This window comes from Anopheles arabiensis, chromosome 3 (assembly GCF_016920715.1).
Source record: "Anopheles arabiensis isolate DONGOLA chromosome 3, AaraD3, whole genome shotgun sequence".
NCBI classification, from domain to species: domain Eukaryota; kingdom Metazoa; phylum Arthropoda; class Insecta; order Diptera; family Culicidae; genus Anopheles; species Anopheles arabiensis.
In genome coordinates, this window is record NC_053518.1 from 20,970,393 (window position 1) to 21,084,586 (window position 114,194).

The 114,194-nt window shown below is 42.8% G+C and overlaps 2 protein-coding genes across 4 annotated transcripts; one reads left to right on the top strand and one right to left on the bottom strand.

Moving 5' to 3' along the window:
* Positions 1–9,763: 9,763 nt before the first annotated feature.
* Positions 9,764–81,212, bottom strand: LOC120900606 (out at first protein). 3 transcript variants are annotated; one of them, XM_040307856.1, is made up of 6 exons: positions 81,178–81,201; positions 80,393–80,929; positions 41,402–41,515; positions 25,966–26,100; positions 23,403–23,586; positions 9,764–14,841 (listed from the first exon to the last, which is right to left on the bottom strand). In XM_040307856.1, exons 2-6 carry the CDS (start codon positions 80,525–80,527, stop codon positions 14,552–14,554), a joined length of 858 nt encoding a protein of 285 aa, XP_040163790.1. In that variant the 5' UTR covers positions 80,528–80,929; positions 81,178–81,201; the 3' UTR covers positions 9,764–14,551. The 3 variants fall into 3 exon arrangements, with proteins under 3 accessions (XP_040163790.1, XP_040163789.1, XP_040163788.1); XM_040307855.1 differs by having other exon boundaries at positions 81,135–81,190; XM_040307854.1 differs by having other exon boundaries at positions 80,393–81,212.
* A 5,666-nt stretch (positions 81,213–86,878) lies between these two features.
* On the top strand, positions 86,879–90,760 carry LOC120902416 (ATP-binding cassette sub-family G member 1-like). Its single transcript, XM_040311137.1, has 7 exons — positions 86,879–87,054; positions 87,130–87,253; positions 87,328–87,902; positions 87,979–88,184; positions 89,550–89,718; positions 89,845–89,945; positions 90,059–90,760. The coding sequence occupies exons 1-7, from the start codon at positions 86,937–86,939 to the stop codon at positions 90,554–90,556; spliced, it is 1,791 nt and encodes a 596-aa protein (XP_040167071.1). The 5' UTR covers positions 86,879–86,936; the 3' UTR covers positions 90,557–90,760.
* Positions 90,761–114,194: the final 23,434 nt, after the last annotated feature.

Consider the following 114,194-nt stretch of genomic DNA (forward strand, 5'->3'; position numbering starts at 1 on the left):
CGATTGCATAGGAAATGGGTTGCTGCGGGAGATGCACATCGCACGGCTTCGGTGGCGTTTCTTGCTGCGGGTACACACACACACGTGAATCGAACCACCAGCAAAGCTACCGCTTGCCACCAATCGAAAGCCAATAGAAGGGGAAGGGTTGGTGTTGGGAAGTCAGAGCTGCGTTCAGGAAGAGAACGGAATGGTTGAAAGGAAAGGCTGGAGTGCTAAAAATAATATTTCGAACGGGACGAATGCGGAGCACGTCGTTGCGGAAGATGCAGATAACGAACGAAAGGCAAAAATTATGATTATTTGATTTGCTCATTTAGCAAGTGAGCACACTTTGAACGACAATGAGGGAAAATGATTGCTCGGCGAAAAAATCACTCAAATATGATTTAAATGTTGTACTTTTTAATCGTTTTTTATTTTATAGTTGTAGTTTTTGTAGTATTGTAAAGTGTTTGAATGCGATTAAAAACAGTCAACTGTGTTCTTTCTTGGACAAACAACGAACAAGATGTTTTTCTCTGAATTTTGTTATGCCTAATCCTTGTCACATTAGACTTTAAAGAAATAAATGTATGTAGCGTGCTTCTGTTATTTATTCGTGTTATTCTTGCTTTCCTATCACAACCACGTCCGTCAAGCTTGACGTATTATCCGCGTTGAGTTAGGCAACGCTCAAGCTACGCGATTTTTTTTCTGTAATTTCGACAATTTATATGCCAAAACAATACAAATTTTGAAAATTTTCAATTTGCAAATTAAATTGCATTTTTGCTTAATGTTTACAGTCACTAAAAAGTCAGCAATAACGGAATTTTCAACACGACTTGTTTGACATAAATAATGCCGTTCATAAGATTGTTAAATTTAATCAAAAATATTTATTTACAAATCATATTTCGGTTAAAAAAGTGTTATTCCATGTACGCGAAATCCCGGGACAGGGAACGCTTTATTCGCGTAACTTGGAGAAATAATGTACTGTATTTTACTTCTATTATAACTACAGTTGTTGTAGGATTTGTTTTATCATTTAAAGGATTTATTTAAATTCGACCTAAAATGGATTTTGTCAATTTGTGCGACATTTCAGTACAATTTGCTCTCAAAACTGTCAAATTTCGCAAATCGCGTATTTGTGTTATAGATTTACCTGAATGGTCCTTTGCTAATGGTCGTCAATTTGTCAAATTTATCTAACCTCTCTAAGAGCCGCTAAAGTGAGTAAGTTGCTAATCGGCGCAAAAAGTTAATTAACTTCTCGAACGAGTTACTTAAAAAAGGTTAAATTCACAGTGTGTAACCAATAAAAAGCTCAAAACATCATACTAAGGAATTCATCACACTGTTAAATAGTTGCAAGCCACTGCAAACAGTTAAATAAATGCTTTACACTTACTTAAAACCTCAAACAATTAAAACAAATAACACTTCTGCATATGCAATGATGTTCTAGGTGAGAATTGAACAATCTACGGGTCTTGCAGGATACATCCCGACTTGTACAAGACTTTTAGATCACTCGCTCTATTTGTAATAAAAATGATACTAATAAATATAGATAATAAATAATAAATTTTGATTTAACTCATTAGTCCTTGTGTTCAAGCAGCATGATCAAAATCATATTTTTGAATTAACTTAATGAAGGAATTAATACGATGTTTCATTATCTGTGAATATAATATTAAATAATTGCAACATTCCTGCCCAAGCTCGATCATGTTCCTTACCCACCGTGGCACTTTATTTCTATCAAGAAATTCTTCCCGACACGTCCAACTTAAACGTTCTCACAAAAACCTCACACCCAGCCAGCCACACAAATCGTATTGCATTAGAATAGTCTCCCTCGGGGATAGGAAGGACCCGCAAGTCGACAAAACCGCATCCGAAGTCAGTGCCGTTTTACTGCGAAAGCAGCACGGCATCGAAACTAGTGTTTTTCTCTCCCAAACCCAACCCCGGCTGACTTCTTCCGTACAAGAAAGGGTGTGCTGCTGCTAGGAAATTCCAGCTGGTGGTAAGAATTTGCGCAAGAAGAAAACAAAAAAAAAGAAGCGCCCTCCAATGTGTCGCATACCGGGAGTTGAGCTCTGAGGAAGCCGTTTTGTGATTGCCGTACATTGGGTACGGTCGCTGGCTTACTACCCCGGTGGCTTTTGGCTTTTGCCGGGCGTAGGTTGGGAGATTTTGCGAGGCGGGACCATGGGGTGAAAGACATCCCCGTTGGTCCCCAGCATTGCACACAGCAAAAGTGCACGTAATTGGTATGCGTCCTTGTGGTTTTCGGTCGTACCGGTACACCGGTCGTTGGATTAGACGAGAGGGTTAGACACAGAGAGAGAGAGAAGCTTGGCCCGTCCGGACGGAACGGATAAAGTCCGGTTTCATCGGAAACGAGATCGATGAAAATTTAATTTAACTATTCCCATACAAAGCACACTAAATGGGGAGGAAAAATGAATGTTAGAAACGTTCCTGGGGGTTGCTCCTTCGTTTGACCGTTCTCGGCACGTCAGCATCAGGGGTTAACGAGTGCTGGCAGCATTCGGGGCGAAAGAATGTTTGTGTCGTGCACGCTCTCGAGCTGCACGTGTGTCCCCAACAGCATTCCACCCATCTTGTATGTTTGTGTGTGTGTGTGTCTGGGTGAGTGCTGATTAAAAACGTATGTTTTATTTTATGACTACAACTTTCTTCCGGACCTTCAGGTGACCGGAAAGGAGCGACCGGGACCGGGCTCGGCTCGGCAGTGTTTTAAAGGCTAATCTGCTGTGTCTGTGTCCTCTGTCCCTTGTGCTGTTGGTGGTTGGCCGTTGAATCACAAGTAGCTGCCAGCCCACCCCAACCCACCACTCCCCTTTTCAACCCCCCGGATATGTAAAGATACCCTTGCGGGTGTCGATTTCCGAAGCAAAAGTTAGCGATGTGGTGTGTCGGTGTCGTCCTCGTGCCGTTCCGCCCACCATTTCCGGCACTAGCCAGTACGGCATGGAGCAACTTTTAGCAACAACATTTTGTGGTTTTACTGGGTGAGTGTGTGTGTGAGTGAGCGTGAGTAGTTTGTCGCTCCACCCAGCTCTTCCGGTGTGGTTTTCATGCCATCGCCATCGTCCATTCCGCCAATTTCCGCCCGGCTGGTTCTGCCTACACGGCAAACCCGAAACCCTGCTGGTCATTGCAGAAGTTTTCCCATAATTTTCAAGAAATAAGACTCGAGTCCGGATGGAAGATTAAGAACTTGCCGGTGTGCGAACAACGCTCACAGCCATGGAGAAGCCATGCGCCGTGCGGGGAGGCAGGAGCGTGCCAATGGGGGCAAAACTCCATCCATATCGGTTTCGGCCAGTCATGCGTGTCGCGGTGACATTCATCGTTCGCATCAGGCAGGCTATTTATGAGGATAATAAATTTTATCTGCATCATTGCGCGTGCTGTGCTGTGGTGGGCGCACGCAAAAAGATACACCGAACCGGACATGCCGGATGGTGGTTGGCCTTTCGGTTCTGTTGCGTTTCTGTACATTGGCTCGAGGTTGAGGAGGTTTGATTCGAAAATTAAATTACAGCAAATTAAATGCATGTCATTGTTTTGGAACGATTGAACAGCGTGAATTGCTTTTCGATGAAAGCTTTTATTCAACAACCATTCCATTAGCATAACAAGTGCATTCTTTCAAGCTCTACTCCACTGTACATACGTAATATGTAATTGCCTATTTAAAATAATGAACCTATTTAATCACGCATCAGCGATGGAGCATTATAAAAAAGAAGAATTTTAAAGAATTGTAACGATTGGTCATGTCATTTAGTTTAAATTTGGAAATCAATAATTGGATGCTTTCTAGTACAGCGGAGCGCCGTTTATCCGTGCTCATCGGGACTTTACCTCGCCAGGATATGCGAATAACACGGACAATGAGTCAAACGATGCATTTTATCGCAAAATACTGATTTTTTTTAAAATTATCTTAAGTTTTGATAAAAATTACCCAGTTTTTATTAACTACATGTTTTTCCAATGAGAATATTTGAAATTTGCCATGAGTTATAGTGTTTTATGTGATGGCAATGTGCTCTGATAACCTTTTTTTTTAATATTCTCCTCAGAACGCAGCGTCACCTATTTATTAAACTGTCATTTCTCAACAGCACGGATAAACGGACAGCCGGATAATCGTATCGGATCGTATAAACGGCGCTCCACTGCAAGGTGTATGGATATTAGGAGCAGTAGCGGGTTTACAGTGTCGGAGGCCCCAAGCAGTAAGAATTGTTGAGGCCCTCTGTACATAATTACCGGGGGGTACTTGGCATCCGTCTTGAAAAATGTAACATTTCAACTTAAATTTTGTTGCTTACTTTGCTTACCGTTAAATACGCCACTGATTAGGAGGTGAAGTGCTTCAGAGCGAATAGACATTTCACGACTTGACATAACAATACTGGGTGCTCCGGTTTTAAAACCGGGAAGGGCTGGAGGGGGGTATAGAAAATTGTTAAAAATTGCGATTTAACATAACAATACTCAATAATGGCGCCCGGCAAACGCGCTAATAATTCACCTTCTAAATAAACACACCTTGCTCCACTGTACATTTTCTAATTGCATGTTTCAATGTAGGTTGTTACATCAATTAAAAAGAACGCGTTTGCATAAAAATCGTTTCAATATATTAGCCTGTAAAGAAAAAATAATTGTTATCGTTGAAAACTCCCGAGTAATTTCACAAAATTCCAGCTGACATACAACTGAAGGTCATCTAAATAGTTGGATTTAGAAATCTGGATAATAGATCTAAGGGGGAAATCATTATATTTTAATCACAATCAATTAAATTATACTTCATACGTATGGAATAAATAAATTGTACAGTTTACCATATGATGCAGAAGAATGAGGAAGTAAGTACAACTCAAACAAAATTATTTTAAGCTTTTCATTTCAGAAGCTTCATCGCTATTGCATCAATATATGACTATAAAACAAAATTCAATTTTCATTTGAAAAAATAACCAAAAACCACGCTGCAGAAATCCTATTGCTCCTCATCCCATTATTATGCAAAGTAAATCGCATGCCGGCGATAAGGGAAACAACTTTCCCCAATCGTACTTTGTAACGAAATCATCACCAAACATAATGCAAGCAAAATCAATCGATACACCCATCATGTTTCATGTACTGTTAATGCTTTCAAGCGTGCTTAACGAGCAATGGAATGTGAAAAACAAAAATCCAATACAAAACAAAAGCACCCAAACGTTGCAGGTCACCAGATAACATCCAACCGGTGTGTCTGAAAACCGATATCTGGCTTAACCAAGCACCATCGCCCTGTTTTGCTCCAAGAGCTGAAGAAGCAAAAAGAACGCAACAACGCAGCGCTCCACACAAAGCGAAAACAATCAAAAGTTTGAAATTAGTTTTTCCACCCCTTTTCGTACCACGGCTAGCACGGAACACTCCCACCACCTTCCATTGGAGGATCGATAAATTAAACGACCGAGCAAAAGGCCAATAAAGCAAAAGTTGTTTGTCAAACAATCATCATACGGCGGGGATGTGTGTGCGCGAAGCTTGCCCGGAAGTCGTACTGTTGTGTGGTGTGGTTGGCGCAAAATGGAAGGCACGAAATGAAGCAGCCGTATGTAACACAGCATTACACATCGGAGTTTTACTCCGCTCATGTTGTGGCTCGTTGTGATCGTTCCAAATCAAAACTGTCATCCTAGCGAGAGGAAGATACGGACACACAGGTCGTGTGGTATGGTATGATCGCATCGAACGTGTTTTGCGTAGCATAGCAGTACATCCGCAGCGCACAGGGTCAGGGCACAAAAACCATTCCATTCGTAGCGGCACGTAATGGTTTGGTGATTTATTCAACGTTCGCTAATTGAAGTTTGTTTATTATAAATGGGATGGCTTATTAAATTTGTAACGGTTGCATTACCGCAAAGCACAGCAGATGAGGTTGGCATTTGGAGCGGAAAAGCTCCAAGGCTTGTCATTTTTAATGATTTTAGCTGCCGGACTTTCCAATTCCCAAATGCCGCACAACCCACCCGAAACAATCCTGCGTGTCCCTGCGTGGAAATGGGGAAATGGACAACGCCGGAACACGCACTAAGCTCCTGGGAGGAGATTATCACAAGCCCTACCTACCGGTACACGTATAATGATGCGCTAATCAGGCTAGGCGAGATTGTATTGCGAATCCGAATTTAATTGTGCTTTGGTGGTGCTGTGCGTGATTTAATTAGCATTTTTGGGTTGTAGCGGCTGTAGACATGGTTTCGATTTCAGCCCCGAAGCGAGTCGAGAGATGTTACGTGATTTTAAATGATCGCTCATTTCAAATCTTGCAAAAGGAACGTTTTAAAACATAAAATATAAGACGCTTTTTGAATTCCATATCCATTTACAACAAACTTAACTAATTTGATGATAATGATTTTTTAAATTTCTCAATATTTTTGTGACGTATTATGTCCTTTCTCATTTTTTAGAACTAATCGCTTGTTACATTTCAAGTTGTAAGTATATTTAGATTTTTAGGTCAATTATTTTACACACTTTGTTTGTCCGGTTTTCTTTCCCGACCCATTCATTTTCGTCCCAATGTCTATCGGCGAGAAATATACTAACTTCCTGTCTCGCGTGTGTTTATAGCTTTCGTATAAAATATATACTATACTATATGTATATATGTTTTTTTGTTCTGTCCTATATATATAACTATGTATATACGTTTCGCACAAGCCGTATGTTTAGTACGCGCGCACTGGTTACATTACAAGCTATCCTTATTCGTTTGGTTTGTTTTGTTTGTTTCTTTTTTTTAATGTTGTTTTGTTTTACATTTACAAACTTTACGTTTGCTCAAGTGTCATTTGTTATTTATAGTAATCGGTTGTTTTATCTTTTTATAGTGTATGTGTGTGTTTTTATTGGGATGTGCGTTTTGCTTCTATAGCGTTTGAATGTCTTTACTGGTCTTGAAAAAACGGATAAAAAAGGATATAGTAAATTAATTAAAAGAATCGGGAATGTCTGGTCGGCAAAGCACATAATCTGCTGATACAAATGGTACGAGCGATAATGGAATACAGTGTATCACCCCAAATGCATACCCCCTATTTCATGACGAAAAGTCTCAAGAAGCAATAAAACGATGCATTTGCGGAACCACAAAGGGCATGAAGGGAAAATAAAACTTTCGCTGGCCGTATAAGATCATGATTAATTCTTAGCGAAACTCGTGCGCGCACCACTCGCGGATAAACGGTCACGAAAGGCCGTTTACAAGGCGAGCGAGCGCGCGCGCGCGCCTGTTTGTTCCACTAGAACTGGCATTGGTTAAAAGACGTACCCAAAACTCCCGCCCGACCCATCAACTTTAACCCGATGACTCGCGCACCATTGCGAAACTATCTTCACCGCACGGCAGTACCCAAGACCGGGGCAGAAAGCTCTCCACCCTTGTTGCCGAGGCAGTAATTACACTTTCGGAAACTTACACCCTCAACCCCCCGTGTCACAGGCGTGCCACGGGTTTTATTTGCCGTCACACTAATGGTCTGCCACCTTTCCAGCCTGGCAAAAGCGGTCGTCCCTTTTCCCATCCCAGCCCGGGGATGGGATGGGGGGCTTTGATTGACTTACGAGAGTAAGGTCTAAGTTACAGCCCCCAACTTAACGGCTTCCCGGCCCAGCCCAGCAAACACACGCGGTGGGCGCTAAAGTTTTCCTCTCGCCATTCATTCATTACTGTTCCAGCACAGCGCTGTTGCAGTACTGCGAATGGAACCAATAGAACCAACCGGGAAGCGGGTGAGTGGGTTTGGAGAAACATGAAAAATTACTTACAGGCAACTTTAACGCACAAAATAAACAGTTGGCAGTTGGGTTCACCTTCCCTTTGGCGCTGGGTTGTTCGCAAGCCCAGCGGGTCAAGTTTCATTTTCCAATTTTCAACAACACTACTCATGCTCGGCTCGCGCAAGGATTCACAGTTTGTGGCGGCCTAGTGGGTTGCTTACATCGAGGACTGTCCGTTTCTGTCGGCTTCATTGGAGGTTATGTTAACCTCTTTTTTTCTTTTTTCTTCTAACGGAGCTCCTGTACAATTTAATTACTCGTTCTTTCACATTTGCTTCTTATTAGCTTTGCATGGGGGTTTCTTACTATTCGTTGTGCATTTTGTTGTGATTTTCTGTTGAGTTTACGTTCTTTTTCACTGATTTTTTTTCATGTTCACTTTTATCATTATCACACTACTGGGTTTTTTTCTCTTTCTCTCTCTTTCTTATGTCTGTTTGCTTCTCTTGTGTCTCTTTTCCGATTATAATAGCGTTTTAGTTATTCTTTTTTCTGGTTTTTTTCTTTTTCTGTTTTAACTTCTACTGTGTGATCCCGCTTTATAAATGCTTTAATTACTTGTTATACTCCATACGACTAAGTTGTTGCACACATTCACGCTTTGCTTACTTTGTAGTATTAGAAGGAAGTATCAGAGGAAAGCTAAGGCCACGTATTATGTTGATGTATGTTTTTTTTTTCGTTCGATTTCTAGCAGAAGTTTTTGTTGTTTTGTTTCGTTTTCTTTTTGCGTGTTTGTGTAGCAGTGTTTGTTTATTTTATTTTAATGTTCTTCAATTTAGCAGTTGTTTGTTCTTCTTTTAACTATACAGCACCATTCACGGTGGTTTTGCGTTTTGAGTAACAGGGTTTTTACGTTTTTACATTACTTTTTTGTGTTATTGTTGTTTAGTTTAATCGCAGTTATGCTTAGATTAGTACGTGTTAATGCTTCGTAATGCGTTTCGGTTTTGCGCACTCTAGTCTGAGTCTTTCACTTTTATACACCCACATCTACACGCACGTGTACTGATGGCACTGAGACACATTTTTTGTTGTTGCACATTGCAGATTTCATTAGAAAACGAAGAGAAAATGGCAAAAATAAAGGAAACATTTCAACAATAAATTTACTGTATTGTCACGTTCAATACTTGCGGGTTGCGTGTAGTGGATTTTGTTAAACTAAATACTTAAAATTACTTTAACCAATGTGTTTTTGAGCGTATTAAACAGCGTAAGGTTGTGTGTTTGAACCTTCCTTTCCTTGTTGTCTTATCACAACTATGATGTGACCTGGCAAGAAGGAAGGGAAAATGCAAAAACATCCAAAAACATATCAAAAACAGCATCCAAAGCTCGCTAACGTAACGGAGAGTGCAGCAACCAACTGCTTACGCTTTACAATGTAATACTATTATGTTCTTAACGGTAATGTACTTTGTCAGCTACGGGTTTTTTTTCTTCTTCTCTTTATGCGGTTTGCTCTACATGCGCCAGTAATGGTTTCGTCACCCGCAATCACTTTTACACTTGGGCCCTTTTCCCCCCCATCGTGGCGTGTGGGGGTGGTTTGTGTACCATTACTGTTTTATTATTTATTGTTATGTATAGCATTGCTCAAACTGTGCACCGAGCTCGGGCTCGAGTTCGAGTTCGGTCACAGCGGTTATCTGTACAGTGGTGACGACCGGCGAATGGGAAGTTTAAAATGAAGCACAACAACATCTTGTTCCCGGTGTCACTGCTCCGGGTCCGTCATCGTTACCGGATGTCGATCGAACGGAATAAGTAATGAAGTGGCGGAAAAAAGTACGGAAAAAACGGAGGAGCAAAAATACAACTGAAAAGGGATGAGTAGAAACAAAATGTTCTTCTACTTTGTTTGCGTTTGTTTGCTTGAACGCTGGCAAGAGCGAATGAACGAACGTGTATTTACAAATGCGAAAATTACTTGCCCTATCGTTGTAGTGTCCTCTTTCCCCGGGAACCTCCAACACACGTTTTCCTCTCGCTTTTCTACCAACCGGTCAAAGAAGACACATAGCAATAAATAAACATAAACGATTCTAACGACAACCAGCCAACGGGAACACCACAAATAAGCAGGTATACACACACACAAATTTAGCCAGGAATGGGGAGCATAGTCGAACGAGTAGTTGCTTCGCCCGGAATGTGTACACATCAAGAAGGTAGAAGGCTGGTTTGCAGAGAGAAAAAAACAGAACTCGGACGCTGCAGTGGAACGGTTGGACCTAGTTGGACCCGTCACAGTATGACGACGACGCAGCCAGCAGACGACATCGAAATAAGGGGAACGAGACACAGGAAATGAACTTACTACGGCGAACCCAAACCCCCAACAGCAACGAGTACTCGTGTCGTTTCTTGGCTGGCGCTGGTTGGCTTCTATCTTCACCACGATGATGCTGCTGCTGCTGCTGCTACTTCTGCATAAACAAATTATGTATTCAAACAAAGATCCTGCCAGAACTTTGAGTGGCAATGGCACAGGAACACAGCAATGGCAAGAATGCTCTACGGCGGTTTCCCGTGTTTTTGCCGGGGCGTTTCTGTTTCACCTTTTGTTTTGGTACGGCACTCTGCGCTTCCTTCTGCAGCACTAGTAGCAGCAGCAGCAGCAAAAGACAGCTTTTGATTTGGGCTTTTCCATCTCCCTTTCTCATTATGGCTCGCTTGGGCCATAGGTTGGCTGTTTGTATCTTCCCAGCTTCTCCCCCATCGGACGCGTAAGTACATTTTCTTTTGAAAGCGAAAGAAGAGTCCACTCGCCCACGAGTGGTGGGGCTCGAAAAGCTTTACCACCAAAGAGCTGCGACACGATGTCAAGTGTCACCGAAACGGAACGGCATCACGGAAGGAGAAAGCATTTTCTTCGTGGGGGGTGGGTGAGGAGAACGGGCTTTCCGCTATCGAGAGGAGAAGGAGAATCACTTCCGGAAGCAGTCACATGGTCCACAATTCGCCTAGGTGAGTCTTTCTATTTAGGGTTTCTCGCTTGTGTTTCATCTCTTTTCCTTCGCTCTGGGATGTCACGCGGCGGTGAAACGTGCGCACCTGGTGGAATATTATTGTTTTGCAGGAATATGGGAAGGGAAACTTGCTTGCTTGCGAACAACGCTCTTGTTGCCTGTTGAGTGCTTGCCACGCCAAACAAATACACACACACCTGGTCGCAGGTCTCATCTATTTTTGGACAAGGAATGCGCACGGTTTTTGTTTATCTGCTTTCTGCGCCATTTACATTTACCGAAAGCGGTGTTACAGATAGAGAGGATGTGCGGTTATTATTGTATGCAAAATATTGATATCGGAAACGAAATGAAGATTCCAGCGAAAAACTCGTTACATTTCCCATGTTCGAGGGAAATTCCCAAAAGAGGGAAATGAATTTCAAGTGCAATTTTGACCGCACGTTTCACGTTGTGATGAGGTTCCGGCTACTCAATTTGTGTTCTTCATTTCTTCCTAGACATAAAGCACACACACCAGTAACTGCAATTCACCCGTTGAAGCTTCAGGAATCGTGCCAAAAAAAGCCACAAAACAGAGCGCATGAATACTGAAAGCAATTTCACCATTTTTTTCCACCCTTGGCCAGCGAGGAGCGCCGAACAGCGAACACGAAAGGTAAACGAAACAAATCAACATTTGCTATGAAAATTCAAGCGAAATAGTAATTTCATGGCATGGTTCTCGAGCTTCACCGAATGACCACTCAAACGGAGTAGATGAGGGAAAAGTGAGGTCTGGCCTGGCGAGAGGCAAAACACAGACCAACCCAGCAACCGCGCCGGAGCGTTCTTGACGGAGCGTGTTTGACTTCCCATTCTTCAAGGAAGGACAGCAATGGCGAGCGCAACGCGCAAGTGCTTCAAAAGTAAGTGCACTTTTGTTTTCATAACGGTTGGAATATAAATTAGGTTGAAGCGAAGAAAAAAGAAACAAAGCGCTGTGTGCGTCGTGAGGCGCTTTGTGCGTATAAACTCGCGAGGCAAGTATGGTTTTGCTATTCATATCTCCACCACTCTACAAATCGTTTAGCAATAGACAAACCGCAATGTCAGTGAACGAAAGAAAGAGAGGGAGAGGGGGAAAAGGGCAGTATGCTTCAGACCGTAAGGTAAACAAAATTGTGCAATTTTCTCATTCTTTTCCAACTTGAGGCAGAGCAACACGGAATGTTGTTGGTTTGTTACACGCAAGCACTGTGAAAGCAAAAACGCACCATCCAGAGCGAGACGGGCGAGCAAGCTATAGGAAGGCGTCAACCGTGAAAGCGTTTCCTTTCCGGTCTCACAAAGCACGGTGGTGCGTTCTCATTCACCCCACCCCCCGCCGAAGGATAAGCGCTGCCCCGGACACGACACACCGAAAGAAACAATTAAGGAAAGTAAATTGGCAAGAGAGTGCGAGCTAGATTAGGAAAAGTAGATAAAAGCGAAACCATTTCCGCCTTGCCCCGAGCAGGGGGGCACCATCGACCTCGGCCGTAAGGTGTTGCCATTTACCTTCTACGTACCGGGCAGGATTTGAAATAATTTCATCGGTGGTATGGCTAATGCTTCAACTCATCGCCCTAGAAGGTAGGGACACACGCGAGTCGCGTTGTTGAAAACCAAAAAGAGATGAAATAGACAAATAGAGAGAAAAGGAGAGGAAAAAAACACAAACAATTTAAAGAATCTCTCTTACAGGAAGGCAAACGAACGTGGCCGCACACCTTTGGTGGAAATAAAAACACAAAATCCGCACGCCCAACCCATAGGAATGTAATCAACCTCCACGCACACGCCTTGCACAAGGATGTGTCGAATCCGTCGGCGTTGGCCGGTCTTTAAAAGGCGAGTGAAGTGAAAAAGCGGAGCAGAAGATGTAAGAGAATAGAACTTGCAACGTGAAGCACAGAAGGAACCACCGTTCCTGGCGTGGGTCTGTTCTTTACGGGTTTCTTTATGGCTTCGTACATTTCCCATTTCGTTTGAGTGTTTTAATACTGTGTCCGGTACGTTCCTCCTTCTCCTCATCATTCCTTTTCTCGCTACCACATGAACTCTAGCTTTACACACATACACCGCAAGGTTCCGTGTCGATCCGTGGCGAACATCGTTCCGCTGCTTGTCTGTGGCGGCATTTGCGGCCTTTTGTTGTAATGCGGTTCCGATCCATTTCCACTGTGTCGTCAGTGTATGTGCGTTATTTTAAATCCTTCTCATCCAGTTACAAACTAGCACATCTTTTGTGAACTATAGAGCGACCGGGGCCCTGTTTTAGCTTGAAAAAAAAGAGCGAATATCTTACGGATAAGCGCTGAAGAAAGAAAATGATGACAAAGTGTGATCACAGTGAAAGATCGATCATTGCAAGCGGGATACGGGTGGCATGGAACTCACTGATGGTTTAGGACTCTTCGATTTTACTGGATTCATCCAGTGTGCTGACCTGAAGCCCCTAAAATGCTTGAAGATTGTTTTTCCGAAAGATGTAATTCATAGCCTTGTAGCTGCCGAATGGTCACCGAAACTACGTTTTTTTTTCTTTTTCCTCGCCACACAAACGAGCATCCGTGTCGTATTACCACTTGCTCAGCATTTGACACTTGAAATCCTATCCGACCGCTTTACGGCTGGTCATAAAATCCGCACCTAAGGGGAAAACAACCGCCGTCGTGCGGAACAGATTACAGAATTAGGAAATTGCTGCTCTGTTCCCGTCAGTGTGCGACAGGGACAGGTACCAGAGACAAAAAAGAAGGCTTCTCTGCCTAACAAACCACACGAAACGTAGGCCCTTAAAAAGGGGATGTGTCCTTCTGATTAAACCTATTTTTGTGCTATAAAATAATTTCGTTCAACAGCAAACCGTTGGCGGGTGGTGGTTCTGCGGTGGTGGCTACAAACGGTTGGTGGTATCTGGTGCTGCCTGTCACCTTCTCCGTCCCTCTCGATGGCACTGTTGCTGGCAATGGAGTTGTTGGTGGTGGTGATATTGGTTGAGTAAAATTAAATTCACCGATTGTTTCGGTTGGCGGCGGTGCATTGCCCACCACAACGGCACACCTGAACGCTGTTGCTGCTGCTGGTGATGGTGATAGTGATTTGTGCTGCACGCTCCACCGATCATCTGATTCGTGTTGGGCCCGGCATGCAGGTACCACTACCGAGAGCGCCCGCCGTTCGCTACTGTCGCTAATGGTCGCCGCCGGTACAGTGGCACTATTGTGCTGCTTTTTGCTGCCGGTCCACTGCACCGCCCTCGGTAGCAGCGTCCCGATTAGCAGCAGGTCCGATAGCGACGACACCCACCAGGACGACGATGGGCTGTTCTGCTGCTGCTGGTGCTGTTGCTGCCCTGGAGGGTTGGTGTAATCGGCCGCAAACCGTTGCTGTTGCTGTTCCGTCCGAGCTGCCCGATATCGGTGGCGATTACCGTAATCGATTGCACTGTAGTGCTCTGGTTTGCGTGTTTTGCTCCATCCCGGACGTGTCTGTAAGTGTTTGCTGCTGCTGCTGCTTCCGGCAATGCTGACCCGTTCTACACGGTCCTGCTCGTCAGACGGATGTTCTGATGTATCGAATGTTGTTGTCGTTGCCACTGCTCCCACTACCACTCCCACTGCTAAAGATTGCTGCTGAGGGCACCGATGGCCCATTTTCGGTCATTCGTCCCACAAACACTGCTGCTTCTCGCGCACGTAGTACGTGTACTGGTGGCACTTGCGACACGTTTTGATCCCGCACCGGTAGCTGCCCCCGTTGTTCTGCAGTGCGCTTTCCGGCTTGCCCTTGCAGTACTTCAGCCCGCACGGGTACCAGCCGATGCACATCTCGAGCGTGCAGAGGCACGGTGCCCAGATGGCGCTGACGTCGCTGCACCGCGACGGTGCCGTAACGGTGTTGGCCGACGGGAACAGCTTCACCGCCGACTCCAGTATCGAAATCGATGATCCTGCAAAATGGAGCAGAGAGAAAGAGAGAAGGTGAGCGAATGAATCGTAGAGCAGCATGTAGTAATTGAAAAACTGGAATGGTAATAGAACAGACAGAACAGCGCGCGGCTGTATTTTGCGCCGTTTTTTTTTATTTGCTCGAACGATGGTCCATTCTCGGGCAGCGCGTGCAATGTGAAAAGGTTGTTGCCACTTCAAATTAATCCCCGAGGCGGTGGTGCACCGAGCTGCAAGCCGTGTAGCCATGTAGGTTGGGCTTACAATGTAGCCGCTCGGCATAAAGGAAATGAAACTAGTTCCACGGAAAACTGTTAGCAGCCGTGTGTGTGTGTGTGTGTTTGTGTGTGCGGTACAGCAGGGCTAATGGATGAAGCGTAAATAAAGCGTACGGCTGGATAGATACGGACATCGGCCCGTTCGTCGTTCATTAGAGCGCACGTATAATCATCTTCCTGGGAGGCACTCTTCATTAGGATCAATAGCATCGATGGATAGAGTTCAATCAGAATGGAGCTTCTTTCAACGGACATTTCATTGGTTGAGAGTAGAGCTTTAACTTTGATGACGTCCTCAGGCCATTTGACATTTGTGGACACTGCATTCTTAAGCAGACTTGAAAATGTAAACACGTTGAATAAGTTCACCGCATGAGAAGTTGATCTGTATTCATAGCAACAGCACCAAAGTCTTTTATAAACAGGTACATCAATCATGAATAAATCTGGTTCTGTTTCACTGTAAACCTTCAACCGAACCACACATGTAAGCCCCTCATAGAACCCGCAAATTATTCAACAAAACTTTAGGTGCTTTAGAAGTATCAATAAGACAAAACTATTGATGTGCTCTCTGTAGGGGACCCTCGACTCCGATCCGCCTCCAGGCATGGTTAGTCCGATTGCTACTCCGACAAAATCGGAACCAATAGATCCAACCCAGAGTCGGAGCCGCTTAGAAGAGTCATCTGGAGTCGTCCAGAGTTATCTGGAGTCGTCCGAGAACGTCCGAAGTTATGCGGAGGTGTTCGAAGTCGTCCAGAGTATCCGGAGTCGTTGGGAGTCGTCCGAGAAGTCATCCAGAGTCGTTCGGAGTCGTCCGGAGAATCCGAAGTCTTTCGGAGTTGAAGACGTCCGGAGTCGTCCGGAGTTGGAGAAATCCAGAGTCGTCCGGAGTTGTAGACGTCTCCAGACGACTACCTTCCGGAGACAGTTCCGAAATGTTCCGTGTCGGAACAGAATCGAATTCAGATCTTTGCCTACTAACCCATCACTAGACAAAACGAGCAAGGTATGGGATTTGCGTACTTCTGGAACCTCAACCAATCATAATTTTAGAACGAAATGAGACGGTTCTCATTCAGTTTGCGTAAAATGTCTTTATACGTGGCTTAATACGTCATACCAGCCAAAAACCTTCTCTTAGCTTTTAGAATATATGTGATACAATGAAATTTTAAGGACCAACCTACAGTTCTTTAAGCCTAAGACATCGTGACGCCATTATAGCATGTAATGGCTGCATAATATACATTGACACGGGCAAAACCAAGTGCGTAGCCTGTTTTCTGCCCAGCCGCGATAGAATGACCACACCTGAGAGAACTGTCGTGCCGTTTCGTAATTAATGCATTTGATCGATATTTTACCCATGCAACAAGAGAAACATTCATTTGCCTTGGCGTAAGCCTCCACAGCGCGCCATGATTTACACGCCAACGCCAGGTCGACTGTGGTGACAGCCGTAGAGCTGTGAATTTCTACCATAAGCACACACGGGAAGCTACGAACCGGGCGTATGCATACGTGAGTACAACTTTCGCACTCCACGCGTGGAGCACATGCCACGTGGCATGGGACACCGGAACAAAGCCCTGAACTGAAGCCCGCGGGTGGAAATTGCGAAGCAAAGCATGACGCATTTGTCGAGCCCGGCCCGAAAATAGCTTCATTAAATTGGGTTTCAACACAGCCGGACTGCCGATCCTCACTCCACATCCACTTCTGTATGTGTGTGTGTGTGTGGGGGGGGGAGGAAAACTTGATACCTTGAAAATGGCTGGCTTACATCTCATTATGTTCGACGGTTCCAGGGCGGGCTCAGGGAAAATCACTCAATCGATCCGTCGCTGTCGTCGTCGGTGGTCGTTCGAGCGCGGGATTAGGCCCGTACATGCGATCCTACCCGACGAATGCCCGACGACGTACAGCTGTCATTTTCTCAGCGCTGCATAATTTATAGCAGAACCGAGCCAGCCAATGAGCACACACTCACACGCAGCCGTGCACCCACCACACGGCAAGGTACGGCCATCTTGAATAGCTTTACGGATTCCATCCTGCCCCTTCTTCCTTCCAATCTCTCGCATGGCAGTCACCTTTACTATAAATCTCCATTACGTGTTGCCTTTTCTTCCCGACCGGGGCAGCACTTTAAGATCGCTTGCCCGTTGCGCGCCACGCTTTCGGGGAAGCGTGTGAAAACTCAACCACGGTGCCTGTTTTTTTCTCTTCCCGAGTGGCTGAGAACACGATGCTGCCAATCCAGCCAACAAGCGAGGTGAGAACGAGCAGCAGCAACAGCAACGGAGGAAGCAGTTTGACCCTCCATTTTCGGGCTAATCAATTATGGAGCCGGGATTAGAAATCGATAGCGGGGCGGCAGCAAACCCATTTACCGAGCGTCGGGCATTACTGGTCACGCTTTTAGGGGTGTTGAAGGAAGAAGGGTGCGAATGGAATGGCAGGTCCCGGTCAAGGGTTCGCCCAAGGGTTGCCTCATTGCTCGTGGTGCTGGTTTTGCCTTCACAGTGTGCCTTTTGTGCATTCTAACCAACAGGTCACACACACCTTTTGTGAGTGTGTGTGTGTGTGTGTGGGTCTGTGAGAAGAAATGAATTTTTTAACAATGGCCGTCAGCCGGTATCACAAATGCACGGCAATCGTTCCAAGAATCAACCGGTTTTGCTGGCCTGGGGATGAATTTTAATACGCTTCAAAGCTATTGGCAAACCCTACTGACATGACTGATGACTTTCCGGCGTCTCGATGGACAAACGGGGTTAAGGCTGCCAAAGGAAGGGAGAAAATCATATCAACAGTTCCCATATTCAGCTGCTTTGTTCGATTCCTTCCTTCGTTTACCTTCGATTTATGTTATGATATTTTTAGCAAAAATTCAGAACTTTTTTTAAATTAAATCTACTAAAACCGTACATGCAAAAGCTTTTCTGTCCACAAAATAACATCATCTCGTTCTATTTCCGTAAATAAAGTCCGTAAAAAAACCCCTGCCACCCATCCAGTTGTAAAAATGTAATCAATCATGCCTGATGAGCTGCCATTATGATTTATTGTGGACAAATTTGCACGAAACGTACACAGAATGCCACATTCATACCGCCGCCACCAGTTATAAAACCATTCTACGGTGTATATTATTATTGCCACGGCTACAGGGCAGAAGCGGGACAGAAGCATCCATTTCTTGCACTACTACAGCACACACGAAAATCGAATTCCACATCCCCATTCTTTCCTTTTCCTAGGCGGGGCAGGACAATTGTCAATCAAGTTCGGGCGCTGAATAACTTCCGCGCCCGGCGGGATTTCGATGGAGATAGTACTGCCCGCCCTCCTGGCCCGGACACCGGAAACGACTTTCTATTTCGAAACGAAAATTGCTTCACCTTCCGAGCGAGCACCTTGCGGCTTGCGGTGTGGAGGGAGCAAAAAGGGAACTACTTTTTGTTGGCTCATTTTTATCACTTTGTCCATTCGGTAGAACAACTTGAAAGCAAATAAAAATAGTTCGTACGTAAGTTCATGCTCAAACAGACTCCCCGCAGCGTAATACAACAATCGGGTCTAGTGTCTTCGTCCTGTGCCAGACGAGCAAAGCTCGCGCAGAACGAACCCGACGACGACGTTTGACATTTGCTGGAGCTCGGTACTAATTTGATATCAGTTTTATTATTTGCTTCATTCGATCATCTCCACCCCGGCGCCCTGAAGGTGTTAGAGGATTGCATGTGTATGTGTGTGTGTGCAGCGCAAAATGTACACTTGCCCGAGCGAAGCATGACCGGATTCCCAAGCACATAACATTTTCTTTTTTACTCCCCCTTAGGGGGAAAGGTATGCTCCAATAAGTACAAGGAATTCTAACATACCACACAACAGCGAAGCAAGGAAACGGCTCCAAGAAGAGACTTTTTAGAGCAGCACCACAAACGAGCGCAAGCAATGAAATAAAACTTATTTTATTCTTCTCTAAGATGGAAAAGCGCAAAGAGCATAGAAAGCTCACTTCGCCCCCCTTTTGGCTTTAAACGATTACCCACCACCACCATCACCACAGGGAAGAAATAAAAGCAAACGCTCAACATACATTCGGTTCTGCAGCCGGCATAACGATCGAAACGGCACACCAGGAAATTGGAGCGCAAATGTCCCACTGCCAGCACAACAAAAACCCCGCTCCCCTCCAACACGACAAGCAGATCAAGGAGGACCGGATGGCAGACGTCCTCCTGCGCTCTCGCCACGCATCGGCACGAGACATGCTCCGGAACGGATAGCAATAAAACGGACGATACAACGAATCAATAAATTTCATAAACTGTGGGCATAAAATAAATAAATTATTACCTTTTAAAAGTGGTTTCGAGTGAAAATTATGTGCATGATATGTGTGTGTATGTGAATGGAGTGGCTTTGTGCGTACGGGCAAGCGAGCAGGAACGCAACGCAATCGGCAGGCAGTTTATTAGCTCGATCGATCCGTTCGATGGATGGAGCCGCATTTAATGATGGCCTGGTGCGTGTGTGTGTATGTCCGGGAAAATTGTGTTCGGTTTTCAGAATAGATCTAACACTGCTAACCGTAGAGCCTTCGTTGTGCTTTGATGTTCAAACCAAACGGGAACGGGCGCACGACTCCCGGGGAAAGGCCGGCCAGATGAACCCAGCCGAACGGATATGTTGGCACACATAGACTTGACTGTGGTTACATTTTCAAATAATGTTTTGCTAGAAATTATTAATTTCAACATATTTTGTACACTTCATCAAAACATGCACATTAAACGAAAGCAGCTAAGCACATTCGCAACGAAATGCCATGTTTTGGTGGGGCAAGGAGTGATTTATTTCCAAATGCACTTTTCGAGCCACACAACTGTGCGAGATTTGCCCACCATGCGCAAGCGATGAAAAAAGCGAAACACCACCACCGGAAGACCCGGAACACTGAAAATGCTCATAAAATATGATAAACGGAAATTCGAAGTGTATCGTAGAATTGAGTACATTGCTAGAAGGATAGTAGCAAACGAAACGAACGGCACGAACGGAGCAATCTAGCCAGCAGGCATTTATCACCGACGATGAGAGTATGACTGTTATTATTTTTTATCCTCGTTTTTTTTTGTGAGACTCCTCCAGGACGGGTGCAAATGAAAACCTCACTCTCCCACCCATGCTTTTAAACAGCCAGAACAAACGTTCAATGATAGTTTTTTTTCTTCCTTCTACTCCTTCGTGTGAAACGTGATGTCGTTATAAATTTAGCAGCAAACAGTGTGAAGCATTTCTTGTTCCTCTTCCGTGAAGCAACGCATGAGCAACCTTTAGAAACGTGTTAACTGAAGCGTTTAACATTATCAAACACAAATAAAGTATCGAGGTCAGCTATATTTCTCACTTTTAATGACAAAAAATATATGAAAATATTCACAAAAATAAATTAAACAAATATACTTAAATAAATTAAGCATTTAGATAATCTTTACAAAACTACGTTTGTAGATAAATTTATCTCCTATTACTATTTATCTCGTATTGATAAGTATGATTTTCTAAAGAACTACCAGATGACTTACAGGGTTTTGCAAATCATTTTCGAATGTAAACCTTGTTTAACACCACGTGCAAGAAGTTATTCCACATGACTCTGATATTTCATTTTCATCATAATAATTTTGCATTTCTTCAGCATAATTTTCAACATATTAACAGTTTGTTGCCATGGTCTTTTCACCAGGGTTTGAAGCGAGACCTCATTGCCCGTTGACCGTAGAAGTGTTGAAAATCATACTGAAGAAATTTAAAATTATGATGATATAAATGCAATATCTGATCGATGTGGATTAACATATTGCTCGCGTTGAATAACAACATTTACATTCGAAACTGACGTGGAAACCCCTGTATTTAAACAAAATACGAAAAACGGATACTTCAACGAAAATCACTATCTTTCACACACACAACAACAAATGAGATGCAAACAGAATATTTAAAAAAAATGGATAATGTTTAGTAGATACAGATGTAAACATAATTATTCACCGCCTCCAAGCTGTTTTTCAACGGCTGTCAAATGGTGTAATTCCTTTATAATTAAATTTAAGTTTTTACACATGATTTTCAACACATCAAAAATTACCGTCAAACTCAATCCAGCTTGAGACATGTTGAAAATCATGCTGAAGAAATTAAAAATTATGATGATGGAAATGATATATTAAGATTGATGTGGAAAAACATTTTGCATGCGGTGAATAACAACGTTTACATTCGAAAGTGACTTGAAAACCCCTGTAATTGAACATAAGAGCAAAAATAATATCTTACAACGTTTCTAAAAAAAATAAAAAAATACTAAATCAAAAGCTCAAATTCGTCCAACTGAAGAAAAAAAGCACTTGAAATTCCCACAAAAAATCAAATTAAATCAGATTAATTCAGAGTGATAATGACAAAAGTATGAGAATAAAAACAAAGAATTAAAATAAATCAACAACAAATGAAAGCCCTAACCTGAGTCATGCGTGAATAAATTCTTCAGATGTCTGCGAGGACTTACACTTCTGCCATCCAAAAACAAAAAGAGTCTTTCCTTTCAAGTTCTAAAGCACACTTAACTTCCTGTGGAATCTAAACCTTCCTTTTGGTAGGACCATCTTCACCCATCTTAACGATTACACCACCCAGAGTAAGCACACTGGATGAGCACAAGCCGGTAAAGCACCCCACCCATTCAGAGCGAGGCAGGATTCACAAAAATAAGCACACTCATCACCGGCTACGTCATAATTCACCGAGCACGCGCTGCAAATATGCCACACTTCAGTAATTACCCTCTTTGCTGTGAAAAGGTTCTGGCCCGTAACTTAAAATTGGCGTACACTTCTCCTTTTCCTGCTCTTTTCGCTCCATCCTCCCCACACAGCACCCAGAACGGAGAGACGGCGGCGGTGGTCCCAAAGCGTCCATCGCCGCCGCCGCCGGATTGTCTGGTAATGACAAAATAAACGCTAGACAAACCCCAAATCCGACCCGACGTAAATGCGCTGTAGAGAATCATCCATCCACCAACAGCAGCAAGATCAAACAAGGCAAACAAAAAAAAGCACCAAGCAGCGACAACTCCTTAAATCAACCAACCAACCAACCCGGCAAGGATAACGAGAACGAGGGATGAATGAACCGAAAAGCAAAAACAAAACAAAAAAAGAGAAGGAGGACAGGAAGCGCTCACTGTTTGAACTGACCTCTCGAGTGGAAAAGCTCTTTTCAGAAATGGAAACCTCGCGTCGTACCACCCCCGGGTTTTACGTTTTCAACGGTCCTCTCCTACTCCCCACCCCGTTTTTTGGTGTATGTGGGTTGCAGCAAACAAAGCGAGTAAGAGGGCAAAAAATGGCGGGGAGAGAAAGTGCAAGCAACGAGAGAAGTTCGTTGTAAATCGTTGTTAAAAAAGGGTTATCCACGTAGAAGGATAATAGTGTTTTCAGTTGGACGGGCCAAAGGGGGCGTACGGCACGTTCTGCTCCGGTGCAGATCATTTCCTTTTTCGACCTAAAGTCCAAAGCAAACTCCCGTTTTGTAGGGAAGAAGGTGGGGGAGGGTGGGTCCCGAGAGTGAGCGCGTAAGTGTGTCCTTGCGGCGTTGAGTTTCCGTTCGCCCCGGTGAAACTAAATAAAATTCCAATTTAAATATTTCCAGTTTGTGATTTTTGTCATCATCGTTAGCGTCATCATCGTCATCGCATGCACCAGCAGCATGATGCTGGTCTCACAATGGTTGGCCCGCGGGGCTGACGATGGGGATGCTTACTACTGTCAACGAGATGGAAATCTGAATCTGTGCGTTTTCGCCCTGGTGCGCTTGCTGCTTGCTCGCGCGATGATCCGAAATTCCCCTCCCTCCCCCCGTAAGCTGGTGGGTGGTGGTATCGATTACCAACAGTTACGCAAAGAGAGAGAGCAGCTCGAACGAGAGATACTGAACTGTTACATTCAACATAGGACGATTGTGCGGCAGACAAACCATGAAAGTACATTCGCTTCAACAGCTGCCAAGTGGAATTTCATTTGTTTCGCTGATCCATCTTTTGTTTTAAATACAGTTTACAACACAAAACGGCACAGAGAATCCATTTGAAGCATGTTCTTCCACATTCTGTATTACTTCTTCCCCGAAAAACGTGGCCCGGAACTCGGGGAGGGGAAACAAGCGCTTCACATTCCCATACATTCCACGTGATGGATCCCGCTTACCTGGTAGTTCGGCCCACGCCCGCAGGTCAGCTTCGCGCACGTACGTGGCCTCCTGCGCCTCCACGCAGAACGGTGCCACGTGACGCGAAATTGGCGTGGCACGGTCCAGCAGCACCCAGCCGGTCATCGTGTAGTTCTCCTTCCCTCGGTCTTCTTCCGGCGTTCGGATCGTGCTGGGATTTTTCTGCAACGATGGCAAAGCAATGAGGAATAAAATGGTGAATAAAGCGCGCTCTCTCTCTCTCTCTTTCGTTCGCTCTATGCAAATAAAAGCAAATGCAATCGAAATGTCCGACGTCAGTCGCGTGGCCCGAAACGATGGCACTGTCCATCGCACAGTGCAAACACGGCGCGACACGTGACCGGATGAATGAAAGGGATTGGGACGGGCGATGAAAAAGCATAAATTATATTCAATTGTACCCTTGGCGGGTGCGCACGGGCGCTCCAAAGTTCTGTTTGACTGTTGTGCTGATTATGCTGATTTTGTATTTAAATGTAGTCGATCTGGCATAAGAGGCTTCGAAACACTCACACACAGAGAGAAAACAAACAAACATGGGAAGTCGTTCAAGTCAGCTGCAGTGAATTAAATCCATGTGGAAGGGAGAAAAGAATTCATTACGGCACGATTGAGTGGCCACTTTTATGCACATTGTTTATAATGTTAAGATAGAACAAGATGGCCACTCTGGCGGGGCTGGCAGCTGTTTGTGATTCAAGAGAGGTCAATGAGTTTAACGACTTGCTGTAGTGAGCTTTAAAGCAATTGAGATGTTCTTATGAATATTTTTTATATTAGAAAACTATCAACTACTAAGTAAATAATGAAAAATCCTATCAAGAATTGCCCATTTTTCTCTGTACATCCTTTGGAATACAAGCAGAGGCGTTAAAGACGCAACGCATTCCATCGCGAAAGATGATCTTTATTGCAAATAAATATAATTCCTCTACCATTACCCTGTCAAGCGCCATCTTGGCTAAGAATTTTAATAACGTTAAGCAACAGTCTATCATCACTACGAGCAATTTCCCCTCCATCATCATCATCATCTTCAGCATGCTCTTTGCGTACCATGCTGGGAAACAGAATTAATATTGAATGATTACTTCCGATAGGAGGCGCGCCGGCTAGAGACGCTCACAAGTCAAAGATGAGCAAAAGCGAAAGGTATTTCAAAAATGCATAACGAGAAAGTGGAGGAACAGTAGAAGAAGGAAAAAAAACGCGAGAGGCAAAAATAATACATCCGGAAGTTCATTTTGTGTCAGAAACTTTTCTAATAAGTCACACGGTTTGCCTCACAACGGGGCCAGGCGGCTCTAGAGCTTTGTGGGAAGCAGCTTTGCGCAAAGAAGCGCCCACACCCGAACGAAGACGAAAGATTCAGCGCTGATGTAGCAAAGTTTGCGTTTCCCACACTTTGCTTTCTTTCTAGTGCACTTTAGCCGACTCCGATGTATCAGTTTTAACGGGGCGTGGGGTGAAGCGAGAAGGAATTCAAAAGCGTTTCGCTTTGCTTGAAGAAAATTCATTAAATGCTTGCCTTGCTTCATGCACTGAAATTCAATTTACTTGTCGAGCCGTTAAATGCCAACGCTGCCATAAACGAGAAATGAAACAGTTTGCAAGAAATTCGTATGATTAGGATGTTCTATAAAAGTGGTACTAAATATTATCTTTGGACGATACATGTTTACCTGCAGCTTATGGAACGATGCGAACTGAGTTAAATTCTTTTAAAAAGACCATCTTGTTTCCATATTTTCCTTCAACTGCCACGAGAGCACGTAAGTGGATCCAACACGTCAGCAACCACATCAACGTCAACTTATTTTTCCGACGCCAACTCAATCACACTGCCAATATGTCAATATTCTCACGGGGACGGTTTTCTTTCTGCCCTCGTGAAAGTAATTGGCCCGAATGTACTTCTATATCGCGACAACTCACATACACGGTGTTGTTCGTCTGTCTTGCTCGATCCCAAGGTCTCAATTCAGCTTGACACATGCCAAACCCCGTACCGGCGCGTCACCGACGTCACCTACATCTACCTACTACAGCATTTGCACTTCTATCAACAAACCGGAAGACGAAACGACGGCTGCAGCGGAAGTGATTGTCACAGGAAATTACTCCGCCAAGTAACGACACGGATTACTCTCGCCCAAGAATCCCCCGAACAGTCGTGCTCGGAGTGCTTGGCACTGAACCTAACGCCCTGGAACCGTGCATACCGTCGTTGTGTCGTTTGCTTACACTGTCACCTCTCTTCCTTTTAGTGTGCAAGAGGGGAGAAAAAGAGAGAGAAAAAACAGAGAACGAGAGAGAAAAAATCGCCGTTCCACTTGAAATCTGTTTCCAACGCCGATCAAGCGCGTTTTCGCGATGACGTGACACACGGCAAGCGAAGACATTCGGAAACACGCGCCCACCCAAAAATAAGGCTCATTTTGTGGGATGGCACTCCAAAGAAGGACGGTGACGTATTTTTTTTTTTCTCGATTGCATGATTTTGTTATAAAAGAATAGCGAAAGAAAATTTATATTCCTTACCTGTCGTAGTTTTACCATCGCATCGGCAGTGATGAAATCTCCTTTCTGGAATTTGGTCACGAAGCACATCACCTGATACTGGCTTTGGCCCCGTTCCTCCTCGCCGAGCACGAGCGCTTTCAGCACCTGTACTTCCTGTAACGGGGCAAGAATGTGGAAAAGCAGAGAAAAAAAACATTAGTAACAGAGTTCGATACAGTTTCAATCAAGTGGCGAGACGATTTGTAAAAAAGTTTAGAATAAGGATAAAACAAATTACAAGCACTTTAGACACGGAACACGTTTAGCATCTTAAATCGGTCAGAGTATTGGAGTCCGAGTTAATGTTTAGAGTAACTCTTGCTTGATAATATACACGAGAATGCTTGTAGAAGGAGCATAAATAATACCCGAACTGTTCAATTTCAATAGTCCTTTAAAGTGGGGTTTCTATGTCCTAAACGACAGTACACGGCTCCATGCTAGCTGAGCTCCTAAACTGAACCTAACGTTCATAACTTGATTCGAGCCACCCTTATGGCATCGACTTCATCTGTTTGTGGCGCTTCTATGATCCTGCCGAACGAAAAACGCCCACGGTTTGCATATTAACCAGGCAAAAACCAAACGGATGACGGCACCAGCATCAGACCTGTTAAATAATGTGGACCTACGTAGATGTGTCGTACGGATTGACCATTCAAAACATCGCCTATCTCAGATTCAAAAGTCAGCACCAACCCATAATTCGTTGCACACATATGCTAGCAATCAGTCCAAAAATCTTATGCCTGACCAGCAAGACATCACGTCACATTGATGGTCTAAGTTGGACCTATTTTGAACAGTTCCATTTCCAGATGCTCGCAAACTCCATGGATGCCAGGTCGTTTGCGGAGAAATGGGAACGATAATGCACGAGCAGCTGCTATAATGACGAGCTTTATGTCATTCGAATGACGTAAGGCGATCAAGCCCATCAAGGCTGTAAAGTAAGTCTTCACCGTCAGATAAGGCTGGGATGAAGAGATCTCTATGTCAGATAAGGAGGCGGTCGGTTCTAAGCCCTGAGCTTTTCTGACCATTCCTGAAGTAGACCCAGCAGATCGGAAATCGTTTTGTGCCGATTTGTACCATTTTAGATAAGAATTGTGAATATAAAAGTAAGTTATAATTCATTATTTTATATTTTGATACAAATTTGTGAAGGTATATTGTTGTCATTTGGTATTTCATAGCAACAGTATCACTTTTTACATTCAAAACTAATAATTCCTTTGTGCACAAAATGGTCATCCATCTCCATCCTCTAGGCAGGTGGTGCGCATCAGTTCTTCTCCCACCGCAACAAACGCCAATGAATTGATCAAAGCCTGTACCAACGGAACCATTGACGTTCGTTCATCGGTGAAATGAATTCCAGCGCTTCAATGGTCCCCCAGCCGGGCGGTATGCGTATGGGAATTTCACACAACTTTCACCAGCTGTGGAGCGCACAAAACTCCATCCAGCCAGGCGGAATTCGCTTTCTCGAGCAACTGGCGTTGTGCGGGCAAACGATGCTTCCCTGACCACTGTCAGATGAGTATCGGATGATTGTCGCTTTTGCGTCAAACTGTTACCGAACCGGGGGGAGATGGGAGTTCGAAAAAGTGCGTCCAGGACGCTCACTCGCACGCACTTCTTCTGCCGATATTTTCGTGCACACAAAAAAAACCGAACGACCGGACACCGTGCACACCGTCGTGGGAGGGAGCCGTAATTTAATCGGATTTCGATGCTGTCACCATACATCACATGTACACACGCGCACCGGCAAAAAGTGGTACGTCTCGATTTCGATACATGAAATACCTTGCGCTACCTGACAAAGAGTGTGAACGCGATAGCGGGAGGATAGGACGATAAAGGGGAGAGGGGAAGGAAATCTGACCAAACTTCGTCCAGGATGGGCGTCTTTCACCTGCACCTGCACTTGCTATCACGTTCTCTGGAATGTACGCGTCCCACATGACCACACACACACATACACGTAGCCCGTGACGTCCATTTGTTAGCGTTGACGAGATGAACCTTCCCGAATCTTGTTCGACCGGGTTCGGCGTGGGGGGTTTTTCATCTGTTCCGTGAGTCCGGAAACTGCACGAAGTCGATTCCTGTGCCTGCCAGGATGGTCGTGGAGAAGTAAAGCTAAAAAAACGCAACACCACGTGAAGCAAAAAGACATCCGGAAACGTGATCCGCAGCGCAGAACGATGCCTGGACCTGGGAAATCCGACGAATGCAGACACACTCTCTCTGACACACACACACCGAGGACAGACAAATCATAGCCGCAAGTCATAAAGCTTTCACTGAAAGAGAATACTCTTGCAACCTCGCCGGCCAACGAGCCAAAAGGACCGTGTGGACCTCGGGCGCTTCAGCTTTGCTGGAAATCGTTCATTTACCCATGGATGGATTGGTAGCAGCAATGCGGGACATTCCCAGGCAAACCCCTCTTCCTAACGATGGAGCGATGAAAATTCAGCAGCAGTGCAGCGGTGCGTGCACAGCGCGAGCGACGGACCGGACGCATCCTCGATTGTGCACAAGCCGTAACACCGGTAACACTGAAGACCGACAGCTGTCCCCATTAGATGGTGAGTCTTCATTTAATCCAGCAACGCTAATGCGAGCAGCACACGGACAGATTTTGACTAATTTAATTTACCCTTTTTTGGAAGCATTTTTTAACAGCCTTTTGGGGGTTCCAAATGTTCAAAACAATGTTGCACAAAAAGCTACACATTAAACGAATTTCAATTCTAAGAAATACATTTAAACACAGCGTTTGAATAGAAGTTCTGCGAAATCCATTCTATTCAACCAAGGGAAAGTAGATAGATAATATTTAAATGTAATATTCATAACATCACGGAAGCCGCTCCAACGATCACCCAAACAGCGCCCCGTACTCATGATAAGATGGTGGTCGTAAAATGTAAAAGGTTTCTTTTGTAGATACAAATCCTTTTCCGAAGAGCCGAACCGGGTACCGGGTGGCAGATTAAGATGATAACCCTATTAGCAGGTGCTTATTCAAATTTGGCTCTCCGCCCCAAAGGACGACCATTACCCCCCACAGAGCACAGAGCAGCACACGCACAGAGGGAAAAACCACCAACAGCAGCTATCGATGGTCTCATCCAAAAGTAATCAAAACCTTTCGGTAAATATATTCCCCCTGCCCCCGGCAGACCCGGCAATCGATGCAAATTGGAAGAGGAAATCCTAACACAATATTTACATTCTTTCTCTGGCATCTCACTGGTTTCCCTCGCCAGCATTTGCCACAAACCTCCTCCGATCAGAACACATTCGGTAGCTTTTACCTTGGGACCACAGTCCCTGCTGCAGCATCCCCTTTCCCTGTTGCTGTTGGCATTAAAAACGATTCACGGCAACGATGCGATGTTTGGTTGAGCTTAATTGAATTTCTTGAACCCAACGCACAGCAGTAGGGTTAAATCGTGGCCAAAATCCCGTTGCCCGCTTTGATCCAATGAAGCGTACCTTTGAAAACCTATACATCTAAATTAGATTTGGAGTGCGCTAGCATGGAATGTGATTGCAGTCGTTTCAAATGATTACAAAATAATCAAGCACTATTTGCAAGAGAAAAATCACTCGCTTACAGCACCGACTTGGAAAGCAAATGTACTGAACGAACGTATTAAACTGGAGTAATTGGCCAAAAATAACACTTCCCCGCGCTGCAACAGGTTCACCGCAGCCGAAGTAAAAAAGTTCTTCCTTGCAAGAGCCTTCCCGCGAAGCGGTGACGCCTGCAGTCAAGTAATAAGCGTAAAGATTTCCCCATACCCATACAACCGCCACGTAGACCACACGCCTGAAAAAGAAGCGTTGTGAAACAAAAACCATCCAACAGCAGGAAGCAAAACAAAAAAAATCAGGCACACCCCGGCCGAACCACACAAAAAAAATAAGTCAAGAACTCCCGACAAGCCACAGCCACCACTGGTGGTGGGTAAATTGTCCTGAAGCGAAAATAATTTTCACTCCGCTTGATAATAGTTTAATAGTGCTGTGAATAATTAATTTTCTACGCCACCGCACCGCCGCCGAACCCCAGCCACAGAACAGAACCCAGGCTCGTCGGCAGGGAAGTTTGGAAAAACTAACCAACTGCTCGCTTCTTCCTACTACTTACTCGCACTTTTACGGCGCAAAACAGCAGCCATAGCGTAAGCCCAACCGGCACCTGAACGGAAAACGAAACATTTTGTGCTCGGTGTATGTGTGTGTGTGAGTTAAAGTATTTCTCTCCTTTTTTGTGCCTCATTTTACTAGCTCATCGGAGTACATCATTTGAAAATTTTCCTGCAAAATGCCAAATTAGTTTTCCACAGCAGTTGCAAAGTTGACGATTAGTTTTCCGAAGCATGCAGATGGGTGGCGGGGAGGATTATCTGCCAGTGGGTGGGTGGGTAGTGGGGCGCACCGAGGCAGTAGACAGTTGGGAGCATGCAAAAGAAGAGAGAGCGAGCTTTCGAACAGATTGTACCGATTTAGTGCTAGTTAACGATACTTTGATGTTTCGTGGCAGTAGTTGCTCCTCGTGTGCGTTCTGTCCACTGCTGTGGTGCGCAAAAAGTACCAGAAATTCGAAGTTTTTACTAAACATCGCTGGGTACAGCGATAAAATGCACATATAATAACTTATACTTTGTTTGAAGACCTGTTGTTGTTTATATACAATGAAAAAATAGCACTTTTTATAACTCTTTCAAGCGATTTCTGTTAGTGGGGCCCTTCACGATTCTAGTCAGTTTTTCATGAACCAAATTTGATTATCACTTTTTGACAGGATGGGTGAAAATTTTTGTTCAAAAAAGCTTTCTGGAGGCTTGACGAATACAAAAAACACTCTTACAATCTTCATTCAGAAGCAGAAGCGATAAAAATCAGCCTGCTAAGTTCATACACCTTGGGATAAGCCCACCTGTATATTATACCCACTTAGATAGCTGCGCGAAAACTGCTATACAATGCCAACAGCTGACAGGCTGTAGTTTCTGCCTACGAACTTAAAACGGAAAGGACCCCAGTTTTGGTAAATTTTGCTAACATCTATCTATCTAATCTAATATCTAATCTTTAGCGGCTTCCACTTGTACGGAATCAATTGCTAATCAAACGGCCCAACCATACAAAGGGGTTGTTATCTGGTTGCTCGAAAAGTTCACCATGAACGCGTAGTTCGTTGCGCCAAAGAGTAAAACAAATACAGTTATGGAGGATTTTTATTCTCCAACGGCCAACAATGATCTAACTACCATTTGAAAATATTCTACTCTCAATTATTGATTAAAACGTTGTCCTAAATCCTTCACCAATAAGTACATTATCAGTTATCAGTAAAGAAATAATTGTTCTGGCGTTTGCAAGATACATTTTTACATTGTAGTCGGTTTCAGATTCTCTGTTGATAAGAATATGGAGATCAAGATAACAATTTCGAGTTGTATTTGTAGATTGAGGATCCATTTCACTTGACTTAGAGAGCTTGACGTTAGATTTAATTTGGAAATAGCAATGCAATTGCTAAAGCGATAATAACCTTTTCTGTTTTCTGCAATCAAGACGAAGACAAACAATACAACTACTGCTTAATGTGTTAAACCTGTTAGTATAACAAATCAATTCAAGCTACAAATGATCAACTGATTAATTAAAACTAATGTAGCATCATCAACTCGCTCTTGAGTCTGTTTTCAAGAATCGATTCGAAATCCAAAAAAGGACCCATTTTACAGGTAGAGAAAGTATCGTTAAATCAGAAATGGCTCTTGAGCCGCCTCCATCGCTGCCGCCCCAAAAAGGCAATCCCTCTTAATGGTGGAGAGTTTAGCCCTCGGCATTAGCACTAAAATGTAACAACCCAAGGAACGCACAGGTACAAAAAATGAACAGAAAAAAACTTCATTAATCCAGCATCGGTGTGAGGACTTGATGCCCTTGGTTCAGGATTTCATTCATCCAACGCTTTCCTGGGTTTCTCATCGAAAAGACCCCCACCATTCTATACCAATGTACTTTAGCCTTAGCCGCTACGTATTTCTCGTAGCTTAGCAAATGGTGAGCCATTTTTTTAAAACCCTCGTCCCCCCCGTAACTGCTTCAGCCATCTATAATCACACGAAATGTTTTTTGACGGTTTTATGTGATGGAGCGCTTTGGGAATTTGCACCTTTTTGCAACCGTGAACACACATCAACCGCAACCTTAAAAAAACGAACCAAAAAAACCCACTCACGCACCAAACAAATCTTCATATTACATCGAATTCCGGAAAATGATTCTCATTCCACTCTTGGACGCGGGAGGTTCGTTTCGTGCCAGCATATTGCACCCTTTTCAGCCGGGTACGGTAATTTTGTCCGCAACGCATTACCGTGATGAAGGCAGTCACAGCGCAAAAAAGAAGACAGTGAAGGATCATTTTTCCTGCTGCTGCTCACAGCTCGAAACCGTTGGACTGTTTTCGGACAGATTTCTGACCCAAGAGTGTGTGTTTGTAAGCCGCAGTGGGTTTGGAAACTAATCCAACAGAGTATCTTTCATATGAAGTCCGCATTTCGCACATTTATTCCTAGAACGCCCGTCCAGCATCAAAACCAAACAGAGAGGGAAAAAAAGAAGCTATCATCACATTCCTTTCCCTTGCACCTATCTGAATTTTATATCCCTTCCTACTTAAACCTAGCTTAGTTGCCATTCCCGAATGAAAATGGAAATGGGTTTCCAGCTGAAAGATCCTTCCAGTACAGTTCTCAGGAAGAGAAAGAGAGAGAGAGTGAGAGGTAGAAAAGGAGGTTCAGGTTCGTCGTCGCCACCACCACACGGTGCTCACTTCCATCTGTTCCTTTTCATCAACATTCACCTTGCTTTTTCCCTGCCAAAAAACCAGAAACGTAGATTTGTCGATTTCCCTACCCAAAAATGGCTAACGATGATACTTTTTTTTGCTCTTCCACAAACCTTACCTTACTAGGTCGGCCCTTCGATTACGCTACTTTAGCATTCAAAGCAGTTAGCCTAGATTTGCTTCCAGCTTTTCCCACTCCGTATACCTTCCCCACCACTCACATACGCGTTCGTTCTAAATCTTGCGTCTTGATTTCTTATTACACTCTTCCGCTTGTTATAGAGCGCTTTTGCTACGGGAAATAGCACACAGCCACAGTCCTGCCGGCCTTTGTGTGTTGGCCCAACTTCTTACAGCCGGATTTGGGTTTATTATCCGAGGCAAACATGTTGGCCGTCTTATGACGCTTTATTAGAAAACCCCCAAGAAGGAAAGAGAATCTTCCCACCCTTCCCCGCCCCACTCGGTGGATGGAAATGAGAATCGTTGGCCCGAACGAACGCATGATGTCGGCAGGAAGAAGCCCGTAGAAGAACAGCTATAAGCTTTTTCTGTGTCCGGGGCTGTAATTCCATATTTGTTGATTTAGGGTCCGCTGTGTGTTACCCCCGGTTGTTCCGGCAAGGGCAGAGTGCAAATGGGCGGTACTAAACAAATGATTGTTTACTGCAGATTACTTAACTTAATTCTTCGTGCTAATGCCCCCGAGGGGATGCGTACAACATAATAATGTTCGGTTTATTTTTGTGTGGAGCACTTGTGCTGGATTGAGTAGGATCCATCAACGCCTCTGGGAAGTGTGTTTGCTGTTAATGATAATGTTCTGATCAATTCATTTCACCACTCAATGCAAACCTGATGCAAAGCTGATTAATTATTGACCCAATCAATTGTTGGATTATTATGAAATTTCAGATTTTTGTTACATCAAATAGTAGATTTTCAGAAGTTAGCATCCATCCAGGAAAATAATTCTCAAAAATCGTCTTTAAATAACTATGATCCGATTATCAAAACTGATTCCATTGATTTGTGAGTTGTACTCAGCTTTATACATGAACGATTTAGTGTCCGTTTCACTGTTAAGAACCGATTTTGGTATCTGTATATTTCTCAGAAATCCACAACAAAAGAGTAGGATAAGCGATCGAGCGAAACATTGAACCACTGGGTACAAGAATCTTAAAATGAATATAATCAGCATATTTGAAAAAGAATGCACATGCCACAACCATTTCAATTATAATATTGCACTTTACTTCGAGCGAGTTGGGTGTCACGAGACAGCTACATCTAAATGAACAAATTGGAAATTCCTTGCACGATGAAACATTCCAGCGCAAGCAATGAAGATGCGAAAGTGGAATGTACTTGGCACACAGTTGAAACATTCCTGCCAAGCGCTACGCAACAAACCCATGGATAAGATATTTTTATCAACTGCTTGACGAACAAGCTTGGTTCCTTTTTCATCGATGCTCCACGAAAAAACCCGACTCCATTTAATCACGCTCACTCGGGCGCTGGAAAAACATAGCGAAAATGTCGGGTGACAAATTTTATTTCCCATGCCCACCTAATACAGAGTACACACTACCGGCGCCCCGGCATGAAACCCGGGCAGCAGTAAACAACAAAACAATTCTATTTCGTGCGAGGACGCCCACAGCTCAGCTAACAATGGCGAAATATGGAGCAGTCGCAGCAGCAGGTCGAGCACTTGCTGGCCCAACCGCGCTTCCCCGCATCCCGTGCCAGCGCGTGCCGGGCATTCCAATCTCGATCGCGGTGCGGTGCGAAAATTCATTAAAACTTTTCCGTCTCGGGTGGCCACCGCCGCGAGGTGAGAACTTTGGTGTCTTTTGAAAATGTGCGAAAAATGGCTTTTTTCACCTTCCCATCGCAACGTGGCAACGTTCGGTGCGAGATTTGGAAAATGCTCCAAAGCAAAGCAAAGCTTGCTCCCTCTCTCTGTCAGTCTCACTCTCCCGCTGTTAGTTCGGGGACAGAATGAAGCGGTGTACGTCGTGGGAGTCTCTTAAAATGCCGTGACAACATCACCACCGCGGCACCCGCCCAGCATCGGGAGACGGTGATGGCTGGCTTCCCGGTGATGAATAAAAACGTCATGCAGCGCGCGTACACCTTTTGCACCGACTTTTATCTTCATTATCGTCAACCGCGGCGTCGCGGTCCTGCGGAAAGCATCCAGCGATCAGACGACACAATGATCGGAATGAAAACTGGTGTGCTCCCACGCGTTAACACGTGATGGCGGGCGAAGGGAGGATGGTGCTGGGTTTAGATAAAAAATGCTTCAGCAAAGCACGCGGCAGCTTAGATTTCTCGCTCCCTTCCTCAGTTTTCAGCTTTGCCATTCATAAAACAAGATAAGTAAAAAAAAAACAAGGAAAAAGTATAGTGTCTTTCAAGCAAATAGAGGAAAAAAAGGAAACTTTCAGCCAAGTCAAACATCGAGTGTTAAAAGTTTGCCAAGTCATAAAAAGTTCCCCGTTAAGTCAGCCGAACACTTCCTCGTGTGACATGATTTATTTGCCGAAAGGCGACGTGGCGTTGCTGCTAGCAGATATTGCTAGTACTTTTAGCAATCATGCGAACTTTTGGGACTATAGCTGTTAAGGAATTATTAAAGGTGATAAATTAAGGGCATTGGGAAGCATTAGTACAAAATTATGAAAAATTGCTATTTTTAAGAACGTTTGGTTATGATCGGATGTTGTATTTAACAAATATAAATAAATGAAAAGCGGCTCAGTAGAAAATATTTGATGGCGAGTACATTTAACGCCGTGATTTTTAGTTGCTTTATTGGTTTTATAAATACAACATTGGACATTACGGATCAATGAGTTTAAAGAAGTCCAAAACAGGTTTATTAGCATAAACAAAATTAAATGCTGATACTAATTCTTCATACTAAATCTAGCCTAGAATGGACCGTCTCCCTGTAGCAAGTACTGACTACCCGGCTGCGTGACTATTGAATAAAGTCTCGAAAGCTTGTTCAGGCTGGAATGTCCGCGTAGAACGTTATGCCAAAAAGAAGAAGAAGAAAAAGAAGAAGAAGATAATAACTCTTCATCTGAACGATTCCAATTCTTCTGTTTTGGATGAAACAGGGATAGGTGGATAGTGAAATAGGCTGGATGTTAGGACTGTACTGTTGCAGCACGTCTTGTCATGAAATTAAGTATGATGTAGTCAAAATTACAACAAAGCACTCTAGGAATCTTACGAAGGGCGTTGCAATTATGAAGTCAGACATTTTCATTGAGTTTATGGTCATTTATATGAATAACAATGTAACAATGTTATGTGAGAGCCCGCAAATAGTACCTAGCTTAAATATGTTTAGAGTACCATTAGCGTTGAGTTCAGCACTACACAAACTATATGGCGCCCACACCCGTTCACAAATAAATTTGCCTTTCAATCCTTCTTTGTTTAAGAATTCCTACAGTTTGAAACTTCAGTAAGGGCTGCTTAGGACCTCCACTCGTAATAATTAATTGAAGTTACATTTTTGAACCACTTGAGGTTTAAGTATAAATAATATAAATCGCGTGGTTCTGATTTGACCAGCAGCAATTTTCGTTGAAATTCGTAAAATATTTAGACTTTGTTCTGCATGATGAATATTATATAACTGAAATAATTGCAGTGAAAGTTATGCAATTGTTTCTGTAAGTAAAACTTCTTCTTCTTCTTCTTCTTTTTTGGCACAAAAACCGCTGTCGGTCAAAGCCTGACTGTACCCACTAGTGAAGTGAGCTAGGCTTTCAATGACTTATTATTACCATAGCAGGATAGTCAGGCCTACGTATGGCGCCACGGTATATTTGGGGCTTGAACCCATGACGGGCATGTTGTTAAGTCGTACGAGTTGATGGCTGTACCACCAGACCGGTCCCTAAGTAAAACTACGCTCTACAAAAATTACATTTTTGCCCGCGTCAATCGTGGTAGTCAAAACAATGCGCTTCAATTTTGAAAAATCTTATCCCGATGCCTCTAACGATGTGTTCTTATTGTTTGTAGTTTAGTTTTGTAGTAGTTCAATTAATATCGAACTTGCTGGTGAGTCATTTGAAAGTAAATACTCTTAACAGCAGTAAATTTTTTTAAATATTATTATTAAAATTTTAAATGTACAACCCGGCAGTCATCCGTACCAAGCAGGAAATGGAAATGACCCCTTAATAAATTATTAGGTAATTATTATAGTAATTTAAAATTGACCTCAGTTCAATGTTATTCCATTTATATATCCTCCCCTTTTATAGGTTGTAATCCAAATCCAAATCGGAAGTGAAATACTGGCAGCATTGCGTACTTTTAATTTAGGTTACCTTTGTTGTACGAACAAAAAACCCTTGCACTCACAACCACGAAATCACAGCCTCGTCCAGCACTGTTCCACACTACCGTACGTGCCGCCCCGTCCCCGTCGGCCGCTCGGGCAGCCGCTCCGTAGGAAACAATTAATAATGAAACGTCCGTCCGAGACGAGAAGGCACACCATAAATTAAAACCACCGCTGGAAAGCCGACCTCACCGGAAGGGAACCAAAGCACGAAGTCAATCATTTTACTTTTCTTCATTAGGTACGAGCGGCCCGTTGCCATCAGCGATCGTCGTCCACCGGGTGGTTGCAGACGAGTGCCGAGAGCCGGGCACCAAAAAAAACGTCGAGCTTACCAAACGTGTGGCCACCGGAACGGCTTCATTAAGCGATGCACGAAAACAACTTCCAGAGTGAAAGCTGGTACTGGGCTGACGCACACACACATTCCCTTTACCACGCTCAACTCTACATCGTTCTAGCTTCACACAGAGCTCGCCAAAAAAGCGGAAAAATAGACCCATTGCGATGCAGAAGCTTTCTGATTCAGCTCACGCTCACACACGCTGCGAAATCCTTGAAACAACGTGATCCCTCCGACCCTCTAGTCATAGGGCAAATGAAGGTGAACGGGTTCGGAAGCCTCCACAACCCGGAACAACGGTTGGTTATCGTGGACATTTCGCGGAAATTCTCCCCCATCCCACACACACACGCCCAAAATCGTCTGCCCGTCGGATCAATATCGTGCCCCGTTGCAACAGGTGGCACACGCGGACGGCTGGCCGATAATATCAAATGATTATCCACAAATAGTAAAGAGCTTAGGCTCGCAAACTAGTGATCCAACAGACACCCACACACACACACACAAAGCATTTGCACTACTGGATCGATGGGTTTTCTGCCAGCGTGTCAGTGCAAAGCCAGGCAAATGCGAACGATGCGATCCCGCGAAAAGGAAGGTAAGCTGTCAGCCGTAACCTCCGGCAACCAATCTCGACCGGATATCGTTTGCAGGAGTTTAGCTTCCGGGTCGCTACATTAGCAAATGGATCACGCGTCCTCTCTAGGTTGTGTGTTTGTATGTGTGTGTTGCCTTTTTCAATAAGAATAAAGAAGTAGAGCTCAGAGAGCACTAGAGAAAAAGCTGCTGCATACTGTGTACGTTTCTGCAAGATATTGTACCAAGTTCCGAACGAATAACGCCTAGCACGCCTGCAAGTGATTGTTCGGTAGCAGAACGCGTTCAGCACTATCGTCTGCTACCATTATTTACCGGTGCAAACGGCGAGCGCAAAGGGGCGTCATTGTAAGCAGAAAAAGGCGAAAGAAATAGAAACTCCGGTACTTTAAAAAAAACCAGCATACACAGGTCAGCCTTTGTAGCAAATGAGCCAAACCCGTGCAGCCGTAGCATTCACTCACTCGGCAGAACAGCTCGGAGAAGTGAAAAGAAACAACTCTGGTTAACTCCTTTATTGGCTGAGATGGGTAAGTGGAAGAAAAGTTTGCAACCATGAACTTTGTGCAGCAACTAGCAGGAGAAAAAAGAAAAACAAATCCCAATACGGCAGAACACAACTACATCAAACAGCAAGATTGATCGTTTCCGGTATTTCACAGAATAAGAAAAAAAACAAAGCATATAAAAAACAGGCAGTTTGGAGTACTTTTTTATGCTGTTCCACCGTTATACGACATATTTTCATCGATGTTTTGTCTGGACTGAAGCGGTACCGGGGTACCAGGGTCGGAACTATTCTCTTATTGCACTGCCGTTTGCACTCTTAAATCTTGCCGGAAATTCTGCTCACCTGTGCACTGGTGGCATTTGTTTCTTTTCCGGACGAATTGTTGCACCGCCATGCCTTTTGCTATCGCTAGCCTGCCTTGCCTGCAATAGCCGGGTTTAGTACTTTGATGTTTTGTTGTTTGACTAGCTGAGGGTTTTTTTTTATTCCATTCTGATTTGTATTGATCTATGCTGCGTCTGCATTCGGTAAACTTGGTGTTCTAAAAGGAAAAATCCTTTGATGTTTTTGATGCAATCGTATTCTTTGTTTTTTACTATTTGAAATGAAGAATTTGTGCAATTGTTTGAACGTTTTATTGTTGTGCGGATGTGCTTTACGATTGGAGTTCTTTTTCTACTGCAAAGTGCATCGTTTTTTTTTTAATGTAAGAAATTCAAAAAGATTTTAGATTTTTTTGCTTGAGAAGAAAAAATCCTATTTTAAATTTATTTCATAACACAGAACAATCGATAATGCTTTTTAATTCCCTAAATTGAAATACTCATAACTTCTCCAATGGTCAAATTTATGTCAGCATTCTTCAAAAAAACACAATATAGCTGTACATAGATAGCATTGCTTGGAGCACAAAATGCACAGAGCGCTTTGCTCATTAATAATTGCAATCCAATCCCATTGCCAACACAGAAGCACGTATGACGGATTTTTCAGTTACCCAAAAAATTGGCTTTATATCAATCCAGTTCCGGTGCAATCCATCCAACAGAATTGAGTTACGAATTCGCCCCGCCGTCCAGAGCGACACACTAGACACAATTAGTTTGACACAAAAATCCGCTACACCAAATCCCAAAGCCAACCACGTAAGGGATGCCACGCCGCACGCCAGCCAGCTCAGATTTCTGTTTTTAAAACATTGCTAGCGAGCGGAAAGCAGAAAAAAAGAAGCAGCAGCAAGGACATAGCGTCAAAAACCTCCACACGAACAGACTTCTGCCATTAAAATGTCAATCTACCGCCAGACGACAGGCGCACCAGAGCATCGAGCAACCGGAAACTAGGACGACGCGGACCTTCGGCTACCGTGTCGCCTGGCAACTCTTCATCATCATCACCATTGCCGTCGTCGTCGTCATCGCTGTCGTCATCGTCATGGTGGGTTGATGTTTGTTCAACACCGAGAAGGTGGGCGCTAGGGTTTAGGTTATTTAACTCCGTAGCAGCAGCAGCCATCCAGCCAGCCCAGGACTGGCCGGAAGAAATCACGAAACCCGTTAAACAACACGGTACGTCTGATTCTGTTTTTTATAATCCCTCACCATTCTATACGCGGAAAAGCTAGAACCCACGGGGAACGGGGAAGAAGTTCCAGGCCGTTACGGCAGAGCTCTGGTGCGACAGTGTGACGCAGCGTGTTTGACATGGTTGCGGATATTGATCTATCCGTGGATGTGGATCCGTTGTCAACAAACACATACACACACACATACACACACACACAGGAGAAAAAAAACACAGTGAAATGAGCTAAAGTCAGGAAAAGAAAAACACCGCACCGCAACGCGCGGAAGGAACTCATTTCTGTCGGTTTGCCTGCGGCTACGGACGAAACGGGTTGAAACGCGCCCCATCAAACGGCCCTTTGCATGATGCAGCAGCACAGCTGCAGTAGTGCGCATTGCAAATGCTGGCTGGCGTTCTTATCACATTGCTTTCGTCGACATATTGCATCGCACAGTGGTTGAGGGCAAACAACAAGGAGGCACAAGGGAAGGCAAAAACAAAATCAAGGTCTCGCACGGTAGGAAGGCTCGATATAAAAATAGAAATCCTCTCATTTGCTCGTATGCGGTCGCTAAACCATTTTGAATCGTTAGGCAGCACCATCGTGACCAGTTCACTGAAATGCTTTAAATCCCGTTGTGGACAAACTGAGGTAGATCATTTGTATAAGGTTTAAGATAATTTATTTTAAGGTTCTGAATATACCACAGTGTGTTTTGAAATCGATACTTCTGTCTCTAGATTGACTATTTCGCTTGTACTATCTATTTCATACAACTGAAAACATCACAGAATCTAGAAGTAAATGCATGTTACTGAACTATTACCGCTTGGGGCGTGGTCTGTTATTGAGACAAACTACAGTGTATTCCAGGAATGCCACAACGTTGTCTGATGACATCTTCCTCAGTGGACATATTAGTATCCTTGGGTAAACCTTGCAGCAAACAGGACATACTTGATACTTTCCTATCAAAGTCTCACTGAACATACTACAGGCAGAGATAATTTACTCTGAACTTGACTTCTCCTCAGCGCCTAAGATATTCCATCAACGTGCGTGGAGATGAAAGTTATTGCATTGCGTTGATGGTAAAGAGTCTAGAATAGATATGCACTTACACTTTTGAAGTCAATCAGCTCTGTTATAAGCGTTCCATCACTCCGCTGGAACTCTAGTGTGCATGTTTCATCGCCAACACTGGACGTTATTGTCTCCTGCACGATTTCGCCTCCCTGGAAATAATTCAAAGGTAGAAACAAACCATTAAAAATCTGATAAGTTTAAAGTTCTTATAAAAAAATATAGTAAAAATATTTCTAACTAAGTTATATTTTAAGATAATTAATATGTTATAGCCTATTTAATTCGCCACATTTCCAGTGCAAACAACGCCTTACACCTTTACTATCTTTTCTTTTAAAACCCTCCTTTTCCAGAGAGTGTCCTACCCTCGAGCAAATAGATTACAGACAAAACGATTAAACCCACTAGCTCCATGGCGGGGAAGAAAGCTTACACAAAATGAGCGTTGCGCCACGGCCTCTACACAAACAATAAATTGTTTTGCGGAAGATTAATTTAAAATCCAATTTTCTTTTAATTACGCCACACGATAAATCCCAGCCCAGCCAACGACACACCCGGTTTGGCCGGCCTATCCCGATAGCTGGCTGGTTTGGCGGCTGAGTGGCACTTTGGAACGCGGTGTGCTCGTTCATCCTTTACGTGTTTCGGAAAAGTGTTTCTGACCAACACCCTCACGCCTCCCAGAAAGGAGTAGCAGAACGGCGGATGGAGGGGACGAGCGGGCGCAGTTACCTCATCGTTCTCATTAAGCGCACCAGATAAATCCCGAAAAAGCACGCTTTTGACACCCGGCCGCCCGGTGCTCGTGCCGTAAATTCCGAGACTAATCCGGTTTTGAGAGCTAAATTAAACAGCTTTCGGATGGAGTCGACGAGCTTGGCCAAACTTTGTCAACCGAAAAGCCTCACTAGTATCGATCCATCAACAAAGCGAGGCCGGTATAGGAGCGTGACAGGCGTGATGGGCGGGCGTGTCGGGAAAAGTATGGAAGAATTAGATTGTTTCAACCGATTCTTAGGAAACGCGGCTTGAAATGAATTATGTCTCGAGGTCTATTGATGACTTAAAAAGAGATAAAAATGGGATTTGAAATACCTTTCATCCTTTCGTACATTAAAAATGGCTATTTCATTATGGGTAATTGCATCATTCTCGAAACAAATGTAACATTAAATATCCACAAGTAAACGAGACAGTTCAATTCGTACGTCAATTTATTCCACTCCATTAGGGAAACAATGCATGCGAAATAAATTAAAAAGTAACTAAAAAGCTCGAAATATGAAATTCCTTTATTCCTCCCGGAAAAAAACCGTTTGGTCCCACCAAATAGCTCCCATTAATTCTGCACCATTTGCAAGTTTTAGATTTGTGGGATTTTAATTTCACGTAGCGCCCGACCCGAAACGACCGAACTCAACCCAGGTAGGTGGTCCCGCTGGTACGCGGAAGGTATTCCACACTCGCCGGAAATATTGCGAACCTCAACCGAAAACAGGTCGGAAAGACGCATCATTCATTCGCGGGGCGTCCGCCCCTAACTGTCCGGCGAAGGATTGCTGATGAAAAATTGTACTTTTTGTTTAGGCCATGATTTATTCATGCGCACCACCACCCCCCCGGGGATGCGGGGTCGAAAGCCACGCTACAACAGCACTGCTGCCCAAATATGGCGCTGGACATACGGGTAACGGTGCCCCGAAAGCCGGACAGTGCCCGACCAAAGCTGCCTATCAAATGAAACGGAAAACACCGGCGCGCTCCGGTGTGTTCGTTTGCATGACCACGCTCTGCAAAACCTCCAACACGGGGAGGATTTTTCGCTCAACGGTGTCGAAATTATCCACACGAGACGTGACGGACACGGACACACGGATACATCAAACCCTTTTTCGAAGGCAGCAAAAGAGAGAGAGGGAGAGTGGGAGCAAACTGAAATTTATTGGACACCTGAGATCACGGCAACCGGCTACGAGGTATCTTTTTCTCCTGCCGGACCCACTGACCGGGGGCGTATTTGTGCAACTTTTTTTCTCCACCCCAGGTAGAATACAACCGAAACGTCACATCACAGGCATCGGGGGAGGCTTAAAAAGAGCGTCCCAGGAAGCGACAAGGATGAAGAAATCGGCCATGAAAATGGACCAGACACGGCTCACGGTCCGGAAAGCACACCAGTCACACTGTGGCTGAATGCTGAGTTCGGATTTTTGATGACCGAAGCAAAGAACCAGTCACAAACCCTTCCTGGAAACGACGGTGATCCAAGAGCGGTACCATCATTAGCCCGAGCTAACCGACCGAACCGGCATTAACTCTGGCCCAAACTTTGCCCCACGCAAAAAAAGGCACCTTTTCGCACACGAAAGGCACATCCATCCCGGGCGTCACTGAAGTGAATCGTCATTTCCGGAACCGACAGAAACTCAGACCGAGGCGAGTTTATGGGAAACACGAGCGACATGCTGACGCTTCCGACTGGATGAGCACAGACGTCACACTTTCACCGGTCGTTCGGAGTTAAAGCGAAAGGAGCATGGAATGGAAAATGGACACAGCCAGCCTGTCAGCCACCCAGTCAGCCAGAGCCCGGCCAGGATCGCCTTTTTACTCTCCGATGCTTTTAAGTTTATTGAAAATATTTATGCTACTCATGCTTTGCCCAACGGGCACCGTTCGGAAACAGAGCGTCAGTGGCAGCGAGAAACTCAAAAACACACACACCACACCGAAACATCGCCTGGTGAAGAATCTTTAAAAGAGAGAGAAAAAACTCGGCGGCAGCGGGCCACGATTTACGACGATCACGGTACAAATTGAGCAGCAAACGAACGACCGAACGAACGTACGAAAAGCACCATCATCAGCAAAACCTTCGCTGGCCGGACGCGGACGACATCCCGAGTTCCATCCCGCAGAGGGCAACCTCGGTGACACTTCAACTTCGAGATGCTATCGGGGGGCAGTTGGCAATCAACAGCCAAACACCGCACCAGCTCCCGCAACACAGGCCGTCCCGACCGGCGACCCGTGTTGTGAGCGGGCGTGACATCCGAGCGGGCGTGAAAATTGCTGCCACCACTTGTTTCTACTTAAAATGTTTATCTGGCAAGGGCCCGCCGCCGCTAGCCGATGGACGGCCGTCTTCTTCGGGCGAGGCCCGCCGTGGTCGCTGAAAAGTTCAACTTCCGGCGCTGAAGCTCGTCTGTGTGTGTGTTTGTGTGTGGTTAAGTGAGTTGAGCGCGCCTAGGTGGTGGACCAACGGGGAAACCGAACCGATGACGCGGTGACTTTTGTGAACCATTCGCTGGACGTGTTCTTCCGTGGTCTTGCTGTCGGGATACTGGCTTCGGGGACGTGAAGGCACGGGTTGGCGATAGATACTTGCTCCGGGAATTGAGAGATAGGACCGACGCCGCACTCCGTCCATCCATCGTTCGGTTCCAGGTGCAGCGAGGTGTCTAGTCACGCAAGCCGGAGCAAAGTGGTTCAAAAGTGCAGCCGTGTCGGTGCAACGCTCTCGTCGATGGGGCCGCTGTTTGCACAATGATTAGGGCATGAAGCGTAATGCATGGATGCGGTTGCAATTTATGAGGTGATGTGGAGATAATGGAGTACATGATTGATCCGTAAATATTGTTTTACATTTCCTGCGAGGATTCTATCAAAGAGCTTAACGATCAACTGCAATTGCATATTTATAGTTTACGCTATACGCTATTTTGCATTATATTTCCATTAGCCTATCTAGATTGAAGTGAATAAGCCTTTTAATGACTATAACGGAAAACATATATCAGGGATGTTTTTAGCTTTTCATTGTCAATCCACGTACACATTACGTACTTTTATTTCTGATAATTGTATGCTAATATTAACTCTGTAATAAAACATCAAAAACATTTCTCGTATTCACAGCTTTGAAGAATTCAGTCCACCAAAAAGCAACACGAAACTTGTCAGCAGCTTGATAAACACACCAACTAGATGAGCGAAATCATGATTATTTCTACTACAACTAATTTTATAAAGTATGTTTTTCCAACTGAAGACAGCAACAGTAGTCGCAATTCAATCGACCACGACACCCGTTCTTACGGGTATTTGTTGCGCTTTTACAGTAGAATTTAATATTTTCCAACATTTTTATGGAGCAATCTCAGGTTACTGAAAGGAGGCGAAAGTATCAATATACAGTGAATGCTCAAGTTAAAAAGAATTACCACAAGTTGTCGCTCCCATATCCGTTCATCTGGGCATTATATAATACAATGAAAAAAAGTGCTTTCAATAGTTCAATTAAATAATTTCCACAAAAAACTGGTATACTAATAAGGTAGAGACATTCATTACTACATGTATGTTTAAAATACTATAACTAACTACAATCGTCACGATGCCATCTACTTCAGTTATGGCTTATGTTGGCAAAAATCCGGAGTCAACTCCGTCCCGACTCTGAAAATTTTGGAACATACTCTGGAAGCTAGGTCCAGATACCGTCTGGCGCAGTCCTAAATCGCTCAAAATCGGTGTCATCTGGAGTCGTCCGAAGTCGGCCGAAGTCAGAGTCTACCGGAGTTGGGGCCGTCAAGAGTCAGCCGTCGAAGGGCGGTGTAATGTTTTTTTGGTTAGGCATCTCATCTCCGACTCCTGCTGACTTCGGTCGGCTCAAAAGGAAGAAAGGCCTATTTAAGAAGTGCAAGAGCAAAGCAAAAACATCTAGAAATTAGATATCTGACCACAACCACATTGCACGACTCCAGATGACTCCGGACGACTCCGACTCCGGACGACTCCGGACAACTCCAGACGACTCCAGACGACTCCAGATGACTCCAGACGACTCTGGACGACTCCGGATAACCCTGGATGACGACTCCGGATGACTCCGGACAACTCCGGACGACTCCGACTCTAGACGTCGCCGACTCCAGACATCTCCGGTCTACTCCTTACGACTTCGGGCGACGCGTAAGCCACAAGACTCCGTCACCAGATGACTCAGACTGCGGGCAACTCCAACTCAAGGCGGAACTGGTTTTCCGATTTTACCGGATTTGGAATCCAACAACAGCCAAACTATATCGGAGTCGCGGGTGAACTCCTGAGAGCACACCGCTAATCTTCTCCAAAGGATTTAAGACTTACTTGGATTATTTAAAAGCCTTACTGTTCAAACAAGAATAAATTCTTAATTAACCTTGACGAAACGAGTATACTATTTTTTTACTGTATTTTTTAAGCCACCTAAAAAGATTCTAATAAAAAACTTAAACTAACAATCCAACAAGCAGTTATCCGAAATACGAACTAGCATATACAACCAGATACTTGAAATACCACTGTGTAGTAGCATGAACTACCTGCACACACAAAATATTTATTCTCCTCCACTACTGATCCATAAATCTCCATCAATCGCTTATACCTGACGGGTGTATTTGTGCCCCGAAACAACTTGCAAACTATTATGCACCCCAGCTATTGGCCTGATCATCAACGGCATCATCAACGGCACGCCTTCCAACGCCATTAACATCATTTTGTTAATGTGTGTTCCCCCCCCCCCACATCCTTCCAACATTTGCATCGTGCGATTGAAATTGTCATCCGCACACACCCGGTGCCGGTGCGCCGAGCTGATTGATTCCAAATCCTACCCACCCCGTTCTACGAATTGATGCGTTGATTTATAGTCACGGTGTTCGGTGTGCGGTTTGCGATGCCACGTATCCACGTACCACGTCTAAGAACATGACTATGCATGCATGGTGCGGTACCGATTCTATTACACACGATCAACCGCAGCAGCCAACAGTGCCCCCAGCATGTCTATGCTAATCTCTGTCCAATTCACCTTTCGAATGGGGGAAAAATACGAGAAGCAGGGAGACTATCTCAGTCTTTGCTGTGGCTTCATCGCCGTACGGATTAGCAGCGAGGAAAAATTCTGACCTCCGCTAGTCTTACCTGAACAATCCCCCTCCCGCTCTGAACCTGCAACTTATTCCACGGTGCTTTTCCATACGTCATACCGGCGGCTGGTTGCATATTCAACAGAGTCACCACGCCTTGCCGACCGCACCGAGACACACCAGAGCGTGTGGATAAAAGTCACGTGAAATGGATCAGATTTTTTTTGCCTCCCAACACAATCTTGAGGGGGAAAGAGAGAGAGGGAGACCTAGTGCTGACAATGTCGAAAAAAGCACGGACCACCCACAGTACGTATGGTGGCCTTTGCCTGGAGCCGATCGAGAGAACAAGTCGTTCCTGCCATCCTGCCCGTTTTATCGGTGTGAACGGAAGCTGGTTCGCATTTGCCACAAAATACATATTCAAGCCATTATCCGGGATTCCGGGACAGAGCAGAGCTGTTTTTGCACCCAACCACTCTCGGAGGAGTCAGTGATTTCGGTTTTTGTCTCTCGGGCGACTCTTCTGATCTGCCAAACGCAAGCCTTCCCGCCGGCTAGGCCCTTCTTCTCTACGCGCGCTGGTGGTAGTGTGTGTCGGTAGATCAGGTAGAAAACGATAACGTCGTTAGTACCGGAAGCATTCTTCCCGTTGCCATTCTGCCATCCGCATTGTGATCCGCTTTATCGGTCGAAACCATGGCCGTCTTCTCGAACCGCAAAAACCGTAAGCTACGATTTCGACGCAGAGATAGAAAAATTTATCTGCCACACTCACACCCAGACACCGGAGTAAGCAAAGAGGAAGGAGAGATAGAAAAAAAACAGATGGTTTCTTTGTAGAAAGGACTGTTCCGGCACCTCCAGCCGTTCGCTGCAATGTACCAATGTTTTAACGAATCGTTCTTCCATCGGTTCTGCTGATTGGGTCAAATCGACCGAGCGAGTGCAAAAATGGGACAAGATTCGCGGAGGGCCGCATCAGGGCAAGAGGCCGTGTGCGGAATGGGATGGGATGTCCTTATGTTTAATGTCTTCTTTTTCTTGAGGGTGGTTTTGCAGCATAAACGGTGTCTGAAGGAGAGCAGTAGGCTTTCCGGTTGGTAATGACAAATCTTTGCTCCCCCTCTTAGAATTGTATTTTAATTAACGAACAATCGATGCCACTTTAATGAATAGCTCAAACGCAGCACGTATACTACAAGAACGTGAATGTCGTATTATTTGAACGTCAGATTTGTTAGTGAGAATAGAGGAAGGATCGGGAGGATATCGAATGAGCAATAAACATGATTTGTGAATTTAAATGAAGCAAGGTTAAAGCAAAATATACACGAGACATAAAATAATTAAAATAAATAATAATACGAGCAAATATTAAACTATACTTATCGACTATTCAATGAAATTAGTTTTGTTTAATGTTGATCAAGAAAAAAAATGGAGAGAAATTAAAAGAGATAAACACAAACCACAAAAATCCAATTCTAGTTCAACATGCTCATCTAGAGCTCATTAAAAACTGACACAGCATGGAAGTACACAGTTAGGAGGACAACTAATACACGTAAAAGCGTCATATTTCGCAGTAGCAAAACCTTGCAGCCTTGCTTGTCAACTATCTTGAAGCGGTAATTAGAAAATATCTTCTCCTTCACTACCAAACCAATCATCTAGACAGTGGAGTGACATCAGCTTTCCTTCATGCTACTAAGCCACGATACACTCACTAGTATCCTTGCACCAGAGTCTTCTTACAAGTGGCTTTGGATTTTTGCTGCAAACTATTTCCTTTCCTCCACGTACCTTCAACCGCATAGAAAAGTGCGAAGCGCGACCATTCAACACTTCATTTACACTTCATCATAACGCGCTCACAACCCCCCGAAACAACACGTGCAAATGTTCCAACCGTCGGTGAAACATTATGCAGCGTTGAAAAGCGCCTACACAAAGCCGGTGGAGATGTGCGTGCGTGTGTGTGTGTGTGTAATCTAAAAGAGCGGAAAACACGTATCGTCTTCGTCCTTGGATGAAATTGAGTACAAAATCAGTACACAAGCGCACCGTCATAAACAGTGCGTGGGAGAAGCAAGCTGGTCTGGTGTGTAGGTCTTTCTTTTGCACTTTCCTTTGCTTCAGAGTTCATCCCCACCGGCTAAACGGTATGTAAATTTGCGCGACGCCATCATACGTTCTGTGCAACAGTTCGATCGTGATCGTTTTGAAAAAGGCAGTGCAAACTTTGCCAAATTTGCCCCGACGTTGGGCCAAAACCTCGAGATAGTATCTTCAGCAATCGCTATCGCTTCATTCCCGCGTGGCACTGGCAACAAATCGTTATCAGTGCTTCCTCCTGTGAAAGTACGCAATGTGAAGGACTGTAAAATATGTCCACATTGTATGCGCACGATGGCACAGACGGGTGTGGAATTTCATTTAAGAAAACAGCTTCAATTTCTCAATTTCATCCGTTGCTTCAGCTGCACTTCAGCTTCACAAGCGCAGCCAGGCACACGCGTGCATCGAAGCGCAACCTCAACAAGTGTCTACTGAAGGATGCGTACTGCACGTCACCCTCAAAACTAAACATTTTAACTCTTCCTACCGATTGGTGCTTTTTTTTTTGCACCTTCCTTTCACAACAAGATTAGCAGTGGCTAAGACAAAAATCAAGACCAACCGCGCCTGGCGCACCAAACGCAAACAGGTGTGCAAAACAGGTAGAGAAGCGAACCGCGGACCCATACTGCCGTGACAGAGACTAGCGTGAATGTGGGAGCGCACAAGCGTTCCCCCGCTAGCGCTGTGTACGTGAGTGACGTGAATAAATTATGCACAAGCACCGATTGTTGGTGCAGCAGCAGCAGCTCGGCTGACGTTCCGCCAAAGTGCTGGCAACGAAAACTCGAAAAACAACAGCGACGATTCGGCGCGCCGCACAGGATCAGGCAACGATGGAACAACCGGGCACAGTGTATGTGAAAGTGTGTACTTGTTTACCGCGTGCAGGCGAAAAGGGTTTGTTGGGAAGGAAAGCGTGTGCTCCCACGCCGAGGATCGTGGCAGCAAATCCGTGCAAAAGACCCGAAGATTTATATCCATTTCAAGACGACCCGAAAAACCAACGCCATTCCGTTCAGTTCCGCGTCCTGACGAACTTGCACGCAGTCGGAACTGTTTGTGCTGCCACCAGTGCAATCGGGAAACAGAAGGGGGGTTATTTCAATAGAGGATAAATTCACCGCCACAGCCGCTGGGATTGAGATTTTCATTTCGTTAAAGTGGTGTTTAAAAAAATTTATCCACACCAATTTCCATTCTAATGCAAAATGGTAAAAAAACGGCAGCCTTGGGACAGCAAACAAACGTGCTTGACAGTGCGATGACGTGCGGAGCACTAAAAATGTGTTATTTGAGGTAAGAGCTTTAACATATGAGAAGTATGTTATGGTTAATTCAACAAAAACTGGCCATCAACGGCATCTAAGAATAAACTGCATAAATAATAATTTTAAAAGTCTATAATATGGCTCCCTTATCAAGAGAAGTTTGCAAATTTATTTAACTTATTTATTTCTTGTACTTTAGGGTCTCCTTTATCCAAGAATCTTGGAACTAATTGGGTGTCATAGAAATAATCTTACCTTCGCTACCATTACACTGTTTCATGTCCATCATTCATACAAAATTGCCCATTAAAGCAACGAACGCCATTGGCCATTTTATGTAATAACACACAGAAAGCAGCAGGGGGTGGCCGCGGAAAATAATAGGTTCCGATTTTATTTTCGCAACAGCCAGTGCAAGCATACCACCTTTTTTACTGCCAGCATAAAACATTAACTCCGACAGAGAGAGAAAACCGGGGGCGTATCCTGCCGTATCCGTTTATAGATCGTACACAGCCGCCGCCGCAGCCGCTATGGATTCTGCCCGAACGCCCCAAGACCACTGCGACCACGTCCAGCCGGCTACCTTTATGGCCCGGCTGCGTCAAGCGGACGTTCGTCTTCGGTGGACCGGCTGCGGCGACCGTCCGCCGCTCTATAAAACAACCCCGGATAAACTTAACGACGAATGGACGTTACTGTGAATGGCGCTATCTCACAAGAGGGTTGTTGTGTCGTGCTAGTTTGACCTATGGTTACGATGTGTTGCGTTCGCTATCCATTCACTACGCTTTCCCGGCCGCTTCCTTGATAAAAGGCTGAAGGGTAAGTGATGCGACCTTAGACCGGTGGCTCTAAAATTAGTTACGATTTTACTCAACCGGCTAATGCTTCCCATCCAGTGCGTCCGCCGTTTGTTTGCTTCGTCAGCCCACACCAGTGGGGTTGGGAAATTCAATGTAACTATAACTCTAACAATGGGAAGCTGATCCCTTTACACTGTAGCCATACTCTGGCTGTAACATCTTATGATGTATTTATAGTGAGCATATTTGCCACAATAGTTCCAACCTCCGGACACACTCAAGGAGTGTACAAGAACCTTCAGAACACGATACACTCTAATGTTAAATAATTGATGGAAACTTCTACGCTTCTAACTCACAAACAAAGCACCATCGCAAGCCGTCGGGGCCGATGATGCCATCGAAACGGTTATTATACGCGGCCCTTAAGCATCAGTAACAGCGTGTATGCAAATGAACGTTCTTGCAAAGTACCGCCCACAAATGGCGGTTACCGAGGAAGGGAATCACATCATCCTATCATTATCAAAACCATCTGTATCGCATAAAATACGTTCGCCATCGGGTTCTATCCACCATCGCGCGCACATGTTATCGTTGCTTAACCAACACACCTCCACTCGGTCCTTTGGCAAAAAGGGGCCAAAATGCACGTTTGATTGCGGCGCGCTTTAGCACTGATGATCGTCATCTAAATGTTTATCACCCATCAGCCGACCCGATCGATAGCCGGCACGGCGCTGCACGGGTACGGTCAATGGCGATAGTTATGGTGGCGAACGATGTGGCCGTTATGCATAATGATGTTTGAGGCGCGCCGTGTGTTCGTGCAAGACACGCCCGAGGTTCCCAACCGGCGGGATCGGATCACTCTCGCCGGCTGTGCAGCCGCTCCATTGCACACGATCCATCGGCACGCAGCAATCCTTTGGGCGGTGTATGTACATGTGGCTTAACTACTGCCATCGATGCCATTGCATTCTCGAACACGAGAAATCGATCCTCTATTGTGTGTGTGTGTGTGTGTGTGTCTGAAACATTATGCAACAGCTTTGCAGCAACTAAGAGTCAGCTGGAACCTCGACCCCTGGCGTAAGCTACAGCTGATTACACTTTTGTTCCGCTAAATGATAATTGACAGCTGCCGCCGGTTTCGCTCATGGTTTCGCGTGTCGCGCGCCACTGCTCGAAATACATGCATTTCGACGAAACCAACCCCTCCCCCCCCCTCCGAACACCTGCAGCACACACTGTGGCAGGGTGGTAATTTGTTCGGAAGGTACTTTTTGATTCGCGGCATTACAAAGCACTTACGGGGTAGCCATTTGGCAGGCTCATTAGGCACGTGAGACGGCCCCGGCTGCCGAATAATGATGAAACCGAAAAGACATCATTCGTCCACTTGGAGCTCATTCGTCACTTCGGGGCGGGGGTTTAAATGATGATTATCCTATTTTAGGTTGCATTATGCATTAGAGTGAGCAATTTATCACGCACCCGGTTTTGTGAGCTATTTAGAATTGATTGTTTAGTCAATGTAAGACACTTAAATGTAAACATTATTATCGATGTTGATTTTAATGACATTAAAAAGGCATATTTACATCGGAGAGGTTCAAAATACCACAAATAGTAGAGCGAAAGAAATTTTGGGGTAATTTAACAGTAATATTTAGTTTGATTTTGATAGTATGATAATAATTATTTGGAGCATATTTTATTTGACTTGGGGCGGGGAGTATGTTTACGTTTCATGTTTTCAAAGGCAGAATCGCGAGTGATGTGCATAAGCGTTTCGTCGGCTAGCGAAGCAATTGACATGTACTGTTTTGTGTGTGTATTGGTAAGGCAAATATCTCAGGAATTAACTGCCATAATTATAATGCTTGTAACTGACCACGAAGGAGAAATGGTTTTCAACAGCGCGCGCTTGTGTTAAATAAAGTTTGACGCTTATCCAAAAAATAACGCAATGTACGGGTTTGTACGATCATTTGTTATTGAATCATAAAACTCATAACAAGGTTATCTGTTCCAGTGATTCACTAGTTATGTGGGCAGCTCTTTTCCATACGATTTGCATGCAAAGCAAAAAAAATGGTTCTAGGACCGCAAATGTATTGAAAAAATGGCATATACGCATCTGAAAAATTATAATAGTCTCTTTATAATAGCAATAATCGTTGGAACTTCTTGTTCGTACTAAAGGAAAATGCAGACTGATTAATTCTCTATTTCAATAAAGCCTACTACACTTCGTTTAAACTAGCGAGATTGCTATGATCACAACAATAATTGCGAAGATATTTACAGTTCACTATTTTTTGTTATCTCCAATATCGATTTGTCTGAGGCGATTATCAAAACCAAATAAATGCTCAATGTTGACCGATCGTGATCTTGATTTCACGTTTCACAAAAAACGCCCCTGGAACATAAATGATCCTACTCGTAATGCGAGATTTCACACGTTGTTAGAGGTTTTTTTTTACCATTAAGATTTGTTCGTTGTGCGAAAAACTCGTTATGAGGGTGTTGGGTAAACGGATTACTCCGTCTTGTCGACAGAGTGAGTGAGGGAGTAATACTCCCGAACAAAAGCCTTGATAAAGGCTGGCACCCCGATTCGATCCTCAGTCTATCTAACCGCGGAATTATTATCGAGGTCTTGCCACTTTTAAGGAGAATCGAGTTTCCCAATAAGCGCAATGGTCACCAAAATATTGAAGCAAGAACTTAGTACGTATGCACTGGAATTCTAACTCGATTTATTGATAATTTCCGTGATGTTGTTATCATTAGCCTACGATGGAAACGATTCCGCTCATAATTCTCATTGAATTCTGCACAATTCCAACGGGAATTTATTTATTGGGTTTCTGATTGCTCCACAACTTTAAGGGTATGTTCTACCAATCTCAATTTCCAATAAAGAGTGTGCTTTACTTATTTCAATTTCCAACAGTGGGGTTCCACTGTATTTCTGTAGATACAAAAATTGAATTTTAATAAATATATGAGAATTGTGCCAAACACAACAGTCTGGTTTGCATATGTCCTTCGTGAACGTTCAACCTTGCCTGAATTACCAGTTTATAAACATTTTTTCCTTAATGGAGGCGCATGGTGCTCCTTGATGGAGCCGCATGGTTGCTCATTGCGATGGAGGCGCACGGTACCCCTTTCAAGGAGACGCATGGTTACCCCTTGCAATCGTCCTCGCACCGTAAGCAAACAGAGCGCCATGAATCATAATCCTTCCGGTCAGATTAATCATCCACCCAAATGTGCAAACCGGCCCCCCACCTCCTCCATTCCCAATCATTATACATACACAAGCGCGCGAGACCGCACAGCAAAGCGCCCCATAAAACCAAATTTGTCCTTCAATAAAACACTAAATACGGAAACAAACATTCCCAACCCCCAGCTCCCGTTTCCACTCAGACGGCCGTATACCCTACCGCACCGACCCGAACGATCATCGACCCGAACAAATCACCCCTACAACACCATTAGCCAGCCACGGTCCCTGACAAAACCGAGACCGAAAACATCTTCACCGCGCTCACCAACACCACCACCGCCGCTCATCAACTCGCATCCGGCCCTTCCTCCCAAATGATGTGTACGTGTGTGTGTGTGTGTTTTTGTGTGGGTGGTTGTGACCATTCTTTTACTTGAGCAGCTTACATAACCGTCAGAGGACAGCACACTTTTGCCTCCTTTAATGGCACCGACACGAGCATGATTCGATTTCGTCATTATCCTCTCAATTGGAGGGCCGGGGTATATTTGTTCTTCGCCATAAAGCGTCCCATCATTCCACCACCACCCAAGACGCAGACCTGACACACACACACACACTTACACGAAACAACACTCCGGCACAAACACACACTCACTTTTATGATGCTTGGAAAGACCTCATCATACTTATATTTTGGGGCAGAATCGTGCCGACAATCTCGCAAACAACACCCATTCCCACACACACACACACACTCACACATATACAAACGTAACACACGGAAAACCCCGGTCTAAACGTACGCATACGGAATTGCCCAAGCGTTTCTGATTTAGGCTTATTGGATAGAAACATCACGTGCCAGCAAGCAATTAGTTGGTTTTCCTCCTTCATTCCATACAAGCACTCCTCCACCTTCCCTGCTGCTGCTGCTGCTGCTGCGCAGTCGTCGCCAGCGATCGGAGGAGGTGGTTCTTGTGCTGCTGCTTCGAATGATGCAAAAGCATTGGAACAGCCGACTCCGGTGTGTCCTGCTGGGTACAGCACAAGGCTACAACAACGCGGGAGCAGCAGCCGCCAGCCAGTGCTGCCCGAAGGTTAAAGCCCTTATTTTTATTCTTGGCTCGCATCCAACATAATGTACGCCAACGGCTGCCACTGTTTTTTTTTTTTTTTCAGGTTGACTACATACGATTAAGCGCTGTGTGAGCAATTTGCTTCAAGTCCACGAGCACAGTCTCGTTCAGGGAGAGGGTTGAGGCACACAATTTTGCAGCATAATTGAATGTCCAAACTCTTCAACCGATTGGTAATTAAAATTATTTTTTTTTTTAATGAACAAACTTTTTTAATTTTTCAACTGCTAACAACACAGCACTGGAATAAAATATTGAAACCGTCAAAAGAAAGTGGGTGGAAAAATTAAAATTAAAAATTTATGCAACAAATTAAGCCAATTCCAAACTCCACCCACTCCGTCTCGCACCCATTGCCAATTCCACCGACCGTTGCCGGTTGTTTTCCCCCTCTTTTGGGCATAAGTCAGTGGGCAAAAAATTGGTTCACCTCTTTTCGCCAAATTTATAGCGCTCTGCACACCGGTCCGAACGTTGTAACACCAACACCAGCCGGCTGCTGCTACTCAAAACTGTTAAACGGTGGTGCGCGCGAAAACTCGTGTTTCCAAACGCTCAACCGACGACTTCCGACCTGCAGTGAGTGACCGTGCTACCCTTGCGCCAACTGTAAGGCAAACTGTACCATCCCCGCTGGGCAGGATGGGTTGGCGGTGGAGGTGGTATTGTTTGGCTCTCAATTGGCTGGTAAAGTTACTTTTATCGCCAAACAAAAACAACCCAAAAATGCACACACACACACAGGACGGACAAACGAAAGTGTCCAATTTTCACCAGGAGAAAACTTTCTTCACCTTTCGCAATCTTACGGCTCATTGCGCCACATGGCCCAACTCGTTGCACTCTTTGGCGGAAAGCTAACCGAAAGAAAGCGGAACGCTACGAAGAATGGAAATAAAACTTTTTGCCAGTCCTGCTTGCTTCACCGCTCTTCACGAACGCTGCAGAAGTAGCATTCGCAACCATTCATCGACGGGCTTGCCCCGATTGGCCCCGGGTAAAAGTGGACCCCGAATCGCCGAAAACCATCGGCTGCAAAACAGTGCCGCGCGCACAGTTACTGTTAACTAAACGGCCGTAAAGCCGCTGTCGTCTGCTCGAGACACGCAACTCCATCTCATTTATACCTCGCTCTTTCACTCTCTGTCTCTCTTTCTCCTTCTTCTGCTGTAGCTGTTGTTGTCCATACACAAAGGACGATTGTTGTAAAGCCTTTTTCCCTTCCTGAGCATCATAAACACACACACATACATACAACAGCCTCAGGAAGGGCTGGCTTTCTCTTATGCTCGCCGGATTTTCGTCCCATCGTTTGCCCGTTTGCCTGCAGGAGTCAAATTAACAATTGCTCTTTTTACGACTTTTCGTTACATAAGAAAAAGTTGTGCCTTGCCAGCTCGTGCCAAAGCCCAGCGCCCAGCGATAACCTCGAATGTGGGAAGCCTTGCGGCGTGTGTGACCCGGAGAAAGAGGCGGAGAGAGAGAGAGCACGAGGGTGAGAATGTATATACGACTACGTCATTGGCAAAGGAAGGCAGTAATCGTACACACGGAACGAAACACATACAAGACTTGCTGGAGTTTTATCTCCCGCCACATGTGCTTGTTTGTCACACACACACACACACACACACACATACGTGCCTGTACAAGAAACACACACACACACACACACACACACACACACACACACACACACACACACACACACACACACACACACACACACACACACACACACACACACACACACACACACACACACACACACACACACACACACACACACACACACACACACACACACACACACACACACACACACACACACACACACACACACACACACACACACACACACACACACACACACACACACACACACACACACACACACACACACACACACACACACACACACACACACACACACACACACACACACACACACACACACACACACACACACACACACACACACACACACACACACACACACACACACACACACACACACACACACACACACACACACACACACACACACACACACACACACACACACACACACACACACACACACACACACACACACACACATGTACACACGCGATTGGCTGGTAGAGAAAGTGGAGCTACTTGCTTCTTTAATGCGTATCAAATAGTCTTCGAGAGACGCACTCTTTCAAGCGTGTGACAGCTGCTGCCGCTTTTGAATTCTTGTGAGGATTTAACCTTTTTGCCTCCGGCTTCGTACCTGCAAATCTCACAGATTAAAGCAGTTTTAACCTAGTGACAGTATAAATATGCGTGAAAAAGGAGAAGTTAAAGCAAACTCTCGCAAAAACCGTTCCGTGCCGAGCTTTAACCAATCGATGAATAAACTGATTCGCACTTCGAGCCACTAATTATCATAATTATGACCGAGGAAGTTGCGAGGGGAAACGGGGGGCCCGCAAAAAATCATCGACATTGCATCTAATTACGGCACAACGGCTTCACACTGCGCAGTTTGCATAAATCCTCTCCTCGTGCCACCGGGTTTCTTGCATTTCATTAGCATTTGAACCAAACAAAAAAAAATGGAATCGCCGACAGTTGTCGCGCCGAGCGAATTTTCGAAGCAACATTAATGATATTACATTTAAAACGCAAACATTGTACCATACCGGGACTATGAATAATCTTAAACACAGCCCCTTACCATTTGTTTGCTTGGGTGTATTTGTGTGTGTTTTTGTGTAGTTCAACCCTGCAAAAAACTCTTCATTTACTTTCTGTAACAACAAAACCTTCTCGAGCGCAACAGTTCAATGAACAGTGGAGCAGAAAGTACAACAGCGCGCCCACACATGCTTTGTCGCGCCATCTGTGAGGGGGTGGAAACATAAACTAGGCATGATTTTGCTACCCCAAGCCCCCCAAACGAACAAAAGACCAGTCGGCCCGGGATGGCCAGTCGGTAAAATGGCCGGACCGGGCAACGAGGCGACGTAAAGTTAGTCCTTTTACTCCGGGGTTCTTTTATTTTGTTTATGACTTTTTCAATCTCTCTCTCTCTCTCTCTCTCTCTCTCTCTCTCTCTTTCGCTCTTCTCTTCAACGTAATGCAAGGAACGAGGAATGAACATTCCTGCCAGAGTCTGTCTGCACACAACGCCCAACAGCGTACAGGCATACAAGCACAGAAGAAGAAAAAAAAGCTCGGCCCAAGAATAAGCTTTTGCGGGGCAGGAAAAATGAAAGGAAGGAAAATGTTTTCTCGGAAAAGTCGCCTCACTGTCTCGACAATCTGTCGTGGTGCAAAAAAAAAACCCAAAGGGAAAGTCCACCATTAGACACATACATTACGGCGTCTATCCGTCGGTACCCGGCCGGCCGGCTGCTGTCGTTCCAAAGTCGATCTTCATTCCAATTTTCCAGGGCCCCTTGTCTATCACGGCCCGAGGTAACAAGAGTAATGAAAAAAAAAGAATAACCAGTCCTTGTTGTTCCGCCGCAAGCGTCCAGCGTCGAATCTGCGGCAGGTGCGGCACCTTTTGCTTTGCGTTCGACAACGATTCCCGCGCGCCTGGCCGGGTTGCCCTGCGACGGCCGATGGCCGGGAAACCAATCGAATTGCTACGTTTGCCGGTTCGAGGAATAATAATGGACTAAGTGAGGGGGGGGGGAAACTGGGCAAAGAAAAAGGACAAAAAACGAAGCACACGCATGGCCACGATCATTCCCATTGTCCACGGTCCATTATCGGTTCATTGGAGGTGTTTTTTTTCCAACAAGTCCTTGGCCCGAACATTTGGGCACATTGAGCCATTAGATATGGCTTTTTTGCTGGTCTTCACACTTTTGTGCCCAGTTTGGCTGACCAACGGTGTCCTGTGTTTATGTCGTTGTCGCACGGAGTATACTTCAAATGTTTTTTTCTTTTTTGTACACTTCTATTTCTACTCTCTTCTTCTCTTCACCCCACTAGCGTGATTCTGATGCGAGAATAAAAGCATTCCATACATCAAAACTGTAATATGATAAATGCTTCCTATTGTGCTTAAGCGGTGTGCGACACTTTTCAGACTTCCCATTACACACTGGACGGGCACACTTTGCGCGCGAACGATAACCTCCCCCGGGGTGGAGAAGGTCAGCCAGGATTGGAATGGAAATTGGGGACAGCAAAAATGACACCCAACTTCCGCCGTCCTCGGACCGACTAAAGCAAACGCTCCATTGTATCCGACAAAGCGGTGAATTATGGAGCTGAACAACGGCGAGTCCGACGACCAAGTCGTCTCGGAGAAGAAAAAAGGAAAATAATGAAGAGGAATTTCCATGCCGCAAGCATGATAATGTGATTTAAGATTTTTTGATAACGTTCGAAGCTGTCGAAGGTCAAACTGAGCAAGTCGGTGGTGGTGGACTGCGACAGCAAGTCAGACGGCGAAGGGTGCACAATGAATCATTTGTATGCTGGTCAGTCAAGTGGCATAATTTGTCAGATTGTTTTCATTCGATTATTGATGGGTCGGTGCGCGCGGTGGCAGTATTTTTTTTTTTATTTTGCGTCGTATGTTTGGAGTAGATAAATTGCCGAAAATAGCTTGCTTTGGCAACGGAAGTCATTTGTCGGTTTGGGAGTCTTTGTCCTTGATTTTTACTTCACTCCGAAAAGGGCATCAATATTTAATACGAATAGAGAAGAGATGCCTATCCATGAATTATATTACAACTTGAAACCTCCAATATAGTAGAAGTACGACAAGGTATCAGTTTCTAGTATCAATGAATTTATTTAATACAAAAAAAACCCATAGTCTTAGATAGAAGATAGAACTTTGTAAATACCATAAAAAATAATTTAAACTGTCAAACTTACAGGGTTTCCTACGCTTTATTGGTTGGTTCCCATCAATTTTTGGTGGGTTCCCATATTTTTTTGGTGCGTTCCCACGATTGTTTGGCCGTTTCCCAGTATGTTTTGGCCCAATTGTATTGATATCCAATTGGAAAATACCACTAAATTACGGGAACGAACCAAAAATCTATAGAATACGATAAAAAATCGTGGGAACGCACCAAAAAATCATGGGAACTGACCAATAAATCGTGGGAAACCCTGTGGTGAATTGAGACGTGTTGAAAATTAAATGGAGGAGCAGAAACATTATTGTGATGCAAATGCAATATTTGACAGCTGTTAAAAAACATCTCGCCACATGTTATTGACATCGGAAATTGCCTCGGAAATCCCTTCTAAGGACATTACTCTGTAGTCCGTGTATACTGTTATCCTTTCACATGAATGATCTTCAGTAAAAATTATTGCATTGTACCGTAGTTTTGTATTATTGCGTGACCAAAACTTTCGTTTAAAAAAAAAACGTTTCAATTGTATCCCAAATCTTTTCTGGTGGCCTCTTAGTAGTTCAGCGTATGAAAATAATGAAAACCAACGCATTTTTTTTTTTGTTGCGAAAACAATAGAAGAAAATCAATACAGAGTTTTTCAAATTATTTCCAATTAGTTTGTTTTTCACCCTGTGCAAATTTTTTTCCCACATCACTCTGAGATCTCATTTTCTTAATAATAATGTTTAATTTCTTCATCATGATGTTCAACACCTTCAACGACTATCAACGGGTGATGCGATCCAACTTCAAACCCCAGTGAAAAAACTATGGCAACAGCCCGTTGAAGTGTTGAAAATCATGTTGAAGAAATTAAAAGTTCTTATAATGGAAATGAAATGTCAGATTGATGTGGAATAACATTATGCACGATGCTAATAACAATTTTTACATTCGAAACTGACTTGGAAACCGCTGTAATAATACATGAATAACATTTAAAATAAATTTAAAAAAAATTAGCAAAATATAAAAAGTTTACAATTACACAATTGTTACAAACAAATCATTTTTAACCTTTTTGAGCAAATAACAGAATATGCTTCATTTCTGACAACATTATTTTTACGCACCAGTAAGTTACGAAAATTTCACTATTGTATTTCATCATTGTAATTATTTTCTACGTTAAGTTATGTCTACAAAACTTAGATGGTATATTATTGTGAAGAAAGACAAATTAAGATTGTACGATTGGTTCTGTTTTTTTTTTTTTTTTTTTTTTTTTTGTTGCAAGCAACGAACCCTCTGAATCTCAAACAAGTGTTCAACAAATTGAAAGCATCTCAATATTGGCTACAACTTCGAAGAAAACATAATCGAAAATTATCGCTTGTAGATCCCACGCAACAATTTATTTTTTATTTATAAAAATACACACCACACAAACCGGACCAGGCCTACACAACAAACCACTTTCTTGACTTATAAAAACACCATTAAACACCATTCTGACCAACACTGGGGTCCGCTCTCCCCCCCAACTGCTCAACAATACAAAACCCTAGAAAACACTTCAGCACAACGTTATCCCATCCTAGGGCACCACTACCCCCACTTGAACCTCCCCCCGAAGCAAAAAGAATTATCGACCACTTTCCGCACTGCCAAAGAAAGGGGGCACGCAGTGGCGCTGCTGTTCGATCAGTTCGATAATCCACCGAAAAGTGGCACGAAAAATCATTGACCCTAGACGTGTTCCGCATTTTAAAACACATTTATAAGCGGACCCGAAAGTGCACACACACACACACACAACATAAGCTCCCTATCGACCGCGGGGGATGGGACACATCTCTTCCCACTTCCCGGAATGCCCATTTGTGAATCATCCAAAAGTTTGTGGAATTATTGTACCGCCTCCGGGGCCGAACACGACGCTATTGGGAAAATAAGATGAAAGTAAAAGGGCGGAACACTCGCAGGGTTTTGGGTATATCGGATGCAAAACACACACAAAAAAAACACGCACACCCAAATTGGTATCCTTTGGCCGGGGTGACAATTCCGGGAAGGCTTAAGCGCCGGGTTCGTTGCTTGTCTAATTTATGCTGGCGTAGGCAGCTGTCAAAATGGAGAGCCGGAGAGCCGAAATGGAATCGATGGACATTACTATTTCATATTTCTTTCCACGCCCTCCCTCCCGTCCACCCAGCGCATTCCCCGAGCGCACGCATTCCAACCGACGCCTGCCGAGACGTGCCTGCCCTGCTGGTTTTTCTATCCCAAATGCCGCACGCCTTTTTTTTTGCACAGGGCAGGAGCGCGGGTGAGCAAAGCGAGAAATATTCAACCAATTCCGCACAAATCTGGCCCAAAGGAAATATTTTATCAATACCAATTTCGAGCGAAGATGAAAAAAAGCTGTCTCGCAATAATAAGAAAAGAACGACGAAAGGCGGCAGCAGCAGCAGCAAAACCAACCCGCCGAAACGGGGCCCATCCATTTTCCTGTTTTTTTTTTTCGCTCTCTCCTCCTCCTCCTCAACAGTCAATTCCCAGTGGGACACATTGCAGGAAAACGGGCGAAGACGGTACGGCAAACGTCGGTGCGGCTGATTGCCGATCGATACGGGAAATATATATGTATTGGAAAAATCGAGGACGAAAGCAACAACAAAAAAACTGTAATAAAAGTCCAATCGGATTGTTAATCAAACCGCTCCCTGCACGCACGCTGCCCTCGCGTTCTCCCGAGACCCCAAGAGCCGCGAGTTGTCCGCGTGGTATGATGGCACAACGGCGGGGCACACCATCATCATGGCCAACATTTTAATCGTCCACCCCTGATTGGGCAAGGATTGGAAATTCTAGCAAAATCTATACCATTTGCCCCATATCCGAGGCAAAGGCCGGGCAATGCCGAGAAATCTCTGCCCCTCGTTAATTGGTACAGTCTCGCAATCGAATTATGCCTGCTTCTGGGAGGGTTCTGTTTTTTTTTCCTTTTTTTCCTCCCTGGTTATTTCCCAACCCACCAGGGACGACGACGACCAGGAGATCGATCGAAATGGCAACGCCCGATATAACTAGAGCCTTCCTGCTGCCCGCCCCAATCACCGACCCTCTCCCTCTCTCTCTCTCTCGCTCTCTCTCTCTCTCTCTAATCATCGATGACTCCCCTCCGGCTACATCGTTTGCCCAACTTTTGCTTTGTGCCCATTAGTGAGATTATTTCGATCCGCATTCCGCAAGCCACAAAAACAGCGGTTCGAAAATATGAAAGCGACTTGGCAAACTTTCAACCTTTAGACGGCTTGGGGAAGGGGGGGGGGAGGAGTCAGCCGCATCGAAGCTCGAACAACATCATGGTCGTCGTTCGTGGCAGAGAGAACGCCGCCGCCGGGTACTAAAAGTAGCAAAAGCGAGATCGATGCCGGAAGATAAATTTTTAATCCCAACAGCTTTGGGGCACACCGTATCCGGGGGAACCGGGCTCGCCCCCCTCAATGCCTGGTAGAAATGGAAAATCCAATGCCTAAACAACAGGGCCCAATTACACCCAACAAAAGGGATATATGAGGCACTAAAAATAATCATGGAAATTATAATGGAAATAGTTATGCGATCCGGTGTTTGTACGGAAAACTTGGAATGGAAGGTCCCTTTTTTTGCAACCCCCACACAAAAGGGGGATTTGGTGTACGAGTGTGTGTGTGTGTGCATGTGTTTGCTGTGTGTACGAGTGCCAAAGAGAAGGCTTCTGATGTTTCTAATGATTTATGATAAAACACACAGCCAACGCAAGGATGCAAAACGGAATCATTTCAACCGAGAAGGGGTGGGGGGAGGGGATTTCATGAAGAGCTGCAACCCGGGAAGGAGGAAGTGGGAACGGATGTTTGAAATGTACCCCCATATTTATGGAAAGCTCTGTACGGCTTGTCCGAAGGGAAAAAGGGCGATGGACGCTCCAACACACAAAAGCTGAGGCCCAACAGGGCAGCGAGGTTTTGTGGCTTCTGGAAACAGTGACTGGTGGAGGGAGAGACAACAGGGAAGCTCCCGAAGCAAATCACAGCCACCGAGAGAAAGAGCACACACACACACTCGAGTACTTCCGGACAAAGGCACACAACAACCAGCTTTCTGTGGTACGATTTCTTGTTCTCTTGCATTCAGAGTGCTCAGGGGGGGAGTTTTTCCTTCGCTCCTTTCTTAATACTTAGCCTCCCACTAGCCCACCAGACCCTAAGTCCCAGACTGAACACACTAGCCCGACCTATTCACATAGTTTGATTTGGTCCCGGCTGGCACAACATCGGTCGGAAGCTAAATATTTATTCACGCATTTTGTTTGGATCTGTTTTCCGCTTCGTTTCCCGTTCACTTGGTCACTTACCCCCTCGCCAAGCGGGGCCACCGTGGAAAGAGGGAGGTGGCACACAGTGGCACAGTGGGAAACATAAACATCAGCTCGAGCCTATACCACACACTCTTGTACCACATGTAGACACACGCATTCTTATAAGAACGGGCTGGAAGCATGCATGAGAATCGCAGATAGCAGCAGCAGCATTTATATTCATGCTCTTGTACAGAACATGGTCGTAAATTTCGAAGCTATAGAACGAACACAGAACAACAACAAAAAAGCACATTATACAGAGCAAACGATGGAGAATAAAGAATCTTCAGAGAAAAGAAACGTTTTTCCTCAAGAATAAAACAGCATTACCTCCTTTGCAGCCTGTGCACACTCGAAATGTCTACCGCCGAGAGAGGGGGCGAAAAGTGGTTGAGGAATGTGAATAACAAAGGGAGATAAATAAGTGAAAAAATCACACACACACACAAAAAGAAAGGAAGGAAAAAAAACACCCCACAAATACAATTCTGGGCGGGAAAAGCTTTCAAGCTTGGGCTCGGCACAAGATCGTAAAATGATTCCACAATCTCTCTCTCTCTCCAACCGCGTCGCCTACTGGGCGATGGCGTCGAATTAGGGCCGTCAGTGAAAGGGACCGGGATTTTGATGACAAAGCTCAACGGTACATAAAACGCAATAAACGTCAGCTGCGTCCACGATCAACACATACAGATTTTCGGCTGGTGATCACACAGCACACAGCACACATGGAGCAACACAACATTAATTGATAATAAATCATGCCACTGTTGATTTCGTAGGAGAAGAAGGCTATGAATGCGTACGCCAATTTGTAATCTTATTTTAGTACGAAGAGAGGAAACCAATTTCAGGCACATTACTTAGTTACAAGAATTTATATAAAATGTGAACTAAATGTAACATCTATGTGCAACTTTTTGTGTGACAGGGTTTGCCATGGGCTCTCATAGTTGTGTTTGCCACTTCCTTGACTCTTTCTTAAGGGAAGTGAACTTCATATGTTGGAAATTGGACTCTATGGTACCCTTTTTTAGAAGGGCTTCTTGGAAATTCCTATTAGATTTGTCGAACTAGTGTGCTTTAGAATCCAAATTCCTTTACTTTATGTTCATTTCACGAAAGAAAGAGTCAATAAAGTGTCCCACAGCTATGAGAATTCCTGGAAAATCCTGTAAATTGTAAATTAAATGTATATATTGCTGGATTGGATCTTATAATTATTTTTTTGACCGTAAAACAAACATTTTTGAGAACATTTTTGGCGTAACATATGCATAATTGGTTAAATTCACGAACTAAACACAATTTGAATCTTGCGCTAATCTAGTAGGATGTAATTTGACTACTGCGAATCTTAAGCCGTACAACTTGTATTTTTTATATTTTCGGAAGTTTTAGACCAGGAATGAGTTGTCGTGATTATTAATCAAAAAAACTGGCAAAAGAACGAGAATGAAAGCAATACAAATATTCTAAATTTTGAACATTTTCCTTGAGGTGTCCGTCTTAACCTACCTTTCCCTGAATAAATAGCATTTTCTCCTTCTTTCGCACAACAATCGTTGTCGGTCAAGGCCTGCCTGAACCAAATAGTGGACTTAGCTTGTTATACTATATTGCAGGAACTACGTTAGTCCACGGTCCAGTCAAGGCTTGAACCCATAACGGGCATGTTGTTAAGTCGTGCGAGCTGACGACCGTATCACTACACGACTGTAACACAAATAACGTTTATTTACGTTTGTATCACTGCTCTTGGTACTGAAACACTGACCAACATTCCCAATTGAATGCGGCTATCAAAGTGAAACATTTTAAAAAAATAGTTCTACAACATACCTAACTGAACATAAAGTCCCTCGAAATAGCATGTTTTGATGCAATTTAGCAAAATAAAACCACCATTTTCGCCACATTATCTCTTTTCCTTTTCCTTTGCTCCCCACATTTCTAGTCCTATTTGTATCCTATCAACGCTACGGTTCATACCACCCGCTACTAAATTGATACACATGCACACACGCCCGGGTAGTGAAAAATCACGTGAAAAAAAACCTGCTCCACCATCCCATTTTTCGTTTATGGAAATTTCGCCACAGATAAAACCGTTAAGCCGCCACGCATTCGACCATGCACACAACCCACACACACACGCGCGCGCATTAACTTGTTCCTGTCGAAACGATCATCATCAACGAGGCCGCCGTCTCTCCGGTCTCGTTTTTCGGGCGGTTTTTATTCGACCCACTACGTCAAGCGGGCCACATTTAACGGGGGGAAAAGTCCAAAATTCCAACACCCCAGCCGCTGCTCACTCGGGGGCTGCCTTTTTATATTGCATTTCTCTCCAACGGCCCCATGAATTCATGCCGCTCTAATCGGGGCGAGCTAAACCGAACGAGCTTCCGGATGACAGGGGCACGACCCACGCGACACGCCCTAATGGAGGAAAAGTGCCACCATAATCACTATTAAATGTAAAATAAAAAAAAACGACAGACCAAAAAGCTACGCACTACGGCCTCCGGACGGCGTTCCCTTGCCGGCTTGGATTGGTACATGCCCCTTCTCACACTTCCGGATTTCCCGTAACCAGAAGTGGACGAAGCAGACAGTGGTGGTGGTGATGGCCCATCGTAAACATGCAAAGCATCACCATGGCAAGCCGACGACGACGATGACAACTGGCGCGCGATAAGAGAATCCTCTTTCGTCAGCGTAACCGGCGGTACGGTGCTCGGTTGTTCCACCATTTTTGTTTGCTGCACAGTCAGCGTCATATATACACGCACAGTGTTCCTTCTTCTTTTTCCTAAGCCCATTAAACGGAAGAAAGAAGCCGAAACTAAAGTTACAGAATTGAAGTTTGTTGTTTGGCAAAAAAAAGCCCAAGAAGAACGCAAAGCTCCACCAGATACAGCATCTGATACAGACAAAAAAAAAGGCACAAACACACGCGCCATTATTATGAATGAGCAGTGAGCACAAAACTCTCACTGCAGCGTGCTTTGGCAGAATCAACAGAACGGTCGGCGGGAACGGTGCCAGTGCGAAGAAGAAAGAAAAAAAACAAGCCAGCGACCGAACGAACGAGCGTGAACGATAAATTTCTGCTCGCATGTACTAAATCATCACGAAGGCACCAAACACACAGACACACTGCTGGTCGAAGGATTTGTGGAAAGTCTTGCAACGACGTTTTATGACCTTTTTTTTTTTTTTGGAGGGATGCTTGCATCTTTATCGAGGAAATGCTTAAGTGTTGCAGTGGAAGAAAAGCTACAGGACAAATCAAAAATTTTGTTAGTTTTTAAACCCCGTTTTTAGTCATTGAAATATTGGCCTATTTTGTATTAAAATAACAATGCTTAAGTTGGCATGTAAACTTTTTTAAATTTTAATAATATTAATATTTATCACAACATTACAATTACAATTCCGAAGGTGCGTTAAATTACTGAAGTAAAATTAATAAAACACCACTAACTTTAGCAAAATCCCATAAATTGATATAAAATGTGAAGGAAAGCATTTACCGCCGGCACGACACATAAAACGCTAATCGTTTACTGCAGTTTATTTGCCATAATAAATTAAAAATTTGCTACAAACGTCTCCCTCCTCCCGTTGCCGTGCCCGTAACTCACACCATACCATTTTGCATTTCTCAGCAAAACGAAGCAGCTGTAGCGCAAGGATACACCGTTTATTATGGGGGGGGGGCAGACAGGGATTACGGGGGAAACTCCACATGGAAGCCCTGTCAACGGGTCGATAACAATTTCGTGTCACACTGTATCCGCATACGGCGGCAAAACATGCTCGGCGGTGCTTGTGCGCGGCACACAAAACATGGACAACGAGGCATTGGGGGGAGGGGAGAAGAAAGAGGGCCAACGAACCGTAACACGCACACATGGCGGCTCCTTGTAAGCTTCGGGCTCAACAACAGAACGCACCGTTGCGCCCCACAAGCGTACGCACTTTCCGCAAGCCCAGACGAACGTGCGAGCTTGCCCGAGATGGCGTCGTAGTGCGCCTTAAGCGAAGAGGGAGGAGAGAGAGTGTGTGTGTGACGAAAAAAAGCAAAGAAAAACAACAACATTAAACGCTGCCAACACACACACATGCATGATGCGATGCGGCGCTATCGTGTGCAAAGGAGCCCGGAGATGGAAATTCGTGATATCTCGTTGACAAGCTGACGTGTTAAGTTGAGCAAGGACACAGGCAAGTATGGAGCAAAGGAGCGCAAGGAGGGGTACAATATATTCCCCACTCCCCCCCACCCCCTCTCCCGGAATGCTCAGCCATGGTGGCACGAAGGCGAGCGATATGAATTTTCTAAACCCCCTGCATGAAATGTCAGGAAGAAAGGCGAAAAAAGCGTGAAAATATGATACCCACAAATGGTGCAGGGCTGCGTTTTTTCTTCTTCCTCTTTTACGTTACTGTTGCTGCCACTGCTGTCCACCGGCTGTTCATCATCCACAGCCAACTGTGTTTTGCGCTCGTCGATTTGTTTGAATTTACTCTACACTCCATCATCGTCTTGCCGGCCCTCGGTCTAAAGTTTCACTTGCCTGCTCCAGCCTGCTCGCGCGCACCTGATTGATGCGATTGACTTTTTTCCCGTGGTCTGTTTTTTTGTTGTTTTCTTTTACCCCGTTACCGCGCGAAAGAATGAAGCTGAATGTACGGATTTGGAACAGTGTGTGTGCGCGCGGTATGATTTGTTTTCCGATATAACCGATTGAATTGCATAAAATATTCGTTTCGTTGCGTCGTCCATCAGCAACTCTTCCTCGCGTTTGGCGTGCTCGGGGGAAAGAGGAGTTAGGAAAGATGGGGTAAACAAACGTGAATGACAATAACAAATATGGAAGCAAAAAAAAATACTGGAACACATTGATCGGTACATTGAACGATACACACATACACACTGCCTTTCCAGAGGTTGGCAGGATTGATAACTGTTGGGGAATAAATCACCACAGGAAGGCAGAAAGTCAATGCTGAATGACACCTTGAACGCACAACATTGACTTGAGTGATAAATCAAATTGAGCTTGTGTTGTGTATGTGTGTGGTTAAAGGTTAGGGTATTCGTTTGAACTCTTACAATAACTTTAGATTATATTGTAATCGATCCACTTTATCGAAGGACATTTGATAACGTTAAAAACAGTTCAAAGCGATATTGATAAGAAAATTGGGAAAACATTAAATCCAATATTTAGGTAACATCTTCAGCATATTAAAAAAATTTACAATCAATTCACGGCATTTAATTTTTTTTTACTCTTATCTTAACATTACAAACGCATTAGTTTTGTATTAAAATTTATGAGCCTGGAGGAAACTTATTCCGATTTTTGCTATCAGAAACCAAGAAATTTTATCATCGTCTGAGTAAATTGTACATAATTTTTATATCAATGCACCTGTCTTGAAGCTGTACAGGTATAATATTAATAAAGGAGTATATTCTTTACTGTAAATTCTAGCATCGACCAACGGTGCGTTACTAGCAGGACTCTTTAAACCGCGTATATTAGTATAGATCCTGTCACAACTCTGTCCCCGGGTCATATCAACAAGAATTGGGGATAAACCAACAAGTGTTACCGGAATTACGAAGCACAGAAGAGATAACAATCTGGCCAATAAAATGTACAAGAAAAGGGCAAATGAGCATGAGTAGAGTTTTCGATAGAAATTGAATTTAGGAAAACGGGTTGTCTCATGAAAAAACTATTGGTTCCAACATACTAAATAGATACATAACCAAGCCTGGCAATCAGTGATCTTTTGTTGAAGACTTGGACCGACGTTTTAATAGCAAATTAGACTGAACAAATCACTTGGTATGGACTGAACAGGTTACTTCTTGGTTGGACCAGCAACAAATTACGAGTTTTGCTCTATTCTAGTGATCGGTAAATACCAATTTTTCTGGTGCCAGATCGCCCTGGGGTTTGGTAGGTACGTAATAGAGCCCGAATTTATTCGGACTCATTCGGACTCATCCGGACTGGTCCAGACTTGACCGGAATTATCCGGACATGATCCGATTTTGTTTAACCTCATTAAAAAGGTAAAAAAAAGGTCACTGAAAGCCAACCCCACAAGTGATACGTACAGGCAGGCCTTGACCGAAAACTGTTGTTAAGCCAAATGAAGAAGAAGAAGAAGAAGAAGAAGAAGAAGAAGAAGAAAAGGTAAATATGTTTGCAAGATAGAAATATTTCCAATAGACATAATAGATACTATACTACTGTTCTACTGAATCGCACATATTCGATGCCTTCATTGACCAAACAATTTGGAGCCGCTTAAAAAAATGTGTTATTTTCCATGTTTACTCAAATTTTTACTTAAACCAGGTTGTAACAGAGTTGTAATTGATACATAAATATGTTGTGCATGTATTTTGGCCCTTTTCGCATAAACAAAACGGTGAAAAAACTACTTAAATTTGAGATCCTGCACATTCCCTCGATGTCCTAAAAAAACTTTCACCAGCCACCGCCAGATGCGCTAGTGAAAATAGAAATTACACTAGCGAGTACGGACAATATCCCCAGGCCTTTACATGCTGTGTAACCGGGCAAAATTACCTAATTTTATTTAAGTTTGACAAAACCTTGATTGATAACTTGATCACTAAAATATCCATGGACATTATACACAATGAGAAATAAATATCTCTGAAATAGCGTTGTTTTCCATGAAACTTCATGAAGCAATAGGGAAAACATCGATCGAAAGGACTTACTGTTTCCTTTCATGAAATATTGACGATTGTTTGCAAGAGCACCTACGCTCGGTATTGCTTGAAAATGGACTAGAACTGGGAATTTGATATGAGACATGATTTGATGATTTGAAACATGAAGATGCATGTACAACAAATTCCCGCCTTCTATAAGAGCAAATTACAAATCACTCAATAACTCTAACCAAACTTTGTAGGTTGATGTTGCTTCGGTCAGAATAATGGAATGAATAGTGTAAATAAAGAAAAAGGAAACAAAAACTATTACTCCCACTCTAGCTCCCCCACCGTTCTATCAAGCTTTAATATCGTCCATCTAATCAACGGAAAGTAAAACATAAACAAAGCACTTACATTTTACACAGCCCTCATGGCTGATACTATCCCAGACCCAGGCCCAAGCAACACACCACACCAGTAAACGTTTTTCGGTAAAAATGCCAAAACCCCCTAATTCCCATCCTTTTCCCATCTGCGCCCAACCCGATAGTACCGATAGTAGCTCCGTCTACCGTACACGTCCTTCTCAGCACAGGCCTGCACGCACCGGAGGCAAACATCGATTACCCGAAGAACGCACTCCTGGTGTGCTGTGAAAGAATCTGAAACAACCCGAGCCCCATCATGCCGTCACGACCAGCCGACCAGCCGTCAATCTTGTCCCCCAATCGCTCCACCCCATTCTCCCACCAATAGGCGAAAGGCGAACAAAATGCGTTGATCAAGCATCAACCGACTCAACAGGATTTGTATTACGCGTCTATGCGTGACGTGGTGGCGAAGAATAGCAACCGAGCAGGCGGTGGAGTGGGAGGAAGGGGATCGAAAAGGCTTCCCGAATGTGAGATGTCCCGGTGTGCCAAGGAAATGGGTGTATGCGGCTGTGTGTGTGTGTATGTCCTGATTAAATTTCGTGACCGCATTCTCAATATAAATTTGCACACGGGGGTTATGCGGGCGAAAAATGAATTGGCTTGCAGAGCGCCTTCCTTGCACAGTGGAATTTGGATGTGTGTTTAACAAGCCTGTAAGCGATTAGTTTTTTGGATAAACTTAAAAGAAGAGATATTTGTAAATGATTAGGTTCTTACAGGGCTACCAACACTACATATTCTTTAGGATATAATTCAAATTAATTCCTTTACTCACTACTCCCACGGAAGTGTGGCAGAATTAAGCCATAAACACACAGTAAATGGTTTCGTTTATCGGTTACAGAACGTTCCTTTAACAACCACCATTTAGGGCACCTTTTCTCATCCACAGAATAGCCCATAGTGACACGACGGTGTTTGGTGCTCCTTTACCAAGGGTTGGGGACTTGTGTTCACCTTACGCACAGAACCATCCGCACCATGCGTTTGCGATCGAACTGGTAGCGGGCACGTTCATTTGTTCACCACAAGCCGCCCGTTACCGTGTATCGGTTTTCGGTGAAAGGTGAAAGGCACAGAAAAAAGCAATGAAAAGCGCTCCCTCGCTGCTCCAAAAATACAAGCAGACAAGCAATCACGCATCGTCACGTTCGTACGCACGGGTCAAAATACCCTCCTGTCGTGAAAGGCATCGACCGTCCCCCCGTCACTCTATCGAACCGTCCGCACATCGGCGAACTTTCGTCGCTATTTGCTGTTGCTGTTGCCGAGAACGACCGGCGACCAGATCGGACGATCTGGTTGACTTATCCGGACACGTACAAAGGCTTCCATGCGAGCAAACACAAACCAGCGCACAGTAAGGACGGTGGCGAATGTCTCAACCACGCAACAAATCACTATGTTGCCTCTTACCGTTCGGGGTCAAAGCGGGGGGTACAAATCCACCACCTTGCTGTCACCCGCTATCTTAACGGCAATCCATCCCGCACCTCCCCCCCTGCACAGGCACACTAATCTGCAGGAAGCACCATAATTTTGTGGCCCCGGTGCAATCAGTCCAGCCCAGCCCCGGATCGAAGGACAGAGCGGACAGGAACCGTGCACCTCGGTTTAGCAAACATTATTTAGCATTTACGCATTTTCGCACTCGCAATAGGCTGCCGTAGACAAGAACGAAAACGCGTGTTTTCGTAACTGTTTCGAACAAACAACCAAACTATGCCGATGGAGGGATGGGTACATGTGGGTTGTGATAAAGTTACACACCTGATTTTTGGCCAGAAAAGTGTTCGACCAACTCGGGGCTCGCTGCGACGAACCGACAGTGTAAGGAAGGAAAAGGACGCATTCTAGTAAGCCTCGACGAGCCCATGACGGCAGTAGATGGCGATGACCGAGAACGATTACTCACGAGAGACTTTCACGTACATCAACATTAGTGTGCTGAAGCGATTGGGCTTTGCTGCCTTGGGCAGGGGAAGAGCGGCCAAATTTGCTTTAGACCTTGACAAGCTCGACGACACCGGGGACAGATTAATGTGTTATGGGGATAAAGCTAGGCACGTATCTAGGGCACGAGGCGTATGCGTATGCGGGCGGTATTTATATCGTAAAAGCTACACAGCTACACTAATGGGCAGTCGTGGTAATGCTTCATGTACAAAAATAAATGTAGGAATTCTTCGTGCTGATGGAGAACTTCTTTCCAATAGATTGCCGTTAACTTCCATTTTTTTTTACAGAAATTTGTACTTTTGAACAGAGTGTAGTTTTTGTACAAATTATTTTCTTCATCCTTTACGTAAAAGGAAAAGAATATGTCATGCGATACAGAAAAAAAACAACAATTTATAACTTAAAGATAAAACAAAATAAAAATACAATCATTATACACATACTATAGAAATTAGACAAAACTTGAAAATTGAGCTCTTTCTTAAAGTAAAGTTAAAGAAAATAAAAAAGGCAAAAATAGTAAATAGTAATAGTAAAAAAAAATACTAATTGATATCTAAACAATCAAACAACTAATTCCTAACAGTGTGATGTAACCGTTGTAGGATTCCGCCGAACTGACAGCCAAGCGCATCGCGGATAGGACAAAATAGTTAAATAGGGAACGAACGGCAGTTTCTGCCCCTTTCAGTAAAACGAAATCACCGAGAGAACAAGCCACAAAACGCCTAAAATAAAAACTAATTTTTTGGCACCACGCCTAAGCCTAAACAATTCGGTTTCTTTGTTAGTTTCTAACACAGTGTTTAAGTAAACTTTCCGTAGAAGATATTAAAAACTAGTTGTGAGAAATAGGTTTTCCTTTTTATAATTATTTACTCATCTTATGCTACAATCATCACACAGAGAGTTCAATATGCAAATCAATAAATAAGAAGTTTTTTATGTTAATTTCCTTGTTCATCATTAACAAGGATAATCTAAATAAAATGGTTATTGATAAAGTCTTACTACTCTTTTTAAATTAAGGTTCTCTACTGCGTTTGTCAAGTGGCTTGGGTCTTATCTTCGCAATCGTGCCTACAGAGTAAAAAATAATAAGTTTGCGTCAGATATATTCTTAGGTTCTTCAGGAGTTTCTCAAGGTGCTGTGCTTAATCTACTTAGTTTCCCATTCAATATTAATGATGTTAGTTTGATTCTTCCTGTTAGACAACCATATCTCTGATTGTTTTCTTTTAAAACAACTATTGCTGAAGCTAACGAATAGCTCAGTGGTTTATTGTTTTTTCCTTCTTCCGCCATCGATTTCGATTACTCTTGAAAAATGTTTCGAAAAAGGGAACTTAATCGTGTTTCATCTATTGTGGGGGGACCTTGGGATAACTTTAGGATAGCAAGATCACTTTTAACTCGCACACTGAGTTGCAAGTTGGAAAGGCAATGAAGAGCTGAGACAAAATGTATGCCTAAAGATACTCTACTGGAGTTTAATGCGTTTCACGCTCGAATATGCCAGTGTGGTTTGGCATCCGACTAGTAAGTCTTTCGTTAGTTCACCAATCGGATGCCTTTCCTACGTAGTCAGCACAACACTAATTTGATTGTTAACAAATTTAGTAAAACTGGTTCAACTACAACTCCCATGCTGCCAAACAATCGAAATCCAAAATCGATGCCCAAAAGATTGAAATTCAAATTGATGTATGCGCATCTCACTGTACCCATCGAATCAATACTTTTAATGTAATTTAATCGTTGATTCAATCAATGCAACAACACATTTGTACCGCTGGCGGAAATGCCCACTACACGTCAAACCCGAACGGAGCCAAAATTAAATTATACCTTACAACCATTTCGCCTCACTCCAGAACACACACGACTCACCCGAGAAGTGATGTGCGTAATGTGCGGGTGTGTATTATAAAAAGATTGTTTACACTGCTGCTTCACCGAACATCGCACGCGCACATAGTGATCGTTGATTGAATTGAGTAACCGATGCTACTCCCCAAAAAAAAACTACATGTTCGCAAAAGCTGTCGATATTTGCCGGAGGCCACAAGCCCCCCGCCCCCCCCATCTCTCTTTCACGGCCAAGTGCTTGTTTTCATAAAAGTGATTGCTGTTTGATGAATTGGCCGCACAGCAGGCGCGATGGACAGAAACTAATTTATTTTTTACGCAGCATAACACATCACACACGAAATGGCTCTCACCCGGAACACGAAACACCCTTCACAACAGGCTCGTGCAGGAGACGTGCTGGTAGAAAATGTTTGTTAGTACAAATCTACTACACCACGAAGCACTCGACCCACGCGAAACGAAAGCACAAACACGTGTGCCAAACAGTCGGGTGCAAACGCATCTCCTCATCCACATGTTCGCGAGTTTTGCATACCCGCGCGCTGCAAAGCCACAGTCTGATGAATGGAAATGCATTCGTGCCAGAGCGGGGAGGTCAGCGGTCCATCATCCGCCAGTGGTATGGTGGATCTTCTTGTCAAAAAGTCTGCACCATACCCATAAATTACGCCACACATTAAGTCAACGTGCCACGGACGGCAGCACCAACGTGTTCCCCGCAACTGCCTGGCCCGATGTTATTATGCAGATTAATGGTATCGATATTTAATTATGCTACTTTACGAACGGCCACTTCGGCCGACCGAGAGCTTGCAAGAGTACGAGAGAGAGGGCCCAAAATGCAACGGGCCAAATACGAGAGGCCCACCAACGTAAGCACTTTTCACTGCCACCGGCACTGGTGATGCTTTTATTATGGACACACAGCCGGCACTCTAAATCGATCCAATTGCTTCCGGTGTTTGCTGCAGCATGGAAAACGGTGGAGGAAGCAGGGAGGGGGGAGGAAGAAGAAACGAAGGCCCATAAATCCTTTCTAACAGAATGAAAGGGCACAGGATATAATGCGGCGCGCGGTGATTGTGGTGCTGTAGTGGCCCGGCCGGTGCGATGGCGTGCGATTATTGTGTTTGCGCCGTGTTTGATCGTTTGCGCCGTTTTGCCGGGATGTTTTAAACATCCGCCGGATATCAGCACAGGCTAATGGGAAAGTATTATTCCCTGTGAGTGTTCTTTATACTATAGGCACGTGTAAATCGGTACACAACATGTGCTTCAACCAGAAGAGTGAAGTATCAGACGTACTAACATGTATTATATGTACATAAAAGAATTCATTTTTAACTTTCATTGAAAGGAGCTGTCATGATTGAACGTGCAAGCCTCTTAATTCTACAATATCATAAAGTAATTTGTTTTTCATAAAAATGTGCACAAATAATTGAAAACTATTAAAAATTCCTACAGAAATACAAAAATATGTCCAAATAATCAGGCTTATTCTATTTTTGTAATCGAGATGTCTCAACGTCGAGTAGAACGATGTTAAGGAAATCAGATCTACTTTGCAACTAAACTATACTACTTCTAATTGTGGTTTGGAAGTTGCCATAGAAATGTGTCCAATAGGAGAGTTTTATCCACGAAAACGGCTACGCGTTCTTTCGATTCCAGAGTCGATTCAAGCCTGTCGTTCTCGACATTAAAACCCTGGTCCAAAATGGATCGAAATCAATGTTTTTGCAGTTATGTAGTAAAATATTTCAGTTTACTTGCTATGAAAAATTAATTACGGATATGTACTAAATTAATTAAATAAAATCGTTTAAACGCCAGTAAAACCAAATTTGTTGGACCAACATGGAAACAACCGATAAATCAATGAAATTAGATTAGAATAAATCATTCAATTTGATTATCTATAAGGAAATTTCATATTTTTTAGCTAACATTCTAATTTTAAAAGCGTATTTTAAAGCCATCTCGGAAAGTTCGTCTGGATATTTGTCGTCTATCGGCTACTAGTTTCGATTGATTTTTTTTTTTTCAAATCAGACTTCTAAAACAACAAGCATATTTCAAAGAGCAATCAAGTCAAATTTCTCGACTCGACTCGAATAAAAGAATAGAATAAGCCTTAATGTCATATTCTTCTAAAAATCCAAAAAAAAGACGGACAGCCTAATGCAGTTAGGAAAAAAACCCAAAAATTATTTATAGCTCAACTTAACCTACTCCAAGTCTTATGAAACATTATTTAAACAATGTAAATGTCAGTCCGTTAGAAAAAGATGAAGAACAAGAAAAGATATTCAAATAAATACTTTCCATACTAGGTATAAAACATATTCCAGCCAAAAGCTCATTTATAAAAACTCAAAATGCTTCGTACAAAATTCCTTATTCAAATGCGAAACTAATAAAACAAATACAAATAAACTACATATGATTTTCATGTTTGTTTTTATATTAAATAAGTTAATTCAATAAACGCTCTATCGACCAAAAATGCACATTACTGACAATATTACAGGGTTTCCCACGATTTATTGGTTGGTTCCCATCAATTTTTGGTGGGTTCCCATGTTTGTTTGGTGCGTTCCCACGGTTTTTTGGTCGTTTCCCAGAATTTTTTGGTGCAATTGTATTGATATCCAATCGGAAAATACCAATAAATTATGGGAACGAACCAAAAATCTATGGGATACGACCAAAAAATCGTGGGAACGCACCAAAAAATCATGGGAACTGACCAATAAATCGTGGGAAACCCTGTAAAAAAAAACAATTGCTCGTTTAGTTGCTTCAAAATTCAGCACAAAAATATTGAACAATATAAGTATTTTAAACTCACTATTAAGCTTTTACATCACACACTGTCAATATCTACATCCCCGATGATCCATAAATTATTGGATTGATATTTGCAAAGCGTTTGCTTCTAAATCTCCCAAAGCCGACCTGATTGCGATGCAAACTGTCTAAGCCGACCCTGGAAAAGGTATTTGAGGGTTTTTTTTTTTTTTGAATGTTACAAAAAGCGTCCCAAAACCACAAAGGCACAAACTCAAACAAAAATGCTTTACCTGAACCTCACCAAAATGGTCAAAATAATTCCCTTTCTTGAGCGGTTACGGCAAACAGTCACCCTCCACTACCCCTATAAAAGGACCGGGCCCCATCGGGGAACCAGCCATCCTCTCCCACACGAAACCATTAATTCTTTATCGCCGGTTTCGAAACGTGCCATCCCGCGTACGTGGAATGTTTCCTTCAACAGCAACAACAACAGCCACGAATGCATAATCGATAAGCCGGAATATGACCGACCATGATGATCAAGGCAACGGATTGCTCCAGGAATGGGAATGTGTGCGCCGCCCTTCGCGTGGATGGTAGCATTTCTGGGATCGATAGAAGCAGGAAAAAAACCAAACCAAACTAAAATAATGAAATACTCAAACAAACCGTGCGTGGAAACCAGAAACATTGGGACACAAACGGAACAGAAGGAAGGAATGCCACCGCACGTGTGAGATGGACCACACAATTGGACAAATATTTGACTAAGCGCAAACACAATTTGCGCTGCCGGTGTTACGCCGAAAGATACACACACACATACCCACACCCTCACCCACACCCACATAAACAGCCCCAAATAAAGCTTCAAGATATTTTGGTTCAATTAACAATTTCACTCTTCTTCGTTTCGTGACACAAGCTTCCCCCAGCAAAGATGGTATGACGGAGTGGTTTGTCCAAATAAGATACGAAAATAATCAGTTCCAGGAACAGCAGCATCCACACGACGTCCACCCCCTCCCATTCTAGCAAGCTGTAAAGAAAACATCCCAGCAAAAGCGGGGCCATTGACACAGGAAGCGGTAAGCAGCTCGTGGAAAAACAGTAACCCCACTGAAAGGGGGCCAACCATTTTCCACCCCAAAAACCCTGAACGGGGTTGAAAGAAAGCAGCAGCAGCAGCAGGGTGGAAACGGGCGCAGCAACAAAGAGGTAAATAATGCACCAACACACCCGCAAACACCTGTCACACTGTGTCGTACACGCGCATGTGTGCGTGACAGCGTACAATGTTGTGTCTGCCAAGGGGGGTTCACCAACACACGCGCACACAGCCCGCACAGATGATGTCGTCGGCGAGAAATGTCAAAATTCTACAACTTTTGTTTTGTTTTTGCGTCATCGAACAATTGAACGAGCATCGGCATGCTTTCGGTTGAAGGATTTCATTTGCTAATGCGAAGGGAAAAGCACCAACTAACCTGATTTTGTACGTTGATTATTAGCTGTGTTGCTGCCTGATTTATGATGAGAAGGAAGCAGCATAAGCTTCCCACCACCTCACGACGCATCCCGGTGAGGAGATACCTCGAGGTTCTACCGCCTGAATCATTCATTTTGACACACACAGACACACTGCACTTACTGTAGCTTTTTGCTACTCACTTTTTCCAACAGACGGCGAACGACGTGCCTTCCTACACAATCATTCACTTTCGCAACACGTTTGCTACGATCAACTTTACAGAACAATAACTTCCACACAGGCAGAGCACTTTGCTGCACTTAACGGCGAGCATAAAACTGCACATAAAATGTACAATTTCATAAAAACATTAACATGTGTTGCCGCTCACGGACGGAACACACATACACAACAACACCGTACGACGAAAATCTTGCTGACCTCGCACATCGACCGCGCGCACACACACACACACTTGTTGTTTGTGAGGGATTACTTTTCACTGATTAAAATCATAATCCGTCCAGAAACAACAACACGGAAAAAGTGCTAACTAAAGAAAGTATACATTTTAACCAAACACAAAACAACGGGGGGGGATTCACAATCAAAACAACATTTTCACAAACAGAGTGAATCGTGGCAGCACAAACGCGGTACCGTCAGTGTCGTTTCGTTCTATTTCTACATGCTGTTTCCTTTGTTTCGACAGCTTCAAGGGCTTTAATATTATTTGCTTTGTAAAGTAACTATTTTACATTTCGGAATTTATCGGGAAATACAATTTTCTTTAGATTTTACCAGACCGAACGCGATACATCCTCCCGCAACGACTGCCGGAATTGAACTGAAGTTTTACCTTAACTTGTACAGTGCGGCTGCAAGAGCGGAGCCATCGTGCTTTCTCACTCTTTCGCACACGACTATGGAAAGTGTAGTGGTGGTCGTGTCAACATTTGGGAACGATGGTTCCGACGTGCGGATCGGATTGAATTCAAAAATACGGATCAAAAACGATTCGCACACCAGGTGCAAATATTGTAGGACAAAAATATAATATAAAAAAAAATAATTCACTCTACAAAAACGTGTAAGGAGTAACACGTATTATAATTGTTTATTTCGACTGCATACATTTTTGCGCTATTTTTTGCAACAACTACTGCCAGCAACAACTTCTACGTTCACCACCAACGGAAGCAGTTTCTATATCCGTGTAGGTTTTTTGGTTCCTTGTAGGTACCCAAACAGCCAGCTCGTACTTTATAGCTGATTGGGGGCTGTTTAACGAAAAATCGTTCCGATGTCGTACTTGGTGGCTGATTATGAGATAGACGGTACTTTGCGGAACTATGGAGCTTTTTAACAGGCACATGGTACTCTCAGGAACCTTGTAGCTGATTAGCCTGATGTGTATGGTTCATATTGGAACTTGAAGGCTTGTTAAGAAAGCGCACCGAACTTGGCGGAACTTTACAGCTTTTTAATGCGTGACATCGTTACGAGGTGGGTCTTGTCAAAGTGTCAAAGACTGGTGCCGTCAATCGTCTCGTTGCTACTGCCCAAGCTAGTTAAGTTATTTGAAGGAGGAAAATTGAGTGAAGTGATTGCGATTGTACAGCAAATTGTGTAAAATATTGAATAATTCATGAATGTTAAGGATTTAAAAATATACAGATGGACACAAACAAAACAAATCCTGTTGTTTATTTCACCGATGACGCTTGCTTGAATATAAAATACAAAGAAAAATAATTCCCGGTATACTGGCATAAGGAAGCTGCTTAAGCACTGTTTGAAAGACTCAACCGGAACTTTGATGCTGTTTATCTACTGCAAAAGGCGAATTCAAGCAGCGATCTTTAGCATGACAAAATTGGCTGCTTAAGCAATTCTGGCTATTTGGGTACACTGCGTGTAGTTATAGGTTTCTTTACCAGTATAGGTATGCGATTCGTTCCTTATCTCTGAAAGATTTTTTTTTTTTCGTTTTTTAACAAGTTCAATGTTTAAGATTCAGATTTAGTTCTTGATGAATGGTGCAGCTTTCGGTTGAGCTCCAAGACATTCAGGATATGTTCCAGCATATGTATCTAAGAGTTCAAGAGCAGTTCTACGACCAATATCAATTACTCAATAGTTTCAGAATGGGTATATATTTAGGACCATTCCAAAGTGTGAGTTTTATTGTATGAGTTCGGGATCTATATGGAGTGAAAATATATTCCAGAACTTCTAGGAGTTCAAGATCAGGTCCAATTCCAATATAAATCCTACATACCTTCCGGACCAGTATGAGTTCTGTTTAAGCTCCACCACCGGAACGGTTTTAGGACTAATATTGGTTCAAAATCAGTTCCAGATATAAGTAACATTGGATTTATAAGGCATCTAGTAGGTATCTATTCAATTTCCAAGGGTTTCATAATTATTATACTTCACAAATGTCCAAAACTATCTAGTAATACCTTTAGTCAAGTCATGAAGTTTAGCAATGGACATTGACCATAAGTGACGAAAAAATGCCGCAATCGACACCATAGATTTTTCAAAATACTTCACATTTCCATCAAGACTACTTCGATATTTCAGATAGCATTGAGCATTTATCGTAATACAATTATTTCATGATTCAATTCCAAATATTTAGATGAGAACAGATACTAGCCAAGGTCGTATTTTTTATTGATTTTACTATTACGAGCACTACGACATCATTCAGAAAAGCAAACACTACCCAGGTCCGTGACTCATCGCATACTATCGTCAACTATCAGTAACCGGACCGATTTAGCAGAGTGAATAAAATACCAAATAGATCACGAACTGAAATCGTTTGAATACCTGTAGCTTTATTTTTCTTTGTATGTTTTACGATCTAATTCCATTCATCGACGAGCTTCGATACTATTTTTCAAAATGGTTGGATCTTAAAGTAAAACATAATAGCAACGATTCGGCTAAAAACTCATGCTCTACACTTTATGATCCAAACAGCGTACACAACCATTCGAAGTGCTACTAAACGTTTCCACAATAGAATACAACAAACACTTTCTTTCTTTCAACCATGGTCACACAAAAACCCATACTACGTAAATCACACTACTAATCCCTAATGTTGCCACCATTGCTCCACTCCACCGCTCGGGCATATCCTGGATAATCTCGCCGAAAGGACACATTCGGTGAGGGATGATAATATATCATTGCATTGCAGGTGGCTTTTTTTGTGGCGTTTTTTTCATTTTGTCCCCAGCAGAATGCAGAATGAGTGTAAGCGAATGGGAGGTGGAGCGCAGTGTCCGAAAAAGCACCAACGTGCCAGCGCGATATTCCGCAGCGGAAAGCGATCTAAGCTGGAATAGGAAATGTGTAAAAGTATTATCTCTTTATCGACGGTATTCATCTTGCATACGCTATTCGGATCCCGGATTAACCAATCCCACAGCGTGTGACGATGCCGTTTGAACTCAACGCACGATATCACGCTCGGACAGCCGTGGGATGATGGGAGCGTAACTCCGCAAAAAGCTCTTTCTGTTGCTGCTGCTGCTTGGTGCAACATGCCGAACCGGGATTTGGTGAAATGATCGATGAAAAGCTCGGTATACAGGACGCAATGAATCCTGAGCATGGTACGTAAGCTGCTTTTGCCCCCCGAGGCTATACCTATTCAACGTAAGACAGCAAACAAACATTGGGACAGCTTTTGGCATCAAATATGTCTCTTTATTGTTCGAGAAATATGTAAATGTTGACTGTTTGGTTATTTTTGGAATCTGTTTCAAGAAATGCGCTACAGTACAGGTTTACCTTCACAGTTCACCGACTTTCCAGTGTGTCCTGCAACTGACCATACCAGAGACCCATATATTTGCACACTTCTCTCGTCACACACAGCAACTTATGCATACCTCACTTCAAATAACCACATCCGTACCCCAGTATTGCTCCTACCGACACCAAAGTGCCAAATCAAGTATCTATACTTTTGCCCCCAACAATTCGCAAGAGTTTTCCGTGTTTGTGTTAAACAAAAATGTACACTTATGTTGTACCACTTCATCTTTGCCAACGTTCCTTTCTCCGTGTGGAATCATTTCTTCCATTTCTTGCATGGTCCAATGAGTGGCTACGTAGAAAGAATCATCTTCAAGTGTACCGGTGTACCGGTAGCACGTGAAATATTCGCTCTCGCAACGTTCTCTCCGCTGCACTACTATAGGAAATGGTTCTTGTACGATACGGTAAACAACAAGACAGGGAGGTACACTTGTGTGCTTCGACCGTAATGTTTGTTTTCTTTTTCATCCCAGTGTCTCTCTTATACCAGCATGATTCCATCTTTTGCAACACGTGCAATGACTTCGAACGACTGTTGTGTTTAATTCCGGTTTGCATTAATATTTGAAATGCATTTGTGCTTCCTGTGGGGCTGTGTTTGCTCGTGTGGCATCCGTCCAAAAGCAGCAAATTTATGTGCAGCGTTAGCTCACTGTCGAAAAGATGTGAAAGTCTTGGCTTTTCCCCTTTAAGCTTAATGTATCGCAAATTTGATAGAGCAAGCGTGTTAAAGCTGGGTGCTAGAAAATTGAATAAAAAAAGGTCGAAGAATATAATACCTCAGATGGTAGTCGTTTGAATTCATTCATTTGCTTCGTCGTTGTGAAAGCAATACAATTTGGGCTAGAAAGATGCAGCAAACAACACACAGAAAACGGGACTTGTTCAATCTAAACCGATGTATAAGCAGTCCGTCTTGGGTTCAAGCCCCTAATGGACCGTGCCTCCGTACGTAGAACTGACTATCCTGCTGCGGGTAATCAATGTGGGTAACTGAAAGCCAAGGCCGCTAGTTGGTGCAGGCAGGTCTTGACCGACGACGGTTATTGTGCTAAAAAATATGAAGATACATAAGAAGAAATTCACTGTGTGGTGTCGTAGAAGACACATTGGAGCAGTTATGTTTATGGCCGGGTCAAAGATCCTTCCGTTGCATAATCCTCGTAATATCCTACGCACTCATGCATGTATGATCCAGGCTTATCAAACCTATTTGTACCAAGCAATCGTTAATTCTTTCCCTACCACAGACAAGAAGACGGTGTTCTTCCAGACTTAGAAATTTTCCTGCATATGGTCTCTCCGGAGCTTCAAGCCTATAACATTCCTTCATTAGACAGTCTAAATGAAATCAAGAATCACACCCTTCAATTCCCAAGAATCCGTCAATTGTTCATCATATGTTGGAGGTTTTGTTGATCAGTTATACGATATTGAGAAGTATCATGTGATGCTATATATGTCATCCATTTCGAATCCCAACATTTGAATGTTTAGCTACAGCTTGAAAAACAGGACTAACTGAACTGCTATCGGTAAGCCAATCAGGTCGTTGAGCCAATCAGGGCCTCAAGCTCATTATTTTGTGTTATTTATTGATATACAATTGCACGAATTAAAGTCATCATTAGTGATTAAGACAGACCCGGGCCACCCTTGCCAAAACATGGATTCGTTTCTCTCCAGGAAACATGTATGAGAGGATAAAAGGATGAGGGTCATTGGAAGATAGGGTTCGTTATATAAAGCGAATAATATTCGAACAAGGTTCGTTAGGAAGGAGTGACCAAAGTCCTACCAATCTAAGGAATGCAATGTAAACGATAGAATCATCCAATGTTCAGACTAGTGTAAGACTGAACGATGATTTGAATTGTCGGCACACTAATTGAGGTACAGCATTTAACAGCGCTTTTATTCCTTCCTCTCCGGTACGAGGTGCTACGACCAACGTAATGTTGGTCAAACCTAGTTCCTGAGTAAAAACTCACGCAACTCAAAAATCCATTAACTACTAACCCCTAATATTTCTGCTCAAAGATCACAACTTCTCCTGAAACACTCTCCAAAAATTCTTATCTGCTACGATTTGCCATATTTTCCAACAAATAGTTCGCCTTTCTTTATCATTATGAAAGCACCTTTTTAATCCTTCGACCCAACATTCACAGCTATGCGGTAATGTGGCGAAATGTATGGCAAAACGTACGATTTTGCATGCGAAACAGAAGCGAACGAAAGAAAACCAACAACTTATTACCTCATCCATTAGCCCCAGCTGGCACAGTCATGCCGCTTCAGACAGATAATACCAATCGTAAATAAAACGAAGTTTGTGTAACGAACAGGAAAAAAACCCCATTTAATGCCTACAATCACTGTCTGTCGATAAGAAAGATTGCAAAGCAGCAGCGGCAGCAGCAGCATGGGAACATTATTTTTGAATGATGCGAAAATAACTTCCCCCAAAACATAAGCTCACACAAACACAACACATTGATGGGGAATCGTGCACTCTTGACACAGAATCATACCGCGATCGTCGCTGCGTCGTACCGTCGGCTTATCAGGTTTGGCGTGCGTTAGGTCCTTCAGGTCCGCTTTGGCCGAATTTTGTTTTCACAAACTAAACATTGCCAGTCATTGTGAGGCTGGCGCCGTGAAACAACGTCCAAGTTCGTTCGAGCGTAGTGTGAAGAGGGGCGGCTGCAAACATGATGGAGCCAATCGGTAATCCCGATTCAATACCGCTGGAATCGTTGGAAAGTGTGAGCCCGCGTGAGTTTGAGCTATCGTTTCAGAATGTTTCCTACTGTGTAAAACATAAGCATGGTAAGTGCAGCCTGTTTCCGGTTGAGCCAGCTTAGCCGTCGGCCGCGGATTATCAATCACGTTTTATGTTCGTAGATCGCACACACTCCGCCATCCTGAAGAACCTTTCCGGGTCGTTCCGTTCGGGCCGGCTGGTGGGAATTATGGGACCATCGGGGGCTGGCAAATCGACCCTGCTGAATGTGCTGAGTGGATTCAAGTAACTATTCATACCCGAAAGCTGTCCACTTTCGTGACATAACCTTCGTTTGTTTGTGTATGTGTCTTGTCCAGAAAAAGTAACGTCACCGGACAGCTAATGGTCGACGGACAACGGCTCTCCGAGCGCAGAAGCCGTAAGATCATCTCCTACACCCAACAGGAAGTGTGCCTGTGGCCGGCCCTTACCGTCGAGGAAAGCCTACGGTATGCGGCCGAGTTTAAACTCTCGCCCACCATCGACCAGAACCAAAAACGGGCACGCGTTCGGGAGCTTCTGCACGTGCTGGGGCTGACAGGGTGTGCCGATACGTTAGCCGGTAGCGTATCGGGTGGTCAGGCCAAGCGTCTATCGATCGGCTTGGAGCTACTGTCCGACCCGAAAGTGATGCTGCTGGACGAGCCGACGAGTGGGCTGGACACGGTCGCCGCCTATCAGGTGCTGGCACATGTGAAGCAGCTTGCCGCCCGCGGTCGCGTTATCGCCTGCGTCATCCATCAACCCAACTCCCAGCAGCTGCTGCTGATCGATGATCTGTACGTGCTGGCCAAGGGCCGGCGGATCTACAGTGGACCGACGGGCGAAATGGTGTCGCAGTTCGCTCGCTTCGGGCTCGATTGTCCCGTTTCCCACAATCCGGCCGATTACGGTAAGAACGCAGAGGTTTAATTAGCAAGTGCTGCAAATGCTCACATACTCATCCTTTTTTTCATCCCTTTCGGCAGCGCTGGAAGTGGCCAGCTTGGATCAGGAGGATGACCGATTGAAGCGATTGATGATGGAGGAGGAGAAGGATATTTTCGACTACAATCCACCACGGCTGATGGTGGAGAAGAGCGTTGATGGATCGTATCAGCGGTACGCGCTCTCAACCCTGCAGCAGCTGCGTGTGTTGCTGCGACGAACGACCAGCTGTACGATGCGCGAAACGGTGAGTGAAGAAAACTGGTCTCAAAGCCCTTTTTATCGTAGATGATTTGCCTGTGTTTGTAACACTATTCAAACAAACAACAATATGTTTGTAACAATTTTTAAAATGCCGTTTGTTGTTAGATGTCAAATTATTTAGGTTAATTTTTAATACTTTTTTCGAATTATTGGAATGGATTAGAACAATAACACTCGCGTTTAAACGATTAATGAAAGTCGTTGTTTCTTTTTTCTAGTTATTTCTTTTTTTGTTTTCCTCTTATTTATTAAATAATGAACAATTTGGTTTTGTTATGATAATTATAGTGATACAATGATAAGATAAATATTTGTTCAGTTATTTTACATTTTAACAAGGAACTTTTGAAATTTTCCTATTTTACCATACATGTTTAATATGCTCCTAGAAATGCTTTCAATGAAATATGTAAAATAATTGAGTATAAATCCGAAGATTGAGTACAAATCAGAAAAATCAGAAAAAATCGGCTGCACAAACAACATAAATATAGATTCACTTGACATTTCATATGAAAAATTCGTAAAATCCTCCGTAAAACAGGTATTACAGGGTTTCCACGATTTATTGGATGGTTTCCATCAATTTTTGGTGGGTTCCCATAATTTTGTTTTGTGCGTTCCCACGATTATTTGGCCATTTCCCAGAATATTTTGGTCCAATCGGATATCCAATTGATATCCAATCGGAAAATACCAATAAATTATGGGAACGAACAAAAAATCTATGGGATACGATCAAAAAATCGTGGGAACGCACCAAAAAATCATAGGAACTGACCAATAATTTGTGGGAAACCCTGTATAACAATTCAAAATCCAATTCAAAAATAAAAATAATCTGCATCAAATAAAAAAATCCTTTCTATCGAATTTGCTTCATTTTCTAATCAGTTTTTAGTTTTCTTCTCTTCATTTTCAATATACTGCTTTCGTTATGATTTTGTTGGTGAATAATAAGATGAAAACGTTTTTTTAAATAGTTCTTTGTTATTTTTTAATTGTGTTTTGTTCTATTTGCTTTTACTGATTTAGTTTTCTTGTTTTGTACACTTTTTTTGTAACTTTTGTTATGTGATTGTTACGTTTACAAGTTATCCTTTGGATTAATAATTCGGTCATAGCCAAAATATGTCCTTAAGTTTGATTTCTTGAGAAGATTTTCTTAAATTTTAGGAACAATCATGTTAATGTAAAAAAAATATCAAAATATAGTTTGGTTTCCAAAACTTTATACTTTTACATAGTCAAATGATAACGACCCCACCAAAACCCATCCAAATAAAACCCAAGGAAATTAAACCCAAAACTCTTTTAACCCAGCCCCCCGTTTCCATCTTCTTTCCAGTACCAGTTTAAAGCGCGCATTCTCATCAACATCGCCATCGCGCTCATCACGAGCGTCGCGTTCTACAACACCGGCAACAATGCCGACCGCATCCTGGCCAACACCGCCGTGCTGATCATTAATCTGTACGCCATCTTCTTCACCAGCATAGTTTCGGCGGTGCTGGTCTGTAAGTGTCTGGTTCTGGTTCCTCGCAGCCGACACGAGCCACCGACATAAAATCTTAATACCATTCTTACGTCCGTTTTTTCGTTTTATCGGTGGGTCGGTTTCTCCGGTTCCCCTCGCCAACCAGATCCCCGCGAGTCGGCCTGCTTCGTGCTGGAGAGCAAAAATAATTGGTACTCCCTGCGGGCTTACTACTTGGCCAAAATTGTGGTCGAACTTCCCACGCTGGTACGAACTTACCAACCGAACGAAACAGAACCCGAATTATGATGTCTCTATGGTTCCTTTTTCCCTCTCTCAATCTTCTTCTTCCACACAAAAACACACACACACACACACAGATCCTTTCGTCGTCGGTGTTCTTCCTCATCGTGTACTACTTCACCGCGCAACCGTTCGAGTGGCTCCGGATCGGTACGTTCGCGCTGGTCTGCCTGATGTTTGGTTGGATTTCCCAGATGCTCGGGCTGCTGCTGGGCAGCCTGCTCTCCGTGCAAAACTCCGTGTTCGTGAGCATCCTGATAATGGTGCCGGCGTCGCTGTTTTCCGGCTTCTTCGTGCCGCTGCGCGACGCCAGCGTGCTGGTGCGGCCCCTGCTCTACGTGTCGTTCGTGCGGTACGCGTTCGAGGGTGCCGTGCACGCGATCTACGGCTTCGATCGGCCGGATCTCGACTGCCCGGAGGTGTTTTGCTACTTCCGTCAGCTGAAACGCTTTCTGCAGTTTGTCTCGATGCCGGATCTGGCCTACGGGTACGATCTGCTAGCGCTGGCCGGGTGGATCGTGCTGCTGATGGGTGCGGTGTACCTGAGCTTGCGGCGAAGAATCAAACAGGACTGAACAGAAACCGAGACGGGTGGGGTGGATGGAGCGTTATCAGTTGGCAAAATGTAGTTTTTAGTTCGTGAGTAAGTGATGTTGTTTAAACTTTATTTCCATAACTATGGAAATAAAAGTAATAAATAGAAGAAATTGGGGTGGGGGAAGATAAGATTTTATTTCATAAAAATGACAAATTTGAAGCAATCGAATACAGAAATACTAATGAACAGTCAATCCAATAGATCTACCTATTTACTTTTATTCCTAATAACATAAAGTGTCCACAAAATATTTCGAACATTGTCCAATGCTTTTCATTAATATCAGAAACATTTTACAAATATCCGTCTGATTGGCATTTCATTAATATTGATTGACGCTCGTAAATGAGCCTTGAGTTTCATTTCACTCAACGAGTTTTCCGTTTCCCGGAACGGAGAAAAACAGACAATGGTGAATCGTTGGTACAGTTTGCATTTCTCTCCATGCCCTTCATTTTGGTTCCATTGCAAACCTACGCGACGGTAGTAAGTAAACCATCCATCCCTTCCCCCCACCCGGCCCATTTTCCCGATGGATCATTATATTGCGAGCCTTACTTTACCACCCATCGGCGCGTGGCTCATCAATTTTCGTTCGCTGCGAGCCATCGATTTACATTCTCCGAATTCCGGGTCCGGCCCGAAAGCTGTGTGCTATTTTTTGTTACATTGTGTGGGCGCTGCGATTGTAAATAAATATCGCGCGAGAATGTGTTCCAATGAAGCCTAATTAAAAGTGGCAGTGATCGGGTTTTGTTTCTTTTTTACATTCCCACCCAATGGAGTGCATTTAAGCAGGATATTTATGAGATAATAAGCAACATTCCAGCCACTACTTACGGCTGCAATTTGGCACGGGCAAACAATTCACTGTAATGAATATTGGAGGGTTTCCCTTTTTTGGGAAATATTTTGAATATCTGAAAATTTTACACACAAAAAATGGTATTCCAACATTTCACACTACCCAAGCGGTGTACGAGAGTCGGTCCACAGCAAAGCGCTGCAGCGGACGACCAAAAACCTACAAATTAAATTCGGCAATCCGCTGGCCATGAGCGGGCGCGAACACGAGATATGCTGTAATTTATTTGGCTTTTTAATTAAATTTATGTCTCACTTTAATTGCGCACGATCTGACATAAATTATCCGTACCCACGTAGCAGCAGATAAGGCCCCCGGGGCCAGGCCAGGTCCGAAGATCCGGTACAAACGCGAAATCTATTAGTCACTGTGACTGTGCTTGGTGTTGCTTTTTTTTGCAGGGAGTTGTTTTGTTTCATCTGCATGCTTCGTTTCCGTGTTCTGCAATAAAGTGGTGCCGCTGCGTGGAGGAAAGCGGAAATATTTTCCACCAACACTGGGCCGGGTTACAATTTTTATGATCAAAAGGAAAGATTGTAAAATGGAACAAGCGAAACTGGAGAAGTGCCCCGATGTGATGATAGTTATCGGACAGTTTTTTTTCTGTCATTGCAGTAAAACGGGAATGCACAGCTGATAGGTGGGAATTTGACCCAAAACATGTAAGCGAATATTGCAGCATCTAAAACCAAAAAGAAAAACAAAATCACTCCAAGTGCTGGTAGTTGGCAATGGTAGTAAGGATTGCAATTAAAACGATTCGTTGTAAGTTCACGATTCTACGATTCAAGATACATTTTGATAGCATCAATTTTAATACATCATTTCGATATTTTCTGTAATATTTTCAATAACTATATTAATAAGACTGAATAATTTTTATATATATATTTTTACTGTCATCTGTCTAGGATTCAATCCTTGTGGAGACCGAGCAAATACATACATAGGAATGATCCATATCAATAAGTCAAGCAACTGGTCCAGACTGACAAATAAAGTTGGGGTAATTAATAGCAAGAAGACTAAAAATAAGAAGAAGACGAAGACAAAAAGGTCGTTTATTTAGCATAACGAGCTGCACGGTTATCCCAAGCCAGTACAGGTTTAGCAAGCTGTTTTTTACCATTTAACCAGTTATTTAATGTTTGCTATAGAAAGGTTCAGTCCATATAGACTGAGACGTTCACCACTACATGATCTAATCTCAAGTTGACTCAAACAACATTTACCAAATAACATTGTAACATAAATTTACATTATTGGGGCCTTTCACGATACTGGCCAGCTTTTTTATATGGAGTTTGACAGTTGACGGCTGAAATCATGTCAACACTCCATACAAAACCAAAACACAAAACAAAACTAGCCTGCGATTTTCAGCTTAGATTATTCCAGCCTCAAAGCTAGAATTATATTCGAGTACCTGCTCGAAAAGATGGCAAAAGAAGGTGGCGTTTTCATTTATCCCAAGATGACCAGGTGTTCTCAAAGTTTTTTTTTTTTTTTACCATTAAACGTCTGCAATTTTGGAAAGAAGGAATATTTGCTTAACAACGGGCGTTTAATTTGGCACTACTAAAGCGACAAAACAGAGCCACTTTCTGTGTGCTTTGTGCTTTCAGGTCAACAGTAGCAATAAGGGTTAAACTTTCACTGCACTCAACCTACAGCTCAACGCTATGATCGCATTTTTTACTTTATTTAATTGGAATTGCAAACATTTTTTTGCTACAGAAGTGAGGAAAGTGCAAAAAATCCGTCATAAAAGCAAACAAACAAGCTCAACAAAACAATTGCATTGATGAATAATCGCTTCAACACCATTCAACGCAGATGTCATCAAAATCCCAAAATTGAAAAACTTCCCACACTTCACACAACACCGCTACCAATGCGCGCAAAAAGGCGCACAAAGTTCGCTCTACAGCGGAAAAGCAATCATAAAAAGCCACTAATTGGAACGAACACAGCCACACGCTCACCTCAACGACATTACCGCAACAGAGAGGGGTTAGAGTGTAACAACACTGCCACAGAACAACACTTGTTCAGAAGGGGGGGGGGGGGGGTTGCGAAGCGAGTGGAAAGCTCTACCGTTGCGTAAAATTTGCACAACCAACAGCTTGTTAATTCATCATCACACACAAACAAAGTACGATGCTAAGGCGAAACGTGTAATTACTATATAATACTTTTCTGTGTACACACACTTTTCTATCCACATCTATGGGAAAAACGACGAAAAATTATTGAAGAGATACTCAAAAAATTGTTTTTCTTTATTTATAAAGGAGACCCAGTGCAGATCACGAACTCTTCAAAATGGTCACGGGATAAACTAATCCCAGTTCCAGTAACTCACTAAACGGTTCACTTTATACAAATCGTTGAATGCCGAGAACATAGTACCGCCGGGAGATTTCCCTTGTTTTTACCTCAACATAACTCATTTCACGGTAAAAAAAAATCCTTCACCCTCTGCCCTACGACAGATCCTGCGGGAGAGGACGCCATGGGTTTTGGAGGCAGATTAAGTTTATGCTTTATTCCCCGCATGCTGGATTCACGGAATTTTACAGAACCGACAAACGATAATTAGATTTCAGCAAAAGGTACTTAGTGAGTGGTTTTTTTTTCTGTGTGTGCTCCCACTCGCGCTTCCCAGCTGCTTTGCTGCTTTGATCTTTTCATGCTGTGAAAATGTAATTACCCGAAACCATGAGTAATGATGCAGCATTTGTGAAAAAGTGAACTGAGCAGAACTGTTGTGATTTTTTTTGTTGTAGCGGTTGACTTTTAACATTCAAACAAGACCGAAAATATTTTAATAGTTAGATGAAACGATCTTCTGTCATGGTTTTCTAACTAAACGGCTGCCTAAGTAGCATGGGTCTGATTTTATTTATTTTTTATATTACTTAGTTTTTCTTTATATTTGAATCCAGTAAATTTATGGTACAACTATATAAAAACTAAAAAAGCAGCAAGACAATAGGAAAAAAAAACAAACAAACAAACAAAGGGAACAAAGGAGTAGGTACGAAAGGACCAATTTTATGGCAACAGTATTTAAATTTAAGGCAAGTTTGAATTTCAACTATGTTTTCTAAAAGTTATCTGTACATGAACTATTTAAAAAATATTAATCAATATTAAAAACTAAAAAAAATGTTTTGCATTTTAGAATCATATTTCATTAAAAATAATAATTTTGATTTCATTTAATAGAGTTCAACATCTTTGGATGTTTGAATATTATTGGATATTTATTTTGCTTATCTCGATATTTTTGCAAAAAAAATTTGCTTCAATGTAGAGAAAAAAGAACTATTTTAATTTTCACAATTATTCCAAACTTCAAAAAAGGTATCAATTTCAAACGAATATTTAAAAACTATCGCTCCCGAACTATCCATATGATCCCAAACCGTCTCGCTCCGAAAAAGCAGCTGTGAACTGTTTCATCACATTCCGCACCGCCGAAAGAACTAATAAAATTAATCAAAAAAGTTTGCCGTTTGCAAAGGACATCGTTCGAACCGCTTTCATGCACCCATGGAATCGTTACCAGTTACCATCCCGAGTGCACCGCCGTCAGTCGACAGTCCCTTCATCGCTCCACCGATAACGTATGCAGCCTTTGCTAGTGACTTACATCATCATCCATGGATAGCACAAAGCAAAACGGATAAAAAAACAACAACGCTAACATGCAAACGTGACTCAAAAGTTACCATTCACTGGCACGCCGACTAATAAATAATCCAATCTTCTCCTTACCAAGCGTACGTAGAGAAAAGTACTTTTAACCGGCTGTAAATTGTTGTCAACTTTCTAAACTAGAAGGATCCACCTTTTTTTTCTTTTTTGTATAGAACAGGATTACAACGAGGTGATAGTAAAAGAGAGAAGGGAAAAAACGCCAAAGTCCACTCCAGCTGATCGTTGCATAACTGAAGGATTAGCAAAAAAAAATAAAGCAAGCAGCAACGCAGACAGGACACAGTGAAGAGAAGATAGAAAACAAAAAAAAACAAACTATTCCAAAAACTTTCCGAGCGTACCTCCCGTGAGGATCGTTAAAAATTTATCGCATCGACGCCACTGTTGATACCTCAGGTGAGAGAAGGAGGGTAGGTGGGTGTGGTGCAGTCAAAGGAGTTTGGTACACAAACACACGGGAAAATGGACGGCATAAACACTAACGTGTTTGGGTGCGAGGAGAGTTTTGAAGCATCGGTAACGTTTGGCGTACAGTGCGGCCGTATATGAAAATGATGATCATACTTCAACATAACGAAGAGGATGAAAGTTCACAGGAGCGTTATGTTCGTTTTTATTAGTTCGTGCAAATGTGCAAAAACGTTATGATAACTCCGTAATAAACTACCAAAATAGTATGGTTCTCGTTCTCCTGAACGTCTGTAAGTGTCATGTGATGAATTACGAGTTTGTTTAGTATTCAACTTGTATTATCGACACAGAGATTTCTATGGCTGTTTCTTAAGGAATTTTGGATGCTTCCCAACTACTATATTTTTATATTTTCTCTTACAGTTTATTAAATGTTTCCTATTATTTTGCTTTCTGATGACGATTTATTTAACTTTTTTACATATTTTGAAATTCTTATCACAATTCAGTTTTTTATGTTCAACTATTTTCAAACAATTGTTTCAATTTTCAATGGTAAATACATCGTAAAACGTATCCAAAAACTTGCAGGAAACATCCAAAAATCCCTAGTAAATCGAAAAATACCTCAACACACTCCCGTTGATACAATAATGCAACATAATTTCTACGTTTAATATCCCTCAATTTCCCGTATGATAACACATCGTTCTATCCCTGTAGCGAAGTCGTAGCGGGATCTTCTGCACCAATACCCTGAACAGGTTTAAGATCAGTCTTAGACACAAGGTTAAAGACCAATAGCAGTAGTTCAAAATTGTCTTAATTTACTGTGTTATTAGCCAAATTCCTGAGTTTAGTTAACATTGTTCATTAGAGTCACCAAAACTGAATTTTCTGTCGTCGACACTAACCTGTTTTAATGTAGTGGACTAAATTCTATCAACCCATCGACTGCATGTCAGGCTTTGCGACAGGTTTGTTTTACTGATTTTTTTTAACTGAAATTCTTTTTCAAAAATATTTCTGACTATAACTATACTGAATATTTAGGCAACTCACTTACGGACTGCAGTGAGTATAAGATATTTGTTCTTAAATGTACTTAACACTTTGATCGCCGGCCTGACGTCACAGTTTGCGAGTGAGCACGTAGCGCATGACAAGAGAGCGATGAGAGCGACAATTGTTCGTGCGACTATTATCACTCTTTTGTTTCATTTCGATAAGCGGCGTAGCACATGTCGTTCTCGTTCTCTCTTTCCTACCTCATTCGTTATCAAGAGAATTGGTGAGCGTCAGATACAGAGCTGAGCGGTTAACAAAGCCGTCATGCGATTTAATATGACGCGGCGCTTAAAGTGTTAAACTCCTTCGATAACCGATGTTGACCGTATTGGTCAATTCTTTTAAATGGTGTTTCACTTTTAATAAGAATTCGACAAGAATTGTTTGTTAATTTTTATAAAAAATTATTAATTGCAAATGATTTTCTACATTGTTGCATTATTTTGCGTAGAACGATTCAAGAATAAATTGTTGTTCAAGGATAGAAAGAAAAAAATGTTTTCTCAAAAGCTAAATTAATAAGAAAAGTAGCAAATTTTCTAGAAACTGTGTTGGTTCAAAGAGCATCATACTGTACAAAGCACTAAAGGAATTAAAACGTAACGTCCTAAAACTGTTTCTCATACACGATCCAAACAATTTAACTCCCACCACACATGCGGAACATTGCACTCAAATTTCAACAACAAACTGGAGGTTTCCGTTCTCGAGAAGCTCGAAGAATACGCCAAGCGGCACACCATAACCATTTCGCACATTTACCCACTCGGTAAGCCTAGTTTTCCGAGCACAAATTGCTCACTGCACTGCTCCCTGCAATCATGTACACTAATTACTCATTATTAGAACGAAATAATTGACGATAATCAACGAATTAACAACAACTGCACCTTCCTCCCGTACCACATAGTTCTGCGTACGAACCACTCCATAATTAAATGGCGCTTTCAGCAACGATTAATGGCGAGAGTGAAGGCTTCAAATTGATGTCTCTAGGGCTGGCAAATGATGCACATTTGCACCATAAGAGCAGCGAGTGTGTTTGCAGCAAACGTTGCAGCACAATTTGTAGACCGGTTGATGAAGTTGGTGTTTTTCTTCGAATTCACCTCGTGTGCGGATATACTCAATATCATAGCTTTACGATCAAATCCAACAAGCGACGTTCGTATATTCGCAAAAGCGCTAATGTGCCATTCCCCGATGAAACAATTTAGAAAGCATTCAGCAAGCCCACAGTAAATGCAAAATTACCGAAAGCAGCAGTTTTCGTCGCCGTGTGGATAGAAGCATTTGCCACAATCATGGCCCCCGCTGCTGGTAAGCTGATCACAAAGCCCCTTTTCTCGGCCATACAGTACCGGCAACCGGTCCCGAGGGTGAGGGCGATAGCGATGCAATTGCATTAGTTACAACGGTGAAGCATTTTAATCATTCACCGGAAGCCGCTGTATGTCGACAGTGCGGGAATTACAGCTAAAAGTACCGAGAGCTGCTTACAGCACTTCAGCCGAGTGCTTGCCGAGGGAGTACCTCGCAGGGCAACTGGTGCCGATGCAATAATCACAGGAAGTGTCTGCAATCAGCTTCGGCAAGGGTCACGTATGGTAAAACGAGTTCCCTGCCTGGATGAAATGTGATTAAAATCGGTGAATAACGAACCAACCGAGCGAGCGAGCGAGCGAGTGCATGATCCACCGAGTTCTGGCGAAAATGCGTTGTTGCGCCACAGTGGCGTTAAGGGGGGGCAAGTGGTGCGTTTTCGATTGTTTCATATGCTAATTAGGGCTAAACTTGTGGCGATGGTTTTGCGAAGCGTACAATTTTTGGAACGATAAGCTGTGACCTGCACCTGCGAGTGGAATTACTGTCTGAGGGGGTTTGCAAAAAGGTCAGCGAAACGTTTAAATTAAATTACACTAAGCTACATTGTTTTACGTACGTACATAGAGTTAGAAGGAAAATAATTTTGTAAATATATTTGATAGTTTTGCGTTCTTTAAGTCAAGTAAATAGTAATTTCTAGGCAATATTAGTAAGTTTAACATCTCAAACTATGTATTTTGATTGAATTTTGACCTATTTAATTAAGGTTAATCTCCATGAAATTATTGATTTATACATTTTTTAATTCATTGATTAAACGTCATAGGTTTACGTAGATGAAGTTACCTTCTTCTTTCAAACCTCATTGGAAATGATATAAAAAGTTCGATAGAAAAGAAAACCACACTTGAAAATTAAATAATATATTTTAAGCATCCGTTATGCATTAATATTGGTGTACAATACACAGTAAGTTATCGGTAACAGTAATTATTAGTAATTTATTAATTTTCATACAAAAGTACAGGTAGTCCCCGAGATACGCGGTACCTCTTATACGCCAATTCGGAAATACGTGGTTTTCTATATTTAACATTTCCTTGAGCAAAAAGTACTAATTTGACACATCAATTTACTATGTCGCATGCAAGATAAATTTCGTTTTTCGGGAAACTTAAAACACCATTTTAAAAAGAACAAAATTGTTATTTTCGTTAGGAACTAGATCAAATGAATACTTTAGTGAATGAGCAAAACCCCTGTCCTGCAACCTGTATTTCTTTCTAATACTGATTATCATCAAGCGAAACCGAGTCCATACCGGTCCCGGAGCTAATACTGAATACGTATCTATCTTTTAACCGATCACAAACCCATATCAGTCCTGGAATTGATTATAAACCCATATCGGTCTTGGAATCGATAACGAACCAAAATAAGTCTTAGAATTGTTATTGAACCTATTCTTCTTTTGGCTCATCAACCGTTGTCGGTCAAGGCCTGCATGTCCCACTACTTGTGGGCTTGGCTTTCAGTGACTTATTGATCCCCCCATAGCAGGATAGTCAGTCATACGTAGTGCGGCACGGTCCATTTTGGGCTTGAACCCATAACGGGCATGTTGTTAAGTCGTACGAGTTGACGACTGTACTACGAGAACGGGTATTGAACCTGGTCCTGAAATAATTCCCGATTTTATTCCTTCTTGAAACTGTACCTGTTCCGAATGCAGATTCAAACGTGAACCTGTTCCGGCCCCGTAACAAATAAAGTTCCTGTTCTGATTCGATAGATGACTCAGCTGGACGACGAACCATGCCCGGCAGTGCGTGTTCAGTGTATAAATAAGCGTAGAAATTAAAATAAGTTCAGTGTATAAATTAGCGTTAACACAAATTAAAAAAATTGTATCAACACTAACCAACTCAATACCTTTGAAGAACTTCAAGATTTAGCCAACATGTAACCTTTAACCGGCAAGAGTAAATATATCGTTTTACCTTAACCTGCGGTCTGCATTATATGGTCAATTCTTCTTCAAAATCCACTCCAAACACGCACTCCACTTCATATCCATAATAAAAGTAGCTTAACTTTCAATGTTAAACCATTACTAATGCACCCGCCCCATGCATTTCTGTGGCTCTCAGCGATAGGCCAATGCCTGACCGTACGATCGCAAAATCGGACCATACTTCACGCTGACGTAGTCTTTAATCGAACGAATATTAACGACCCATCGTTTGACTGGGTCCCTATAATCACCATCGCTTCTATGCCATCGAACCTCCACGAAAAAGGGGCCATTGGTGCAGCGAGATTGTAAACGAAAGCTTCCCGCCTCTGGACAGTGGGTGTCTATTAGGGTCCGACGGTCCAAGAATCGCCAGTGTAAGGCGGCACCAGACACGGGTACACCATAAAACATATGCTATCTGTGGCGTCCTTCGTTTTTGAAATCGACGGTGCCCGTGCCGGAATTTTCATTCCCAAGCCCAGTTCAAACGAGCTACACCACCATCACCTACACACCCGCTTGTAACGCGATAGCGCATGTGTTTGCTTTGCCATGGACCAGGAAAGGTGGACGTGTAACAGGAAACTATCTTTCGTCGGGAAACATAAATTTCGGAACCGGGGCCAATGGGCTGCGTGCTCGTACGCCCGTTGGTTGGCTATGGGGGAAGCATCGTCGATTTCAATCGAAGGTGCATTCGTTCACTTTTCCGTTTTGCTGATACGGTTAATGCTAGTTGATGGTTTCCCTGTGCACGCGTTGCATATCCATCGGTTCCGTCGGTTGTACGCGGGTTCCGGGCGTAGGTCCTGTGCCCGGGTGCTGGTTCTTTCACCATCTAGGGTGCACCATCTTTAAAAAGGGTAAGTAACGCGCGGAACAGAAGCCCCACAATTTATGCACGATTTTTCATCGTTATCGACAGTGGTTTGGTCCGGTGGTGGATGGTCGGTCCTTATGTTCGGTGCTATCGCGTATGCTTGGTTCGAAATGGATTGGTTGCTATCGGCAAGATCGTAATGCCTAAATGCTAAATGTTCATTTAACGGTCAAATCTTGGCAGACACGAGCTGCTGTTGCGTACGTGCTTAATGGTACGTTCCTTAGGGGATATATTTAACGGTGAGGTATATATATGATGCGACTGGTGTGGTACTATTTTGTAGTACTATTTAAGAAATCAACTATTTTGGAAACAAGGTTTTACTCTATGTAAACGTTTTGTTATACCTTGTTTGGTGGAGTGGTCTTTTTGTAGTAAAACAAATATAAAAGCTTAAACAAAGTCATTATTACCCCATTACCAAGACATGTTACATAGTTATTCTTCATTGAATGTCTCTGGCCCTTTGTCTGACCGGAGGAATGTAGCGACACAAGAATGAGATCAGCATTATTGATGTGATCTTTGGAGCATACCCACGACTTCGATCCGACCCTTGCTATTGTTAGTCCAATTGCGACTCCGGCAAAGTTGGAAACACTAGATTCGCCCTATGTAGGAATCGTCCGGAGTTGGAGTCGTCTCGAGTTGTCCAGAGTCATCGGTAGTTATCCAGAGTCGTTTGAAGTCGGAGTCGGTTGGAGTCGTCTGGAGTCGGCAACAGTCGTCTGTAGGTGGCTAGAGTCATCTGGAGGCGGCTAGAGTCGTCCGGAGTCAGACCACAAAATCTGGCCGACTCTGGATGACTCCGGACGACCTTGGACCGTTCCAGGCGATTCCCACTTCAAACGGCTCCGGCTCCGGACAACTCCAAACGATTCAAGACAACTCCAGACGACTCCGACCGAATCTGAAAGACTCCGAGCGAATTTAAATTTCACAACAATTTTAGCGATTCCAACAACTCCTGAAAATGCTGGGCAAGCAACCTTCCAGAGTCGGTTCCGAAATTTGGAATTTAAATTGGAGTCGAATCCAGTTTTTTCCAACTTTACCCATCACCAATCTGAATCTAGCAATCATTTGATAATTTGATCATTTGATAAGTTCAATGCATCTTTAGGGTCAGTTTAGGACAGGAAAAATCTCAACCAAGCAATTGCATTTCCGACTCGAAAGACGTTCTAGCATAAAAATGCAATTCTCCCTGGTGGAGACTAGCGGGACCTTTTCGATTTATCCGCCGTCTCGTAGAAGGCTCGACTAAACTGATTTCCAACAAAATCGTTCCCCCGTTGCAAGAACTGGATTATCTTCGTACAAATTACTAATAACAGCCTCGGAAGCCTATGTAAACCGGCATGACCGCGTAGATTGTTACGAACAAGAATAGTGTTTTATGGTTTGAAAATAAGCTTTTGCTGTTACGTTAATGGGAGAAATCCTGTTCCTGTATCATGTTACTCAGATAATCAGTTATTGCTAAGGAGAGCGTATCATACGATTTGTACAATAATTGATTCACGTACGACTTTTACAGAAAACAGTCCTTTTGCCATATAAGTAACTGGACGTTCCAATATGCATAGATAGCAGATAACGTAAACAATATATCTTTTCGAACACATCTTGAATTAAAGGATGAACCCAATGTTATCCACCACAATTCTCATTTGTTACATTCGTACGGTTATTCCCGATCCTGCTTTCAGAGAATCTAAACATGTTACAACTGATTGTTACAGGAGCAGACCATCCTTTGGATAGCTTTACTCTCTTTTGTATCCAATATCACATGGTACAGATGATTCCTTTTACAAGCTTTTGCTGTGTAACCCTTTTATCAGAAGTTATTTGCAAAACTGAAATCAAAGCCGGACCAAAGCTCAGTGTAGCACAAAATTAAATAAAACCGACCCGGAAGCGTCCAAGAATATCCTGCGCGCATACACACACATACGTATCGTGCTGCATCATGCTGCCCACTGAAATTTACTTCCACTCCAACAAATAGCACAAATTCGCAGATATGCAGATATGGCTGCTGCCGGTGGACCACTGTTGCGCGTCTGCTGAACCACTGCACCAACCCAAAGCGGTGCATGTTTGTGGGGGCCTGTGCGAACATAATTCATTCCATCCCACACATATCCCCTCAAAATATCGCACAATGAAGCTCCGAATCTTACTCGCGCTGCTTGCCCGTTCAATGGAACGTCCTTGCGTCCTTCCTTATTCCAATTCAATCAGACTCCGGACCGTGGTTCAGCGATGCAATTTGGAGAATTCCCGCCCAATGTCTAGCAGCATGTGGGTGTGTGTGCCTATGAACGAACCCCCGGTTCCAGGACGTACGACTAACAAAAGAGTTGAGGAAAATGAATCCATTTCCTCCGAATTAGCGTGAAAAACTCGTGGCTCGGGTCAGCGATATTCAATGTTTACCAATTAGACGTGCCGGCGCAAACATCGGCACCGGGCTCGGGTTGCAAAGCAAAAGCGAAAAGTTCACATTCCTAGACACACTGGATCCGGTTGGGCAGCTTTGGGGGTGTTTCACAGTAAATTGTGCTCTTTCTCTCTGGCTCCCGGGGGCATTCGGTACGCCTCTGTTCCTGCAGCAGCAGATCAACGATAAACAGTGGGCTATGTCAACAGGGAACATTTCTTCGTATGGAGCATCCTCATGGCTCATGACTCTTGCGCCCGGTTAGTGACTACCGCAGAGCACAGAGGGTCCCCGATTGGGTGAATGATGCGGCAAAGTATGTGAAGTAGCAGAAGCGTCGGGAACGTGTATGTTGTTCCAATGTACTGAGCAAGCAAGTTGAAGTGATTATTGTGCTTGGTCGCACTGCTGATTCAGCACTTCACATGTAAAAGAGGTTTAATATACTTGTACAAATTGGTTACATTGACGTTCACATACAATTGACGTTGACGTTAAAGTAAGATAAGTTCAGTTCAGCCTAATTTTTAATAGTTTAAAAAAACATACGTTTGAACAGAAAATAGAGCGAGCAAGAGTTGGAGCACCGAACGACAAGCAGTTTTTACCGAGGTCAAGTTCACCAGCCCTCGGGGAAACATAAGACGTAAGCCAAGTAAAGTGCAAGATGGTTGCCCCTAAATTGGGCAGCCTAAAGCGTACCTTTAAATATAAAATGTTACCAAATGTTTCAGATTTCCTAAACAAGTTTACCAAGTGCAGAAGAAACAAAACAGGTTTCCAAAATTTGGCCCCTTTTCCCTTTTAAGATCTTAGGTTGAAATTTCAGCCTGTCGACTGTTTGCATTGTATAGCAGTTTTCGAGCAGCTATCAAGTTGGGTATAATATACAGCTGGGCGCCAAGATGTTATTTATCCCAAGATGTTATTTATAAGGTTGATTTATAACGCTTATGCTTCTGAATGAATATTTTAAGAGTATTTGAGTGAAAGCCAGTTTGAGCAATAGTTTTCACCCGTCCTGTCAAAAAGTGACGTTCCAATTTGGTTATAAAAACAGGCTATGAGAACACCTGTTCTACATATACTTTGATTATAGATTCCACCACGTGATCTCTTTAATGCACCTTTGTATAAATGAAAACACGACCCCGTTTTGTCATTGTTTCGAGCAGGTACTCGACTCTAATCTCTAGCTTTGAGACTAAAATAATCTAGGCTGAAAATCGCAGTATTGAGCAAGGACTGTGTAGGAACGAGGTCAAGTAATATAGAATGATTTGACAAGTAGCCAAAAGTTCGTTACAGGCAGCTTGACATCTAAGAGCCCTTTACGATTCAAATTTTAATTTTGATAAAAATGATAAACCGGTCTGATCATCAGAAGAAAATTGTAAATTGCTTATTGAATATTTGGCACAAAAGATAATTATTTTGACCTAATATTTGACCTCGTTCCGACACAGTCAATACTCAATACTCAATACTTCTTCTATTTGGCGTAACGTCCTGAGCGGACATACCGACCTATACAGGCTTTCGAGACTTTATTCATTACCACGCGGCCGGATAGTCAAATCCTTGCTACGGGGGGGGCGGTCCATTCTAGGCTTGAACCCATGACGGGCATGTTATTGAGTCGTTTGAGTTGACGACTGTACCACGGGACCGTCCCGAGTTCTCCCGAGGGATACTCAAGAGTTTTGACACGATTTCAGCCGCCAACTGTCAAACTCCATATAAAAAAGCAGGCCAGTATCGTGAAGGGCCCCAATGTTACGGATTAGGATAACGTGGGAAAATTTTATGTTTTGAGAGAAAATATTTTATTTTTTCTTCCCATTTTCTAGTCGTTTACCTAATGATACTCTTCTTGAGAGCAATACAAACGTTTTTCAAAGCATTCTTCATTGCTTTCAATCATGATAAGTCAAATGTGTTTGTTTTAGTAGAATACCGTTTGTAATATTCAACAAAGCTTCACACTTGATTCACTTTCCGATAGAAAATTCTAAGAAATGAAGGAATGCTAAGGATCTGTAAGCACACCGCCCGGTTTATTTCAGAACTTTGAGTTTACTAGTTTCTAGAAGCGATTATATACCTCGTGAAAGCTGTTTCCTGAGAAATGAAAGATACAATTTTCAAAAGAACGTTCATTAACTCTAAAGGATAAGGAGCTATCTTGCTTTAAAACTGATTTTTGTTGCTTAATTTGAGTAACAGTAGCCTCTAAAAGCAGGTTACATAAAAGCTTTTACTGTACCCCCTTTCACTTGCATTTGAATTGTAAATGTTTTTCATCTTTCTTCCAAAATGTAAATAATATATTTTTTAATATCTGAAGCTGTATTATGTAAACATGTACTTTCAAACATGGAATTGGGTGAACGATAAACACTACCAATAAGCTGCAAACAACCACCGGTACCGTCTTCATTAATCCTTTCCTAGAACGTTTCCACTTCCGCATTTCCATCCCACACAAAGCTCGGACTGTTCTTGCTCTGCAGGATTGTAATTATTTTTATTCCACTCCCTCTCTCTCTCTCCAACTCCGCCATCTGCAAACCATCCCACAACCGGCCCCGGGGTGCCGGGTGGAAAATTGTCTCTAATCTTTCAATTAGTTTTCTTAACACCACCAGAGGCACCAGCGCACGTTACAAACGTCGGCAAAAGGTGGCGCAACTTCCAGCCAGCACACTCAGCACCCAGCATCGCAAGCCGGTACCTGCTGGGCACAAAATAAATTGCTTCAAAGTGCGGTGCAGCTCTCTACTGTACTGTGGTACAGCAGTTCGAATTGAACTAGCAATAGTCTTCCAGCTCGGGGCTTTAATTGTCCGCTGCTACCAACCGGCCGCCGGAGTCTAAGAAGGAAGGAAGCTGTCTCACTAATCCGCTCGCTTCCTTCACAGACAGTAAGCTGGTGCTTGCATTTCTTCGCCAGAACCACCTGCAAGGCAATACCGGAGCAGATTACCCGTGAAGTGTGTGCAGTTCCTTCCGTTTGCCGGCAATGCCATGGCATTAAAACGTCGTGGTGGTACGTTAAAACAAGCTCCAATGCTGCGTCCGGTGCAATCGTTACACTGGATCGTTTGTTTGACCTACACCCCAAAGCTCTGTGTGTGTGTGCGTCTGTTTGTTATTGATTTCATTTGTACATCATTCCATTGCCATGACAAATGGAACCTAATGGAAATGTTGAATAATCCGTGTTAAACATCGAAACACTTCCGTCCCCGATTAGGAGAGTTCAATCGAAGTCCGTTTTTACACCAATGCCTGGCGTTTCTTCCTTTCTTGCTACAATATTGTCGCATTTTCCCCTTCTCTCTCTCTTTCCTCATCTATCTTACCAGAAGCTTCAATGCGTTCGATTCGTGCCAAAAGCTCTGGAAGCTGCTAATGCGTAAATAATCGGATCGTGCCAAGTTGCAAATGAATGGCAAAACTGCAACACCGACCTAATGGTGATGGTGCACCACCGTGGTCAACCTAGGCCCGGTTTTGCCTTTGTGTGTGTGTGTGTGTGTGCATGTGTGACTGACCCCTTTATTATTGCAAGTGCTTGCGTAAGGCCAATAATAATCTCTACCAAGACACAGCGGTAACCACAGTGTCACCCCAGGCGTGCTGGAGGCGGAAGCTTAGACCTGCTTTGAGCTCCTTTCTGTTTGTTTGCTCCGCAGTGGCTCGCATACAGAAGACTTTATAAGCGTGCCTTACGGGTGAGGTGCTGCCGATTGCCAATCTTGACCGTTTTAGTGAAGGGTGCTACTGCCTTGAGCATGTGCGTTGACCAGTGGAATCGATCGATCCTCAAGCACCGTTTTGGGTGTATTAATCTAGATTGCGATCAAACACCTTCACGGGTGTTTTGCAATTATTGTTTCAATCGAAAGCCATGGGGTGATAGTATAAGAATTAAAAATTTATACAATTAGACATTACATCTTGTTTTTAATTACAATATTTCTTTACAGGCTTTAACCCAAATCGTATAAAGTTATTGATGTTTGAGGTAATGGTTATTGTTTCAATGACCGCTTATTACTATTATTACTACCTTAATGCATGTTATATAAAATGATTTCAAAGTATTCTTTGATATATTTGAAAAGAGGCTTTTATGATATGGTTTCATTGGTATAGAATGTCTCGCATAAAGGAGAGATTACACCGTCAAAAAAAATATGATTTGAGTATTACAGTGGAACGCCATTTAAACGAGCTCGTATAACACAAATATTGGGTAAAAGTATGTTTTATCACAAATTCTTCAAGTTTTTTATTTTTTTTTATTTTCATTATTTTTCGGTAAACTCTATTCAGTTTTTATAAACTTCATGTTTGTATAATGAAAATATTACTTATTAATATTACTTTGTGCTATTCGTTATCACTTTGTGCTTTAATAATGTTTTTTTTTCTATTTTATTTTTTCACATATTTTATTTTATTTTACTTCTTTAGCACACAATTTCATCTTTGTATGGCACTGTCATTTTTCCAACATCACGGACATACGGACAGCCGGATAAAAGGAACGCGGATAAACAACATCCCATTTCAATACCAATCAATGAAGTCTACCACAAATTAGTATATTACTGACGAGAGTTACCTTTGCTCATGCATTTAAAAACAACATTAAAAGTTATAGGGAAAAGCGGGGCAAAATAACACTGTTAAGGATTTTGCTCAGTATCCCATTGGGTAAATGACTTTACAAGGATGTTTTGGCGGCAAATGAGGCTTTCATATCAGATTCATGGCAAACAATTAGAAGTAAACTCATCAACAACAAATCTAAATGTCTAAAGTGAAATTTAAAAATTGGTATCAAAAAAGTGGTTAAAATGTATTCTGCGGTGTATAATGGTTTCGCTATGGTGCAAAATGTTCATACACAAAATGTCAAAACACATGAAAATAAAGGAGCAAAATGGACCGAAACATTGGACTTTAGGTTTTGGTTTAAGCTCTAAGTAAAATTGTAAGGATAGAGAATTAAGTTTGGTATTAAAGTGTTTTTTTAGATAATTAACTAAAATGCTGAAATATGTTAATAACTCATGTATTGTCAGCTATTTTTCTTGTCGATACAGTATACATACAGTATAGTTTTATATTTGTAAAACAAATATATTGTAATTACCTTTACTTACACCACAGCCTCATCATTTCGTTCCTGTCAAAACATACCAACCATTGACAAAATGGGACATTCAAATGATACATTTTACAAACTTTAAATTTATAGACTTTACATCAAATTGGCTGTTACATTGAATTAAAATAAGAGCTAAACAATTAGTTTTTTGATATTTTTGTACAAAATCAGAATTCATTTTAAATGTGTTAATAATGCCAGTAATGCAAGTGACCATGTCGCCCCTCCTAACCATTTTCCATCCGCTTTTCCCGTGTGAGTAAACTTTGATTCAGCTGAGTCATTCTTTCAGATCAGGTACTCTTGGGATGATTTTTTTTAATACGATTTACTGGATTTAAAAGCATACAAATTGATTTAAAATGTCTTCTGATTCCTGCGTTCCATTTTGATATACACGTGTGATACAAATATCAATATTAATAAGCGTTCCACGAACTGTTATGTTACTAACTAACTATAGTTAATTTAGAGCAATAATGCGTTCATAATACTGTTAAAATTAGAAATAATTACAAATAAGATTTTTTTTTAAAAAATTGCAAAGCAATTAATTAAGTAAGTCCATTCCTCGTGAATGTAAAAAAAAAGAACAACTCCTTAATCTCGGTACTCATTTTGAACGGTTTTACTAGCTCGTCTGCATCAAAGAGAAAAAAACGCCAAATCCATAGTAAACAGAAACTTTAAGGAAGTTTAGAGCTGCCTGATGGTCTTTTTGATAGCTTTATAGGCTGCTACAAGGTCACAAAACCAGAACTTTGCACGAAAAAAACTGCAGAGAAGGTAAAAGTATCATTTTAGCATTCTCATTCTCACCTCCCATCAATCTAATATGAAATATAATTACTACCTGGTCCATCAAAAAAATGACTTTTACACCGTCAACGTCAAGTGAAGGTTCAACACCAATCCAACGTTAAAAAGCGAACTTGCCTATTGCCCAGAGCAGGAACAAGAACAAACAAAAAACACATAAACCAGGAAATGATTTACGATCTAATCATTATTGTATCTGATTGATAAATGAAACCATTCATTTACACTGTGCCTCGAAAAACACACATACACACAGAGCAAGGAAAGCTGAAAAATGGGTACTCATATCTCAAGCGAGCGTGTATGAGTTTTACACATTTCATGGCTACGCCAAGGATATACCACTCCTCTGCACACTCTCCAATGTCGTGTTTCCCAAAAGTTTCCCTTTTACCGCATCAATCATTTTAAAATTGACTTTTCGATCCACGGTACGGTGGTACGTTGTTTGCGCGAAACATAGCGCAAAGAAAAGCTAAAATCTTATAATTAATGTGTTTGACAGTGAAGAACCTAAACTGACGCACGACAAGCAATGGGAGCCGTACTGTAAGTGAGTGGAAAGAAGGAAGAAAGGAAGAAGTCCGCCAATGAGCGTCTGAGCCGACGAGTCGATAAATGGTCGTTTGGTCGGCTGTTTTTGGGTAAAAACTGTACGCAAAACATTGGAAGAAACATTGCTTACTTGTCGCTCCCGTCTTTCTATATACTGCTTGAGAGATGGTGCGTTGTTGCTGCTATTTTTAACCGAAACTGAGTAACGCTTCCATTAAGCTTTTTCACCCTCAAAACTCCTCGCAGTGGGGAGCTAAAGACACTTACCCGAAAAAACAAGAAGGAAAAACATCTTCAAGCCCCTTGACACGACCCTCACTTCCATCCTAATTGCGTTGACGAACGCCAAAATTCACATAACACAAACACACAAACAAACACACACACACGGTGGTTGGAAAATTTGTCTTATCATAACGGAAAATCAATAACGCGCCACATTTCATGTTTCAGTTTCCAACCGGTTTTGCTTGGTTGGTTGGTACAACGTGGCTCGCGGCATGCTTCGATCTGTTCGAACGACAGTTTGCTCAACCGCACTCGCTGCGGTTAAAAGACGGTTGTGTCGCAAGGGTGTCGTCTACTGCTGCTGCCTCTTTCAAACCACTCATTTGTGGAGGTTTTCTTTTTTCACAGAGCGAAGGGGAAATTCATGGAAAAAAGGGAAGAGAGGAAGCAAATTCATTTTCAATGCTGTTCAACCTTCTGTCATCAGCAGAGCAAAGTAAGCGGGGGAATTATAGCATTTAAGCGGCCACGGCGAGCAAAAGACGAGTAAGACACCGGGCGCCTCCATTAATTGAAACACATTAATCATCTTTAACAGCTGGCGTTCGTTCGCTCGTTCGGTGGGCTGGATTGTCACTGTAATTATTAAACTGTGCTGCATTAAACCAACAGCCTTCTTCGGTCTATTCCAATCCCCAAACCCAATAAATACGTTCATTTTAAGTGTCTCGCGTTGAAGAAGGTTCTCACGCGAAGCTTACAAGAAGCTTTCTCGTCCAACCACTTGTCACCATTATCGTCTTAATCGCCTGTAATCTAGACATGTTATGACCACACAAATGGTCATAGCGGTATGCCGTTGGATCGCTTTCAAGTCTTGTTAAAAACTCGTTGCAAAAAGGTCAAACACCCGCAAAGGGGCAACGATCCGAGTGCTTGTAATTAATACGCTAGAAAGAAACGGCAAGCGTTTTGAATGCTATCGAATTAATAGGATTACAAGACCATCCCCACGCTTCATGGTTCGGGGTGTTAGAGTAAAACTGTTTTTTAAAATGAAACCATTCTCACCAAGAAAAAAGTGGTGCGTTTGGGGCGAAGTTCATCGAACGATAAAGCTGCCGGTGGCAGGATGGTTTTGTTTTCCAATATCAGCTATCCGATTCGATCTAGGAAAAAGGGTACAATAAAGACAAAGCACACCGACACACACACACGCCCTTGAACCCTTCTTTTTAAAGCAATACTCTTGGGAGAGGGGGAAGGGAGAAAATCCACAATAGATAAGAGTTTAAATGGAACGATCCGCTTGGGAATGGAAAGGGACAAAGCCCTTCTGGTTTAGGATATAGCTCCGCATCGGTCGGTAAAATACGATCCATTTCCCTTTCTTTTTTTTGCCCGCAACGATATTAGAAATCTCGCGATATTCGCGCTCGTCCTTTGTTTTCTTCATTTATGGACCATTTACAGGCAGCATAGAGTCAGCAGCATATACATATACGAGCTATGTGTTAGATGATTTGTATTTGCCATTTTTGCTAACTTTGCCGTATGCCGTGCTGCGTTGTGGCGCAAAAAAAAACAAAGGAGAAAAAATGGAAATGATGCTGACGATAAACTGCCAATGCCAGTGTTGGAATACGAACTACACGCTCGCGGGCAAACAAGTGGTACAAGTGTGAAAGACAATATTTGCTTTGTGTGTGTGTTTTTTTTTTCTTTCGATCTTTCGATTTGTTGCCATTTAGTGAGCTGTGTACAAATAGCATACAAGAAAGCTTTTCAAAAGGTTTACTGCAGTACATTATTCTGATTCATTTCTCATGTGTATTGCAAACATAGCTAGAGGGTTAGAAAATATTATTGGAAAACAGATGTGACTTTACGCAATTACTTTACGCAAAAAATTATAATAGTTTTACTTATTCAACGCTGTTTATCTTTCATATGGGAATAATAGTAAAAAAAGATATATAAATATTTCTTAACCTTAATCTCCACAAATAACTATAAAGACCTTTAAGATATAAAGGTTTCTTTACCTAAATCTTCATAAAAGATAAAGGATAAACAAATTAAAAGCACCTTTTAAGGCAAATTCATTCATTATTTTAGTGCAGGAAAACGTGTTTTATTTGTATAATCATTATAATTATTTTATTAGTATATTTTTCTTTAAAACTGTTTGATAATTCGTTAATTAGATTCATATAACTAGATTCATATAATTAGGTGAATTTGAGTGAGTTGGTGCGAATAATGAAAAGTAAGCAACTTAAAAAAATGTAATAATAATAACAGCAATAATAATAATAATAATAATAATAATAATAATAATAATAATAATAATAATAATAATAATAATAATAATAATAATAATAATAATAATAATAATAATAATAATAATAATAATAATAATAATAATAATAATAATAATAATAATAATAATAATAATATTAATAATTATTATTATTATTATAATAATAATAATAATAATAATAATAATAATAATAATAATAATAATAATAATTATAGCAAGAATAAGAATAATAATAATAATAATAATAATAATAATAATAATAATAATAATAATAATAACAGCAATAATAATAATAATAATAATAATAATAATAATAATAATAATAATAATAATAATAATAACAGCAATAATAATAATAATAATAATAATAATAATAATAATAATAATAATAATAATAATAATAATAATAATAATTATAATAATTATAATAATAATAATAATTATAATAATAATAATAATTATAATAATAATAATAATAATAATAATAATAATAATTATTATAATAATAATAATAGCAATATTTATGATTTCTTTGTGTTTGAATGTATTTAAAAATTAATTAGCTTGTCTAAAACTATTTTTTGTCAATGTTTCATCTTTTACAATAAAAACTATTTTTTGTGTTCAAAATCTATCTTTTTCGCGCCCATCTAAATTTCTATAGACAGCCACAAACTTCCAACAAACGTTGAAATGAAAAACTAATAAATCAATATTTAAAAGAACATTGTTCTGGCGTGTGAATCGAAAATTCACAACCAAACGGCAACACAAAACAAAAAAAAGCAAAAAACACTAAATCGTTACGATGGGATTGTCGAGCGGGGGAAACTGCCCCCCATGCGTTACGCGTGCACCGGCGCATCTAAACATCATCCGCAGTGTTGTACCGGTTTCACAGTTGCACTGAAACACTCTCCAAGGATTAGTTGCCACCGTTGGTGAATAATGGAAACCGTTTAAGCGGCGCACTAGGGGAGGTTTTTGTTTTGCAGATTACAGCGTGACTCTGTACTAGTCGGCACATGATGCGAGCATGATTCAAATTGAACACCATGCACAGGCTTTCTCTTCCGCAATGGAACGCAGTTTGAATGATTATTGTTTTATCCTTCGGTGACAACGATACCGTTGCTACAAAAGCTCACAGTTTACGGCGATTGCGATATTCGTGAGGCTGAGCTTAAGCGGATTCCCACGCTGCAAAAGGGTTTTCGATGCGTTGCTTTTTTCGGGATTTGACTTCCGTTTCCCCCCCGGGGCGAGTGCTCGGGTGTGTAGTAGTAACAAAACGTTAATCTTTGAAACTTCCAGCTCATCGACGGAAAACGTTTGCTCGCGTTGCGCTTTTCCGATGGCTGCGTTAGAGCTTTAAAAGCAATTTAGGATTTATTTTCCATTCCATTTTGCACGCGTTGTAGGACGAGTAGCGTAGAGTTGGTAACGCAATGGAACGCGCTCTTTTCTTTTGGTATTTAGCTTCCGATTGTTTATGTGTGTATTACAAAGCATAACAAATGGAGGGTAATATTTTGGGATCAGGATCTAATGCCTGTGTTGGTATCGACTTTTTACTTTATTTGTGGCACAAATGAGAGTTTGGAGACTTCCGCTTAGTTTGCGTAGAGCTTGATTTTCTTTTGTACTAATCCTACCCTTTCCAGAGGATCTGTACCGGGAACCGATTCTGTATAGGATTGTATCCTGTACCGACTGTACCGATTTTGTAAAGAATATTAAATTGTATCTCTTTCTACCGAGCT

Bases quoted from the DNA above. Each gene is read 5' to 3' on its own strand.
- LOC120900606 (XM_040307854.1), bottom strand. From the start codon at position 80,527: ATGAATGATTCAGGCGGTAGAACCTCGAGGTATCTCCTCACCGGGATG. The intron at 26,101-41,401 runs GTAAGTGCATAT...GCCCCGTTACAG, and splicing joins AGCTGATTGACTTCAAAAGT to GAAGTACAGGTGCTGAAAGC. The intron at 23,587-25,965 runs GTAAGGAATATA...CCATCGTTGCAG, and splicing joins CGATGGTAAAACTACGACAG to AAAAATCCCAGCACGATCCG.
- LOC120902416 (XM_040311137.1), top strand. From the start codon at position 86,937: ATGATGGAGCCAATCGGTAATCCCGATTCAATACCGCTGGAATCGTTG. The intron at 87,055-87,129 runs GTAAGTGCAGCC...TTATGTTCGTAG, and splicing joins CTGTGTAAAACATAAGCATG to ATCGCACACACTCCGCCATC. The intron at 88,185-89,549 runs GTGAGTGAAGAA...TCTTCTTTCCAG, and splicing joins GCTGTACGATGCGCGAAACG to TACCAGTTTAAAGCGCGCAT.